The sequence below is a fragment of the Plecotus auritus genome, assembly GCF_963455305.1.
Source record: "Plecotus auritus genome assembly, chromosome: 2".
NCBI lineage: Eukaryota > Metazoa > Chordata > Mammalia > Chiroptera > Vespertilionidae > Plecotus > Plecotus auritus.
In genome coordinates, this window is record NC_137771.1 from 22,878,313 (window position 1) to 23,006,034 (window position 127,722).

Consider the following 127,722-nt stretch of genomic DNA (forward strand, 5'->3'; position numbering starts at 1 on the left):
ATTTTTATAGATGAGGAAATTGAGTCTTAGAAAGTTCAAGTGACTTGCTCAAGCCATAGTTCATAGGTGGCAACATCTGGCTGTTGGTCCCCAAACTCAGGCTCTTCCTATGGCACCAAACTACCTTCCAGGCTATTACCATGTCTCTCCCCTTCTCAAAATTTCAGCAGCTCCCGTGTCTAACAGAATAAAAGCCGATCTCTTTAGCACAAACTTTGGAGCCTCACCTGTTGCTATGCTCACACCAGGCCATCATGGTCCAGTTTGCCCACCTCTCGGCTTGTTCTCTTTCCTTGCCTGGGTCGTTCTCCTTCATCTCCCTACCTTCCCACTCCTCAAGACCCAGCTTGATGCACCTTCTCCAGGAAGCCTTCTCCTCAGCTAGCAGGACCTTCCTGTGTTTCTGTGGCACTGTCTCCCACAGCAGACCTAGGGGTCCTTGTAGACAAGGACTGAGCCTGACCATCTTTCGGCTCTCTGGCTGCAACCTACTGCTGGTTTGCACTCAGCAGCTGTGGAACCAGACAAAAAGAATTGAATCGGATTGCTGAACATAGGAAGTGAGCTCAATCATATGACAGAAATTGGCTGTGTAGATTCATTCAACCAATATTTATTGAGTACCTACTATGTGCTCAGTCAGGATTCTTGGTTGTAAGTAGTGGTAACAACCCTGGCAAACATGCTTGGAAAAAATTATTGGAGGGGATATAGAGTAGCCACAGGAAGACTTAAAAACAACAAAACAACATTCAGAAAACCACCAGAAATTCAGGGAGCTCATCAGGAGGAGTTTACATTCCATAAGTAGAGGGGAGGAGGGACCTTAGAGATCATCTATTGTGACATTTCCCAAGGTGTTCTCAACGGAACACTATGAGGACAAGAGTAAGAGAAAGGTTAAGTGAGCGACACTGGCTAATTTAGGTTTCTTTATTTCAGGACTTCTCGGAGCCTTTGCTATGCCAACATGCCCTGTGAAAGTCCAGGAGTGGAGGAGGTCATCAACTTCGCCCTTATTTGCCCATGCAACCCTTTTCTTGGGGAGTATTCTGTTGGATATCACAGCAGACCACACTCAGGGAAACCCCGATCTAACTCAACCCTCAGTTTCAAACAGGGAAACTGAGGGACTTTCCTGGCCCCATTGGGCCCCTGGCCTCCTGATTGTCAGCCCAGGATTTGAGGAAGGGACTCGTTCCAAGGAAGAGGAGGCAAACATGAAGATTGCCTCGGCCCTCCTCTGTCTGGCGCTACCAACATGAGCTAACCCTCCAGGTGCAGCTGAACAATGCACACCCTCTAGGCCTCAGGGCCCACTTCCACCCTCCGGAAACCTCTTCTGGGGAAGAGGGGGAGAACAGTCAAGGGCAGCATTAGGCAACTAAGGCCCAGCCCCCAGCTGCCTCAGCACCAGAGGAGAGGGGGCAGGACACCGAGCAATTAGGAGCTCAGGGCCTGGCTGTGGAGCAGGCATGCTGGAGCCCAGCCCCAGCTCTGCCACGTGGCCGTGGGCCCTGGGAAAGGTGAGTTAATTCTCTGAGCCTTGGTTTCGGTAGCTGAAAAAAGAAAGATCAGTTGAAACATTATAAATGATTCAGTAAAGCATGAAGCATTCTTCCGATATGAAGAGTTGCTGTTATATTGGAGACCAGTTATAAAACACTGGGGGGGACTTTCCACTAAAGGAGGTGAGGAGGGACCTTAGAGATCATCTATTGCAACATTTCCCAAGTCGGTTATATCTGGCAGACATAAAAGAGCATTAACACTGAAGTATGCATTCCAAATATATTTCCCCAGTGCCACTATGGTGTATGTTACACACACACACACTCCTCATGCTAGCTTGCAACTCATCTCCATGCCCTTGGCATGATGGCCCAGGCTGCCTAGAATATACTTTCCCATCTTCACATGGTAAATTTCTACTCATCCTTCCAACCTCAGATGAGGTGTCACCTCCTCGGGTCTTCCTGGCCTCTCCCTCCCTCCAGGACAAGTTGGATGCCTCCCCAGTACTGTCTGTGCAGATCCTCAGCATTGATCTTCCTGCCCTAGACGAATCTTGCCTGTGGCCCCAGGAGATTGTGTATGACTTGAGAGCTATGGGCCTATCCAGATTGAGTGAATGAATGTGTAACCCAGCTTCCAGCGCCTTCTGTCCTTGGAAGCCTGGGGGGGGGGGGGGGGAGAGGGTGTTCTTCATATCAACCCTTGAAACAAGAGTCCACATGCTTTCACATCTGCCCCAAAGAAAATACATTCCACAAAGCATTTGCATGTTGGAGATTTTGTAAAGGAAGACAGAAGACATGCACACCCCACAGCAAGAGCCCCCAACTATTCATCAGACAGGCTTATTCCCAGTCTCCTCCTCACACTAGTTGTCCTCAGTTGTAGGCAGAATGCTGCCCCCTTCAAGATGTCCACGTCCTAATCCCCAGAACCTGTGACTAGGTCAGGTTACATGGCAAAGGGGAATTAAAGCTGCAAAGGGAATGAAGATTGCTAGTCATCTAACAGTCAGGTGGGGAGATTATCCTAGGCCATCGAGGGGGTCATTATAAAGCAGAAGAAGAAGGCAGAATGGTGGTCAGAGTGATGTGAAGTGAGGACTTGAGCTGGCTCTACAGATGCAGAGAGGAGGAAGGGGGCCACATGCCAAGGACCAGAGGCGGCCTTCAGAAGCTGGAAAAGGCAAGGAATAGGATTCTCCCTTGGAGCTTCCAGAAAGGAATGCAGCCTGGCAACACCTTGATTTTGGACCAATGAGACCCATTTTAGACTTCTGATTGAGTCCTGAATTGTAAGAACACATTTGTGTTGTTTTAAGTCGCTAAATTTGTGGGGATTTGTTAGACCAGCAATAGGACACACTACATTCTCTTGCCCTGCCCCTTACCATGCCCAGACCCTGCTGTCTCAAGCAGTTCCACAGTGACCCCAAACTGGCTCCAAACCCAGCAGTTGCCCAAACCCACCCTCCTAAAAAGGCAATTTAGCAGCTGTCGTTGTTACACAAAGATATATCCCCTGATAAGAGGGCTCACAACCTAGCAACTAGTCAAAATATTCCTTCCAAAAAAAAAAAATTCCTTCCAAACAGCCCTTTATGCTCTGTCATCTCCCAGAGGACCCTGGGACTCCAGCGATGAGCTGTTTAGGCTCCTAACCTCCCTCTTTCCATTGAGGGTGAGAGCTTTTATTCTTGGGTCCTCTGATACCAGTTTTTGTAACAGGGCTCTCTCTCTCTCTCTCTTCCCATTACAGAGGGACAACCCCAGTCTGGAAGGCCGGCTGGATTGATGGTGCATCCCCTCCTAAGTATTTGTCTCGCTGGACTTCTGAAAAGGACAATCTGGAATTGCATTGGCCACTCTGGGGACCTTTTGAGACTGAAATAAGTACACTTACACGCACAGTTAGATGCTCTTAGAAATGTCTATGGGAGGCTTTTTCCCACTGGTATTAGAGGCCTCTAAAAAGATTAAATGAGCCAAAGATAGTCTCTTTTTTTTAAGGATAGTCTTAATGTCCCTTTTGTCTTTTTGTCCAGCGGTGACAACTTTCAGGGGAACTGATCTTTAGCATGGGATCTTCACCCTCTAAGTTTCCAAAAAGCTCCTTCCTCAGAAACTATAGCTAGTTATGTATACAAACATTTTGGTCCCTCCTCTTGTACCTTTATAATAAAATTAGAGGCCCGGCACATGAATTTCGTGGGCAGGTACGGTCCCTAGGCCTGGCCTGCAATCAGGGCCATCTTCCCCAGCTGCCCGCAGCTGGCCCCGTCTCCCCCTCCCCACCACCGCCACCCACCTCCGGTTCCCCGTTTGCCATCCGGTGATTGGTGCCTGACGGCCGGAGGAAGGACCCAAGAGGTGGTCAGTGCACCTCATAGTGACTAGTCCAGCAGTTGTTCTGGTCGTTCTGCCATTAGGGTCAATTTGCATATTACCCTTTTATTATATAGGATAGAGGCCTGGTGCATGGGTGCAGGCCAGCTGGCCTGCCCTGAAGGTGGCCCTGGATCAGAGTGGGGGAGTCCCTGCTAGGGGGCGGGGCCGGGCGGGGTGAGGGGCCTCGGGCGGTTTGCAGGCTGGCCACGCCCTCAGCTTTGTCTGGAAGGACATCTGGAATGACGTCCATAATACCCTTTTATTAGTATAGATGGACCAACTTAGTCAAAATAATTTAAACCTCTAATGGCCATTAAGGAAAAACTTTGCTTTAAGTCCACCTCAAGGGACTTAAAGCAAAGAGAGAATTCCAAACCTTTCCAGGACAATGGGATTCATTTTAAAAGACAAAGTGACTTTAGGAAAAATGAAGAAGAAGAAAAAAGTTCTAAAAGAACATTTGCCCATGCATTTTAAAATTTCCTTCTCTCCAGCCTGAAACCTGACAAGATACAGTATATGAAAGTGCTGCAGGCAGTTAGACAGATGTGAGCAGAGCAAGGAGGATGGGCCAGAGGGATCCTCAGGGTGCAAAGCCCCAGGGGCCTAGCAACAGACAATCAATTGTAGGATGGGACCTCGCCCCCAGGGTGCCTTTTCCTCCCCTAGCCCATCCCTAATCTCACAGTTTGGACCCCCCCCCCCCCCACCTTTCCTCCCTAGAGATAGCATCTATGCCTCCAGTTGTATTTCAGCTCCAGGCCCAGATAAGCAACAAAACCAGCCACAGCTGATGTCAGGACCTGCTGCATGGAATAAAGACCCCTTGTCCTGGTGCCGGCCAGTCAGTCAATCAGTGGAGACCACAACCCTGAAAGGACACACCTGGAAAACTTCTTTTTAAAAAATATATTTTATTGATTTCAGAGAGAAAGACAGAGGGAGAGAGAGATAGAAACATCAATGATGAGAGAGAATCACTGATCTGCTGCCACCTGCACGCCCCACACTGAGGACTGAGCCCGAAACCTGGGCATGTGCCCTGACTAGGGATAGAACTGAGACCTCCTGGTTGATAGGTCGACACTCAACCACTGAGTCACACCAGCCGTGCAGACAACTTCTGAATATTCTATTGAGATCTTCCCCTGAAATCTCCACCCTAAAACATTTAGGATGGAGGGCCCAGCGCTCTCCCTCCTGGGAGCATGCCCATGCCTTTCCCTTTCCCCTCCCCGGCTCCTACTCCCTCCCCCAGGCACCTTACCATTAGCTTCCTCACTCCCAAGCTCCAAGGGCCCTTCCTTTACCCTCATAGCTTGTTCCCTAAGCCCATTTCTTCTAGGAATTACTTCTTCTACCTCTATTATTAACCAAATAAATGTTTTCTTACAGTTTGGGTCTTGCTCTGAATTCTTCCCTAGCCAGAACCCAACTATCAAGGTTGCTGAACCCAGGTTGGGTCTGACCCCACAGGTCAGACACCTGGTGCTATTGCCACCACCTACAACAAAAGGATTTCATAACTCTTTTTTTTTTTTTAAATATATTTTATTGATATTTTACAGAGAGGAAGGGAGAGGGATAGAGAGCCAGAAACATCGATGAGAGAGAAACATCGATCAGCCGCCTCCTGCACACCTCCCACTGGGGATGTGCCCGCAACCAAGGTACATGCCCCTGACCGGAATCGAACCCGGGACCCTTCAGTCCACAGGCCGACGCTCTATCCACTGAGCCAAACCGGTTTCGGCGGATTTCATAACTCTTTATCAGAAATTTTGCCGAATTGTCCTGGCTAGTGTGGCTCAGTTGGTTGGAGTGTTGTCCTGTACACTGAAAGGTCTTGGGTTCAATTCCCAGGCAGGGCACATGCTCAGGTCGTGGGTTTTATCCCTGGACAGGGCACGTACGGGAGGCAACAAACTGTGGGCGAAAAGGGGCTGCATGCTAACCTGACTGGCTCAGGGAAGGCCTGCACTGAGGCTGTGCAAACAGAGATCCAAAGTAACTGAAACAAGATAACCAGTGGGTCTAGGCTGCCTGTCACCATTTGAGCCAGTTAAGCAGAGACAGGGCTGAATCATATATGAGCTATTATTCCAATAATGCCAGCAGTATGGGAGAGCGTCAGGTCAGCCACAAAAATTTGCTCTACCCCTCCCCATAAACCAGCTGCTTATATTGGAGAGAAGGACAAAGATTAAATGGGGAAGTAAGAATTACAGGAATGGGGACGTACGTAAGGTATAATGGTTACAGGCAATGCAGGCTGAGGGAAGGGGAGGGTCACAGAGGTCAGGTGCTTCCTGACACCTCCAGGGCCAGGTAACAGGCAATAGGGGCTGGGGGTGGCAAAGGGCAGGCAAAGAGCAGGCAACTCCGGGCTCAATTGTTTCATCTTTCCATAATGACAGGCAGTTCTCAGAAAAGGAGGATGGGCTGCATTCCAATGTTGGCTCCCGTGTCCCACATACGACTCTCAACCAGGTTAGAATGTGCTTTCTCTAATCAGAGCAATCACAGATAACAGAAATTAGTATTTCTTTTTGTTTTTGTTACTGTTAATCCTCACCCCAGGATATTTTTCCATTGGATTTTAGAGAGAGTGGAAGGGAAGGGGAGAGACAGAGAAACATTGATGTGAAAGAGACACATCAATTGATTGCCTCCGGCACACGCCGGAGCCTGCAACCAAAGTACGTGCCCTTTAGTCAGCGGGCGGACGCTCTATCCACTAAGCCAAATTGGCTAGGGTGGTTAATATTTCTGATAACTATAGCTTGTCCCCATGATTCTATTTCTGCCCCTAACATAATCATAAAGGATGGTCTGAAATTAAAACTTTTTTAACTGAGCCCTGACCGGTTTGGCTCAGTGGATAGAGCATCGGCCTGCGAACTGAAGGGTCCCAGGTTCGATTCCAGTCATGGGCATGTACCTTGGTTGCGGGCACATCCCCAGTAGGGGGTGTGCAGGAGGCAGCTGATCGATGTTTCTCTCTCATCGATGTTTCTGACTCTCTATCCCTCTCCCTTCCTCTCTGTAGAAAATCAATAAAATATATTTTTAAAAAAACAAAAAACTTTTTTAACTGAGAAGCAGTTGATGGTAGGTAATCATGTCCTAGTCTGGTATATTGACAACGGTCAATCTTTACCTTAACTGAGACTATCTATCGTCTTTTTGCATCTACAATAACATGTCGTTGGAATGTCAAAGTAATTTTCCTTTTTCCGGACCCTTCAAAACACAGACGCCACTCTGCAGAGACGACAAATCCCCTCATTGTTACTGAGTTAATTGCTGGCTGTTACTTAGATCCTGCACCCATCTAAGTAAAAGAAGTATGTGTCTATCATTTTACTTTTTATCCAATCCCAGAGGTTTCCCAGCTTTGCTTTCTCCCACCTGACCAATGGATTTCATGTTACCTACTTACTGTTTCCTCTTTGGATTATAATGCATAAAACAAGATGCAACACTGCCATTCTCCAAAGAATTATCTCAATCCATTGAGATTCTGCTTCCCAGCATTTGTCAACAGTTTGGCTCAAATATATTGACAAAAATTCTTTCACAGGTTTGAATGTTTCTTATGTTAACATGATCGATGTTTCTCTCTCACATCGATATTTCTCTCTCTAAAAACAAATTAAAAATTAAAAAATTTAAAAAGGAAACAAATTTTTTAAAAAAGAAAGAAATGTGGCCAAATTGGAAGCTAAATATTCAGAATCTGGTAGAAATTTTTTTTAAAGCCTCATCCCCTAAGCCAGTGGTCAGCAAACTCATTAGTCAACAGAGCCAAATATCAACAGTACAACAATTGAAATTTCTTTTGAGAGCCAAATTTTTTAAACTTAAACTTCTTCTAACGCCACTTCTTCAAAATAGACTCGCCCAGGCCGTGGTATTTTGTGGAAGAGCCACACTCAAGGGGCCAAAGAGCCGCATGTGGCTCGAGAGCTGCAGTTTGCTGACCACGGCCCTAAGCTAAAATTATGTGCCCAGAGAGAAAGAAACCCATTAGGAAGATGGATGGGTGGATCTACCTATGGTGTCGCTTAAGTTACAAACCAATTCTTTGGCAACTGAGAACAACTGTCCTTTATTAGGAACCTTTTCAAAACCAGAAATGCCAATCTAGAAGCAGTTCAAAGTCACCTATCTTCACCAACAACCTCAATTACTCAGACGAGAAAAAAATAGGAAACAAGGATTTTTGTAAAAAGCACGAACTGCCGCTCTGGCTCCAAGGCTCCTTGCCAAGGGCAAGTACAAATCTTAATTGTCTTCTCCACAGGCTTAGGCCCGCTCTGCACCGGGGCTGGCCAGTGAGGGGAGAGGGCGCAGGCCAGGCTGAGGGACGGACATCCCCCAGCAGTCGGACATCCCCCCCCCCCCCCCCAGGGATCCAGGACTCCGAGAGGGCACAGGCCAGGCTGAGGGACGACTCCCCACCACCACCCAATCCCCCCAGTGCATGAATCTCGGGCACCGGGCCTCTAATTTCCAAATAAGATAAAATACTGAAGCATTAATTGTTAAATAAGTCTACATTGATCTACTTTTGTTTTCTTGCCGAGAAACTTAAAAGGTAAATTTGAATCTGTTTTAATAAATGTTTTGTACTTTGGTGAGGAAACATGTTTCTAAAAATTATGAATTATTCCTAGAGCATGCCAATAAAAGAACCCATAGGTTATTAAATATATTTCCAGAGGTTATTAAATATATTCATAAATTTGCCAATCTAAAGAATGCTGATGCCCTAGCTGGTTTGGCTCAGTGAATAAACCCCTCAGACTGAAGGGTCCCAGGTCTGATTCTGGTCAAGGGCATGTACCTCGGTTGCAGGCTCGATCCCCAGCCCTGGTCAGGATGTATGTGGGAGGCAACCAATCTTTGTGTCTCTCTCACATCGATGTTTCTCTCTGTGTGACTCTCCCTCTCTCTTCCACTCTATCTCTAAAAATCAATGGGAAAATATCCTCGGGTGAAGATTAACAACAACAACAAAAAAGCTGACTGCTTACTTTTTAGCTGTCATTATAAATTAAGGTTTTTAAGAATGCAGACTAATATGGAAGAAAATAATATTTTGGAGTTTAATAACATCTCATGGAATTTTCATGAGTAATCTAAACATATTTAGGTAAAACTTTTTTGCAATAATTATATGACAAATGTATTTTAAAATATACAGTAAAAGAATATATAGGAATGGAAATGCATTTTTGGTGGAATTAAAAGAAAATTATTGATCCTAAAGTAAGTTGGTTATTTCTGAATAAGAAGAGACAAACTAAAAGGTACAGGAAAATTGTAGGTTTGTGAAAAAGAAATCTTGAGAAATGAATTTTGTGTGTGGTCAAACTAAATAAGATTAAAGTGAATTTAATTAAATAATCCAATTGAAAAATCAAAAGTAAGCTGATACAAAATTAAAGTTTGGTTTTCTCTGTTAAAAGGACAAAGTTTTGTCCTGACCGGTTTGGCTCAGTGGATAGAGCGTCGCCTGTGGACTGAAGGGTCCCGGGTTCGATTCCCGTCAAGGGTATGTACCTTGGTTGCGGGCACATCTCCAGTAGAGGGTGTGCAGGAGGCAGCTGATTGATGTTTCTAACTCTCTATCCCTCTCCCTTCCTCTCTGTAAAAAATCAATAAAATATATTTTTTTAAATGAAGAAGCAATTATAAAAGGAAAGCAAAGATTGTGTTTTATTAAAATTATTTTTTGTGCTCTGTTTCATTAGTTTTTGATTGTTTAGGTAAATCAAGTCTTTTTAATATTAAAAGAGCTAAATTTGGCTTGTAATTATTTAACATTCTGTATTTACCTGTGAAGTCTTTATTATCACTACTAGTGGCCCAGTGCACGAAATTCGTGCACATTAAAAGGGGGACCCAGAGTCAAGTCCCCACTCACCCACATGCGCCTCAAAATCGCATGAGACCCAGACCCGGCTGCCCCCCCTCATTGGGCTAGAACCAGACCTGGCCAGTCCCACCCTTGTCAAGCCCCACTGGCAGGGGGGCGCAGCCTCAGGTCCCCCGTCAAGCCCCGCTGGGCAGGGGACACAGCCTGAGTTCCCCTGACCCAGCACTGGGGGTGCACCTTGAGGTCCCCCATCAAGCCCTGCTGGGTGGGGAGCACAGCCTGAGGTCCCCTGTCAAGCCTTGCCAGGCAGGGGGGCACAACCTCAGGTCCCCTGGCCTGGTGCTGGGGTGGGGGGTGCGGCCTGAGGTCCCCCGGCATGGTTCCAGGGTGGGGGGCGTGGCCTGAAGTCCTCTGTCAAGCCCCACCTTGTGGGGGGGCAAGGCCTGAGGTCCCCCAGCCTGGCGCTGGGGCGGGGGGATCAGCCTGAGGTCCCCTAGCCCAGCACCAGGACAGGAAGCGCACCTTGAGGTCCCCCATCAAGCTCCACCAGGCAGGGGGTGTGGCCTTGTGTCCCCTGGCCTGGCGCTGGGGCGGGGGCGAGGCCTGAGGCCCCCTGTCAAGGGGGAGGGTGTAGCCTCAGGTCCCTGCTGATTGCTCATTAAGACTCCTTAAGGGAACTTGGCCTCAGCTGTGGGTGCAGCCATCTTTGTGACGGAGTGATGGTCAATTAGCATATTCCCTCTTTATTATATAGGATGATTAAATAGATAACTAAATACTGTTTCACAGTGACTTATGATCCTATTTGATTGTTTTAAAAACTTTTGATATGTTTGATAAACTTCTCCATAATTAAATTGTCTTTTTCTTAACCTGAAAATAACTGAAATTTTTAAGAAGGGTCCCTAAAACATTTCAAAGGACAGCTCTCTCTCTTTATAAAATGGAAAAATTAAACTAATTAGGCCTATCTGATATGCTAAAATTACAAGGGAAGCATTGTCAAATACGAAATTATAATTATGTTGTATTTGTATGCATATATTATTGTTGTTAAAATAAATGTTCTAGAAATTACATAAAATTTCTAAGAATCTATAAAATCACATAATCATATCAATTGATGCAGAAAGGCATTTGACAAAATCCAACACCCTTTTCTGATAAAAACACTCAGCAAAGTGGGAATAGAAGGATCATACCTAAACATAATAAAAGCCTTATTTGACAAACCTACAGCTAACATCATACTTAATGGGCAGAAACTAAAATCATTTCCCCTAAGAACAGGAACAAGACAGGGATGCCCTCTTTCACCACTCCTATTTGACATAGTACTGGAAGTGCTAGCCATAGCAATCAGACAAGAAGGAGAAATAAAAGGCATCCAAATTGGAAAAGAAGAAATAAAATTGTTATTATTCGAAGATGACATGATATTGTACATCGAAAACCCTAAAGACTCCATCAAAAAACTACTAGGCATAATAAATGAATTCGGCAATGTAGCAGAATACAAAATTAACACCCAGAAATCTATGGCTTTTTTATACACCAGTAATGAACTCACAGAAAGAGAAACTAAAAAAAAACAATCCCATTTACCATTGCAACAAAAAAATTAAGATACCTAGGAATAAACTTAACCAAGGAGGTAAAGGACCTGTACTCAGAAAATTACAGGACACTGAAAAAGAGATAGAGGAAGACATAAACAAATGGAAGAATATTCCATGTTCATGGACTGGTAGAATCAACATCATTAAAATGTCCATCTACCCAAAGCAATCTATAGATTCAATGCAATCCCCATTAAAATACCGATGGCATATATCAAAGACCTAGAACAAACTCTCCAAAAATTCATCTGGAATTAAAAAAAAAAAAAAAAAGACCCCAACCAGCTACAGCAATATTGAGAAAGAAGAACAAAGTTGGAGGGATCACAATACCAGATATCAAGCTGTATTACAAAGCCACTGTTCTCAAAACTGCCTGGTACTGGCACAAGAACAGACACATAGATCAATGGAACAGAACAGAGATTGACCAAAGCCATTATGCTCAATTAATATTTGACAAAGGAGGCAAGAGCATACAATGGAGTCAAGACAGTCTCTTCAATAAATGCTGTTGGGAAAATTGAACAGATACTTGCAAAAAAATGAAACTAGAACACCAACTTACACCATACACAAAAATAAATTCAAAATTGATAAAGGACTTAAACATAAGACGGGATACCATAAAAATCTTAGAGGAATCCACAGGCAGCAAAACATCAGACATATGTCATAGCAATATCTTTACCAACACAGCTCCTAGGGCAATGGAAACTAAGGAGAAAATAAACAAATGGGACGACATCAAAATAAAAGCTTCTGCACAGCAAAAGAAACCATCAACAAAACAACAAGAAAGCCCACTGCATGGGAGAACATACTTGCCAATGTTATCTCCGATAAGGGTTTAATCCCAAAAATTTACAGGGAACTCATACAACTTAACAAAAGGAAGATAAACAATCTAATCAAAAAATGGGCCAAGGACCTAAATAGACACTTTTCGAAAGAGGACATACAGAAGGCCAAAAGACACATGAAAACATGCTCAAAGTCATTAATTATCAGAGAGATGCAAATCAAAACAACAATGAGGTACAATCTCACATCTGTCAGGATGACTATCATCAACAAATAAACAAACGACAAATACTGGAGAGGATGCGGAGAAAAGGGAACCCTCGTGCACTGCTGGTGGGAATGCAGACTGGTGCAGCCACTGTGGAGAGAACAGTTTGGCGTTTCCTCAAAAAATTAAAAATGGAACTTCCATTTGATCTAGTGATCCCACTTCTAGGAATGGATCCCAAGAAAACAGAAACACCAATCAGAAAGGATATATGTACCCTTATGTTCATAGCAGCATAATTTACAATAGCTAAGATTTGGAAACAGCCTAAGTGCCCATCAGCAGATGAGTGGATTAAAAAACTAATTCTACGCTGCTGTAAAAAAGAAGGAATTCTTACCATTTGCAACAGCATGGATGGAACTAGAGAGCATTATGCTAAGCGAAATAAGCCAGTCAGAGAAAGATAAATATCACATGATCTCACTCATTTGTGAAATATAATGAACAACATAAACTGATAAACAAAAATGGAACCAGAGACATAGAAGCATCGAACAGACTGTACAACCTATGAGGGAAGGCGGTGGGGGGGTGGGTGAGGGGGCAAGAGATCAACCAAAGGACTTGTATGCATGTGTATGAGCAAAACCAATGGACACAAACAGTAGCGGGATGAGGGCTTGTGCTTGGGGAATGGGGTGTCGGGGGAGAGGTCAATGGGGGGAAAAGGAGACTCAGGTAATACATTAAACAATAAATAATTAAAAAAGAAATAATAATTATGTTGTATTGGTATGCATATATTATTGTTGTTAAAATAAATGTTCTAGAAATTACATAAAATTTCTAAGAATCTACAATGTCCTAATATAGGTTTCAGACCAAACCTTGAACGGGGTGAGGATTTGCAGAACTCCAGGAAAAACTGGATTCATAAAACCACTAGCAAAAAGATTAAGACCAATAAAAATTAATAACATGGGACTGAATGAACTTATGAGGATAATTATAATTTTTATAACTTTTTATTTAAAATATTACTGGTTTTTTGTTTGCTTACCAGATATATATAAAGAAACCTTTTCTCCTGAGCTGCTTTTCAAGTTCGTTCAACACTACCAGAAGTGAAAATAATAATATAGGTATCATTTGGGAGCACTTACTAGGGGCCAGGCACTGTTCTTAGGGCTTTACATGGGTTAACTCATTTCACACTCCCAACAATTCACTGAAGCAGGTACTAGTCTCAGCCCCATTTCACAGTCAAGAGAACTGAGACATAAAGACTTTAAGTAACTTGCCCATGATCACACAGCTGAGTTTTCAATTCAGGGAATCGGACCCCAGAGTCTAGGTTGTTAACCACTGCAGTATTTTGTCTCCCAGTCCACGAGTAAATAAATAAACGAGGCATATGTACATGGATGCATGTGTGGTGTATGTCTGTGGATGCAGATGCTGAGAAACAAAGTCATTAAGGCAGGGTACCTGGCTGCAGTTTCTCACAGTCCAGCCAGGAGGCAGAGACACAGCTCATCCACACAGCCCATTGCTCTGAGAGCATCCTGCGTGGAGCTCTGGGCACAAAGGGGAAGGGTGTCCAGATTGGACAGGAGGGGTCAGGGAAAGCTTTCTGGAAGAGGTGGTACCGCACCGAGTTTTGAAGGGTATGTGGGCAGGCAGGCATGGAGGGAGAGGTAGCAAAGGGCATTGGGTCAAAAAGACCCTGAGGACTGAAAGAGAAATACAGAGACAGGACGAGACACTGAGAGATGGAGAAATACTGACTGCAACTTGCAGAGGCAGAGAAAAAGCCCCAGAGAAAGAGGCAGAAAACAGCTGACTGTGTCGTGACTGACTGCTCCTGGCCTGACCTTCCTCCAGCTCTGGGACAGAAAATAGCCTGGCTGACCCGTAGTGTGCAAAGCATTTCCTGTGCAGCCCTGGGGACCCCTGAGCTGTACTTTCTCAGGGGTGGGGCTGGTGCGGGGCAGTGGGGGAGTATGAGGGCAGAGAAGGAGGGGACAAGAAGTCCCGGGACTGAATGAATTCTCCAGGAATCAAGTGACAAGATGGGAAGGAAGTGGTGTGCACATGTCAGGGTCCTTGGATGTGATGGGGATGGGTATGCAGGTGATGAGGGTGCCTAAGGCGCGGGTGATGTGCCTCCACACGTGCACATATTCTGTGTCTCTTCATGGAAAATGCAGGCTAGATGGACACACAGCCGGTCACAGTGGCCACCTCCAACTCCGAGAGCCTTTTTAAGTGCACGAGTCATCTCCTCTGGGAAGCTGCCAGCTTCCGTGTTGCAGAGCAGCTTCCAGTAGACTCTCTCCTGCTGGTCCGCAAGGACACCACCTCCGCAGGCTCCCTTCACAGGTCAATTTCCTGGTCCCAACTTTCACTGAAACTTCTCTGAGGGCCTTTCCCAGGGAAACAGAGGAGAGGTTGGGAAGACAGGCCTGGATCCCAGAACCCAGAACATCTAATTGGGGAAGATCTCCTCTCAAGGAGATCCCAAACATCCCCCAGTGACTTCTCCACACCTTCAGCCTAGCCCCTTGCCCAACTTCCCCACTGAGTCCCTGTCCCCACCATGTTCAAGGTTGTTTTTGAGACTATCTTTAAATCAGCTCTCCCCATCCTGTCTTGATGCATTTTCTCTCACACTGTATCCCTATTAGACATTCCCACATGGGGAGATGTCTTTGGATCTAGAGCATGCCCTTTTTCCTATTTGATGGACCTGCTTCCAGAAACATTCTAGCAGAGACTGAGTGGCCATCCTGTGGGGCTGCCGCCGAGGGACTGCCACCCAGGGAACGCCTGCCGGGGAGGGACGCTGGCTTCTGGTTCAGCTAGGTAGATATGCAGACTGCAGGAGGTATTCCAGGTGAGAAGGGGGTTTTCAGGACACCTCAAAATGTATGTTCCCTCCACTCTCTTTCTAAGTCTGAGGTCTCAGCCAGGTTACCATCTCACGTCCTTTTGGCACAAACCCTGACACGCCTAACCACCAGCCAGGATCTTTGATTCCACTACATTGGGACCCACCGAGCTCACCCAGAAGACCACAAAAGGGCTGCTGAGCTGGATGTACACTGGCTTCATCTGGCCGGGCCATTCCAGGCCCTCCTGGCCCTCACTGGGTCTGCTCCCCTGGTTCCCCAAGTAGCTACAACAAATCAGAGGTGCCACCATTCCTGCCTTCCACAAAGGAGACCAATGAATTCCTGGATTAAGGAAAGGGAAGTAACATTTGCTGAGCATCTGTCATGTATCCCCTTTACCTGACACCCCAACCCTTCTAAAAGCGAATTGCTATCCTGGTAAAGAAGGGTTTTCCAGACAATGCTAAGTCAGGATTCAGAGTCGGGTTGTGTCTGATACATGGAAAGGTCCGTGCTCCCTCCTCCCAGCATCCCTCCTCTCACAGGTGAGGGGGTGAGGCATACAGGAGGTGTGATTCTGGAGGAGAGCCAGAGCAAGGTGAGCTTTCCCGGCTCCCAGGACTGGGTCAGAACCTTAGGGAGAAATGGGGGGAGGGAGGGGGGGCTGCCAGCAAAGGAGCTTTCTTTCCTGGGGATTATGTAAGAGAAGCTCGCACGCCCACTGCTATGAAGCACGGTGACAAGGTATGTCGGGATTTGGTGAGGGGAACCCTCACCCACTTCTTCACAGAACTCCAGTGGTCCAGTTCAGAGAAGACTGAGTGAATGATTCTCTCTCATCATTGATGGGACCTGTGCTAGTCCAGTGGTCGGCAAACCGTGGCTCGCGAGCCACATGCGGCTCTTTGGCCCCTTGAGTGTTCTAACGCCACTTCTTCAAAATAGACTTGCCCAGGCCAAAAACCGACTTCTGCGCATGGGCCACGAAGTTCAATCTCACTGTACGTGCGCGCCCGCACGTGGTATTTTGTGGAAGAGCCACACTCAAGGGGCCAAAGAGCCGCATGTGGCTCGCGAGCCACAGTTTGCTGACCACTGGCCTAGTCTGTCTGCGAGTTTGAGGGTTTGGGGATGGGACTGGACATGAAGTATGGGCTCTTTCAGGGGCCCCAAAGCCCTTCTGTGGCTTGCAGGCCAAGGCCAGTCATAAATTAATGGGCTACTAACACATGTCAGATATCCTAGGGACTCTCTGAGTAGGTAGAAATCTGTGGTCCTATGGATGGGGGGGAGGGTTTACAAGGCAGAAAAAGTAGGGCATTAAGGTTAATGATTTCATTCGTAGCCACAGGTTGATGAGGCCAGAAAAAAGTCCCATCTCATGCACTTTTACAGGGAGATCAAGTTCAAAGAGGCCAAATCATTTGTGGGGGTGGTGGAACTACTGCCAAGCCTGGGTCCACAGCTGTTCTTTCCAAAATATTAGTCTATAAGGGCCACCTCCAATGCCTAGTTCAGTGCCAAGGTCCCAGGAATCCTCCTGGTGACTCCCACCGCAGTCCCACTTCCAAAGCCGGTGCACTTCTAGTCAGAAACCACCATAGCAGAGAGGACCGAACCCATATTGCAAACCCCTGTCCTGCCTAAGAGACATCGCCACACCTAGTCCTCCTGTAATGTCATCTGAGAAACTGTGTCCCTCCTCTGGGAACTGTGGCCCCATCCACAGGCCACTGCAGAGTGACTGTGCTCTTACCTAACACTTCTTCTCCAGCCACTACCTATTAGTCAAGGGCCAAGAACCCGAGCTGGTGTGTCCCTTCTCTGGGATTTTTGGAATTGGAAACCAAGGACCAACATTGGTCCTGTGACAGAACCTCTAGGATCAGACTCAGGAATTTTCAACACCCCTGGTTTTCTTCCCGTAGAAGAAACAGGCCTGGCCCAGCCGCGGTGTTCCAGGGGTTGAGCATCAACCTATGAACCAGGAGGTCACAGTTTGATTCCTGGTCAGGGCATATAACTGGGTTGTGGGCTCAATCCCCAATCGTGCTGGAGGCAGCCAATCAATGATTCTCTCTCATCATTGATGTTTCTCTCTCTCTCTCTCCCTCTCCCTTCCTCTCTGAAATCAATAAAGATATACTTAAAAAAGAAAAAGAAACAGGTTTGCAGTGAGGGTTGGATGGAGCCACCGTAGAGAGAGACACAGCGGTGAGAGGTAGAGAGAGTACCAGTGTCCCTATTGTGGCTGCTCTGTGAACTGTGAAGGTTTTTTTGCCTGGAAAGTATAAGTTGGATTTTGGTTACTTGCCCAAGGTTTCCTGGCCAGCCCCCATGTGCCCTTTCCCATCCATCCCAGAATAGGCAGGACAAAGAGCCGCAGCTCCAGGGAAAAGAAGAGCGGGGGAAGGGGGACCAGTCTCACTGTCCCTTGGGTTTCTCTCAACAATGGTGTGGGCAGCACATTGTTTATTTCTGGGTGGAGGCACCTCCCCGGATACCCCCACCCCACAGCTAGCAGTCAAGTGAAGCAGAGACGGGAATGGGTGGCAGGGGCAGTCGCCAGTATCTTTGGAAACCTTCTGATGCCTGGGGACCACCTCTCTGACCACAGCTCACACAGGCAGGGGTGGAAGGAGGAGAGGTCAGGCGGGGAACAAGCAAACAACTTGTTCTGTGCTAGGGAGGAAGGGAGTGACCCCAGGCCTGGGTGGGGAGAGGGGCTTGGAGAGCTCTGACTAATAGAACCAAGATGGATGCTTGATCCAATTCAGACCCTCGCTGTGACCTTGAGTCAGCCATTTCTCTTTATTTTCCCTCAGGGTCCCCAACTGTGAAGCAAGCAACAGGTTCTGTGCTAGAGAACTCTGATTTCTCTCAAGTGTGGGGACAACTTGGCCTCATGTGGAATCCCAGACCCGCTCCTGACCTTAGTACCTGCCCAGCTCCTCTGAACTCTAACTGCTGGGATTGTCTGTGTACCTGCCCAAGGTGGGCAAGCCTAGGGGCCAACAGCAAAGGCCTTAGATGCCAGTGATGCGGGGACTTCACTGTTGGGAAAGGACAGGAAGCTGTGACTCTAACTAGGCAGGGAGAGTAAGCGACTCCAAGGTAACATCCAGCCCAACACTAATGCCTGATGTTCAGAACAGACAGATTTCAGAGCTGGAGTCTCGGGAGATGGGTGTATTCAGAGGAGGATGGCAGTCCACATCTTAGGAGCACAGAAAGCCAGCCCAGGCACTCGGGGTGTAGGAGGGGTAGGGGGAGAAGAGAGGATACTAATGAGGCTAGTCAGGGTGTCAGGGAGCAAAGCAGAGCTTACAAACTGTATTAACTGGGGAAGTGCAGCTGGAACTAGACGGCTAAGTCCAGGGTCTCATGCCCACCAGGCTGTCAGCAACAAAGCTAATTCCAGAGCCCAGCGCCCTGCCAGGGCTGGGGGATTAGCCCTGTGGCTGCGCACGGGGATTAAGGAGAGACTTAAGAGTCATGGGCAAGAACCACCGTCACACTGGGGAGGAGCTTGTGTGATGTATGTCAGAGCAAGGCCATGTGAATGGCTCTAGTTTCTAGGCCAAGGATGGGAGGCAAAGGGGTAGAAAGTCTAGAGCAGCAGCCTTAGGAATAAAGGGTCTTATGGGGGTTGTGCCTCCTGAAGCCACTGTTCACAATTGCATGGGGATGTGGAACACGGGGCAAATTTTGTTCATCTGTAAGGCCTGGGAATGACCCAATCCTGGAGCACAGGGTCTTATGGGGGCAGCTTTCTTAGCGGTCCCTGGCATTGGAATGTTGGCCCAAGTGTCCACTGGATTAATTGCATGGATGGAGGAAGAGCATACATGAAGAGTCCAAACACCACAGACACTTCAAGCAGCAGGGGCCACTATTTACCTAAGCTGTTGGTTCCCCAGATCCTGCCTCCCGTTCATTTATGCTTATCAGATTCCATAGTTGCGCACACCCTCCAGCTCAGCGCTGTCCAATAGAACATCTGCAATGATGGACTCATTCTCTTTCCACTGTCCGAAACAGTAACTACCAGCCACATATGGCTACTGGACACTGGATGTTTCATTTCAGCTCATTTTTACTTTTAATAGTTGCACGTAGCTAGCAGCTACCATATTGGACAGCACAGTCTTGGCTCTTCCATGTGGTGGGTGGGGGCAGTAAAACCCTCAGAGGTCCAGGCACTTAACTACTTCCAAGTGCCAGGAAGAATCAGAAAGGCCTCTATCTTCAGAATGGGGCTGAAGTGACAGAGACAATAGGGGAAGAGATGGTGGGCATATGCATGACCGTATTCATCCTCACAGAAACCCTGCAAAGCAAATTGATGAACCCCACCTTCCAAATGAAGAGACCGAGACTCAGAAGAGTCTAATAACGTGTCCGAGGTCCCACAGTTAGTTAGAGACATAGTCCAGGTTTGAACCCAAGTGTCTGACTGCAAAGTCCATGCTTTTCCACTTCATCTCATAGCTGAGGAAAAAAGTGCCCCTTCCTGGCACTACCGGGTTAGGGTTGCACAGGGCAATGCCAGGGCTGTCAGACAGTTCTCCAACTCGCCTCTTCCTGAGCTGAGTCTGCCCCGTCACAACTTCGTTATTTGGCTAAATGTGAATTTCTAGAACTTAGACACACCCAGATGCACACATAAGGCCAAAGGCACATGGCCAAAGAAAAATTATCTGCGTCTGGCCGTCCATTAGTGCAGATAATTAACCGTTGATTTGATATTCTTGGCATAAGGAAGGCAGAGCTCTGCTTTGTTTGGGCTGATATTAAAACACCTCTTCATCCCCCTACACACGCTGATTCGCTCACTCACTGGAGGACCGGACAGCGGGGTCAGAAGTGAGCTGGAAGGGAAGGAGATGAGGGTGGAGAAGGAATTCCCATTTCTTAGATATCTGCTATGTGCCAGGTACCAAGCTAAGAAGTTCATCAGATTATCTCAAGTGACAATCATCCCTAGGAGGTAACTATGACTATTGTTTTGCATGAACAGGACTGAAGCTCAGAGAGATGAGCCCAAGTCACACACACAGTTGATAGTGGCGAAATGTGGTCTGCCCAACTCCAAGCGCCCCACCTTTTTTTTAGTCCTCACCCGAGGATATTTTTCCATTGATTTGATTTTATTATTTTTTAAAATATATTATTTATTTCAGAGAGGAAAGGAGAGGGAGAGAGAGATAGAAACATCAATGATGAGAGAGAATCATTGAGCGGCTGCCTTCTGCATGCCCCTTACTGGGGAATAGAGCCTGCAACCCAGGCATGTGCCCTTGACCGGAATCGAACCCAGGACCCTTCAATCCACAGGCCGACACTGTATCCACTGAGCCAAACCAGCTAGGGCTTTCCATTGATTTTAGAGAGAGGAAAAGACAGAGAGAAACATTGATGTGTAGAGAAACACATTGATTGGTTGCCTCCTGCATGCGCCCTGACCAGGGCCCAGGCTAGGGAGGAGCCTGCAACCGAGGTACGTGCCCTTGACTGGAATCGAACCCAAGACCCTTTGGTCTGCAGGCCGACACTCTATCTACTGAGCCAAACCGGCTAGGCTTCCAAGCCCATTCTGGCTCTTGACAGCGATCTAGAAAACCCACCATGGCTCAAAGAAGTCCTGCACTCCTGAAGCCCGGTTCCTGCTGCAACCTTCCCTTCTCCCAGTTCAGGCTCCCATGCGCAGGAGAGGACCCCCACCCCCAACCCCATTGTGCAGTCAATGACAATGAGAGGCAGGCGTCCCCCGTCTTACCCACCACTTCCCTCCCCGCCCCATGGGGTGCTGCCAGTTGAGCACAATAGTGCATTCTGTGTCCAACAGCCTCGGCTGGCGGCCCCCAGACTTTTGCAGCCCCTCCAGACAATGGAAGAGCCCAAAAGGCCTGATAGCCGGTGACAAATGTATGTGAGTGACCAGCTCACAGGAAGTGGCGTTCAATAGTCTGATAGCTTCCTGCATCCTGACATTGTGAAGGCCCACTTCCTGTGCTGTCTCCGAAAATACAGCAAGGCAGAACTGGGGGCAGGGGCAGGGGCAAGGGCTTCCCTGTCTACTGCCCCCCAGGCTCTCCTAAAGGACTCAAATATTCACGTCCCCAAGGAGGCCATAGTCTCACCTGATGTCTACTTCAACAGTGAATTCCCGTCTGGCCTCAGACCAGTCCCTCCACCTCCTGACCAAATCCCACCAAGCCCAGTCAGAACTGAGGGACCTATTTTTAAAGATTCCACCACCTTAGTCAGTGCCCCCTCCCTCTCTGCTGGGAAAGGCTTTCCCATGTCCACGTGCATTGATCTCTGCACATGAAACGCACTTCCTAGTGTCCGCTGGTCACTGGACTCTGAATGATAACCTCCGATAGGCTTACAGATGCTTCTGGAGCCTCCCCTTCAGCCTTATCTCCCCAGAGTGGACAGTCACAGATCCTTCAGCTTCCTCCCTGTCACAAAAAGCAAAGCATAGCAAGACAACAGGGAGGTAGGTAAAACTGAGGGACCTTATGACTTAAAATTTAGTTTTAAAGCCTAGCCCTAGAAATCATATCTCTATATACAGTATTGGAAATAATACAATAATTAATAACTAATAATACAAGAATAAACTCTGTTTCAAGTACTCACAACTGTAAATCTACTTTTGCCCATCTGTGTACCCCCCGGAGGAGCCGAAGACGGTAGCCCGGACCTGACTGGTGAACACAAGGCCAGGACCTCCGGCAGCTGAAACATCTTAGGTTATGTTTCCGGTCCAAAGGTGGAATGCCCCCCTGGCTATTTCCCCATGGAACTGAAGAGAGGAAAAGACCTCAGAGCTGTCCTCAGACCTGAAGAAATGATTTATTGCCGTTACCTCATCTCCAACCAATCAGCTCCCAGCACAACCCTGAACCTCTAACCGACGGTGTCTTGTGATTTTGCCATCCATAATCTGCACCTACATGCCAGGGGGAGTTCCGGCTTTTGAGCATTAGCTTCCTGTTTTCCTGGGTGGCGCCATCCATAATAAAATAGCCAATATTTCTCCACTGCAATTCCCAGTGTTTATTGTTTAGCTCTGCTAGCGCCGGGCAGACACTCTCTGCTCTGTAACACAGGGAGGCCCCCTTTCTCTCCTCCAGCTGGACACAGGGACAGGCTTCCCAGGTTATGCCTCCCCATGCATCCTGCCTGCCAGCAGAAGCTGGTTGAAGAGATCAAGATCCCCTACCAACTAGCAGGGAGGCGGATGCAAGAAGGGAGCTAATGTACTGAGTGTCTCTGGAGTCAGGCACTAGGCTTCTCCATTACCTGGTGACATAGGTGATGACCGAGGTACTGGCCCAGGATTGCCCAGCTAACAAGAGGCAGAGCCCCAGTGATGCTTGGTGGCACTGAGAGACAGGAATAGGTATAGGGGAAAGGGGAGGAAACCATTCGCCTCCTCCTCTCACACCCCCTTAGGATCTCCACTCCATATCCCAGACACTGAACCTCCCCTCCTTCCCCCCACCCTCGACTTCCTGGCGCTGGAGCAGCAACCCTGGAGAGGGGTGCTGGCTGCACCCACCTTGCCAGCAGCTTGCCTCTGTGAGTATTGTTCTCCACTTTCAACAGAGCAGGCACTGAAGCAGCCTCGGGCCATTGTGGTCACCTGCGGGTAGGGGGCTGGTGTGGAAGGCAGGGACGGGTCAATAGGTGACCACCCATTCATCCCGCCTAGCCACTGGAGACCAGAGAGCTGCAGCCCAGCCAGTTAGGAGCCACAGGCCCCAGTGTCCAGGAATAAAACAAAGAGCCCTCGCCGACTTTCCCACCCTCCTCCCCCACTTTCCCACCCTCCTCCCCCCACTGTCACAGGGGAAGAAAGGCAAAGAGCACAGGGAAACCAGGAGGGACAGCCTGGTGGGGGGGGGGGGGGCGGTTGGGACGACTGCAAAGCCAGCTGAGCTCAGCTTGCCTTCCAGCACAATCACCTCCCCGCTCTGACTGAGAGGGTCTGTGAGTCTGTTTCCTCATCTATAATAACGGAGACATCACTCCCTGCCTTGCAGGGATTTGGGGAGGATTAAATGAAAGATTATAAAGCACCCAGCCCAACACAGGCCGAAACCCAGTGCGCAAACAGGCTTTCCTTCTTTTTTCTGGGATTGGTCTGCCTCAGTTTCCCGAGACTAACAAGGTCCATGGAAGGAAGAGGTGGCTGCCCTCCAGCCCTTTCCCAAGCTGGCCGCTCCTCCCTGGCAGCCTGACCCAAAGCACCCTTCTCCCCTGCCTCCACGGCTGGCTCCTGGACCCTGGGGGAACCAGCGGCCAGGGAGAACCCAGGCTGCTGACCGCAGAGGGAGACACTGAGAGCTGGGAAGGGCAATGCAGTGTCAGAGGCCCTGAAATGCTCTCTAGCCTACCTAACAGGCCGCATGAAAGGGACAGGGAGGGGGCTCCAGGTCCAGGCCAGGTGCTCGCGTGTAATCTGTGGCCAATGCAGAATCCCAGAAAACCACTTCCAAGCCACTTCCCCACCCTGCATTCTGCTCAGCGGGGAACGGCGGTACTAGAATGCCATCCTGAACCAACCCCTTCAGGCAGGTAAATCTTCTGGAAAAGTAATGATCGTGATGTTTGGATTCTTGGTGCTGTTTCTATCACTCCCTATCTGGAAGAGAACCGAGAGAGGCAGAGTGCAGAGGTTAGGGAGCACAGCTAACACAAGGGCGGCCCCTTCAGAGTCCTGTGCCCCCACTGGGAGAGCCTGGGGCGCGACCAGCCTATCAACGGCTGTCTAGAGGAAGAGCATCCAGGCTCTGATAAGGCCGGGGAGGAACAGGACCCACGCCTGGGGCCCTGACTGTTCCTTCACCCCAGAGACCACAGGGATAATCAGCTCCCAGAGCCTTCCGGCCTCTGGAGGTTAGTTCCCACACTAAGGTCTCTTGGGGAGAGGAGGAAGAGGAGCCAGCACCAGCCTCAGCCCAGGACCGGGCAAGCAGCCCGGGACCAGCGGGACCTCGCCTCCAGAGGCTGGGCACCCCATGTCCAAGCTCTGGCCGGGGCCACTCTCCCTGAGATTTCCCCAGAGGCAGTCCCTTCCAGGCTCTTACAGGCCGAATCATCCTCTCCCCAATCCTTACGTTGGAGCCCTAACCCCTGTACCTCAGAATGTGACTGTGTTTGGAGATAAGGCCTTTAATGGGGTGATTAAGTTACAATGGGGCCATTCGAGTGAGCCCTAATCCAATCTGACTGGTGTCTTTATAAGGAGGCTGGACACAGAGAGAGACACCAGGGCCCTTGCACCGAGGGTGGCCATCTGCACATCAATGAGAGACCTCAGAGGAAAGCAGCCCTGCCTGACTTCCAGCCTCCAGCACTGGGAGAAAGTCAAGTCCTGCTGTTTAAGCAGCCCAGCCCGTGGTTGCCGAAGCCCTAATGAACTAAGACACCTGCCTTGCCTCATCCGGGGGATCACGAGAAGGGGTCTGGGGGGACTTCCTCCTCACACACTCCCAGCTGAGCCTCCCAGTGGGTTGGTACGCCAAGAGCCAGAATAACCAGGCAGGGCCCTTCAGCCCAACTTCTACAGCCTCCTCCAGAAATCTTCATTTGCCTGCAAGCCAATCAGTGAGCCAACCAAGCTAGTGCCGGGTGGGTGCTGGGGACCTGTCCAACAATGGGGCAAAAGTGTAATGGCTACCATAATGAGAAGGTATCATTTTAAAAAATATATTTTTTTATTGATTTCAGAGAGGAAGGAAGAGGGAGAGAGAGACAGAAACATCAATGAGAAAGAATCATTGATAGGCTGCCTCCTGCATGACCCCCACTGGGGATTGACCCTACAACCCAGGCATGTGCCCCGACCAGAAATCAAACTGTGACCTCCTGATTCATAGGTCAATGCTCAACCACTGAGCCACACCAACTGGGGGAGAAGGTATCTTAAGATCAACAAACAAAGCAGGCAACTCCATAGACTATAACAACTTTATTAGAGGACAATTTACTTACAGGGATGTAGGGTCAGAGTGGACAGATGACCAGCAGTTCTGTGAAAATTACTTTCTGCTAACAGACCCCTGTTACAGTGCTTTTTAAATAGTATAACTCAGGTACTAACGATTAACAAGACCAAGAATGCAGGAGCCATACCTCCTGGTGGTCTTGTGATAGATGATTATTTATAATTGATACTATTACCAGTTTGATATTTAGCTCGGTTGTCATGCTATTCCAACTATTATTAACAAAAATATTTATGGCTACCTATTTTAAGGAACACAATCAACTAGAAGGCTTTTTCGGGGGGTATGCTTTGCTAAGAACATTAAGGTTGATCAAAAGCCACAGCATGGAAACTCCAGGGACCAACGATGGAGTTGGTTTTGTTCTCATCTACATCTATACAGGACCCATCTGGGGCTGGGGCTGGGGCTGCCACAAGATTCCAAGGCAGTGCAGGAGGGACGGGGCGGTGGGGGAGGCAGAGGAGCATCAGATGGCAGAGCCAACGGGCCTCGGGGCTGAGAATCAGCATGCACCATTCCCCAGCCTCAGCCCCGCATCGCTATAGGCCTCGGTTTCCCTTCTACACACGGGCACACCCTTTTAGTGCCCAGAAAGACCAGAGTCTTGAAGGGTGGGTTAATCCATGGGATGGAAAAATACTACTAATTAAAAAAACCAACTCTTCCTAAGCGCTAATTATATTGAGTCTCTGTTCCAAATGCCTTCCCTGTTTCCTTTTAATCCTCACAATAACCCTATGAGATAAATAATGTATTCGCCCCATCTGACACATGAGACTGAAACACCGAGAAGTTAAGCAGCTTGGCAAAAGCCACACAGCGATGACTGACAGTGTGGGCTTTGAACCCAAGCAGTCTAACTCCACAACTGAGTTTCACGGAGGGGCAGAGGGAGGGCTGGGATCTGAGCCCACTGAGGCCCCAGCATATGTCAGCAAGGCAAACGCCAGCCAAGAACAGGCCTTTAGGGACAACAGCAGCTGAACAATCCACCTTGTCATCAATTGACCACATTATAAACACACAGGACTGCATCTGTGGGAAAGACTGTGACCTCCTGCACTCCCACACGTGGGGAAAACAGCTTGGAGAGCATCAAAGGGAGAGAGCTACCCCGAAAGGTTTAGCTTTGGTCTGTGCACTAAGTGCAACCGGGAAGGGGCCGGAAACGCAGGCTGCAGCCTCCATCAGAGGTTCAATCTCATGGGCGCTGCCAGCAGAGGGGCTGTAGCTGTGCTCGCTCTGTGCCCGCTGGCAAGCTGGCCCTCGAGGGTGTTTACCCTCATCAAGTCAACCGGTCTGCAGGCCAGCCGACCTTGGTTTGGGGTGCAGACAAAATGCAAACTGGGAAAGGGAGGCGGGCACAGGGTGGCTGCAAGCCCAGCTCTGCCAAGAATTCCCTGTGTTATCTTGGGTGAGCCATTTCCTGCTCTGGGCCTCAGATCCCCGTTGTGAGCATAAGGAAAACCAATGCTCTTCAACCTTCTAGTTGAAGTCATCAGGGATGGAGGGACAAATGAAAAGAGGGCTTCATATAAATGCAAGACGTTTTACATCAGCTCCTTGATGAAATGAGGAAGGCAAAGCCTGCCCTGTCTGTTTGCAAGGATTCCTTCTGCCTCATCCTTCCAGCCTACTCCACCCTCCCAGCCTCGGCCAGAGGGAAGGCACTAAGGAAAGTGGAGACAAAGCAGAGACTCCAGAAGCAGCGGTGTCTCCTGCTCCCAGGCATTCCCACGCCACCTCAGGATTTCCGCAACCCACGAGGTCAGCCCTGGGGTCTGCTGAGCTGAGGGCGAGCCCCACCTGGTAAGGGCTTCAAGTGGTCCCCAGGGCCTCGCCCCATTCCTTGGAGCGCTCCCCTCCACCCACTGGGCTGCTGCGGAGCTTTGATCGCCACTACACGAAGGGCTTCCTGAATGCTTTCCTGAGGACATTGTTCCCCACTACAGAGTCATCAGGGTCAAATTCATCACAGCCTCTGCTAGTGAAGGACCTACCCAGTGGGGAAAGCCAGCCCTCTGCCCAAGCCCCACTTCCCCTGGGAAACGGAAGGCAGCCGTTTGGGTTCAGCTCTTCACCAGCCTCAGGGAAGGCAAAGCTGTAGCAAAACAGGGCTGTCCTGAGCTTGAGGCCGCTGGCCCCTCAAAGCACCTGGTAGACAGACCTGTCTTCCAAAGAGGCTCATCTCTGCACCCAGCCCCAGTACCTGCACCACCTCAGAATCACACTCAGGGGCCTCTTCATTCATTCATCCTTTATTGGAAATGATTCTGGTGCAAGGCCCTCTGCAAAGAGCAGAAGGGAGAGTGAGACTTAGTCCCTGCCCTCAAGGAACTCCCAGTCTAGGGGGGGACAGACACTCGCCCATCACAGTGCCTTGTAACAAATGCTGCCAAAGAACGAACACAGGGAGGGAATGACAATACGGACCCACGGATGCTAAATCCTGCAGTATAAGAGTTCCCCAGGTAGGCCAGGGGGCACGAGGCACAATGCACACGGAGGTATCAGGATTTGAACAAGCACGACACGTTCAAGAAATGGCAAAACTAGGTTCCGTCCTAGGGATGGGATGATGGGAGAGAATGGAAGGCGGTGAAGGATCCCACATGGCTTGCAAGCGGCTTTGGTGAGAGGAGCCATGGAGATCTGTACCAAAGATGTGTTTTAGAAAGAAAATGCTGGCAGAAATTGGGAGAATTTTTAGGAAGAGATTAAAAATTCAGGCAAGAGATGACGAGGGCATGAAGCAGGGATGTGAGATGGTGAACAGAGGAGGAATTCCAGATACAGAAGTCACCACGGTGGGTGATGGAACCCAGGAGAGGGGGCGGGGCAACTGACAGAGGAAACAGACCTGTGCCAAACACGGTGCTGGGTGTTTCATGAGCATCTTCTCAGCCTTCATCACTCTGTGAGGTGGGTATATCATCCCCATTTTACAGATGATGCTCAGAGAAGGTAAGTTACTTTTCTAGCCACGCTAAATTAGAGTTAAACTTCAAACCTGGGTCAACACTTTTAACCATCACACTATTTGGGAAATCTAAACAGAGATGTGTAGTAAGCTGTTTCAGAGAATGACCCAGAGTTCAGGAGGACATTCACAACTAGAGAGAGATACTTTGGAGTTGTCCAGGTAGATATAAGTAGTGGCTGATGCCACAGATGAGGCTAAAACTGTCCAGCAATGAACTGTCCAGGGCGAAGCTGGGAAAACACTCACATTTAGAAGAGTAGAGAGAGCTGGGACAGGACTCTGAGATGAATTCCATAAAAAGTGCTGAATACTGTAGAGCCACTGTATGAGTAGGGATCATGAAGATATGACATTTGAAGCTACAAAGGCTTTTAGCCAATACGGCTTCATCACAGTAGTGGTGGTGGAGTCCAGGGATAGGGTGGGGAACTTAAGGCACTTGGAATACATCTATAATAATAAAAGCATAATATGCTAATTAGACCCGACAGCCGGACAAACTTCCGGTGAAGCCAGGGTTGTGAGGTCTGAGGCAAGCCACCGGGGCTGCGAGGGCCAAGCCCCTTGCACGAATTTCATGCATCAGGTCTCTAGTATATCTATATATATAAAAGACTAAGCAGCCGTTACAACTGGTCAACCAGTTGCTATGATGCGCACTGACCACCAGGGGGCAGGTGGGCAGTAAAAAGCGAGGGGTACCGCACTGTGAGAGTCCCGGACATCCCCCAAGGGGTCCTGGACTGTGAGAGGGTGCAGGCTGGGCTAAGGGACCCCTCCCCCTCCAGTGCACGAATTTTGTGCACCAGGCCTCTAGTGTGTGTGTGTGTGTGTGTGTGTGTGTGTGTGTGTATATATTTATATTTATATTTATATTTATATTTATATTTATATTTATATTTATATACACACACACAATCCAGGACCCTTTGGGGGATGTCCGACTGCTGGTTTAGGCCTGATCCCAACCCAGGACCGCTGGCTCTTAACTGCTCACCTGCCTGCCAGCCTGATCGCCCCTAACCCCTCTGCCTGCCAGCTTAATCACCCCTAACTGCCTCTGCTTTGGCCCCTGCCACCGTGGCTTTGTCCGGAAGGAGGACTAGACGACCAGAAGATGTCCTGTCTATCCAGTCTAATTAGCATACTACCCTTTTCTTAGTGTGTGTGTGTGTGTGTGTGTGTGTATCATCTTGAGCAGTGGTCACCAACCTTTCGGACCTCACGGACCACCAGTGGTCCGCAGACCACCGGTTGGCGACCACTGCTCCAAAGGTTTCCTTAAACTAGTGTTCAACAACTTTTCGGACCTCACGGACCACCAGTGGTCCACGGACCACCGGTTGGTGACTGCTGATCTTGAGGATTACATGCAGAAGCCATAAATGGAGAGCACCAGGCAACAGGGTCATGCAAATATTTCCAGCTGCACTTGGCAGCTCAGGCTCTGAAGCAAATAGAAATGGAGAGTGGAGCCAGGGTTGGCAGTGAGGGAACAGGGGCAGTGGAGAGGGGCATACGGGCACAAAGGATTGTGGGCCCTTCTAGACAGAAGAGCTGCCCCTGCTGGGATGCCAGCAAAGACCTTTTAAAATCTCAAATATTTGGAGGACCCATTTGGAATTTTAAACAAAAACGAAGCCAGGGCTTTCTTTGCGTTACTTTCCTCTTTTGGAAGAATATGGTAAACAGATAACTAATGCTAACAAATTTAATTCAAAAAGAATGAACTTTTTAAATACATCAGAGGCACCACTGGGACTGACACACTAATTACTAATTACTCCTCTTTACTCTTAAAGCTGACTCCCCCAAAACTCCTATTTAGCAAATACTTTGGGAGACTGTGTACAGAATAGGAATAAAAGAGCGTTTATTTCTATTTCATTATTCAGACAGGCTGCCATCCCAAGTTGATAAAAGCCAGGTTTTACTGGGATGTAACATAGCACTTGCCTGTTTTCAGCACTTTCTGATTTCTCACTCCTTTTATATCATCAGCAGGAATACATGAGTACCCCCATTTTGCAGTGGGGACACTAAGGCCAGGAGAGGTGAAGGCACATGTCTGAGGTCACCCAGTTCTCTTGCCTCCAAGTCCAAGGTTCATCCCTACCCATTCTCCTGATATGTGACACTCCTGGGCACCCCACGCCTTCCTCCCCACTTCTCATCTCTGATCTGGAGCTTGCTGGCCCTTGGCTAGCTTGGTCTTATGGGAGGCAGTCCTACCTGTAAAACACCCCAAAGAAGCCCTCAACCACCAGGCCTGTGAGCTCACTCTCCCAGTCAACGTCACTCTCGCCTCCGGATCCCTGCCTCACCAGGATCACAAGGACACATGCAACTATTGCATGAAATGTAATATTTTCTTGTAAAAAATTCAAGCAGCTAATATTTATTGAGCACCTACTGGTTGCCAAGGACTCTGCTAGGAACTTCACATGTTACCTTCTCACAATCACTCAGCAAAAATTGGTATTCTCACCCCCATTTTACAGACGAGGATACTGAGGTTCAGAAAGGCTAAGTGACTTGCCCAAGGTCAATCAGCTAGTTGCTGAGGCAATATTCACTACTCAGGCCTGTTAGACTCCAGATCCCACTTTATTTCTGCTCTACCACACTGCCTTGGCTCACCACCCTGCAAGGGCCTAGAGACCCACGCCAAAGTGGAAAAAGAAAAGCGAGCCTTTCATTGTTGCTGCCTGGCTCCCAAGGGACTCGGGGGAGCCTAACCCCATGGTGTTTAATTCAACCAACAGCCCCATGAGCTGGGATCCTGGGAGGCTCACAAGAGTCAAAGGGCTCCCTGGCAGGTTTGTCCTGGCAGCTGGCCAGCAGACTTGTGCTAACACAGCAGCAGGCACAGGAAAGGCTCCAGAGAGAATGGAAAAGCACCAGACACTGGGCCTCTGAGGGGAGAGAAGTGATTCCTGCCGTGTTCAGACAGGATAACGCTGCCACCACCATCACTGGGCCGGGAAGGGACCCCAAGGCAGGGCAAGCAAAAAGGCCAAGCACATCCACTTACTAGTGTTTCAGTGAATATGACTACGGGGCCAGTCCAAGAGAGGGTCACATGGCTCCAAAGTGAACCAGCAGGCATGGAAGAAAACCAGCAACCCTGGCCTGCCTGCCTTTGCTCGCACACACATCCACCCTGCAACCTACTGTCACCTGGCATGCAAGAGAGCACCCACGATCCTATAGCAGCACAGCGGCAGCAGGCTGCAGCCAGCCCGTGGGAAAGAAAGCTAACCCAGATATTAATAGACTTGCCGGAGGCGAAATTCAGTGAGGGCAAGCCCTAGGAAATAAAATTATTTAAAAGGGGGCACAATTAAAGTGAGCCTGGAAGAAGGGAGCAACTTGGATTTCCACAGGGAGGACGGCCAGGCACTGGGAGAAGGTGCACCAGCAGTGGCAGGGTTATTCTAGAAAATCCAAAAATATCTTAAGTCTATGGGAAAAAATTGTGGTGTTTCTGTAGCTCTTCTGACTCCTAATGTTTTGCTTAGGCTGCTATTACACTGCATATGCGCAGGATGATCAAAACTGTTTCAAGGGAAACCACTCCTGGGATCTAATATTTGCTACAAATTGTTAGGCTGCCAAAATAATTAACTGTTAACTATCAATTATTAATTTATTCATTGTCAATAATTTATTAATGACTAATTATTGATTATGCTCAGGTCTGCCACAGGGGGGGCAACTCATTAATTAAAAGGAGAGGGGCAGTTTGAGAAGTCAAAAACTGGCAGCCATTGAGATCAAATTAACCCCATGGGTGTGTTAGCCTGCTTAGAACTTTTTAGAAAATGAACTGTCATCGGTTAATCAGAAGATTACACACACAAAAATCTGAATTTCTACCATTTTTTTAGAAAATCTGAAAAATCTGGTATCACTGGGCAAGCAGCACAAATTGGAAGATGCTGAGCAGCGACTGCCCCCTTTAGGCAGGCCTGAGCTTTCCAGTTCCTGGCCTGGCGCAATCACTGAAGCCACCTGACTGACCCCTGTAGGCATCCGGGTTTGTTACTCCTAATAAAAGCACAATGAAGGGATCACAGACTTGGTCATGCTCAGTACTGCCACCGGGGGGCAGCACCGGTCTGTCAATGAGGCCTGTAACCAAGCTGAGCTTGGCATATCCTTTGGTAACCAGAAATCCCATCCTCACTTGGGTAGCAGACACTCCTCCATATTCCCGATCAGATTTGCTCCCTGAGAAGTTAACAGCAGCTCATGTCAACATTCCCACTAGGCCTGGGCAACTTGACTTGTTCTCTCCTCCTCTCTGGCCACCACCTTCTACATCCTCCCAGCTCCTCTCATTCCACAGCTGGTATTTCTACCTGTTCAGGAATTCTACCTTCATCACCTGTTAACACCATCAAAGGCAGTTTGTTCTTCACCAAATGGGCATCACTTGCCTTTGCTCACTGAGGTTAAACGTCAGTTGACCACATGAGGCAATAGGTTATTGTGCCTCTTCCTGCCCTCTGCTCTCACCCCCTTCCAACCTCACCAGCAGCATCTTTTTTATTTAACACACTGAGGGTGTTTTGACTTTAGAGAGAAGGGAGAGAAAAAACATCAGCGTGAGAGAGACATCAATTGGCTGCTTCCTTTGTGTGGATCAAACCTGAAACCTGGATATATGTCTTAACTGGGAATCGAAACTATGACTTTCGTGTACGGGATGATGCTCCAATCCACTGAGCCACACCAGCCAGGGCCCTGCGGCATCTTAAGTGGTAGCTTTTAGTATAATCTTCTATAGCTCTTTAGGAAAGACATTTTATATTATGTGTTGAGATCCTTAAAACTGCTCATCCCATTTCATCCAAAATGCCATTTATTATTCCTACCATTTAACCCAAAATTCAGGAAAAGCCTTATATAAGATATTCATTGCACTATTTATACCGCTGAACCACCAGAAACAACCTAAATGTCCTCCAGCAATAGGGAAATTGTTAAAAACATAACAAAATGTTAGCTTTTCAGTTGTATTAGAGCCCTGGGAGTTGTACTAGAGCCCTTCTTAAAAATCCCTACCAAATGTTCTTTTAAGTACATCGATTATTTTTATAGGGAAAAGTGTGTGTGTGAAATTGGAAAATTTGATAGCAACCGTTAAGCACCCTGGTCTATTCTAATTTAGATTCTAAAAGGTCCAATAAGCCTCTTCTTACCATGACAGAAAAGCTTCTGGGAACCTGGGCCTCCAGGACTCACCACCTCCAGGACCCAGTGCAACCACACTAGTAAAACAAAGCCTCCAGGACCCTGGAGTCCTTAGTTAAAGGCCAATGTTATCCTATCCTGAAATGCTTGCACTTGCATAACTCCTAAGGAGACCCCACACACCATTTGGAAGATAGAATTAGATCAATATGGTTCTCAGATGCCATTTAATCGAGTTTTGCACTATACAGCGATGGGGGATGAAAGATGGTGGCTATTTTCAAGCAAATTCACCTACCCCAAGTGAACAGGCTGGGCTGCCAAGAACAGCCCTTCCCCAGCGAGTCCCCCCCCCCTTTCCTGAGCTGGTAGGACAGGATTTCAGCAAGAGTGAGCACAAAGGACTGGGCAAACGAGGGAAGGAACCAGGTAGATGTCTGAATTCTTCCCATGCAAACGGGAACTAGACATGTGCTATCTCTCTTAAGGCAACACCCCAATCCCATGCGCTTCAGCTTGAGGTCAAACTGCCTCCCTGCAGGGACTGACAGCCAAGGTTCATTTCATAACACTACTCCCAGAAGTGCGCCCAGAAGCCGGGGCAGCTGTGCCCACCATACAACGGATGCAGCCTGCAGGCCAGAACCCTCCGGGGCCTTCCTCTTGACTGGCCCCTCAGCTTCTAGTGTATCCGTGTGCCTGACTGTAGAAGAGCACCCAGTATGTGTGTGGCTGGGTGGTGCCCGAGGGGCCAGAATAAGGGGCCACAATGCAAATCAGATGTGGATTCTGGAGCTGGGTCAACATGGTGGCAGGACCAGTCACAGCTTATGGAAGGACCCATATGGCCCTGTGTCCTCTATTAATTCTTCTCCGGGCGGTTTCTGTTCAGGACAGCTTTAGGGGCAAATTCCAGCTTGTCCTTAAGGCTCACCACCTGGGTGTGGTCCTTGCCTAGCAGCTCATCCAACTTTCGATCTTCCCGACGCTCTGAGATGCTCTTCTCCTCCTCCACAGGCTGGGGATCTTTTCCCCGGATGAACCATTCCAGGTGGTAGCCCACAGCCCCGACCACGAAGGCCACAGGAAATGTGACATAGGGAGCATAAGTACGCACCACGGTCCAAAACACAGGCCACATGACATCTGCAGAAGAGCACAAGGCAGCATTAGGGAGACACCAGCTGCCCCTCCCCACCAAATGGATCACTACGGAGCTCCCCACTTACGAGGCAGCCTGGCACAATTTACTGAGCATCCACCCCTTGCAGAGTAATGCAAGAGAGTACCCTGCTTTATGCAACAGTTGGGTCCCTGAAACAATCCAGAAATTTTCAAAAGATTCAATTGTTAGGGAAGGGGACAAGACTCCATGTTATGACCCATACATTTTGACAATTAGGCAACCATGTATAGCAGAGTTCCCCATGAGCGGACCTCTGGGCTTACCTAATAAAGCTTCAAGTCTATTTTTTTTCTTTTTTATGAGACTGACGTGCTGCCTACTGCGCTAAGAGAGCACCTTTCTTCCTTTTTTTTTTAATATATTTTTATTGATTTCAGAGGAAGGGAGAGGGAAACATCAATGATGAGAGAGAATCACTGACAGGCTGCCTCCTGCACGCCCCATACTGGGGATTAAGCCGGCAACCGGGCATGTGCCCGGACTGGGAATCGAAAGGTGACCTCCTGGTTCAGAGGTAGATGCTCAACCACTGAGCACGCCGGCCGGGCTTCAACCCTTGGGCCTTCCCTCCAGTGTGCCAACCTTTCAAGAATGGGAAAGAAGTCTTTCTCTCAGGTTCCCCAACCTGGCCTAGGAACAAATCTGTAACCCAGGTACCTGGCCTTGACCGGGAATCGAACCTGAGACTTTTCCGTGCACGGGCTGACGCTCTACCACTGAGGCAGTCCAGCCAGGGCAAGTTCTCTCTTTATAAGCAAACACTTTCCCTAAACAGTAACTCTCCATTCAGATTTCCAATTTTTCTTAAAACATATCAAGTATGAGTCCACAAGTATTACCTGTCACATGCTGCACCAGGTCTCCCTGTCCTCCTACAAACATTCTAATCATGTTCAAGTAAGTCAATGAATTCACTTATTTAACACTTATAACCATTTCCTCTGGGTCACACATTGTGCTGGCTTACCCCACTCGTCTGCCTCAAAACACTTTAAACACCAACAGGGCAAGGACAATGTCTGTGGCCCACTGTGCCCTATCCATCCCCCAACACCTCCCACCCTTGCGCGGCCTGGCATAAAATGCTCCAGAAAGTTTGTTGAATGAGTGAATGAAAGCTCGAGCAACACACTAATGTAAAACCACAGCAGTCATCCACCCACCCACCTGCCTTCAAAAGGTAGCAGGAACACAGCAGGTGCCTCTGATGATTACAAGACTAACAAGTCACCCCCCGGGGTAGCAATACGAAAGAAAAGGGTCTCGCATACACTGTGACGCGGATTTCCAGCTCGGCGTGGAGGGAGCCTAACGTCAGGTAAAGGTCAACTGGGTGGCCGGCAAACCTGCCCTTGTGCCGGGGCCCCGGAGGCCCAATGAGATCCAAACCCGAAGTCCGAGATTTGAGAATTGCTAACAAGGGCAGAGGATACCTAACGGGATTGAAGATTAACCCTAACCCTGACTCGAGCCCGGTCCAGGGAAGGGGGCGCAAGGGAGGTCAGGGTCCAAGTATCCAGCCGTCTCCCTCCGCTGGGCTCCGGGTCCCGGCCCCTATCCCGCCACGCTCACGGCCTCGTCAGCGGCCTCCGTCCCCACCCATGTGCCCGAGACCAAGAAGCCCTGGCCCCGAGGGCCAGCTGGGCGCCCAGACTCGACCTCCAACCCCCTGTTAGAATGAGAGCCGCCAGGCCCGGCCAGGGCCACAGCGGACACTCGTAATAACCTCTCCGGTAACTCAGAGGTCAAAGTCAGGAGCCGTCGCCCAGACCACGGGCAGCCCGGCAGCCGCCCCGGGGAAGGGAACTGTCGGCAGGGTCCGCGTGCTCACCTGAGCCACAGCGTCCGGCCCCCGCCCTCCGCCTGCTCGCCCGGACCGCCGCCGCCGCCCCTCCCAGCGGCCCGCGGGGCCTCGCCCGGGATCCCGCCCACCGAACCCCAGCTCTCTCGGAGTGCAGGGATTGGCTGAGCTCCAGTCAAAGGAGCGGAGCAAGCTAGGCGCCCGCAATGGAGCCCGGCTGCGCTGAGATGGACACACGCCCCCTAGGGGCTAGGAGGTTTACCAGTGACGTAACCACGTGCTTTTCGGGTGGAGAAAGGAAAAGGTCATCCACTCATTTATTCAACTGATGATTTCTAGGTGTCTTCTAAGACCTAGGTCTGGGCGCGCGCGCGCACACAAAGACAGGATCACTGACCTCAAGAAGCTCCCTTTAGCAGACTATTAATCTAGGGCTAAAGGACTCTTCAGATCTGGGCTAGCTTTCTAACTGTGACCTTGGGAACAGTATAAATCTGTCTTAGCCTCCTTTCCCGCTCCTATGCAAAGGTAATAACACCTGTTTCACAGGATATTGTGAGGGTTAGATAAGATAATGTAAGTAAAGTGCTATACCAGCCACCTAGCAAGCAGAGAAATAAATTGTTAGTTTACAAATAATACAAATATAGCAAAACCTAAGTTTTACCTGACCCATCAGGTACAAGTATTCACACACACACTGCTCTATTTTTGTTTTTGTTTTTTATTATTGATTTCAGAGAGGGAGAAGGAGAGAGAGAAAAACATCAATGATGAGAATCATTGATTAGCTGCCTCCTGCATGCAGCCTGGGGATCGAGCTCAAAATCCAGGCATGTGCCCTGTCTGGGAATCAAACCATGACCTCCTGGTTCATGGGTCAATGCTCAACCACCGAACCACATAAACCAGGCTAGACATCTATTTTATCGCGTATAGGAAAAAACACTAAAGCTCAAGCCTGAAATTCTCCCGCCTAGCCCTGTCTTTCTACTCTCATTCCACTAGTCTTAGCCAGGCATATTTATCGTTAGTAACACATGCTTAATCCCTCCTTTTCCTCCATGCCGACCAAACTGTTTCACACCTCTATGCCTTTAATTATGCTTTTTCTTCTGCCTGCAGTGTCCTTCCCACCTTTCTTTACCAAATATCTCTGGCTCATTTTCCAAGCTTTAGGAATACCACTGTAGAAGCCTCCTGGACTGATTATTACCCTTCCTCTATAATCTCCAAGAGCTCAGTGCTAAGATCTAGCAGTGCAGATGGAGAGAAAGGACTAGTATAAAGAAATGTGCAGGAAACTGTCATTAGCAGAACTTGTTCACTAATTGAGTAGTTACAGAGAAGGGAACAGAATCACCTAGAACAGTGGTCGGCAAACTGCAGCTCTGTTGACTAATGAGTTTGCCGACCACTGACCTAGACTCTCGATTCCAATAATTACAGGCTGTTGTTGTTCCTTGTGATTAAGTCCCTATCCCAGTGGTCGGCAAACTCATTAGTCAACAGAGCGGCAAACCGCAGCTCACGAGCCGCAGTTTGCCGACCACTGACCAATAACCAGCATTCAGTCAGCCAATTAATTAACATGTGCTAGGCATCAGGGATGCAAAAAATGAATGGGACCATCCTGCCCTCAGTTCTTTGACTGATGGGGAAGCAGACTGGTCTACAAAATGTCAACAGTATGAGTGCCCTGCCTAGGTGGCTTAATTAGTTGAGCATTGTCTTGTGCACCAAAAGGTTTCGGGTTCAATTCCCAATTGGGGCGGATGCAGGAGGCAACAGATCAATGTTTCTCTCCCTCTCTCCCTTCCCCCCTTTCTAAAATCAATCAACATATCCTCCAGCGAGGATTAAAAAAAAAAAAAAAGTCAAGAGTGTGAGAAATGTGGTGATAGAAATATACACAAGTGGCAAAGAGAAGGAGTCCCAGGAAGAATTAGGGAAGGTTCCCCAGAGCTACCTGCCCTTGAGCTGAGTCCCGAGTGATGGCTAGTAGTTTCATCAGGCAGAACTGAGTGGGGCTCAAGACTTAGGAATCAGCCCAGCCGGTGTCGCTCAATGGTTCAGCATCGACCCAAGAACCGGAAGGTCTCGGTTTGATTCCCGGTCAGGGCACATGCCTTGGTTGCAGGCTCTCTCCCTAGGTAGGGGGCATAGAGGGCATGCAGGAGGCAGAAGATTGATGATTTTTCTCTCTCATCAATGTTTGTATCTCTCTATCCCTCTCTCTTCCCATCCCTCTAAAAATCAATAAAAAGCCCTGACCAGTGTGGCTTAGTGGATAAGAGTGTCAGCCTGTGGACTGAGGTGTCCTAGGTTCTATTCCGGTCAAGGGCATGTACCTTGGTTGCGGGCACATCCCCAGTAGGGGGTGTGCAGGAAGCAGCTGATCTATGCTTCTCTCTCATCGATGTTTCTAACTCTCTATCCCTCTCCCTTCCTCTCTGTAAAAAAAAATCAATAAAATATATTTTTTTAAAAAGAAATAAAAATCAATAAAAACATTATTTTAAAAAGACTTAGGAATCAGATAGATGTGGGTTCAAATCCTGCCTCTGCTGCTTGCTAATCTCAGAAGAACTATGTTTTTTTTTATTTGTTTTTTTGTTTTTTTTAATTATATTTTATTGATTTTTTACAGAGAGGAAGGGAGAGGGATAGAGAGTTAGAAACATCGATGAGAGAGAAACATCGATCAGCTGCCTCCTGCACACCTCCTACTGGGGATGTGCCCGCAACCAACGTACATGCCCTTGACCGGAATCGAACCTGGGACCCTTCAGTCCGCAGGCCGACGCTCTATCCACTGAGCCAAACCGGTTTCGGCAGAACTATGTTTTTAAAAAGACAATAGAACCACCCCCTGGAGTTGTTCTGAGTACTAACTCACATAATGTGTATAAAGTGCACAACACTCAGTATCTCCTATGTGCTTAGTAAGTGGTCACTGGTATGTATATTCCAAGTTTATTTCTCCTTCTGTAATAGCCTATGTTCATTTTTGGCATTACTTATTCACTAAGCCAAAAGCCTGAGTGAAATCTTCAAGGTATCTTCATCTTGGCATTATTCCCAAGATCCAGTTTATGTATAGAACCTACAATTTCTGAATGTCTCTCAAATTAATCATTATCTCTCACCTGGACCACCTTAGCAACTCCGTCAATGGTCTAACTTCCATTTTCCCTTTCAGGGTATTTCCATTCTGTTGGTCAAAGGTTCTTTAAAAAAAAAAAAAAAAATTTAAATGAGCCCTGGCCAGTGTGGTTCAGTTGGTTGGGCATTGTCCCCTGCACTGAAAGGTTGCCGGTTTGATTCTCAGTCAGGGCCCATGCCCAAGTTTCACTCTCAGGGTCTCGCTCTCACATTGATGTTTCTCTCTCTCCACCCCCCCCCCCGCCTTCCTCTATAAAAATTCAATAAACTATTCTTTTAAAAAAAATTTTAATAAAATCTCCAGCTTGCCTTAACTGGTTTGGCTCAGTGGATAGAGCGTCGGCCTGTGGACTGAAGGGTCCCAGGTTTGATTCCGGTCAGGGGCATGTACCTTGGTTGCGGGCACATCCCCAGTAGAGGGTGTGCAGGAGGCAGTTGATCAATGTTTCTTTCTCATCGATGTTTCTAACTCTATCCCTCTCCCTTCCTCTCTGTAAAAAATCAATAAAATATATTTTAAAAATATATAAAATAAAATCTCCAGCTTAACCCCTCCTTCCCTTCTCTTTCTTGACGGCAAAACTCCACTTCACCCTGCCAAGGCCCAGTTCAAAAAGTCCCTCTTACAAAAAGTTTCCCCAGACCATGGCCATTTCGATTCCTGGTCAGGGCACATACCTGGGTTTTGGGCTCCATCTCCAGTTCGGGGCGTGCAAGAGGCAGCGGATCCAGTGACCTTCTCACACCAATGTTTCTCTTTCTCTCTCCCCCCCCCCCCTCTCCCTTCCTCTCTCTCTAAAATCAATTTAAAATTTTTTTTTAAGTTTTCCAGACTCCCTGGCTGCTAGAAGCTCCCTCCCCTAGTCTCTTCAGCCCCCGGGAGACCAGGGCTCCTTTTATACTATACCTTTCTGTTTATGTGCCTGGCTATAGCCAGGACTGGAAGCAACTCAAGCACAGGGAAGGGATCTAATCCTCCACTTATCCAGCACAACTACCCAGGCCACAATACCCAAAGGAGACTACCCTCCCCCCACCATCAGCCCCATTTGGGGAGGTTTTGGACATCATGTCTGTGGAAGGATGCCCACACAGTTGCAGATGCTGACCTGTTTCTCCCTGTCCACTCCCATATACTTCATCGTCCCGGAAAAGCTGGCCCAGTTTCTGGGAAAAGACATAGACCCATAAAAAAAAACAAAACACAAAACTATATAATGTGGATGGTTAAACTCAGACTCAGCCACTTCCCAGCTTTGTGATTTGGGATAAGTTGATTAGTCTCTCCAAGCCTCATTTTTTCTCATTGTAAAATGATGGTGATGACAATACCTGCTTCCCAGGATTGCTCTGAGTACTGTCTAGCCCAGTGGTCGGCAAACTCATCAGTCAACAGAGCCGCAGTTTGCCGACCACTGGTCTAGCCCAAACCTCACCCATGACCCAATATCAGAGATGAGAAACAGTATCAGAGAGGTAGTGACTCAGCCAATGCCTTACTTGGCTAGTCTACAGGAAATAGACAGATGGGGTTTTCTGGTGGAAACTTTTGGACAGTCATCCAGTCTAAGTGTTCCCAGACCCAGCTGCCCATCATAATCACCTGGAGCACTTGTTAAAAAGTCCTTTGAGGGTAGAGAGTCCATTCACTAAGTTTTGGACAGGGCCCAGGAATCTGTTTGAGATCAGCCTGAAGTTGATTCACTTTTGGAAATTCGGATCACATGGGGGCCCTCTCCACCTTCCAGTAGTCACATATGAGTGTTGTGTGTACGACCTCTTGCTTTTCAGGTGGTCTCCCAGATCAGCCTGTAAAATATCTGTTCATGCCACTCTTCTATTCAAAACCTTTCCATGGCTCCCCCCAGCCCTCAGAATCTATGCCTACCTACTCAAGTTGCCCAGTGTGATCAAGCTTTGGCACTCCCAATGCCTTTCTTCTCCAGGCCTTGCATAGCTGTTGTCTGATCTTGGAACATTCTTCCCAGCCTCAGCCCCCCTTCAGTGGCTAATACCTCATCATCTTTCCAGCACTCACCCTTATATGTTATCTGCTTGTTCACTGTTTTTTCCTAAGACTGTAAGCTCCATAAGCATAGAAACTACACTTGTTCAGGGCTGACTCCTTGGTGTTGGGTGCCAACAGTGATTTTTTAAAAAAAAAATTTCAGAGCGGAAGGGAGAGGGAGGGAGAGATAGAAACATCAATGATGAGAGAGGATCATTGATCGATTGCCTCTTGCACACCCACTACTGGGGATCAAGCCCACAACCTGGGCATGTGCCCTTGACCAGAATCGAACTCAGGACCCTTCAGTTCACAGGTCAACGCTCTATCTACTAAGCCAAACCGGTTAGGGCCCAATAGTGATTCCTAATGAATGTTTGCTGAATAAATGAATGAGAATTGGCTACTCCAGTGTGGCCCAGAAGAGCTGCCAACCCCCTGGAAATCTTTTCCTCCTGCTTCAGGGTGACACATCAACTCCAAGGACTACTTACGGACTGGAAAGGTGGCTTTCTGGGTGCACATTGCCATCATACCTTTTCTGGGCTAGCTAAAAGCTCATGATTAGCCAGACCTGGGTCCACCCCCTTCAGCCCCGTGACTTTAGACAGGTCACTTAACCTCTCCTGAGCTTCCACTTTCTCATCTGTCATAAGGATGAGCCACATTCGTGTAATGCACTCACCCTTTGCCTGGCCCACAGTAAGTATCCAATAAATATTAGCCATCAACACTAGGTTTGGACTGCCATTTAGCTTCCAAGGAAAGTTCTGTTCTCTGCCCCCACCAAAGTGCCCACCCATAGGAGGCATCAGAGAATATGGTAGCACTAAATTGAACAGAGTGTTTCTGTTGCTGATCTGGAATGACTGGAGCAGAGGGAACACCGGGCCCTCAGGGGAAGGGAAACCAATATTCGTCCATATCGAAGAATAACCACACTCCCTGTTTATTGAGCATATGCTGTGTGCCAAGGCACTGGGCTCTGAGCTCCCCTCCCTGGGGGGCCCTGGAGGACTGGGAGGCAGAAAGGGAAAGGCGTGCAAAGGTGGAAGTCCTCCCCTCTTCACCCCTCGTGGGCCCCTCCAGGAGCGCCGGGATCTTTCCCCAGCTGGCTCAGGCAATCTTTGCTCTCCCCGCCTCTCCTCCCTCCACCCCCAGGCCCCCATGCACAGTGCAGAGGTGGCTTCTTCAGGAGAGAGCAGATGGCTGGAGTGCAGTTCTGCCGTTTTATTTTTCCTGGGATACTCAAGGGGATGTGGGAACAGCCACAGGTGTGGTGAGGGGGAAGCCCCCATCTCCCCTCCCCAGCAGCGGGGAAAGGGGAGAGGCCCAGGCGCCCTGGTCCTGGGTTGGTCCAGCCACTGTGGTCCCTGGGCCCGGTGGGCTGAGGGCTGAAGGTGAGCCCCCAAGAGGGTGGGGCGGGCTCCTAGGCGGGGTTCGGGATTCTTCATAAAAAGCCACGAAGCTGATCCCCACGAAGCCCAGCCCCGCGGGGTGGGGGGGACGCAGAGCCCAGATGGGGGACCTGGCCCGGCCTGGCCCGTGGGGGGGTGGGGGGGGAGGTAGGGGGGAAAGAATGGCAGAGATGGTGCCCGTGGGAGGAGGTGGGGACGAAGCGTCGGACCAAGAGAAAGGAGGGTCCAGGTGGTGGGGGCGCAGGGCGGAGAGGCACGGCCCCCGGCCCAGCCCGGGCGCCTTCGCGTGGGGTCAGGAAGGTAAAAAACCCACGAGAGAGCAGCGGGCAAGAGGGGCCGGGGCGTGCGGAGCCGGCGGGGCGGGCGCACGGGCAGCCCGCGTTCACAGTGACCTCGACGCTGGGTGTACAGTACGGGTAGAAAACCGCGGCCGGGCCGGGCTGGGCGGGCCGGGCGGGTCACAGCCTGGTCTGGGCCTCGGGGATGTAGATCTCGATGCTGTCGGCGCTCTCGGTGGCCGAGCTGTGGCGGAAGGAGGCGGCACGCTTGGCCGCCAGGAGCCGCTTGCGCGCTTCCTGCCGCTGCCGGTCCACCGAATCCAGGGAGCGCTCCTTCACCGGCACGCCCCGGCCCCGCGACGGCTTCTTTGGTATCGGCGGAGGGACCTTCTTCTCCTCCTGCGGGAGAGGGGCGGCCGCTGAGTTTGGGGGCGGGGTCCCACCTGACCTTCCAATTCACGCCCCCTCCGCTTGGAGGATGAACCTCCCGAGGCTCGGCCACCTGAGAGCCCTTAGAAGCTGCTCTGCACCCGAAGCCCCAGGTGTACCTGTTCCCACAAGGTCAAAACGCACATTTTTCTTTTTTAAAAAATATTGATTCGAACGCCCCTTGGTGGCGCCGTTCCGAATCAGTGTTTGCTTCACTCCAGGTCCGGAGGGACGCAGACAAGGCAATGGGGGTTCACACACCAGGCTTTGGGGCCCATCACGACAAGGTCTAGTGAGATGATGGCTGAGGGGACCCTCTAGGTCCGAGCTGAGGGCAGCCCGCCCTTCGGGAAGCTCTAGGTCTGCTCCCTCAAACTGCAGCTGGCCCAAGGTGGCTGCTGCCACCTCGGGTTCTGGCAGCTTAGGCAGCAATGAGCACCAGGGCCAAGCAGACAGCAGTGACCAAGGGTGGTCATTTTGGAAGAGGTGGTCATCATCACTTGTCCAGGGTTGCCTTTGCTGCCCATGGGTCTCCTCCTGTCCCCCTGCCCCCCTGCCCCCACCCCCAACATGCCTCCATGGGGAAGGGCATTTTCCAGGGTCTGACTCTTAGCTTCAAGGGACCTTCCCCCACCTTAGGCTCCAGGAGCTTCCAGCTGTTGGCCTTGAGTTGCTGTAGCTCCAGGAACTTGAGGGTCACATCCTCGATAGAGAGCTGCAGGAGGTCCCAGAAACCCGCCAGGTCCTGGAAGGTGGGCACAGGGAACGCAGTGGGGTCCTGCAAAGGAAGGAGACATAGGAGAGGCAGCCAGTCAGGAATGTCGGAGCCCCAGCCAGGACCCGGGAAAGCCCCACCCACCCTCACTGTCAGGAAGCTCAACTTGGGAGAGTGGGGTGGGGTGGGGGGAGTGTGAGACAGGGAGGCAAGAAAGCCCAGGCTTCTCACTCTTGGGTACAAACACCTGGTCCCGCCTCCAGGCACACGCGTGTGCGCGCGCACACACACACACACACACACACACACACTGGGCACCTTCCAGGCACACACGTCTGATAGGCTCTACACCCAGGGGCACTCACCATGCTCTGCTGACACAGCCTGAAGAACTGCTGAACCTTCTGGGACAGGAGAAGCTGCGTGCTGCCCACAGCACTGCGGATCTTCTCCAGGACTGGGGAGCAGAAGCAGATTCAAGGAGGAGAATGATGACTTTCCTTCCCCCGCCTCCAGGAAGTCTGCCCTGACTGACTCTTGCCCTTCCATTACCTCACATTTTCTATGTGTGTCTCCTCCTGCCCTTCCCCCTCCTCTCCTTGGGTTCCTAACAAGCAGCTCCTATCCTACTTCACACTGACATTTCTTCCTTCATACAACCTACATTTCTTAAGTGCTTCTCCTCCCGGGTCAGAGAACTGGGAACACCAGTCCCAGCCGAGCCCGACAGCCCCATGGCAAGCAGGCACTCGGTCCATGACCACCAGTGTGCGGCTCCTTGACTCCTTAAGAATTACTGAATTTCATGTATGACCCCTGTCTCACGAGTCACTATCCCATCCTTGGGGTTCTGGGCTAAGACTGTATCTCCCCTCGGACTGAACTTGCAGGGAAGGGCCATGTCTTCCTGGCTTAATCTTGACCGGTGCCCGAGACATGCCCTGACATTGTGCACGGCCTGCCCCTGTCTTAAGCCCTGGAGCAGGCCCAGATCCCCACACCAGCGCAGATGGGAAGAATTCCCGTGGCTGCCATGGGCTGGCAGCTCTCTCCTAGAGGCCCCGCCTGGTCCCTTTCCCCAGTCCCAGCCCCGGCCTCTGAAGCTGCTCCCTGCTTCCTGCCAGGAGCTCCAGAACGCCCTGCTGCCCATGGGGACCCACCAAGGTTTGGTGCTAGAGAACCCAACCTTAGGACGGCACCCTCATGTCCACCCCAAGAGCTCCCAGCCGTGATCCCTCCGCGCAGAGTCCTCTCACTCACTCTCCTCGGGCAGCTCGTAGTCCTCCGCCTCGCGTTCCATCTGCTGGCACCAGTGCTCCAGCTTCTCCACTTCCGCCCTCAGCATCTTGATGAACCACTCGCCGTCCCGCGGGCAGGGGGACGTGCGGCCTGAGTCGGGGAGGCTACGGGAGCCACGCTCCATCCAGGAGTCCCGGCGGCCTGCCCCAGGGCCCGGGGTGGGGGCAGGGGCAGGGCCTGGTGACCCATCGGTGGCCGGCGGCTCGTACGGCAGTGGGTAGCCCTCGCGGTAGGCCCACTGGCCCTGCGTGTGGACCGTGCGGAAGACTGAGTAGGTGGGGGCCCGGGGGCCGGGCTGGGGTTCAGAGGCGTGCCTCTGGAAGGAGCGTCCGAACTGCAGGGCCTTGTCTTCTGTGGCCACCGAGGCCAGGCCGGCCAGGCCCTCCAGCTCCAGGTCTGCCTGCACGCCAGCCGTCACACTGTTGGAGCGCTTGAACCTGGCCCGCCTGGTGAGAGAGGTGGCTGTTATCTCTGCCCTTACTGAGTATCACCCCAGCCTTCACCCCCACCCCAGGCTAAAAGGAAAAGGGATGAGAAAGGTAACCTACATGACCTTAACTATATTAGTCCTTGTAACAGGTGGGTACATAATACACCTACCTGTTGCATCGCCTCTGGACAGGGTGATACTTACAATAGTTAACCTGTACGGAACAGCTGCTGGCATATACCAATGAAAACAGACACAGCCCAAGTGCTAGAGCATCTCCCTGCAGAAGCTGGGTTGGGGTTGGGGTACCAGAGGGGCCAGGGAGGAGCTAGGGTATTTGCCAATGAATACAGAGGTATTTCAGCACCTTAACAAATGCTGTGTCTGCTTATTTACACCAGCTGTACAGGTAGGTCCTCAGCCCAGCAGAGATGAATAAATTAGGGCCCAGAGAGGCCCATGGGTCCCCAGCTATAAATAAGCAGAGCCAGCATTTGGACCAAGGGCTGCTGCTTGCTCCACAGCCCAAGTACTTCCCAAGGCACCAGTGCTGGAACATCAGGAAGAACTGCCTTGGAGCAGCTGGGGAGAAGGGAGGTGGAAGCAGCTGGGAGGACTTCTCCTCCTCTAGGGACCCCATGGCTCAGCCCAAAGCCTGGCCAGACACAGTCAGCCGGTGCCAATGGAGTTGAATTAAGTTGTTGGCAGGAATGGCATAAGGCCTGGAAATTTCTTCTTTGAGTTAATAATAAGCAAATCATATGCAAAACAGAAAGTCAACTGGCCTTGTTCTTTTTCCCCTCTGGGTTCTATGAAGAAATCAGTGGCCCCTGAAGTGCATGAGGCTGGGGCCAGACAATACTTGACGTGGGAGTCAGGAGATGTAGGGGTGGGTGGAGAGGTGAACAGATGTTTGAGGTCTGGAATTTCAAGGATCACAAAAGAAAGGCACTTGTGTCCTAAGCAAACTCTACTCATATTATCAGGAGAGAGGAGCTCTGGGGGCCCCTCCAGCTTCCCAGGAGGTCCCCCCAACCCCCACAACTTCAGCCTTCCTCTTGCTGCCCAGGCCTTCTCTCCCTGCCTGCCTTGCCTGCCTGCTTCCCTCCAGCTGGCAGGCTGCCTGCTGGGAGCTGTTGCCATAGAAACCAGGCCCAGAAGGATGCTGCAGGACCCAGGAAAAAGAGATGCGCTCATGTGCAGTCTCTAACAAGCCTTATGTCCCAACCCCCACCCCGAGAGAGAGAAAGAGAATATATCACATTGCCTCGCACATGGTCTTCACCTTGGTGTCTGCCCTGTCCTGCCCTGGTCAAGACTTGCATCACTCTCTGCCTTGACTGTTGGATCAGCCTCCGTTCATACATCTCTGCCTCTACTGAGTAGGGCACAGAAGAGCACTGGATTAGGAGTCTGACCTGAGTACTAACGCTAGTCTTGTTGCTATGTGCCTTTGGGAAGTCACTCACCCTCTAGCTAGGCCATTTAATATATACATGTGTGCATATATAAAACATGATTATATATGATATATAAATATACACACACTATATAAAATGATAGGAATGGACCAGTAATTGCCAAGGTTCCTCTTCTCTCTAAAATTACATCTTGCATATTTTAAGATCTGGTACTCAACACTCCCCTCATCAATCCACCCAGGACTGGAGTAGTCTTCCTAAAATTGACCTCTGTTCAATTCATCCCCCTGCTCAAACCTTTTCCATAGCTTCTTCATGCCAACCAGATATAGTTCAAGCTTCCTATGTTAGCATCTACCCTAATGCGAGGATATCCTCTGGATGCAGTTCTCTCCAACCTTATCTCCCCTGCATTCTCCTTGTTCCCCAAGTAGATTATACTGGCCCTGACTCTAAGCCTTTGCCCATGCTATTTCCCTGCCTAAAATGGCTTCCTCCTCCTTGCTCCCTTTCCATTCTCTGCCCAAGTCTCCTCTTCCTCTGTGGACCTCCAGACTGCCTCCAAGACCATCCTCTGTACCGTACCTCCCTCAGCAATCTTCTTGCATTTGAGGCAGCCCCACTGTTGGGTTACACTGTTCTCTGTTTCTGATGAGAGTCTTATCTAACTGAACTGTTAGGATGCACTTTGGCTCCCTTTGACTATTTTTGTGCCTTTGAGCTCCAGGTAGCCTTTGGCTCCTTCAGAGCTCCAGCAGTTGCAAACCACACAGATAAAGGTGGGGTTTGCCCCAATAAACACAGTATTGGAGACATGCCTTCCCTGCTTGCTTTCCTGTTACTCCCATGAAACATGGATCTGTCTTTTGGCACCACTGGGTTTGCTGCCTTTCACCTGTCCTCTCAGGTCGTCCTGAAAGGACCACACATTCTTGACGGAATAGGCCACACAGTCTGGAATAAAAGCCTAAGTACCCCAGGCTTCATGGTTCTCAAGTCAGCACCCACCTCAAGGAGCTCTCTCATTGGGTCTACTTCAAGAAAGACCAACAAAGTTGAGGAGTTTATGGGATTACTGGAAGCACAATCTTCATCAACACTTCCAGCCAGAGATTTTCACAGCACAGGCAGGGGCCAATCATCTTTGTGCAAGTGGCATTTACAACCAGAAGTGTGGGACAAGATCACCCAAGAGAAGAGCAATGGAACAAAGATCCAAAACCCCAGGGAACAAGGACCTTTCATGAGTAGGTGGAGAGAGTGTACCCCCTAAGGTGCCTAAGCCAGAAAGAACAAGGAAGAACACCAGGACAAAGACACTTAAAAGCAGATAGGGAACAGATGGGTCTCAAGAAGGAGTGAGCAACCAACATGGAAAATGCAGCCGGTTAAGAATGAAAGGTGTCCATTGATTTGGCAATGGTGATGAGGGCAAGTCGGTCTGGTGGAGTATAGGGGCAGAAGCAGATAGCAGGTTGTCAGGAGGTGGAGAAAACTAGCCAATACAGCTCTTGAAAAGAAATTGTTGAGAAGAGAGGAAGAGAGGACAGTGTACCTTTTTAAAATATATATATATTCTTGTTGATTTCAGAGAGGAAGGGAGAGGGAGAGAGAGAAACATCAATGATGAGAGAGAATCATTGACCGGCTGCCTCTTGCACACCCCTACTGGGGATCGAGCCCACAACCTGGGCATGTGCCCTTGACCGGAATCAAACCTGGGACCCTTCAGTCCACAGTCTGATGCTCTATCCACTAAGCCAAACTGTCTAGAGTGACAGTGTACCTTTAAGGGAGAGATATTTTTATTATTTGTCAATTACATCTCAAAAATCTGGGGAAAAGAAGGGAGAGGTATTTTGTTTAGGATGGTTCTCACAAGCCATATCTCAAGCGGGGAGAGTTTTGGGGGTAAACAGAATAATGGCTGTCCAAAGAGGTTCATGCCCTAATTCCCGGAAGCTGTGGATGTTACCTTCCATGGCAAAAGAATCTTTGTAGATTACTTTAAGGATCTTGAGATGAAAACAGACTGGATTATCCAGGTGTGTCTAATTTAATCACAAAGGTCCTTATAAATGAAAGAGGGAAGCAGGAAAGTCAGAGTCAAAGTTGGGACAATGGAATCAAGGTTGGAGTGATGCCATGTGAGGACAGCCTGCCATTGCTGGCTTTGAAGACAGAAGTGGGCTACAAGCCAAGGAACGCAAACTATCTCTATAAACTGGAAAAGGTGACTAAATGGATTCTTCCCTGCATTTCCAGGGGGATCAGTCCTTGATTTTAGCCCAGTGAAACCCAGTTCAGACTTCCAACCTCTAGACGCACACTGACCATCAGGGGGCAGACGCTCAACGCAGGGGCTGCCCCCTGGTGGTCAGTGTGCTCCCACAGTCAACCTCCCGGGGTCCCTACCTACCCTGCCACCCCTGGCCAGCCAGCCAGCCTCCTGATAGGCCTTGTTCACCGGCCAGGCTGAGGGACCCCACCTGTGCACGAATTTGTGCACTGGGCCTCTAGTAAAATCCTATATAATAAAAGCCTAATATGCAAATTCAACGACCAGCGGAATGACCGGTGGAATTACTGGTCACTATGACACGTACTGACCACCAGGGGACAGATGCTCAATGCAGGAGCTGCCCCAAGCCCTCAGGCCCCAGCTAGCCAAGATGGGTGGGAGCAGGGGGCCCCCAACTGCCCCGCCGGTCGCCCTGAAATGGGAGGCTACCGGTGGCAGCAGCGGGGGGCAGGGCTGGCAAGTGGGTGGCGCCAGGCCGGCCAAGGTGGGTGCCAGTGGGGGCCCCCTGATGGCCCTGCTGGTCGCCCCACAGGTCAGCTCTGATCACCGGCCAGGCCTAGGGACCCTACCTGTGCAGGAATTTTGTGCACCGGGCCTCTAGTAATAAATATGTACTATTGGAGGCCACTAAATTTGTGGTCATTTATTACAGCACCAATAGGAAATTAATACAACTTGTTAAGAGAAATCAATTGAAGCTACTCTAGAGAGTAGTCCAAGAAACCAGAAAATAGGGGAATCCTATATAATAAAAGTCTAATATGCTAAGTGTCCAACCATTCATTCGACCCGTTGCTATGACATGCACTGACCACCAGGGGGCAGATGCTCCAAACAGTAGGTTAGGAGCTGCTGTGGTCTGGCCCACCAGGACTGGGTGAGATGGACCGGACACGCCCAGGAACCCTCCTGTGGTCCCTCCCTACCCCAATCGTGCACCGGTGGGGTCCCTCTGCCTGGCCTGCACCCCCTCACAAGCTGGGACCCCTCAGGGGATGTTGAAGAGCTGGTTCAGCCCGATTCCTGCAGGCCAGGCTGAGGGACTCCACCAGTGCAAGAATCCGTGCACCGGGCCTCTTGTAAATAACAACTAACACCCAGTGAGCACTTAGTATATGCTAAACACTGTATGTGAATAAATATGCTCAATCCTCACAAATAGCCCCATGATAAGGGTGTTAGTACTACCTCTACTTACAGATGAGAAAACAGAAGCTTAGAGAGGTTAAGTGACTCCCTAAGATCAGACATTTATCAAATTAGTACAATATGGCTGTGAGGCCAGCTCTCAAACACTCCACTGCCCACCTAGGATTGAGGGAGAGGGGAGGCTTTAATCAGGAAGAAAGATGACTCACCCCTGAGGCAGGACTAGTGGAGAAGGAAAGGGAAAAGATGCAAGTAAGTGAGGAGTTGGTCCAGAAGTGGAGAGAGATCCCACCAGATGACCTCAGTCATTGTAATAAAGTGAGCAGAAAGAATGCTGGATAGTTGGGGGTGGGGAAGCGGGGGAAGGAATGAAAACAAGCTTCTTTAGGGGAGTAGCCTAGCAGAGTGGTTAAGCACCCTACTCTAAAGCCAGACTTCCTGGGTCCAACACCCAGCACTATGGCTTGTGCCTCAGTTTCCTCACATATAAAGAAAAATGATAATAGTACCTGCTCCTAGGATTATTAATAGACAATAAATGTTAGAAACTTAGAGCAGCACCTGGGCTGCCAATTGTAAATATTAGCTACTTATATGGAGAGGCAGAGAGGATTGTAGCTCTTGCTGAAAAGAAAGAAGCTGGACAAATGAAATCATGGGAATGTAGCACTGAGAACCCAGCTAGGGCATTGTAGTTATTCATTATTATGATTGCTGTTGATCATTTCCATCTGTTCTCCCACAGCACTCTGAATAAAACCTCTTTTATACTCCATATCACATTGTATTGCAGTAAGTTATTTGCATATCTATCTCCCTTACTAAAGAGGGCAGTTACTCATCCTTAAATGTTAGCTGACTGGTTGGCTGGAAGAAAGGATGGTAGAGAACACTAATAATCCCCACCATCCATTCTTCCTAAGTAATAAAATCCCACGATTTTAGGATGGACACATGGCCACTTCTAATAAAGATTTGTTTACCAATCTCCCTTGCAGCTAGATGTAGCCATGTATGGCTAAGCTCTAGGCAGGATATAAGCAGAAGTTGTATGTGCAACTTCCAGAAAATGTTCTTCTTCTTCTTCTTTTTTTTTTTAAAGCACAGTTTGGTCAATGTTTATTTTTCTTTTATTTTTTTAAATATTTTATTGATTTTTTACAGAGAAGAAGGGAGAGGGATAGAGAGTTAGAAACATCGACGAGAGAGAAACATCGATCAGCTGCCTCCTGCACAACCCCTACTGAGGATGTGCCCGCAACCAAGGTACATGCCCTTGACTGGAATCGAACCTGGGACTCTTCAGTCCACAGGCTGATGCTCTATCCACTGAGCCAAACCGGTTAGGGCTGTTCTTCTTTTTTAAAAAATATATTTTTATTGAGAGGGAGAGAGAGAAACATCAATGATGAGAGAGAATCACTGATTGGCTGCCTCTTGCACCCCCCCCCCCCACACTGGGGATCGAGCCCACAACCCAGGCATGTGCCCTGACTGGGAATTGAACCGTGACCTCCTAGTTCCTAGGTCAACGCTCAACCACTGAGCCATGCTGGCTGGGCCAGGAAATGTTCTTAAAAGGAGAACATGTCCTTCTTTGTTCCTTCCTCCTCCCTGCTGACCAGAATACAGACGTGGTGATGGCTGGACCTCAAGCAGCCATCTGGGAACATGAGATGGAAATCAGGATGGAGGAGCAATAAAATAGCGGAAGCCTGGGTGCTGACACTGTAGAGCACCTAACAGCCCCTCAGTTGACTCTCTCTCTGATTTCTTCTAAGCAAGAGAGAAATAAACTTGTATTATATTTAAGTCACTGTCATTTGGGGGTTTTCTGTAATTCACAGCCAAATCTAATCCTAACTATAATAGATGCATTTTCAGGGTACTGAAGTTCAGGGCTTATGTCCCTATTTAGTTTTGCATTTGGCAGTATCCACTGTGGTCCTCACCAATGCTGTAAACATAGAATAGAAACTGACCTCAGTTACGAATTGTCACTAATTTATAACAATGCCTTTTCCAATATTTTCTCCCCAAGCTTTTTTTACAAAGTTGAGGAGGCTTCCTCCCCTCAAGTTCTTTAGGGCCACAATGATCACATTTCTGATTATTCTGAAAGCTGTTATCATGGTTACTTCAGGGAGACATTTCTACTGTGATTCTCTAGGGGAAAACACAAGAGGCTCTGGGAAAAAACTGGTTCATCCCAGGAGACACAGTGTCTAAGGAATGCTCAACATCCAGGAGTTGTTAAGAGGTTTTGCCAAGAGTACTTGGCAGCAGGTTGACAGGGGATGTGGGGGAGTGGGCAGAGGGGGAGTAAGCGCAGGGACATTTCAGCAAGGCTCAGCCATTGTGCTGGCTCCCGCTTTGAGAAAGCATCTAGGAACTTAAACATAGAATCAATTGGGGTCCCTGAGTCCCCCCACTCCATCCTAGGGGGCTATGATAGGGTGGGAGATTTAAGTAGAGTCATGATGGTCAGTCCGAAACCAGCTTGGAGTTGATAGCTGAAGAATGGAGGCAGCGTCCATTCTTCAGCTATCAGGGCTTGTTTTTGCAGGACTATTATTGGAATATAGCTTCATGAGGATGCAAGCTTCCTTCCCAACGCTCAAGGGGCTCTGTTCTTTCAGCACACTCCCTTCTCAAGGTCCCAAAGCCAGAGATGGCCATGATCATAAGGAAAGATCATGGGTATAGGATGACTTTCCTACACAGAGCTCTCCAGACGGCCCTGACTGGGCACAGTGGGTAAAAGTAGGGTTGTCAGAATAAATACAGGACTTCAGTTACATTTCAGTTTCAAATAAATAACATAATGTTTTTTCCTACTTCATCTATGAGGTTCTTAGGTGAACATGGCCATAAGCTTCACAGGGCAGGGGCTGTGTGTTCTGCTCACCTTTGTAGCCTCAGTGCCCCGCCGAGTGATTGACAAATAATAGTGTTACAGTAAATATTTGGGTGGAGGTGCAGTGGAGATGGAACTGAAGGAGCACCAACTCCCACCCCTGTGTATTTCTAAGCCAAGTCACCACTAATGATGGACAGCTGGAAGTCCCTGCAGATGACTCCCAGGTATCAGAGGCAATAACTCTGAACTCCTCACCCAATAGGTTAGCAAGGAACAGTCTGAAAGGCAGAAATAGAGACCTTTCCTCCCCCGCAAGTTTTAAAACCAAAGGGGACAGAGAGAGAGGGGTGGGGAGAGATAGAGAGATAGAGATAGAGATAGAGATAGAGATAGAGATAGAGAGAGAGAGAGAGAGAGAGAGAGAGAGAGAGAGAGAGAGATACTGGGACCAGTGAGATAAGAGCAAAAACAAGAAAGTCCAAGAAAATGGGGTGGCAGCGGGTACGGGGAGGGGGGGAGCTAGTCCTCGATATTTGCCTAGAAAGGCTGTTGGTATTCATGGTTCACTTTTATGTGCCAGTTGGGGCATGGTGTGTGGTAAGTCAGACTGAAAGTGCCAGGGACATAAGGGACAGAAAGGATAGTGCAGGTGTATAACTAAGGATGCCTTCAGCCGACAAGCAAGGGAGCCTGGCCAGAAAGATGTGCCAGATTTCTTCTCTCCCCACCTGTCACCCCCTCTGAGTTTCCAATGTGATCATCCCAAGTAATTCAGTTCTTTACACATTTACCCAACACCATCTCATTGGCCCACCCCACCAAGAACTCCCTGAATACCTACACAAGAGCAAAGAAGACCTCATTGTCTGCCAGTCCCTGCCCTTCCTGACTTCACTCCAAATGCTTCTCAAATTGGTCCACTTCTCCCTGTACCTGCTGCTATCAGCCTAGTCCAGACAACTGATCAATATTGTAGATTGAACCAACTTGGGAAGCTCCACCCACCCCTTAAACATTTGGAAATGCTGGCTAACATAAAGTGGGAAAGGTGGGTTTGCTATAATGCCAAGCCTGAAATAGAAAAGAGAAATCTTCAGGTACTAGAGACAAGAAGGAAATTCAAAACACAAGCAGTGAGAGGGGATCTAAGCCAAATGAGCCACAGGAATATCAGGCCAGACATAGGCTAGAGGCTGGATGGTGACACCCAGGAAGAATAAGAGAGACCCCAAACCTGTGCATCTGGTGAGCTGGAAGGAGACCCTATGCATAAAGCCAGCAGCCAAGAATGGTCATTTCATTTACAAACTTGGACTTGAAAACTCACATCATGATTCAGGAAAGTGGCTAAGAAGTAAGATGCTGAGAAAACAAAACATTAAGGCTGCTTTTTGTGGGGGTGTGGGGTTCAAATGAGTACTACCAGTGAAATATAGAAATCTCAAGCTGAGATATTAACTCTAAAACTGGTCTCAAGCTCAAGAAGTACTTCAGCATAAAGGAAATTGAACCCATGAGGAAGGAGTGGGCAGTAACAAACAATAGTGAACACATAAATTGTTAAAACATGTTTGTAAAACTAAATATTAAACCATAAAAGATATAACAACAACTGATTTAGAAGAGTTTTTTAAAAAGAGATATAATCAAAATACTAGATAAATATATAACATGGAAGATGGGAGGAGGGAGTTAAAAAGGAAATTAAAGTGTTTAAGGTACTTGTTTTGTACCTAAGAAGGATAGAAATAATGACAAATTTTAGACTATTAGAAAAATATAAATTAAGTATATTTGTTAAAATTTTGAGAAAAATTATCACTAAAATGTACTTCCCAGCCAGTGGAGGGGGAAAAAAGAGAGATAAAATAAATTTGATCAGTTCAATAGAAGGCAGAAAAGTAGGAGAGGGGCACAGCAAAAAAAAAAAAAAGCATATCAAATGGAAAATTTTTAAAGAGATGACAGAAATATATCAGTAATCAAAATACATATAAGTGGATGAAATATGTCTACTAAACTCTAGGTCCATACTGCTTACAAGCAACACATCTAAACAGGAGGATATAGGAAGGTTGAAAATAAAAGATGAAAAAGATAAATTGGAAAATTAACCAAAAGAAAGCAGCCATAGCAATAAAATCAGACAAAACATAATTCTAGGCAAAAGCCATTAGTAAAGATGAAAAACAGCCTATCTATATATATAAAAGCTTAATATGCAAATTGTCCCCTTTGGAGTTCGACCGGGATAACGGGAGTTCGATTGCTTGCTATGACATATGCCTGACCACTGGGGGGTGGCGCGGAATGAAGGAAGGCCCCAGCCAGCAGCTGGAAGGCCCCAATCAGCCCTGATTGCCGGCCAGCCTAGGGACCCTACCCATGCACGAATTTCATGTACCGGGCCTCTAGTTTCATAATAAAAGGGCCAACCTACCAAGAAGATACAACAATCATAAGCCTGAACACTTCTAAATAGCACTTTAATCAAACTAAAAATATTAATAAAATTACCAGGGAACATGAAAAGTAATGGGGAGACATTTTAACACACCATTCTCAGAAATGGTAGATCAAACCAAAAAAAATTGAAGATAAAGAAACCAAAACAATTTGAGGATAAACATTTGAAAAATGTTTACATGTCTGATCATATGTACTTATATGTGCATATGAGGGATGAAGCCTCGCCAAACTCTACAGAATAAACATCATACAGAAGGCATACTATGACCACAACGTAGCAAATTTAGAAATCAAGAGGGAAAAGGTAGACCCTCTCCCCAAAAAATACATTTAAAAACTAAAAAAAAGTCTAAATAATTCACAAGTTAAAAAGGAAATTATGATGAAAGTTGCAAACCATTTCAAATTAAACAATGAAAACAGTGTATCTCAAAACCTACGAGCGGCAGCTGTAACAGTTAGTTACAAGGGAATGTATAGCTTTAAAAGCACATGTTAGAAAATAAGAAATTATGTTCAAGGGGCTGAAAAAAAGACAAAGATGGTAGAAGAAAGAATATAGTAACACAAAAGTAGTAGATGGCAGGAAATATTAATGACAAAATAGAAACAAACAATAGAGATGCTCACCGAAACCAAAAGCTAGTTTTTTAAAGATTAATAAAATACAGCTTAATAAATACATTTAAACTAGTGGCCCGGTGCACGAAATTCGTGCATGGGTAGGGTCCCTAGGCCTGGCTGGCGATCAGGGCCGATCTGTGGGGCAACCGGTGGGGCGATGAGGAGGCCCTCGCTGACACCTGCCTTGGCTGGTCTGGCGCCACCTGCTCACCGGCCCTGCCCTCACCGCCGCCCACTCACTGGCCAGCCAAGCTCTCCACTGCCGCCAGTCGCCTCCCTCTGCAGGGCAATCAGGGGGCCCCCACTAGCACCTGCCTTGGCTGGCCTGGGGCCTGCAGGCTGGGCACAGCTCCTGTGTTGAGTGTCTGCCCCCCTGGTGGTCAGTGCAAGTCATAGCGACCAGTCATTCCACCGGTCGTTCTGCCATTCAGTTGATTTGCATATTAGGCTTTTATTACATAGGATGATAAATATACAAACCTCAGACAAGATTGATTAAGAAAGGAAGGAATGAAAAGGGGCATAACCTTTAGATACAGTAAATGTTTATAAAACTGTAATACTATAACAGAATATTTGTGCCAAAATTTTTGAAAATTGTCCATTTTTGTAAATTGGCCCATTTTTTTAGAAAAATATAAATCACCAAAATTAACTCAAGAAGGAAAATGAAACCAGAACAGATCAATAACCACTAAAGACACTGAAGCTGTAGTTCAAAAAGTTTCTCATGGCTGGCCTGTGTGGCTGGGTTAGTTGACCGTCATCTCATGCTCCAGGAGGTTGCCAGTTCAATTCCCTGGTCAGGGCACATGCCCGGTTTACAGGCTCAATCCCTAGCAGGAAGCAGCCAATGAATGTTTCTATCTCTCTCACCCTTCCTCTCTCTGAAATCAATAAAGTGTATTTTTTAAAAAAGTTTCTCCTATCCCCTAAAGGCATCAGGCTGAGGTAGTTTTATGGGCAACCTTTACCAAACCTTTAAGGAATATATAATTCCTACTTTACACAAATTGTTCCAAAGAACAAAACACAGAGAGTGCTGTCAAACTCATTTAAGGAAACTAGCATAATCTTAATACCTGAACTAACAACAATAAAAGCAAAATAATAGGCCAATATCAGCTATGAATACAGATATAAAAATCTTAAGTAATAGCTATTCAAAAATCCAACAAGGTATATAAAAATAATCCAGCAAGTCTGTGACCAAAACTACTAGAGTTCAATATATCATTCTTCTCTTTGTCTATTCCACAGCCTCCCTTGCAGCTAGATACCACCAGGTGATGAGATTTCAATGTGATGTAGGTGAAAGTGTTGTGTGTAACTGTCAGAAAGTCTTATTAAAAAGGAAAGACTGCACCCCTTCTCTCTTCTTCCCTCCTACTGCTCAGAATGAAGACTGGCTAGAGCTTGACCTATAGCTGCTTAAATATGAGGTGATACACAAAGAGTGGGAATGCATAAGATAAAAGAAGCCTCGGGTCTAACACTTCACTTCTATATCCAGGCTTATTAAAATATATATTTTTTTATTGATTTCAGAGAGGAAGGGAGAGGAAGAGAGAGAAAGAAACATCAACGATCAGAGATCGTCTGCCTCCTGCACGTCCCACACTGGGGATCGAGCCCAAAACCCAGGCATATGCCCTAACAGGGAATCAAACCTCAACCTTCATTGATCAACACTCAACCACTGAGCATCACTGGACAGGCTTCTTTTTTTTTTTTATGACAGGGAAAAACATTAAGACATTATCGAGGCCCTATTACTCACAGCCAAATTTATTTTACAGAGAGGAAGGGAGAGGGATAGAGAGCCAGAAACATCGATGAGAGAGAAACATCGATCAGCTGCCTCCTGCACATCCCCTACTGGGGATGTGCCCGCAACCAAGGTACATGCCCTTGACCGGAATTGAACCTGGGACCTTTCAGTCCGCAGGCCGACACTCTATCCACTGAGCCAAACCGGTTAGGGCACAGCCAAATTTAATCCCAACTGATAATAGTATCAAGTAAGATTTATCCAGGAATGAAAGAATAGGTCAACATGGAAAAATCCATTTGATATAATTCAACATGTTACAAATGAAAAATCTATGAAGTAGTTTCTGAAAAAAAAGCACTCAATAAAATTCCACTCTCATTTTATATTTTTTAAAAAAAATTAAAATGAAAACTCTTAGCCAACTAGGAATAGAAGGGAATTTCCTCAACCCGATAAATAGTATTCATCAAAATCTGTAGCAAACAGCATCATACTTATGAGTGGGAAGTGAGAAGATATCCACTAACATCAGGATTGGGACAGGCATGGTACACTCAACAGCAAACTAGAAGTCCTATTCAATGCACTATTACAAAAAGAAATAAAATTTTAAAAAAAAACAGATTTAAATAAATGTCCTTATTTGCAGAAAAAAAAATAACTGACTATATGGAAAACCTATCATGATTGTAAGATAAACAATGAGTCCTAATAAAAGAGAGCAGCAAAGTTGCTAAATATAAAACCAATATATAAAACTTAACAGTGTCCATATACATTAGCAGTGCCCGATTATAAAGTACAATAGAAAAAAAAATCCCCAACACAAGATCTCCCATAATACAAAAGACCATCACCTTTCTCCTCCATATCTACTATTACTTCCCTCAAATTCATTCTCCACTCAGCAGCTAGTGATCTTTTATAAACATAAATTAGATCATGTCACACTCCTTTAACCTCTTAATAGCTACTCATTAGTTATAATTAAATTCTACTTCTTTATCATGCCCATGCTTGGCATGACCTGGCCCCTGCCACTGCCCCATTGCACACTAGCCACATCAACCTTCTTTTAGTTCCTGATGCAGGTCAAACTCTTTCCTGCCCCAGCACTTTCACATATGCTATTCCCTCTTCCAGGAAAGATCCGCACTGCCCCCACCCCTCATCACCTGAGTGTTTCTAGTCAATCCACAAGTCTCAGCTTAAAAGTCTCCTGCTTAACTTAAATAAGGTCCTTTCTCTCTCAGCTCCTGCTTTTTTTCTTTCATACTCACACCATAATGTGAAATAATACCCCATTATATGTTATAATGCAATGAGTAATCATATTTTTATTCATGGATGATTTATTCATTGCTTTGATTCCTCTCTAGACCATAACTTCTATGAGGTCAAGAGTCAGGTCTTTGATATTTCCCTGAGCATTTAACAGGAGCTGTCATCCTATCTAATAAAAGAGTAATATGCAAATTGACCATACATCCACTATACCAACAAGCCACACCCACCAGCCAATCAGGAGCGAGTATGCAAATTAACCCAACCAATATGGCTGTGGCCACAGAGAGAGCAGGAGGCTTGGGTTTCCCTGGCAATGGAGGAAGCCAAGCTTCCCTGCCGCCCTGGCCAGCCCAGGCCTACACTCAAGGCTACAAAGTTTCAATTATAGAAGATAAATAAATCCCAACAAAAATGGCTGTGGCCACGGAGCGAGCAGGAGGCTTGGCTCTGCTCAAGGCTACAAAGTTTCAATTATAGAAGATAAATAAATCCCAGATACCAGGGCCTCTGCTTGGGTCGCCAGGGGGCATGGCCGACCTGCAAACCACCACAGGCCCCTCGCCCAGGCCGCCCCACGCCCCAAGGGAACCCCCACTCTGATCCAGGACACCCTTCAGGGCAAACCAGCCAGCCCCCACCCATGCACCAGGCCTCTATCCTATCTAATCCTCCTATCTAATAAAATAATAATATGCAAATTGACCATAACTCCAACATACAAGATGGCTACCCCCATGTGGTCAAAGATGACTGCCCCCATGTGGACACAAGATGGCTGCCACAAGATGGCCAGCAGGGGAGGGCAGTTGGGAGGGACCAGGTCTGCAAGGGAGGGCATTTGGGGGCAAGCAGACCTGCAGGGGAAGGCAGTTAGGGGTGACCAGGCCTGTAGTGGAGGGCAGTTAGGGGTGACCAGGCCTGCAGGGGAGGGCAGTTATGAGCAATCAGGATGGCAGGGGAGCAGTTAGGCATCAATCAGGCTGGCAGGGGAGTGGTTAGGGGGTGATCAGGCTGGCAGGCAGAAGCGGTTAGGGGCAATCAGGAAGGCAGGCAGGCGAGCAGTTGGGAGCCAGCAGTCCTGGATTGTGAGAGGGATGACCAACTTCCCGTTTAGGCCCGATCCTACGTGGAAGTCGGTCATCCCTTGAGGGGTCCCAGATTGAAGAGGGTGCAGGTGTGTGGAGAGGGACACACCTCCCCATGCACGAATTTCATGCACTGGGCCTCTAGTATACTTAATAAGTATTTTCTGAATGTATGACTCAATGAATGAATGACTCAATGAATGAATGACAGGATTTGCTGGTTTAGCCAGCGTCTCAGTAGAATGCCTACTGCACTCTTCTTAGGATTCGGGCTTGTTAGGAGGAATAGGAGGACCCCAGAGGTGTATCTGGGTGAGGGACCAAGAAGCCTCATTGGGAGTGAGTGAGGAGCACATGGGCTTGGTTTATGACCCATGGGGCAGCATTAGAGGGAGGCAAGGGTTCTGAACACAGAGCTGCATCCATCCATACCTCCTCCTAACACACCTCTCAAAAAACTCAAGACATAGACCATGAAGTTGGCCAGAAAGTGCTACCCTTCTGTGATCTTTGTGCAATAATAAGGGTTTGGAAGATAACAGCTTTCGGGAGTGATGGGGGCAACAAAAGCAAATTTTTGCCATCCTTGATGGCGGCATTTACAGTCTCAAGAGCATGTGGAGCTGCAGGAGGAGCTAGAGTAAAAGTAGAGAAAAACATTTGATCAGGCACATACACAAGACACTCCAGGAGTTCTCAGAAATAGTTGGGGGAACTTTAGGGGAGGCCCAACAATGGCAACTGGAACAGCGCTGCAAGGGACTGCTACTGGGACTCTAGTTTTATTCTTCCAGTGGGTATGGCTTGAACAACATGGATTACCATGTAACTCTTACAGCCAGCCTCAGGCAGATTCCCAGAAACCATACTTAGGGCCACCGGCCTGGTAGCATTGTAGCCCAGAGGGCAGATGGGCCACATGGACACTGCCACCTGGTCATCAAAGAAAGCATATTCCCACAGGAACTCAGCAACAGAGGGACTTCTCCCAGTATTCCCTCCAGAGCTCACAATGCTAGTTTTCCCATGAGAAATTAAGGAAGCAATGTTTCTGAGGCCACCTAATGCCAGAATGCTGGCTGTTGGTAATGCCACCATCTCGGGTACACCAATGACTCAGGCATATTATAGGTACCCTCAACTGGTTAAATGGTGTGTGAGCCAAGTGAAGAGGAGTGCTATATGTGCCAGGAGCCCCTGAGCGGCAATCTTCATATTTATTTGTTTTTCTTTGAGCTCACATACTTGGACACCACAGGAAGTTAACAAGGGATTGGCAAAATCCTGTTATCCCCTGTAAAGGACAATTGTTGGAGATCTGCTCGGCACCTACCTCTTACCTCTCCCTACCGATCCCTGCCTTCAACCCCTGTATAGCTCCTGTCCACCTCAGACCACCGGGGACAGGCATGGGTATAAGGAGAACTCACTTTAGATTTGATGACTGACTATCTCTGTGGATAACGTCAATGGCTGCTCTGACTCCTCCCCAATAAATGGTCTCAGCCAGGAAGAGAGAGTGCCCAGGGAGACCAGGCCAATGAAGTCGATATGCAGCCTTCTCTCCTCTTCTCCCCCAAGGAAGCTTAGGATGGCCCCACTCAGACCTACCTCTTGTCCTCTTCCACCTGGACGCCTATGGAGTGGAACTCTCTTCGACTCCTGTTCTCCGTGTCCGAGTCTGAGATAGTCTCCACCTGGTGGCAAAGTTGGGGAGTCAGTGGCTGGGGGCTAGACCAGGGACGCAAGCCCTTCCCAGGGAGAAAGGCCAGCAATGTTTGACCCCCTAGCCAGCTGGCAGATCCTGCAAAGACAATCTGCCTGAACAAGATGAGAGACTCAGGAACCAGCGGCATCAAAGTGGCAAATTCTGGGAACCACTCTCCACTCGCCAGTAGGGATGATGGTGCCAGGAAGGACAAAGGTGTGGGTTGGGGCTGGTTGGAGCAGCCCTCTCCATGACCAGGCCCAGGGGCTACCTGCAGCTCGGAGTAAGCCAAGGAAAAGGTCTATGTATCCAGAAGGCCCCGATGGCCCACTCCACCCATCCCCAACCGACCCGGGCCCGAGTTCCCGTCTGCCCTCCTCCTCCCATACCTGCACCCCAATGGACGGCCGCCACTTCCGCTGCCGCGCCAGGCTCCGCAGCTCCTCCCTGCCAGGAATGGTCTTGATGATGAGTGTCGGGGGCTTGGGGCTGGCCCGAGGTGGCACCGGCGCCAACTCCAGAGTGCGCGCGCCCATGGCGGGGCCATCCAGCCCATCGGCGGAGCTGCAGCGCCGGGCGGGGCCCTCGGCCGCCGTGAAGCTCTCGTGGGCAGAGTCGGTGCTGCTCTGGGCGGTGATGGAGATGCGGGGCGGGGCCTGGCTCCCCGGCGGGATGGGGGGCGGGGCCTTTCTGAAGTTGAAGGCTGTGGCCAGGGACACAGAGACGCAGTGAGAAATGCGGCCCGGCTAGCATCCGTGTCCCGCCACCCCACACACCCACACGGCGCCCAGGACTCCACGTGCTGCCAGGCACGGAGCCATCATCCACCCCAGAGGGGCAAGCGACCTGCCCAAGGTCACAACGCACAGCTGTGGCGGGGGTCAGAACCAGCACCTCCGACCTAGGGCCCAGCTGGGGGCAAGCGAGGCGTACTCACAAGAGCCGGGCCTCCCTGAGACAGAGGCAGGGGCAGCAAGGAGGGGCAGGCAGTCGTCGTCTTGAGAGCAGCCGGCCTGGATGGCCCGGAGGTAGCTGTGGCTCCGCATGCGGAAACAGCCGGGCAGGTCCAGGGCGTCCACGGCTTGGGACTCAAGCTCCCCAAACACAGACCCGCACACAGCCTCCAGTTGCTGGCTCAGCTCCTCGCTAAGCTGGGGACAGGGGCGGAGAGGATAGTTACTGGGGTGGTGGGGTGGGGGTGTTTCTGAGGCACTTTGCCATGGGACTATGTCTAGATCTGCAGAGGCGGTGTCTCTGTGTGACTCTTCTACATTTGGACTAAAAGAAACCCTCATTCTCTGCAAAGAAAGATGAAGGCACCTCTGCCTTGTGCTGCTCCCCAAAACACCTTAAGGCCAGACTTAGGGGTCCAGTCTTTCCTCTCAATACTCCTCCCTCAGCCCCATCTATGCCTCTCCCAGATGTGTGGCTGTACCTCAGCCTCCAGACCACCCATCTTCCTCTCCACCTGTGCTCTGGGTGTAGCGCTAGCCCCTCACGTTTCTCTCACCTGACCCTGACTTGACAGGCACCCTCTTGCCCACTATGGGGGTGCAGGGCTGCAGGGAAGGCTAGCTTTTATTTTATTATTTATCATCCACTACATTGTAAAACTAATGGAAAGCAACTTATAGAGATATACACCACGTGGCAGGACAGAAATAACTGGTAAGTGATGGAGCAAAAATTATTAACTTTCAAGTTTCCAGGACTCCCCCACCTTCTGCCCACTAACTAGGGCTCTGGTTTGGCCTACTGGTTCCTTCCCTGCCCTCCACCGCTAAGGGAAGCTCAGCCATTGCTGGATGAGGTTCTTGTTTTTATTTTTATTTTTTTAATCCTCACCTGAGGATATTTTTTTTCATTGATTTTTAGAGAGAGTGGAAGAGAGAGGGAAAAACAGAGAGAAATATCGATGTGAGAGAAACACATTGATTGTTTGCCTCCTGCACGAGCCCCAACCAGGGCCCGGGCCGGGGAGGAGCCTACAACTGAAGTATGTGCCCTTGACCATAATCCAACCGGGGACCCTTCGGTCCGCAGGCCAATGCTCTATCCACTGAGCATTGCTCTTGTTTTTATTTCTGATATTTTGTGGTGCAGAATCCATAGTGTTACAAAAAAAAATTAATGCAACTAAGAAAAGAGCAAAACAAAAATTTTGTTCACAGAATCCTGTCACACAACACTGCGCTGAGACTAAATATACCACAGAGGCTGCAGCTTCGTTTGCGTTATACGAGCAAACTGAAGCAAAGGAAAAAAATAAAGGTAGGAAAAGGAAGTGATCTAGTGGTAAGCTCTACACCCAGAGCACAGGATGGGTGCACATCTGACCCTGAGCTTCAGAGCAGCCAAAGCATCGAGGGGTATAGCCTATGGGTTGCCCACACGAGTTATGAAGTGAGACCAGCTGAACTCAAGTGCTGGCCCCCCTACTTCTTAGCAGAGTGGCCTGAGAAAGTTGCTTAAAGTTTTGGGGCCTCTGTCAAATGGGAATGATAATGGTACCATCTTCATGGTCTATCTGAAGGAGTAAAAAAAAAAAAAAAACCCTGTGAGGCACTATGTGCAGATACTGGCACACAGTCAGCACTCAGTCAGTGGCAGGCAAAGGTCTCAGGGCCTATCTGGTAAACACAGGCCAGCGCTCATGAGAACCACAACTCTTCCTGTCATGCAGCCCAAGAGAAATTCCCCCACGAGTGATTATGTAGAGGCCCTGCAATGAAGTCATGGACAAGGGCCTCAGTAGCGTCCACAGGGTGAGTGTGACAGCAAGTATCCCATGGCTGCAACTTGTGACATCTCTCAGACTCGTGGCATCATATTGATGTGCAGTCCACAGAGGCCCAAAGGAGTGGCTTGATCCATGTGTAAAATACAGCTCAGTGTTTCCATAACTTAGCCTCAAAAGCATAATATGGTACCACAGGATTCTACATCAAATTGAGGAGGAATTTTTTATCCCGTTCTGCCAATGCACAAACTAAGGCCCCCAGAGTGGGCAGATGAATTACCTAAGGATGCCCAACTTGTACGTGGTAAAACCAGTTAAATGCCAGGTTTCCTGGCTCTCATGCCAGGCTGACTGAACAGCAGAATCTTCCGGAGAGCTTGTTAAACTGACATGAACTCAGGCCCCCACCTCAAGGATCTGACCCCAGGGCTCTTCAACTCTATGCATCTCTTTGCTTTGGCTGCTTGGAAGCTCAGAGCCAAATTAACTGGAGATCCAAAACTCAGTGGTTCCAACATGGGGCAGTCATTTAAAACAGGACTGTCTGGACTTCTTTTGGCAGCTTTTTCTGAAGAAACTTTATTACAAGTGTACAAAAGTCATAGGCCATGGAAAAATCAATCCAAGATCCTGGGAAGTTCGCCCACATTTGACTGGCATAAGCCCCACCCCTGGGCAGCTGTGGCTTCACCATGACTCTTGTGAGTCTCCCTCTCAGTTTCCTATCTTTAGGCTTCTGGGGGTACCAAGGACCAGCAGTAGCAGGGTATTTCCTGAGGCTCAGGAGCTGATCTAACTCCTGCTACTTCTAGGCCAGGCTCAGGATACTCCCCCACTAGAACCAACCCAGCCCAGAGGGTCCCTCGTGGAGCAGAGAGCAATCTGGTCTCCAGTCAGGAATCCAATGATGGAAGAACTCTCACTCAGCAGCTTATCTCTGTACCTCCAGCCCTTTTCCGTGTGTAAAGCACTCTGCATAATATCTGGCATGCAGCAGATGCTCAATGAACATCAGCTACTATTCTTAGTAGCATGAGGTTCTTAAATCGCAATGGAAATACCTCTCGGAGACCTCTCTTTCCCAGGGGTTCTGAAGCTCTTGAAATCCCAACCATATGTTACCCCCACAATGAACTCTATAGCAAGGCAGAGATAGAAAGGGTGAGAAGCTCCCTGGGGCCACACACCTCCCATCTCCACAGGCCAAGAGGAGTTTCTGGAGTTGAACAGGAGACCAGGACCCAAGGGAAATACAGAATCATATAGACTCTCAGAGGAATATTATACCACAAGTTGATCTTTACTGTATTACCATTATGAAATTGTAACATTATACTTTGAATTCTCCTATTATTCCTGGACTGCCTTCCTTCCACCGTGCTCCTTAGCTCCCACTTTCAGAAGAGTCAAAGTCAAAAGAAACCTCTTGGGAAATAAGAACCTGAGCCTTTCTCCAACCCAGATTCAGACTCAATAAATATTTCCACGGGTGTAGGATATTTAGAAGAAAATACTTTGTTGGGACTCATTGAAAATTGTCCGTGGTAGATTGTCCAACTGGGGGCTAGGCTGTATACTTTATATATGGCATTTAGTTTAGATAACCTTGAAAAACCCTCCTATTTCAAAACACTCTAAAACACCGGATAAAATATAACAAACGTTGCTTTATATGCATAGCTGAGCTTGCAAGAAAGCAAGATAAGTCCCCAGGGGACAAAAGCAAAGAGGAAACTGGAAATTCAGAATGTTAACTGTGTGAGCCAATGCCACAAACAGCCCAGTGGAGGTGGAAGGGGAGGGAAGGGTTGCTCTCAGGAATCAAAGGGCTTGGGTTTTAGCACCCCCTTGGGGGCAGCTGTAAGGCTCTGGGCCCACATGAAGCACGGAACCAAATGAGAACCTGCATGAAAGTAGGAAAGGAGAAAACCTTTGATGAAAGGTAAACTAGGGAAAGGTATTATTAGCACAGACTGATGATAAGGGAGCTAGCCCATAGTCTGGGCACTGTGGGGAAGGGAAAGGAAGCAAACCTTTTAAGAATTTGTACCTATAAGCTAATCTTCTCACAGACACAGGCTTCTGTGTCTGCATGGGCCTGCAGGGGCCAGACCCACCTAAATTAAAATTTAACATAAAATGGTCCCAGACCAAGAATTGTCTAATTGTCAAATAGAAGTCTAAAATATTTTCTGGGGGAACTACTTCTAACCCAGGCTCAGGATTCTCACAGAGAAAGCCCCACTTAAGATGAGCTAATTTTTTTTTTTCTAAAGATGAGCTAATATTAAACTGAGAGACAGACAATCTCTGACATGACCCCTAATGATTTCCAACTGCTGGCATTCACACCCTTGTGCATCCCCTCCCAGTGAGTGTGAACTAGACTTATTGGCCCACTACTAATTAATAGAATATGGCAGATACAATGGAATGTCACTTCAAAGATTTGATTACAAAAAGATTGTGGCTTTCATGTTGGATACCTTCTCTCGCTCTCTCTCAGAGCCTTTGCTCTGGGGGAAGTAAGCTGTTATGTTGTGAGTATCTGTATGTTGGGTCCCACATGTCAAGAAACTGATGCCTCTGGCCAACAGCCTGCAAGATCTAAGGCCTGTCGACAGCAGATCTTCCTCCAGTCAAGCCTTGAATGACTGCAGCCTTGCTAACACCTTGACTGAAGCCTGTGAGACACTGACCCAGGTGGCACCCAGCTATGTTGTGCTCAGATTTCTGGCCCACAGAAACTGTGAGATAATAAATAGTTGTTGTTCTAAGACACTATGCTTGGGGTAACTCGTTATATAGCAATATGTAACTAATACAAACTATGACACAAACAAGAACTAAACTTCCTGAGAATTCAAGGTTTACCTGTAACAGCAGCTAATGTTACCTTAGCTCAAACAGATTAACTTTTAAAATATGCTTAAAATTTCTAAAACTTAACACATTAAGCACCCAGCCTGTTCTGTCTTCCAAACAGAAAGTATAGTGTCAGTCACTGGTGACTGACTGGGCGCTTAACATGTTAAAAGATAAAACTGAAAATATAAGAAGAGAATAAAAGCTTTGGAAAAAAAAAACTATGAAGATTTTAAAAGGAACCAAATCAGATTTCTAGAAATGAAGGGAAAAAAAGTCAGTGAAATTAAAAACTCAATTAATGAGTTAAACAGTAGATGAGACACAACTGAAGAAAAATTTAGGGAACCAGAAGATACCTCTGAGAAACTTACCCGATGGGAGCATAGAGAGGTAAAGAGGTGGAAAAAATGAAGGACAGGTTAAGACACATGGAGGAAAGAATAAGAAGTCCCACATACAACTAGTAGGAGTTTCAGAGGAGAGACTAGATAGAATTTGGAAGAGGTAATACTTGAAGAGATAATAATGATGGTAGGTGAGATATTTCCAGACTTTCCATTTCAGGCATGACAGAGAAAGGAGAACACCAAATCCTATCCCACCAAGGCAACTATAAAGATGGACAAAACTGCCAAAAACAATTATTTCATCACTCTGAAAATCAATCAAAGAAGCATTTATTAATGAAAAGTACTGAACTTTGGGTAAGAACAGCATGAATCTGTGGAATCCTTGCCTGGAGCTGCGCCATTACCCCCAGCTCCCAGCTCTATTAGTTGCAATAGTTCAACAAGGGTGGAGCAGGCTGTGAAAACTAGCTGCTTCAGTGCTAATGGCAAAGGGACCTCACCTAATTTGGGGCAAGCTATGGACTGGCAGACTAACCAGGAATTTAATGGGGAGTTCAAGGTGGAGGTTGAGATAGCCATAAGCAGTTTGATAAGCTCTCTACATATCCTGGGCTAACTAGAGGCTGGGTGCATGCACAACAGAAACCAGAGAGGCCCTGAGTCAATGGAGTCTGTGCACATGTGCAAAGGAAACACAAGACAGTCTGCTGAAAAGAAAAAGCCAGAGCAGACCTGAAAACAGTCTGAAGATTACACTTCCCAGGCCATACATAGAACCACAGCAGAGAGAAGTCCTACTGGCTGGTGGTTTTGAGCATAGCCTCTCATCAATTTCTGGCTGAACAGTAAGCTAGGCAGACACAGGGGCAACCCCTGGGAAACCAGGCTTAAAAATGAAAACAAGAAAGAATAAAACTGATGGAGACAGCAGAGTTTGCATTTGGCAGGGAAGATGGGTTTTAGATACTTAGTCTTGAGATTAACAAATAAACAAAATAATAACAACCTTCGAGAAGTACAGTAAGAATCTAGAGTTGCTACAATATATTACTTAAAATGTTTAGTATTCAACAAAAAATTATGAAATATTCAAATAAATAAGAAAATTTGCCCAAATGCTTGACTGATCAAAGACTACAAAGCAGCTATTATAAATATGTTCAAAGAAGTAAAGGAAGACTTAAAGGAAAGCACTGCAACAATGATTTAATGAACAGAAAATCCTAACAAAAAGCTAGACATTATTTTTAAAAGAAGAAAAAAGAACCAAATGAAAATTCAGAAGCTTAAAAGTACAATAACAGAAATAAAATAATTTACTAGGAGGGCTCAGAATAAGAAATAATCAGTAAACTTGAAGCTTGATCAGTATAAATTATCCAATCTGAAGAATAGAGGGGAAAAACACTAGAAATGAACAGAGACTCAGAGACCTATGAGACAATATTACCCGTATACCAGTGTACATGTAATGAGAACTTCAGATGAAGAGAGATATAAAGGGGAAGAAAAAATATCTGAAGAAATAATGGCCAAAGAAGTTCAATGAACCCAAAGTGGGTTAAACATAGAGATCTATATCCAGGCACATTACATTCAAAATGTTGAAAGTTGAAGACATTACTAGCAGCCAGGAGAAAAACAATTCATCACATACAGAAAAACAATATGATCAACAACTTGCTTTTCATCAGAAGCTATGACCTCTGAAGGCAGTAGAATAGTACATTCAAAGTGCTGAAAGAAAAAAAAACTGTCAACCAGTAATTCTATATCAGCAAACTATCTTCCAAAAATGAAGTAAAAATACATTTCCAAATCAATATAGAATAATAACTGCCAGCCAGTGTGATATTTGGTGGGAAGAAAAATGAAGAAAACTCAACTGACCCAAAAGAAGGCAAGCAAAGGAGCAAAGAAACATCGCCCAGCCTGGCCGGCGTGGTTCAGTGGTTGAGCATTGACCTATGAACCAGGAGGTCAAGGTTGGATTCCCCGTCAGGGCACATGCCCGGGGTTGCGGGCTCGATCCCCAGTAGAGGGCGTGCAGGAGGCAGGTGATCAATGATTCCCTCTCTTCATTGATGTTTCTATCTCTCCCTCTCCCATTCTCTCTGAAATCAATAAAAATATATTAAAAATAAAAAGAAGAAGCATCACCCAAAAAGCAGGACACATAGAAGGCACAAGGTTAAGATGGCAGAAATAAATCCAAGCATATCAGTAAATCACAATAAATATAAATGTACTACACTCTCAAGCAATTGTCAGAATGTAGATAAAATAAAATCTAGCTATAAACTACAAAAGATATACATAAAACATAAGCAGACAAAATTCTTCTGAAATATGGAAAAAGAATGTTCTGGGAAAATACTAAACCAAAACATAGACTTAAGGGCAAAAAAATTACTATAGATAATAGAATGACATCTCTAGTGTGTTAAACCTGTTTCTTCTTCTGTAAAGCAAAGATTATAAGCTATATCTCCCAGGAGAAATATGAAATGTACACACAAAGTGCGAAGAAGAAGAAAATAAAAATCAGAGAAGAGGAATAGGAAATTTTGGGATAGGAGAGAACTAAAATTTAGATTTTACAACATTTGGGGAAATACTTGAAAGAACTGAGAGAGAAATCCATGGGAGTGTCTAGGAAGGGAAGATCCAGGCAGAAGGAGCAGTAGATGTAAAGGCTCTAAGACTGGTGTCAGAGGAGCAACAAGGGGATCAGTATGGCTGGAGTAGGTGAGAGGAGGGAACAGTGTGAGAGAGGAACTCAGAGGTGGCAAGGGGCAGATTATGCAGGGCCTTATATATCATAGTAAAGTCCTTGAATTTTCTTCTAAGTAAGGTGAGGATTTTGAGTGAGTATAATTCTATTTTTAAGTGATTGTTCTGACTATATTGAGAGAGAATGAAGTGAACAAGCGCAAGAGACACACTAGAAGGCAGTCCAACAGTCCAGACAAAAGAATATGGTGGCCTGGACCGGAGTGGTTACAGTGGAGGCAGTGGGGAGTTGTGGGATCCTGGATGCACTATGAGGGTGGTACCAAAAGGATTTGCTGAAAGATGGGATGTGGGATGGGAGAAAGAGAAGGAATTCAAGACTGACTCAAGCTTTCAGACCAGAGCTCCTGGAAGGATAAAGTTGCCAGTACCTGAAATGGAGAAGACACTGGATGGAGCAGGAAATTTGGAGGGAAAGAGTATCAGCAGTTTCGTTTTAGACATCTTTATTTGAGATGTCTACTAAATATCCAAGTGAGATTTTAATATACCATTAGAAATACATGCCTGGCATTTATGGGAGGGTTTGAACTGGAAATATACATTTGGGAGTTATCAGGCTCTCGATGATAATCAAAGCCATGAGCCTGATAAGATGAGCTCACCTAAGAAGTAAGTGTAGAGAGAAATCCAAGAACTAAGCCCTGAAAAACTCCAATGTTCAGATCCTGGAGAGTTGTAGGCGCAGACTAAGAATAAGCAGTCAGAGAGAGAAGAACCTAAACGGTGTAGTGTCCTCAAAGCCAACTGAGTAAGGTGTTTCGGGAAGGAGCACGTCATCAGCTGTGTTAGATGTTGCTGATGGGTCAAGTAGAACAAGAACTGCGCATTAACTAGTGTCTTTAGCCACAGAGGCTGGTCTGCTGTGAAAAGATAGCTGTGCCAGTCAGATTCCCTGATTCAGGAAATGTAACAAAGAGATGCTGAGAGACTGCAGCAGCCGACAATAGGAGCCAATGGGACAGCCTTTGGCATTGCCTTTGCATTGCTTTCCCCCCAGTAAACAGTAGAAATAGCCAACCTTTATGGGCTGTTGGCTCTGTGCCAAGAACACTATTATGCTGCCTATTTTTAAATAGGAAAAATGGGGCTCAAAAAAGTCAAGTAACTTGCCCCAGGTCACTCAGCTTGGTAAGTAGCTGAGCTGGAATTCAAACCCATCTCATGCATTTAATTACTAAACTGCCTTGCTTCCCTTTAGTCAAGGGAAAGTCTACACTTAAATATAGAACTCAAAATTAGAAAATAGCCATTTGGGGCCAGGTACCTTGGGTTTGCATACATTTCCTCACTGAATACTCACAAAACCCCTGCGAGAGAAATACCACTACTCTTGTCATTTTACAGATGAGAAAACGGGGGCCTTGAGAGAACGTCTTGCTGGTGGTCCCATGGGGGCAGGTGGTGGGGAAAGAACTCAAGCCCAGTCATCTGAGACTGCAGCTCTGCCTGTCCCATCTGTACAACCAATCCTGCCTTTTGCAGGGGGTGGGCTTGGAGCAACCAGGCCAGGGCACGGCTGGAGAACTGAGAGAACTGAGGGCGCCCTTACATGCACATCGCTTTGAGGACACTTGGTTTTTAAGGATGACTCTGAGATCCCCAATCTCAGTCAGTTCCAGGAGTCCCAAGGCTGGCTTCCCAGTTCCCCCAGAATCAGACCTGCACTCTCTCCCTGGCCAGACCTTTGATTTTAAGGCCAAGGCTGAGCATGGACTGAATCCCCTTCCCACCCTTTCCTCCAGGCATGCTGCTGGGCCTCCCCCTACCTGTCCAGTGGTGAGGGAACGGCTGTAACCAGGGATGGAGCTCCGGGGATGGATCCGGGGTGGGACGCAGCAGCTGGGAAAGGTCAAAATTCCAGATTCAGAATGGGGGTCTGTGAGGAGGCAGGGGAAGGGAATGAGAGGATTGGGTGCCCTGAGCAGGTTCTACCCCTCAGGAACCCCCAGACAAGATCCCACAGAAGACTCCTGGGTAAAAGGACTCTCCCAAAGAGGCACTCAGATAGGGGTTATCAGAAGAACCCCTTCTCTCTTTTTTTAGTATAATTATATATTTTTTAATTTAAATTCTTTATTGTTTAAAGTATTACATAAGTCTCCTTAGAAGGACCCCTTTTTTCTATGGAGCAGACTGATACTCCCCAGCTGAACCTTAAGCAGGGAGCAGACTGGTACTCATTCTACACACACCTCCTGCAGGGACCCAGTATCAGCTTCCCATGCCCCCTGCCCGCCCCCCATCCTCCCCTCCCCTCCCAGTCCTTACTTGATCCGGGCCTGGTCCACACTGGAGGAGCGGCGGGAGGCAAAGCGCCGGGCCAGCGCTTTGGGAGATGTCTTGGGACTGCCATCTGAGTCTCCACTCTCCTCATCCCCCATGGCTTTGATGTAGCTGCCGCTCCGCATCCTGCGACAGGGGATCTCTCCATCCTTGCCCCCAGTGGGGTAACCCCCCCAATCATCTTGCGGCACCTGCAGGAACAGGGGCCTCTGTCTCTCAGACACATCCCTACTGAATCTGAGGCCAGGACCCTTTTCTCCACTGCCAGTGGGAGGCACTCTACCCTGGCTTGGGCAGGCCACACTCAGGAGCATGCAGATCAGAGCAGGAGGCAGGGCTCGGGCCGTACCCTCCCTTCCAGGAGATGCCTCATTATCTTGCATGGACCTGGTGCTACTTAATTGAGGGCAACCTAGAGTAGCAGTCACCAACCGGTGGTCCGCGAGAGGTTCGAAAGGTTGGCGACCACTGCCCTGGAGAGTCTGGGTGGGCAGTGACATGTAGGTGCCAAAAGGTCAAAGATCAGAGGTCAACCCACCCTCATCAGCGAAGTATCACCTGACCTCAGTCACCTTTCACCCTTCCTTGTCCTTCATCCTCATAAGCTGTTTATATCCCCAAATCTCCATTTCTCCTCCCTTTCCTCTGTGAGAAGCCCTAGAGGGTTTTAAGGAGGGGAGTGACATCAGATTTGTGTTTCAGAAAGAACATTTTAACAGTCCAAACAGAGGATGGATTGTGAGGGCCAGGAGTAGGGCAGGGGCGCAAGTGGCAGAAGAGACCAATTAGGAGGCTGATGCTGTTCTCCAGGCAAGAGATGATGAGGCCTAAATTAAGACAGTGACAATGAGGGGAAGAGGAGATGAAAATGAGAGGTGTTGAGGAGCATCAGTGAGCCTGATTAGATGTGGGGGGTGAGGGAGCAGGGAAGAGTCCGGGATGACTGGAGGCTGCTGGCTGAGGACCTGGGGGATGGTGCTGCTGCTCACGGAGCCATAGAATCCCAGAGAAACAGGTGGGGGAAGGTGAAAGCTCGGGGTTGAGCATGGTGAGTTTGGCAGAGGACTGTCGAACAGGTGGTTGGATGTTTGGTTCTGCAGTTCCGTGGAGATCTGGGCTGGAGGCAGACGTGTGGGAGTCGTGGGCAGCAGCTGAATCCACAGGAGTGAATGAAAGTACCCAGAGGGGAAAAGAAGGAGCTGGGGAGGAATCGCTGACATTTAAAAGGGGGCTGCAAAGAAGGGAAGAGGAGTCTGTGAAGTCACCTGAGAAGGAGTGGGCAGAGGGGTAGGAGGGAAGTCAGGAGAATGACATGTCGTGGAAACAGGAGACATTTCAAGAATAAAAGGAGTCGATAATGTCAAATGTCAAGTGCATTCAGAGGTTAGTAATTCAAGCTCAGGAGTTAGATCTATGTTCAAATTCTGGGCCCATGACTTGCTAAATAGGTGAACTTGAGCAAAACTGATCAATCTCTAGGCCTCAGTTTCCTCATCTGTGATTGGTAATGATAATTATGCCTACATCGCAGGGTTGGTGGGAAGGCTAAATGAGCCATATAGAATGCCAGCACCTAATAAGTGCTCAATATGTGTTAACTATTATTATTATAAGCATTGGAAGGTACCTTTCAAGGAAGGCTGGCAAGAGACCACTGTTGGGACATTTAAAACCCCTTTTTAGGTGTCAGTGGATTTCTCCCCAGAATGCAGTAAAGGGAAGGATGAAAGGAAGTGAAGAAGTGGGGTCTATGGTCTAAAAACCTGGATATAAAGCGAAGTTAGGAGATGGAGGGGGGAATAATGTTGATGAAAATTTTCTTCTTTGGATGAGAGACTTGACATGTTTTCAGGACCAGTGAAAAAGCCCGTAAAGATAGTCTTTAAATTGGGGCAGGGGGGTACAGACATTTCAGGGATGGAGGGGAACCTGGGGAGACTGGCTTAAACCCACTAGAGGTATCAGCCTGGGATGGGTGGTCCTGGCGTCCCTTGAGCCAAGAAGGAAAGGGATGAGGGTAGCTGAGGATCTACATGAATGGACTGACAGAAAAGTGAGGGCATCCATGCTGGTTGGCTTCCAGGGGTCCTCAAACTTTTAAACAGGGGGCCAGTTCACTGTCCCTCAGACCGTTGGGGGGCCGGACTATAGTTTTAAAAAAACCTATGAACAAATTCCTATGTGCACTGCGGGCCCGGGACGAGTCGGCTGCTAAGCAGGACAGGCAGCGGCACCCGGCGGGCCGGATAAATGTCCTCGGTGGGCCGCATGTGGCCCGCGCGCTGTAGTTTGAGGACGCCTGGCACTGTAAAGAATGCGTGTAAATGAAGGTGTGGAGGAGACAACTGGGGCAGGGAGGGAAGATTTAAAACACCTGTTATTATTTTAAAAAAAAAAAGAAAACAGGTTAAATTGGGGTGGGACTGGAGGTCTGAGGGGTCAGGGTTCAGGGGAGGGACACAGACTCTGGGATGAAGCTAGGTGAGGGGACAGAGACCCAGGGATGGGATGGGACCCCATGAAGGAACCCACGCAGAGACAGGGCTGAGGGAGAGCTGGAGACTGGTGAGAGGAACAGGGTCTCAATAAAAGGATTGGGACTCCATCAAAGACACCTATTCTAATGGGGTCAGCTTCCCATTTTTGTGTCAGGGGAACACCAAGCTGTCTGGAGGGTCCCTGCATCCCATGTTCTCCCCCAAATGGGTTCAGACCTCCTAGTCCTAAGATGCCCTAGAACCCCAGACCCTGATGGATCATTCCCCTTCTTCATACTCTACAGAGAGGAGCCACAGGCAGGCAGAGAGAGGCAGGCTAGCAGATGGGAAAGCCAGGGCACGCTCTGCCACACTGCAGGGTTCCCACTCCGTAGCTGCTGCTGCAGGACACTGTGAGGTGCATATTAACAAGGAAGCCCCCAGGGAGGTCAGGGCAGCCCTGGAGTAGCAGCAGGGAGCAGCGGAGTGGCGGTGAGGCTCCAGAAATGACAAGGGCTCGGTTATGGGAGAAAGGTCAGTACTCCCTCCTCAGCCCTTTTTGTTGGACCCTTCAATTGCAGCTTAGAGAACCTCTCTACCCAGGGAGGGGGCAATCCAAGGCCAACCCAGAAGTCCTGAATCCTAGCAGTCTCCAACCTCCCTTTTGTCTCCCACCCCTTCTTGCTCCCACTGTGACCCATTTGTCCCCTTGAGCTTTCATGAGCTCCCCACCCAGGGAAGTCCTAACGTGTGAACAACTTACCAGTAAGACCAGTGACACCCAAGAGACACATACAAGCTCAATTCCCATCCCTTTGGACGTACTGTGGCTTCTTCCTGAAATACCCTCAATCCACTTCTACACTGAGATTCAGCTTAGAGGACATTCTTCCCAGAAGGTGCGTGGCCACCATCATCCCGGGGCAGGTGAGATGCCTCCTCTGTGCTCCCATGGTGCCCACCGCTCTCTCCTATCACAGCCTTCTTTCACTGTACACTATCTGCTTCCTTATCTGTCCCACCTCTAAACAGCTCCTTGCAAGCAGCATCTGTGTTTTCATCTTTGTATCCGCAGCATCCAGGAAATGCTCACTGAATGAATGACTGTGGATTAACTATATGGAATGTGGGCTTGGGAGGTAACCCTAAGTCTGCTGGACTCCAGAATTTGTATTGACTTTTCCTCCTAAAACTATGGGAAGGCTCAAGAAAACAGCTCAGGGGGTATGTGAGGGGTGTCTGAGACAGAAAAGAGGAAAGTTGAAGGTGAGATGAGCCCCTGACCCCATCTCAGTAAGAAGATGGAATGTGGACAGTGTGGGATGGATGAAGACTCCATAAGAAGGAGGGGTCAGAGCTTTTAGCCGCATCTGCAGAGACCATGGACAATGGTGAGACCGGATGGGGATAGCAAGCCAGCTATTAGCTACACCATCCATCCCAAGAAGCCCTGTCCTGGCTCAGACTCCAGTGTGTCCCCCAGCCTACGAAAACCCAGGGGACAGGCTCCCAGGGCTCTTCCACAGCCTCGTGGGTATCCTACCACAGGCACCCCAAAATGACAAACTCCACAGAGGGACATTCTAGAACTGACCTTCATATTCAAACAATATCTGGACCACCCAGATTTGAGAAAAACGAGGTCTGGAGAAGGCCTGGGGCAGGAGAGCTGCTTTCCAACTGCTGACCTTCAAACTTAAGGGAAGCTACAGCCAGGGAGCACCATGCTGTCCTGTCCACTGCCTACCCTCAACCTCATTCTGCCTCCAACCTTACAAGACAGGCCAGCACAGCTTGTCCAAAACAGCAAGTCAAGGGGAAGCCCTCCTGGCACTGCCACACAACATCAGAATCAAAGGGCCCCTTCATTGTACAAATGGGGAAACCAAGGTCCCAAAAGTGGCTCAGGGTCTTACAGAATGAAGCAGGGCAGAACCTCCCTGCATCTAGACCCTCTATCATGGCAACAGCTGGCTCCCATCCAACCCTTTCCAGAGCTTACTGGGTGACAACACTATGAAGGCTGATGCCCTGTTTCCCACCCCCACCAAGCCTCACCTGCAGGTAATGATAAGTCCTGGTTTTGGCCTTGGCCTCTGGACCCAGGAGCCCCTTGCCTGGCCCGGCCCCTGGGTATCCATCCCGGCCCTGGCTGACCATCATGGTATGCCAGGCATTTCGCTTAACCGATTGTCCATCCAGTGACATGGACATGCCAGTGCAGGCCAGACAGCGGCCTTCCGACCCGCCTGAGCGCCCCTTGAAGCTCAAGTCCCGGTAGGACCCATCTGGAGCCTCCAAGCAGAAGGGACCACCTGGCTCCCCAGGAGGCCGCCCACCCGCTAGGAAGCCGCTATCACTGTCCAAGTTGTCGTCAGAGCTCCACCAGCCCCCGGCCTTGGCCTGGTGACGCCCATCGCCCTTGCGGTCCTTGCTCTTGCTCCTCTTGCCATGCCGGGACTGGTGGTGGTGGTGGTGGTGATGGTGGTGGTGGTGGTGGGAGGTGTGGGGGCCTCCGGAGCCTGGGCCAGGGTAGCTGTCTCCCCCAGAGCCACCTCTTCCATCAGCCTTGGGCCCATTGTAGTCCCGCTTCCCCGGGGCCTCCAGAGAGTGGGACTTGGCAAAGAGCTTCTGCACGGAGTGAACAAGGTGCCGGATGCGGCTGGGGCTCTCGCTGCGGGCCTCTGGGGCAGAGCCAGACCCCGGCCCAGGCCCGGGCCCAGCCCCTGCTGGACCTCGCTGGTAAGGTAGCGTGTGGAAGCCATCTTGCTGAACTGGCAACTGCTTTTCAAACTGGTCCAGGAGTGTAGGAGGCAGGCGGGGGGCACCCTTGCCCTGTGGGTGGCCCACACAGTCTTCACAGGTGTCGAAGGGGCCCTGGCCGGGGTACATCCTGGGGAAGGTGCTGCTACCCCCCGCAACTCCAGTCCCCCCTGGCCCTCCCTCAGGGCCTACTGATGGCCCCTCACTCAGGCTCAGGGGCCCTTCCGGAGAAAGGTGTCCCAGGCCAGCTCTCGGGGCACAGAAGCGGGGCTCGGTGGAGAAGGTCTCCCCGGAGCCCAGCAGGTACGGGGCCCTGGCAGCTGGGCCCACGTCCATATGCTGCTGGTCAGCAAAGCGGGTTGGGCGGGGATGGCTGCCTCGGTCGCCATAGTAACCCCTCATGGCCTCAGCAAGGGCTCTTCATAGTGTTGGGGGCCAGGCCCCAAGAACCTCCTGGGAGACAGGGAGAAAAGGGATTCAGATTGAACAATAGGCCACTTTACCTGAAACTATCTTTTATTAGGATTCTGGTATCCCGTTAGGTAATGCATATCAATTTATGGTGATTAATTGTACTATCTTTCCACAAATGGGCTTAAAGTCCTTAAAAGAATCATGCTAGACAAAGACACTCACAAGGGCACAAAATAATACTGTCATTCATCAAATGCTGCAAATCTGATAAATATTTATTCACAAAAGGAAATGCCTGCAGCCAAATGGCTGTGTATGTTTTTTTTTTTAAATCTCAGGGTTACCAGAAATAAAAGGATACTCACACAGATGTACAAAACATTCAAAGAAACCAGTCATTAAGTGAACTGGCTTTTAACAAGCTGACTTTAGGCAAATTGATCCAGAGACACACCCTCTAACCCATCCCTACCCACTTCCACTGCTGTGAAGAGCCAGGCCCCAGGGTCACAACACCCAGCAGCAATAACCAACGAGAATACAGATCCAAATCTAAAAATCCAGCTTGATTATGCAAGGAAGCCCCTCCCCTTCCTTTCATACCCAGGTCCTTCCATCTGGCTGCAGGTTCATTCTCCCTCTCCCCAAGACTGAGATAGGAAGGAATAACTTAAGATGACTCCTTTTCTCTTCCAGATTTCAAATATTCCCCACTGGAATTTCCCCTTTGGCCTGTTACCCCTACCTGCCACCCCCATTCCACTAAAGGGGAATCATGAAGGGTGGAGAGACCATAAATGGGAGGAACGCTGGCTGTAAAAGGCAGCATCTGGCCGAAACCGGTTTGGCTCAGTGGATAGAGCATCGGCCTGCGGACTGAAGGGTCCCGGGTTCGATTCCGGTCAAGGGCATGTGCCTTGCTTGCGGGCACATCCCCAGTGGGAGGTGTGCAGGAGGCAGCTGATCGATGTTTCTCTCTCATCGATGTTTCTGGCTCTCTGTCCCTCTCCCTTCCTCTGTGGAATATCAATAAAATATATTAAAAAAAAAAAAAAAAGGCAGCATCTGAATCCTAAACTGGGATTGGAACCCAGGAGTTCCGCCTCCCAGGAACAGCGGGCTCGCAGGGCAGGGAGTGATGGAGAGAAAATGTTGAAAGCAGTGCCCCTGGCCCCCATCCCAGGCTTGCCACGGCTACAGGACAGAGAGGTCAGCTCTCAGCAAGAACTGCCTCCAATCAGGACTCCAGAGCTGCCAGGACAGGAGCTATGGCAGGAGGGGGTGACAGCAGGAGGAATGGGGACTGAGATGCTGGCAGACGGCGCCCTCCCTCATCCCAGACCAGGCTCCTGGGCCATCTGCTGACCAGGAGGGGATGACAGCATCAAAGACTCCAGACAACAGCCCCTTCAAGACTCATCCTCCCTTGCTCCCCACCCACCACCTCCTAATATCCATCATGTTTCAGCCTTCCTCCAGATCCTACTCACAGCTCATCTCCTACTATTTCCCAAGCACTTGCTATGTACCAGGTGCTGTGCATAATATTTTCTAATCCCACTGAAATCCTGTGTGTCGCTATTATCCACATCCTGTGAGAAGACTGAGCTCAAAAGGTAAGTCACAAAGCCAGTGAGTGGGTGAGTCACTTTAAATCAAGATTCAAACTCAAGTTAATTCTGATTTGAGAACTTCAATCTAATCCCCATCTCCCAGACTCTCCTACCAGACTCACCATCCTGAGTGTCCCATCCTTGGTGTCAGGATCCCCACCACCAGGCAGAATCCTAACTTCAGAAGGCTCAGGACCTCTGGCTCCTGATGAAAAAGAAAAGGATGGTGAAGAGAGCAAAGGACAGAGAGTCCCCCAGAGTCCTCAGAGAACCAGCCTCTGGCTTTGCCCATTTCCGTTCCCAACCCCCCAAACCAGGACTGATTGTATCCCCCATGATGCAGAGCCTTTGGACCCCTAGGGAAATGCAGTTGGCTTCATTATGCAAATACATGGAAATGAGCTTACAGGTTGGACTACCTCCAATTGCAGGTGTCTTAGTGATCTGTCCATGGTGCTGAGCCATTGCATTTTCATTGCCCTCCAATATGATTCCATTCCACTAAATTTTGTTCAGCAGCTACCATAAACAAGATTCTGAGTGAGAAGTGTATAAAGGTGATGTAAGTGTGATCCCTGTCATCGAGGGGCTTATAGTCTAACAGGGGAACAACCTCTTACATAACAGGGTTATTTTAGGTCGTTGTATTTTCACACAAACTGGTCCCTCCTCCTAGAATTTCCTTTCATCTACCTCCCTACCCCAACCCTTCCTCTTTCCCACTTGCTCATATTAAGCCCCACCTTCCCTCAAAGACTTTCTGTACTCTTATTCTGGGTTATGCCTCTCTATTGGGCTTTTATAACACCCCGGGTTCCCCATGAAAGCAGCTATCATACTACATTGAAATTGTCTGCTTCCGTTTCTGTCTCTCCCCCCCCCCCTCCAACTAGAATGTGGTCTTCTGCAGGGTAGGAACCAAATGCTATTTATCTCTGGATCTCTAGCACCTAACTCAGGGCTTTGCCCAGAGCAGGTCCTTAATAAATATTCACTATGTAGATGAATAAATGACTGTGCTAGAAAGAGGTACCAAGATGCTAGGATAGTTCAGATGAGAGCAAGACCAGATGCAATAGAGGGAAATTGAGGAAGACTTCCCAAAGCAGAGTGTGTTTGAGATGGGAACAAGATGGCTCTCCCAGCTCCAGTCTCAGATGGCTGTGTGTTCCACAGACATAGGTGGGGCAGGAAGACAGAACTCCCAGTGGTGGAAACAACAGGCACAAAGGCACAAAGAGGGGGCCAAGTAAGGAATTCTGAGGGATGGGGTAGGAGGGTTCCAGTAGACATTTAAGGTTTGGCAAATACTTTCAAGAGGTGGGAGAGAGAGTCAGAAAGAAAGACGACTCTAAATTTTGCAACAGCCGTGACTGGAAGACTAATGATGCCATTATTAGACACAGGGATATCAGGGAGAAGAGCTAGCTTTTAGGGCATGATTAATAGTAGTGGAAGAGCCCTGGCTGGTGTTGCTAAGTGGTTAGAGCATCAGCCCAAAGGGTCTCAGGTTCAATTCCCTGGTGAGGTTATGTGCGATCAATGTGTCTCACATCGATGTTTCCCTTTATCTCTCTCTCTCTTTCTCTCTCTCAAAACCAATGGGAAAAATATCCTCGAGTGAGAATTAACACACACACAGAAAAAAGACTGAATTGATACAGATTTAATTACATAGGCTTTCTGCTTTGTATTATGTTTTACAATCACATTCCTCCTGATGCCATCTTATTACTAAACATAATCAATAAGAAGGAAAAACAAAGAGGAGATTAATAATGTGATCCATCACCAAGTCCTCTGGATTTTGCTTCCTAACAATAGATCTGCCCACTTATTTCCATATCCACCAAATCATGGTTAGCTGAGTAGCTAAAACTCACTCTCAACCTCCTTTCCCAGCCTCCCTTGGAACCAGAGGACATATCATTCATGTTTGGCTAATGATATGTATATAAAAATTGAATGAGTCTTTCTAAGGAAGATTTGGCCTTTGTTATAAAAAGGGTAAAGCTTGCTAGTATCATCTTTCCCCCCTTTCTTCTTGGCTTGAATACAACCATGATGCCAGAGCTAGGGCAGCTGTCTTGACAACAGGAGAGAAAAGCCTAGAGAATTGCAGAAATGCTAGTCTTGGAGTCATTGAGCCTGGGAACCAACACAAGCAGTTCCCTTCCTCCAGGCCTAAATGTGGTAAGAAATAAACTCCTCTTTATTTAAATCACTGTTGGCCAGGTTTTCTGTATTTGCAGCAGAAAGCACTGCTAACTAATCCAACTACCTCCGAAACATCACCTCCTGCATAGACGTCTGCAAAAGCTCCTAACTGCTGTCCCTGCTGCTGTTCTTACCCTGATCCAATCCACATGGTCATTTGATAACACAAATCTGATCATGTCACTTCTCTGCTTAAAACTCTTCACTGGCTTATTGATGTTCTTAAGATAAAACACCCTAACCTGTCCAACAAGGCCTGCAGGTCTGGCCCTTCCTACTTTTCCACCTCCTCTCACAACATGCTCCCCCTTACTTCCTCTGCTCCAGCCAGGCCAGTCTTTTGCAGTCCCAGGATCCCTCCCATCATGGGGCCTGTTCCCCCTGTCCAGAAAGCTTTGCCTGCCCACCTCTGCCTTGCTAACTCCTACACACGCTTCAGATCTCAGCCCAGTTGTTGCTTGCTCAGGGAAGCTTTCTCTGGCCTCCCTGACTAGGTCAGATCCCCCTGCTGTTTGCTCTTAAGGCACTCTGGACCTGGATAGCTCTTAAATCATTACCATTTTCAATTTGAGTGATGCAGAGATTGTCTGTCTCTCCCACTAGAATGTGAGCCATGTAAGTGCCGGAATTTCATCCATCTTCTTCACTGCGTCATCCCCAACCACTAGAACAATGCCTGGCATGTGGCAGGTGTTTGTTGAGTGAATGTGAGCCTACCAAGAACATGATCCTCTCACTTAGGACATTTTATTTCATTCCCACAACTATTCCAAGGGAAAGATATTATCCCCCTCCCCAATTTACCGAAGAAGAAACTGAGGCTTGAAAAGGCTAAGGTCACAGAGTTGGTGGCAAAGCCAGTGTGGCCTCTCAACGCCTTAGCTTTTCTCTCACCTGGGATGCCAGCCCAGAGAAGCCAAACGTATTAAACACCATTCTGAAGTAAACACAGTAATGAAAATGAATTCTAAGAAAAGGAAACAAATAAAAAAACCTCCCACATACCACATCTCTAGAGCTAACCAGAGTGTGGTTTAGCCTTTTCCCCTGTGTGGTGAGTACTGAGTTTGTTCCAAGTCCAAGGTCAGATAAGTACAAAGTAAAAGAAGCTCTCTGCAGCCCTGTGTCAACTCTGGGTGCTGGTGTTATGTTTCCCGTTTTACTGCTCCAAGTCCTCTCTCTACAGTCCCAGGACACAGAGCGCGGCCCACATGGTGAACCTCTGGGCCAGGGAAGCAGTCACTTCTGCAATTGCCTGTGGCTGGCTGGTGAGTGGGGAGTGGGGAGTGAAGGCGCCTGGGAGGGTGCCGCATGTGACAAATTCTCTGATGCAGCTTGAATCTATCTGGGAATGGAAGAAGTGGCACACATGCCGTCACCAAGAAATTACCCAATTTAGCACCAACTACACAATCCAGCAATTATTTCCTAAACCGGAACTTGCTGGGGGCTGTCAGGCTGGCGGGGTTGTTGTTACAAATCTCACTGGGAAACCAGCTGTGTAATTCACCAGGAGGCTGTCACTGCCCCAAGCAATTACCTTCCAGAAAAAGAATGGAAAATGAGAGAAGGAAAAGGGTTGCAGAGGAAGGAGTCAGGGCGGTTTCCTCCCCCGGGGGCCGTGCCCAGCCAGATCAGTTGATGTTACTTTCTTGAGACCTAGGTGACTCACGAACTCCCTGGATCAAAGCAGTTATTGGTGTAGACTCTCTGGGTCAAGTCCCTTTCCACTCACTTACTAGCTATGTGTACTTGGGCAGATGATTCAGCTCCCTTAGCCTATTTCCTCATCTGTAAAATGGGGATAGCCAACCAGATGGGAGATGATATTTGCAAACAGTAGCTCCAACAAAGGTTTCATTTCCAAAATATATAAAGAACTCATAAAACTCAACACCAAACAAACAAACAACCCAATCAAAATGTGGGCAGAGGACCTGAAAATACACCTCTCCCAACAAGACATACAAACAGCCAATAGATATATGAAAAGATATTCAATCTTACTGGCAATTAGGGAAATATAAATCAAAACTACACTGAGATACCACCTCACACTTTTTAGAGTGGCCATTATCAACAAAACAAACAATGGCAAGTGTTGGAGAGGTTGTAGAAAAAAGGGAACCCTCATCCAGTGCTGGGGGGAATGGAGACTGGCACAGCCACTATGGAAAGCAGTCTAGGGATTCCTCAAAAAATTGAGAATAAAACTACCACATGACCCAGCAATTCCTCTCCTGGATATATACCCGAAAACCTCAAAATCATGTCTTCGCAAAGATATATGCACCTCTATGTTCACTGCAGCATTATTCGTGGTGGCCAAGACATGGAAGCAACCAAAGGGTCCCAAGATAGAGGACTGGATAAAGAAGATGTGGAACATACGCACAATGGAATACTACTCGGCCATAAAAAAGGATGAAATAGCGCCATTTGCAATAACATGGATGGACCTTGAGAACACTATGCTAAGCAAAATAAGTCAGTCAGAACAAGCTAAGAACCATATGATTTCACTCATATGTGGGATATAAAACTGAAACTTGTGAACACAAACAGCAGTGTGGTGGTTTCCAGAGAGAAGGAGGTGGGGGAAAAGAGGGCCCTAATATATGGTGACAAGACAAGATCTGACTTTGGGTGGTGGGCACATGGTGCAATATACAGATCTTGTAACATAGAAACCCACACCTGAAACCTATATGTTCATGCTGACCAATGTCATCCCAATCAATTTAATAAAAATAAATAAAATGGGGATAATAATAGAGCCATCAGAAAGGTACTAATGATAGTTAACAAGGTAAAGCATATAAATCCCTTAGTACTGTACCATGCTGAATACTCAATAAAGGTAGCAATCATTATTTGTACTTTCATGTTTATGATTTCCATTTGTTTATAGTGTGTCTTCAGGTAGGTCACTTAATCTCTCTTGGGCAGCCATATAAGACCAAAGGTGTGTTTGACAAATGCCAGCATCTTAGTGGTTGATGCAAAGTGATGCCTTGGGCAGAGCTAAAGATTTTAAATATGAGATATTAACTGATTTACTCTCCTTCAGGAAGCTGTCTGGAGAGCTATAAGCTGGACATGATAGTCCAGATGGCAGCAAAGGGGTACAGTTGCTCTCTTGCTGGGGATCAGCCCATCTAGTCCCTTCACACTGGAGCCTATGAGATCATCCCCATACCAGTTCCAACAGAGCAGAACTTACAGCAGGTGAGGCCTGGGACTCATTTGGCTGCTGTAGGCCTGGGCTCCTCTATGCCTGTGGGTGAGCCATGTGTGCCCTTGGGACCCCAAAGTTTCAGGCTTTGCCTATCCATCCCCTTTCCCTGTGTTGGCTTAACCAGAATGGCCAGGATTCTGTTGCAGTTTCTCTGTCCAGTCCTCTTCACCCCACCCCCCACCATCCTAACACAGCTGGAGTGGCTGGGGCTGTATGTCCACTGTGAAAGGGCTAGCTACTGGGGAGCCTTCACACAGAGCCTCTGACCTGCAGCCCACATTCCTGAGCCCATGGATTATCCTCCTCCCCTAGGCCCTCTTCCTCCTGCATCCACTTCTGCCTGAGCCCCCTTGACCATTTCAGCACTGGCTTTGCCCAGCTGCCTTTGGCAGGATCTCTGTAGCTGGGCTGGTGTCCTCACCCCTGGCCTCTCTCAACCCCCCTATCCAGCCCTGTTGCTGTAGACTCCGTATTTCTTGTTCCCAACCCCAGTCCCTACGACCCCAAAGGAAACCTCCTTCTACTCTCACTGCACCCAGAAAATGGAGAAGGAAGGGGAAACAAAATAGGAGGGAGGCCTGGGGTCTTTTTCATCCATCGTTTTACCATATTTAATCAATTCTTTGGTTTAAGGTAAGAATGTCACAGAAAATGGACTTACTGCTCCAAAACACTCAAGACATTTAGGCAGACCCAAATCTAAATCCATCTCCTGAACCCATTGGACAGCGCTCAGACTGTGAATAACCCACACCACCTATAATCTCTTTGAAAATCCCACCTCAGGGGGCTTTGCACTTGATGTTCTCTCTGCTGGAACACTCTGCCCCAGATATTCCCATGGCGGCGTTTGTCTCATCTTCTGGGTCTCAGCACAGAGAGGCCTTCCCTGACCACGCACTAAAGTCGAGCCCCATCCCCCATGTACTCTCTACATCATCTGTTCCGTTGCCTGCATAACACTTATTGCTCTTTAAAATTATTTTCTTTATCTATGACATGTTTATATGATGTCTCCCCATGGCAGAATATAGGCCCCAGGAGGGCAGGAACTATGTCTGCCTCATGCCTGTAGTATATTCTCAGTATCTAAAACAATGCCTGGCATGAACAGGTGCTTAAAAACTACCTACTGCATGAATGAAAGTCTCCACTTGCTGTCTTCATTTACTCTACTCCTGTGCCCAACAGCCCACAGAAAGGACCTCCACTCCTTTTCCTTGCAGGGGTCCTCAAACTTTTTAAACAGGGGGCCAGTACACTGTCCCTCAGACCGTTGGAGGGCCGGACTATAGTTTAAAAAAAAAAACTATGAACAAATTCCTATGTGCACTGCGGGCCCGGGGTGAGTCAGCTGCTAAGCAGGACAGGCAGCGGCACTCGTAGTTTGAGGACCCCTGCGAGGCTTCAGAGAGTCCCTGGCGGATTCCGTATTGGAAATCCAGCCTGGGTTTCTGTTTGCCTGGACTCCTTTTAAGACCTCCCACTCCTTGAGCATGCCAGAGACTGCATAGTAGCCCTGGTGGCCAAAGATGGTGGCATCTGAGAGAACTTGATTTGAAGACCCCACCAACCCCTTCAGCCAGGGCTGGTGGTTCCTCTTACATCTCCAGGGATCTGGAAGGGAAAGCCCAGCAACCTTATTGCTGGGTGTTGGAAAGACAATCATCTGCCTCCAACCATTATATTGCAGCCTACCTGCATGACCATGAACAGTTTGTTTAATCTGTCTAAACCTCAATTTTCACATCTGTAAAATAGGGATAACAATACCTACCTCCTAAGTTTGTGGCAATGAGTAAATAAACTGATCTACCCAAGGCAACCAGCACACATATCTCCATATGTTGACGTCTCCTGACTTTAGCATCCTGGTGCCTTCCTTCATTTGTATGTATTTTATGAGATTTGGGCTGATGCTGCCCTGGCTTCCAGGATGCTGCCAGACCTGAACCTATCAGGACCATCAGAGAAAAACAGGTAAGGTCCAAAGTCAACAGCAAGGTCCGCTGGGCAGCAGCTTCTCATCCAGACTAGGCCATTGGCCTTTCCTACTCTCTGGCCCAAATGTCGGGTTCCCCTGTGGAGTCCAGAGCTTAGAGACTGCCTCCTGGGTTGGCACACTCTCCTACAAGCTCTTTCTGTGACCTGGGACAGAGGCTGCCTACACCAGGGCCTGTCTCCTCCTCCGGGCCTCTCTCATAGAGGAATCAAGCACAGGGATCAGCCTCACAGGACTCTTTGGAGCTAGTGAGTTGGCTGACTGATAGGTTTATGTGGTGGCACCTTCCACCCCTTGGCACTGCCTGATCCTGCTCCAGCCTTCAGTGTACCTTAGCCACAGCTCTCCTCTCTGGATTCTAGGCTGAGCAGTAGCCAGGACCACAATGGGAGAGAGCATGGGGAGAGGAGGCAGCACAGACTGTGAGATCCTTCCATATGACAAGCCTGTCCTCCCAACTTTGCCCTCTGATGTAGTTCGGGTCTTCTCTCTTCTAAAAAAGCTTCCCTACAAGTGCCCTTCCCATCAACCCCAGGGCACAGCAGTTGCTACCTCATCTTGGGTCCCATACTTCAACACAGTCGGGTAAATATTTGCAGGCCATGAGCTCCTGGAAAACTAGTATTCATCTGATCTATCTCTGTATGGATAAGACTGGCATGTAGTAGGTGCTCAATACATTCAGGATCAGTGATTGAGCCATCAGGAAGTAGTACCCCTTAGCTGGGTCATAGGGAGAAGGGGAGAAACAGGAGAAGGCAGGAGGGAAATGACTTCCTGCAGCTAAACCAGAACTCCTCACAGGCAGAGCTGATCCAGTGTGATGTGGGCTCCCTATAGAGCTGGGAGTGTCCTGTCAAGGAAGGCATGGGAGCAGAGGTTGGAGGACCACGCTGGAAGTTGGTATAGGATGGATTCAAGCATTGGGCACATCTCAGACCGGACAACCTCTGAAGTCTAAGGTTCAGAGTGGCTACAACTGAGCAGGCATTATGCTCAATGCTTTAGATGCACTTCTTTCGTGTAGTCCTTGCAAACTATCATTAGATACCATTATTACTCCCACATTATAGATGAGAAAATTGAGGCTTAGAAATGTAAAGAAAATTGCTCAAGGTCACAACAGGTGACAGAAGAGGAATTTAAATCTGGGTCTGAGTAGAGGCCCTGGCACTCTCAGCACTAAGAGACCAAGTCCTGGAGGTCTAAAGTAGTGTATCTCTCTGACCAAATTGGTCTGGTAAGGCCACCAGATGGACCCCCAGGGAGCCCTGACTCATTACTCAGCCTCTGGAAACCTCCACCCCTACCATCCCTCCCTCACACATGGGCATACATATTCCCCAAACTGCTTATTCTCAATCGAACACATGTGTTCATCCAGAGGCCAATTACAAGCCATGCAGAGTTACCCAACACAACTCACATGGTATCTGCCCTCACATATACAGTCATCATCACATAATGCAAACAGTCCCAAGGGGTTCACATGCATGTGCATTTTCATCCAATGGATACTGATGGCTTGTGCACACAGAAACTGCACAGCTACAGAACCTTATGTACATGTCCACATGTTGATACCCATGCAACACATATACATTTTCACTTCACATCACTTAGGCACTCAAATCTCCTCAATATCACACACCAAATCCTCCCCCAACAAGAACTTTATCCATTGTTCCCAGATCCAATACTAGGCCCAGGTGAGCAATGATGCTCCCTCCCTCTGGGGCTAGCCAGGCAGCCCTGAGAGGGGTAGAAGGCTCAGCCTGCCTGTGATGGATGGAATTAATCTACTGAGCTGGAGAAACTAAATAATTAAATCCCTAATCACCCCCCAAGCCAGCCAGGCCAATATAGCTGAGGGAGGGAGGGGGCTCTGAGGCCCAGACCAATATCATAGAGAGGGGGAGGGGCTTGGAAAAAGAAGCACAGACAGAACCCTCCCGGAGGGTTCTTTGGGAGGAGCTCTGACAGGCAGGCAGACAGACAGACAGACACACTTGGTTCTCCAGTGCTGCAGGCTCTCCTTTTCCAGGTGGAAATGGAGCAGTTTGGGATAACAGCCCACGACTACCCACTAATAGAGAGAGGAGGGCTACAGCCCTCCCACCATACCCAGGGCCCAACCTGCCCCTCCACAAAGTCAGTGCTGAGTATGAAGATGCTGGACGGGACACTCAAAGTGACCAGGACTGTGGCCTTCGAAGGCATCTGCCCAAAGTGGAGCTGAGAGTAGGATCAGTCCGGCCCTGGCCCACGCCTGCTCCAATCAAAACAGACTCCTCCGCAGCCTGGCGAAGGTGGCAGGGAAGGACCCTTCCACATAAGTGCACCTGCTTCCCTCAGGAAGTGGGTCCAGCACGTGGCCAATGGGCTGAGGATGGGGTAGAGGCCTGGGCAGGGGGGCTAAGGCAATCAGCCTGGGAACGGGCTCCAGTCCGATTGGCTGAAAAGTGGGTCGTTTTCCTTTTGAAAAATAGTGAGGAAATAGAGAAGTAGGTCGGGCTCTCGTCCCCTCAGCCCCAGGCACCATCCAGAACTTGCCGGGTGGGGAAAGGAGGGGAGGTCTGCACACGCTGAAGCCCCATCTCCCCCAGAACTCTGCTGGCCCCAAGAACGGGAGACCAAGGTCATCATACTCAGGACACCCAAGGACACGCACACTCTGAGGCCAGCACTGGAGCACAAGTCCCACCAGGCCCTGGGGTATTGGGGTAAAAAGGAGACAGGTCGGGCCAAGCTGGAGGGATGGGGGATCCAGCACTCAGGACCCCTGAGGAGCCCCCTCCCATCTTCACGTCTGCCTTGATGTCTCCTCTCCTCTCTTCTCTTCCCTTTCCCCATCGTCCACGTGAACCGAGTCGTTGCCATGACACCGCGGGCAGGTGGGCGGCTCTGGCGGCTGTTTGGTCCCAACCCCCACGCTCAGAGCCCAGGTGGGAGGGGAGCGGCTGCAGCGCCCCCGCCCCTAGTCCAGATGAGAGAGATTGGCAGAAGGCCCCCATACACCTCAGAACCTGCAAGGGGCTCCGGCACTGGCCTCTTGGGAATGAGGCAAAGCAGGCGCAGGCTTAGAGGTCTGGGAAAGGAACTCTCAAAGAGGATCTTAGGTCTTGGCGTCCCCCATCCCCCAGAGGTCAGGGAATGGCAGCGGGAGGGGCTGATCCATAACTCCCATTTCTTCCATTTCTCGTCAACTCTGCTCCCAGCTTTCCCCACGTTCTAAGACTCAATCCCTTCATGCTAGCAGCTGATTGGTCCTGCCTGGGGTCTAAACTCAGTTCTTCATTATGAAACACAGGTTCAATTCTCCAAGCTCTCTTGGGAGAGAGGAAAAGAGCCAAATCTGAGACTCAGAGAGATTCCTTCCCTACCACCAAACTCCTAGGCTGTCCTCTAGAAATTGGGTCCCCTTTCTCTGAGTGTCCCCCATCACATCACAGACTGGGGGGGACCACTCACTCCCTACTAAGCCCATACTTGGCCAAGGCACCCAAGCCATCAGGAAAGAGGAGCAGGAATGGGGCAGGGAGAGGAACAGAGGAGCGAAGGAGGTGGGGGCTAGACTGCAGGTGCTGTCTGAGAATGCTGTCCTGTCTCCCACCACGTCTTGGCCTCAAGAAGTCTGGCCCCTGAAGTCTGGGCCTTGACTTTGAGCACTTTCTCAGGGTCTGCATGCCTCTGCCCGTGTGTCTCTAAGCCTCTGTGGCTCTAACTTCCTAAAACCTTTCCACTGTTCAGGACCCTGCTCCCTACCCCTGTTCCCTAAGTGGGAAGCCCTGTATCATTAACTGAATAGAGCCAGAGGGACCTGGCATGGCAGCCCTCTGCACCTGGCTGGCAGGAGTAAGCATATGTGGGGTGGTGATGACAGGATCCAAAAGGAAGGGAGAACACAGTCACGTATTGGCCCAGCGCCACCGATTCTCTTCGCGGGCTACCAGTGTGATCTACCTAAAATTGGTGTATTCGGTAAGTATGTATTGAGTGCCTACTCTAAGCCAGGAACTCCTCTGGACACAGTGGATACAGTAATACACAAAACAAATGAAGCCACCATTCTCATGAAGTTTATGTTCTAGTGGGAAAAGATGATAAACAAATATATGAAATAATAGAGGTGGTAAGTGCTAAAAAAAAATTTTTTTAAGTGGCATGAGGGGATAGAATGACAAGGGGCTACTGAGATAGACTTTGGCCTCTCAAAAAAGTGATTTCTGAGCAAAAAGCTGAATAAAGTGAGGGAGCAAGTCACGTGGGTATGTGGGGGAAGAGCATTTCCGGCTGAGGGAGAAGCCAGTGCAGTGGCCTCACGTGGGACCACTCAGCATCTTTGTGGAACCAAAAGAAAGGCAGTGTCGGGGCGGCACCTACACCCAGGAAGGTCACCGGGGGCATTTTACACACAGTACTTCCGTCTTTCGGGCCCCACTAAGCACTTTGCATTTCTCCCTTAGTGAGATGGAAAGCCATTGGAAAGGCATTACCTCATCTTACTCTGGCTGCTCTTCAGGAGAAGCTGTGGAGGAGGGGCTGGCAAGGGTGGAAGTAGGGAGACCAGTTGGGACATTTCCTGTCCTGAAACACCTTTTCCTACAGTTGCTCACCTGAAGAACACCTGTTCAACCTTCAAGCCTCAGCTCAAAAACCTCCTCTCCTCTAGATCCTTTACCAAACCCCTGCCTTCCCCACTCCAGAACTGACCAACCCCTCATCTGTCCCCACTGCCCCTGATGAACACATGGCCTCCTACCTTCCTTACTTGGTTCCAGGTATTTCACCTTCTCTACACTGTAAGTTACCCGAGGTCAAGGACCATCCCCAGTGTCCAGCACAGTATGTGGCACATCATAGGCATAAAATAAACATTGGCTGCACTGGGTGAGCCACATGTGATGGAAACAGGACTATTTACAAGCTGTGATTAAGCAGGGTGAGGTGCACATATATGCAGTCACAGGTTGCAATCACGCCAGTGTTAGCATATGCCCATATATTTCTGCATACCTTCTTCAGACAGATATGTGTGCTAGCATATATGTACATGTTAACATATCTTATAGATTTTTCATGTGTTTACATGTTAGAAAGTGTATTCACTTTGAGATATGCATACTAAGGCACTGACAAGTAATATATACCTACATGTACACACATATTGCCACATGCCCCATATGTGTGAGGATTATGCACATACTTGGGCCTACCTACTATGCCTGCCCCTTTCATCCACTAAACCCAACTGGTTCTGCTTGATTCTTGACACCTCTGTAGTGATGTGAATGTTCAAGCTCCCAAACTCTTTCCCCATATACACCCCTGAGCTCCCTAGTATCTGACCAGCCTTAGTCTCAGCTCCTTTCCCAGATATCCCCAAGGCTGTATATGTTTCTCCTCTGCAAACTCCCTTCATATGGATGGTGGTGGGGAACAACTGGGTCCCTGTGACAAGAGATTTTAAGAGACCTCAAGGAACCTGCTTTCTTAAGAAGAGCCACAGGCATCAGAGTAGATTGAGTTCAAGCCTGTGGGAAACAATTTTTGGACAGCCTCAATGTTTAGTCAGAATCAACCTCTCTCTCATTCTTTCTTTCTGTCATATTAATTCACATGTATGACTCAACTTAGGTACATATATTTATGTGTGTATAAATGTGTTCCCACGTGTATGTTCACATGCATACTTATACTCACATATGTGCATCACTGGGTGAGCACCACACACATAGGTTTAATTAAGTAATTGCCTCCACAATCACATATGTGCATGGATGCATACATAAGCCATACATATATATAAACATGTATATATGTCCACTTCTACACAAACTCATAAATATGTTGGTACACATTCATATAGCATCCTCACACATATGTATATGCATATACACAGTGGCATACCCACTCACAGACAGAAATACATATGCACGTGCACTGAAACAGCAGAGATATCCAGGCCCTCTCTGACTTCTATCCTGTGCACACAGCCAGGAGTCCATATTCTCTCCAAATGACACCACAAGTTGCATTTGCTCTCTATTCTTGCCAGTCTCCCACTTCTCCACCTGGAAAGTCATTTTTATTATCAATAGAATGTGCCCAAGAGGCAGTCCCCACCCCCTATATACACAACTCTTTTATTCTAAAAGGGAAAATGAAGAGAAAATATCCAGGCCAGAGTTCTTCCTCCCAGTACCTCTGGGTATCGTCTACTGCTCCCAGACTCCAAAATAGTTATTGGAACTGGGCACAAGGAAGAAACAGTAAGAAAATTATCCCTGGGCCCTAAAACCTCCTAGGATGCCTCCTTCTTCCCTAGAGGGCAGTTTCATGATTTTCAGGGAACCCCTCCCAGCCCAGCCCAAAGGGCCTTGCCAAGGAGAGGGTAGGAAAAGGAAGCTTAAACATATAAAGCGAGTGACCTGAGCTCAAGATAACAAAAGAAGCAAGTATTTAAAAAAGAAAGAAAAAAAAAAAAAAAAAAAAAAAAAAAAAAACAGGAGCTGGGTAGGGAGAGGGGAGGCAAGCAGAAGACATCTCCCAGCAGGAATTCTGCTGCTGGAATACTGGATTATGAATAGCAGGACTCTCCAAGAGGCCAGGGAGAAGGGGGTGGACATCCAGCATTCCACGTGGGGGTGGAGGGGTGACTGCTTCAGGCAGTAGCAGCAGCTCCAAAGTAAAGTCTTATCAAAGCTGTTATGTAACCAAGGGAGCTGAGTGAAGCACAAACACCTCCCCTCCCCAAACAGGCACCCACACCCACGCCCACCACCTCCCAGCACCCACAGCATAGGAAAGCTCAGCTCCTCCCAAGTAGCTACAGAATAGAAGGAATCAACTTGATGAGTTACATCAAAAACACGATGGGTGAAGGGTTCCTTATTACCTAGAAGTCACATCTGGGAAGGTATGAATTGGTTCAGTTTATGGTCCCTAGATACCTCTTTTCTTGAACTTCCTGCCACACCTAATTGTGCCCAGCATCATCTGGAAACCCTCTCATTCCTTTCCCCTCAAGAAGGATCCCATTTGAATATTTGATTGTGCTCATGATGATAGGAGGCAAAGCTGCCATCAACCCTTCCTGCCTGTTGTTCCCCCACAGTCTCATCTGCATGTCCTGACATTTGGCTCTCATCCCCCTGGGATGACAAGGGAAGGGGCCTGGAGAAATGTCCTTGCTCTATTCCCTTCAGAGTTACAAAGACAGTGTATAAAAACCCAGAAAATTGAGATAACCCTGACCTTAGGTTGGTGGGGGAAAGATTTACAAGGGAACTTAGGTTTGAAATCCAGACCCTGTCTCCAAATTTGATTTTTTTTCTTCTCTGCCAGCTCTTCCTCTTTTCCATTGCCCCATCTCCAGTAGCCTCCTCCTTCTCTGCTCCATGGCACTGAACTACCCCACCCACTCCTTGAATCCTTTGCTTGGAAATCTTCCTCCCCAATAAAAGCCTCCCCAAATGCTGCTCTGAGCTGTGGTTGGGGTGGGCAGAGCATAAGACAGGCTTGCAGGGTATTTTACTGTAAGCTGTCCCAAATTCAAAAGTATGGTGGGCAGGGGAATGTCACATAGTCAATCAAATTATCCTAAACTTTCGACCTCTAACCACCCCAGGCCTAACCAGCCAAACCTAAGCTCTCCTAATCCAAAACTGCCTTGAGCCTGAATTTCTGGGACCCAGTAGGAGAAAGGCTGGTGCCAGTACCCCCAAGATTATTGTACTAAAACTATCTATGAGAAGACTGCTCACAGCCACAATATCTTCCTCCATCCCTACCCCCACAGTAACAGTAGGGTAATTTTGGAAAGGGGAGGGGGAACTGAAACAGGGAAAGAAGAGTCCCTTTCCCCAATACCACTAATAACGGTGAGGCCTACAGCCAGAGGGAGGACCCCCAAATCTATGTTTCCATCCAGGAATTCTGTCCTTGAAAAGTGGGTCATCTGGGAGAATTTTTCTAGTGAGCCCTCAGCACTGCCCAACCGCCTTGCCTTTCCATCATCGGGCCCCAACGCAGCCCTATTCAGGACCCAGGACAGTTCCGAATGAGCAATCCCCTCCGAGTCCCTTTCAGCACTCGGGACAGCTCCCAAGGATTGCAGGACGCCCAGCCAGAAACCCAGCCTGCCAGAAAGGAACTGGCTTACCCTAGCACACACCTCTTTAGAACAGAAGCCCCTCTCCCCCAGCCCCTCCCATACTCGCTCCCATCCACCGGAGGCATCTGGCAGTCCTCCCCTTCAGTCTCTGTCCAAAGAGAGAAAAGAAACCCAGACACGAGGCTTCCCTGAGGGAGCCTAGAGACAGGACCCCACCCACCTCCTTTCAGCCCTGAGCCTCTTAACGCCACTCACAGCTGGTTCTAAACACCACTTTCCTTCCTAACCACCACCCCCCAAAATAAAAAAAATACTCACGTGGAGGCTCCCAGCCCTGCAGGCAGATGTAGTGAGGGGAGACAGAGAGAGGTAGCTCCCCACACCCAGTTCTAAGCCCCCTTTCTGAAGGAGCCAGCTCCCATCTGGACTGGGGGGAGGAGAGACATGTGGAAGCACTGAGTGATGGGGAGAGGAGAAAGGAGAGGGAAGGAGGCAGGAGCGGGGGACTGTAGGGTGGGGGTGTTGGGATGGGGGTGAGGGAATCCTTTTTAATTTCATCCTCTCCCCATGTCTACATCAGCTCTGCAGGCTCAGCTCTTTAATATTTACACACAGGAAGAGGAGAGGATGAGAAAGAATAGAGAGTGAGGGGGCAGAGGAGACCTGAGCTCAAAGGGCATAGAGGCAGGGGCCTTTGGGAGCTGGGAGGTTGGGGCCCTCACACCATCCCCAGCCCACTACCATTTGAGCTCTTGACTGGAAAGAAGGAAGAAGAAACCCTGGGACTATTCTGTCCTTTTGTTAACAAGACACTTTGAAGCTGCATCAGAAAAAGATCAGATCCCAACCCACATACCTGGACACCCCCACAAACCCAGATTTCTTGGGTGCCTATGTGCAGATGGTAGAGGCAGTATTCATACATAAGCATGTTCTGATGCTTGGAAACATGTGTGCATGTGGGCTGCTGTGTAAAAGCACATGAACATGTCATCTTGCATGTATAGGTTTATTCAAGTATGTTCTGAGTGTACTGACATGTAACAGCCTATTACATATGCAAATTATGTAATCATATGCGTAAACCAGCCCCCAAGTGACCTCCCCGTTTCTTCAGCTAAAACCCCAAGAACAAGGCCACCCACCTCCCCAGACTCCCTTATTCACAGACCTCTCCCTCACAGCCTCACTTTTTCTTTCTGTGATATGGGGAGAAGGGCTGGTGGGAAGGCATGCTGCATTTGAGCCCAGGGACTTGACAAGTTATTAGCAACAATGAGCTGGCAGGCCGTTACCATAACAATGGTGCCAGTGCCTCACCCCAGCTCAAACCCAGACTCCCCAGACAGCAGGAGGCCCGCTGAGCCAGCAGCCTTCAGACTGGAGGGAGGGTGGGTGAAGGGGGAATTGAGACAAATGCTTGTATAGTGGAGGGTTCACAGCTGTTCTTCCAACCCCCACTGAGAGACAAAGCTTTGAACCCACCAAGGGGGAAAGAAATCAGACCCTGAAAAGGTTTCCTGACCTTGGGAATGGTAAGACACTGGAAGGGGTCTGTCTGTACAAGCTCCTCTAGACAAAAGCTACTGTTGTCATTTGCTCCAGGAACCTCTTCTACTACTGATTTTAGTAGATTAAGAGAAAACCAAACAAACAAGAGGCCCCTCTCTGAATTTCAGTCTTCCCATCTGTAAAATGGGAACAATTGTCATTATAATTATTATAATTTACCCTAGACTCCTAGAAGGTTTAATTAGAAAGGTTAAGGGTAACATCAGACCTTTCCAAAATCAAACAAGCCCCAGAAGTTTCTCTACCCAATAGGAACACATAAAGTAAGGAACTGTCAGGCCAGCTAGAGGCAAAATGCATCAGAAATTGGGTGGGATGAAAGAAAATGTAGCGCAGCCAGCTCAAGCATCAACATCAGCAGGAGAGAGATGATGTGAGGTGCCAGGCAGCAGCAGAAAGCAGGCGTTGTCACAGAATAAAGTCTGGGAGTCTGGCCTGCAGCAGCTCCAGCCCCTCACCAGCAGGAATCAAGACAAGCTCATGGTCTACATTGACAGTGGGTATGGCTAGGAATCCCCATCTCCAGAAACATCTGTAGTTCCCTCTCTTTGGAAAGGGGTCCCAGGTTGAAGGATCTACAGTCTTAGGTTTATTGAGTCTTTAATGCTTCTCCCCAAATCTCTGCTCAGTTCTGATGGGCATGGGGAGGGGAAAGGGTTTCCAGGAATAGAAAGCAACATGGAGGGTTATAAAGTTCCTGGGCTAAGACTAGCCAGGAACCTACACATTGTGACCTTGGGCAAATCCCCTCCCTTCTCTGGGTTTCAGTGTCTTCACTTTATAATTAAGAAGTTGGACAAGTTAATGCTAAGCTTCCTCCCCTAAACATCATTTTATAGTGACATACAAGCTCATTGCTTGAACATGAGCCCCCTGGCATAAAATGCAGTGGGCACTGCCTGTCAGATGAGTGGGTCAGTGGGGGTCGAACATGCATGGGTAGTATGTAAGAATGTTCATCCTATGTTCATGTTCTTTTTAGAAACATTCACCCTAGCCCTCCCAACTCCTTTTTTAGACCCTGATTCACTGCAAACTCACGAATCCTCTCCCTCCCCTCTCTCCTCTCTTCTCCCCCTTTCTCCCTTTTAGGCCTTGGCAGCTGGGTACAGAAGGAGCCCCAGCACTCATGAAATGCTGGGCAGAGGTAGAGGTCAGTGCCCCCAGGATCAAGAGAGCACAGCAGGGAGTACCACTCTCTAACCTTGGCCCAACACAGCTCCTTCAGTCACCAAAAGACCTCGGTTGGAGCCTTTCTGTACCACTGACTATGGATTGTAGAACATATACTTTACCTCTGAGCCTCAACATCTTCATCTATAAATTGGCATTATATTAGGCTGAGCTATATGAAAGTGCTGTTTTTGTAAATAAAAAACAAAAGCAGTTGAATATTTGCAATTTCATGTGGCTTAACCTGGCTCTGGTTCCCAGAGCTGTTGGGGAGATAAAAAGAAAGACTTGAGAGGGGAGCATTTTTCAAAAGTCCTGGACTGATGTAAAGGCACTGTTTTTATTTATTTCTTATTTATTTATTTCTACTGTTACTACTTCAAAGAGCTTCCATACAGACTCACCTCGAGCCAATAGACTGAACGAATGACCTAGAACTTGTAAATTTAGGGCTTTGAAGTCTGGTGGACATCCACCTGCTCCGGTGACTAGGAGCAGGGCAGACGCTTCTACCTGGCCTCCTCAGTTCCCATTTCTAAAGGTCCTTTGGTGAAAGAGGACTGAGACAACACAAGTTCCTGGGCCCCAAGAAGAAGCCCACATCCTCTAGCTCAACTGAGGCCCCACTACCGCCAGGGGCCCCAGCATGCAGCAAGGACACAACCAGAGCATCACAAAAAGTACCCCTGAGGTAGGTGAAGGTGAGGCCAAGTGCAATTCAGCTCTTGCCTGAGGAGAGACAGGAGGAAGACTCCCTGGTGAGAGGGGATGCTCTGACCTCTGAAATCCCCTGGGAGAGGAAGGGAGAGAAGGAAGCCCAAATGTGGGCGACTCAGAGTGAACTCTCCTCAGATACATTCTCACACAGCCAACACACACACACATACTCACTCAGTCACTCATACAGGCCACAGATACCAGGAGCTACTCACAGAGACACAGTCACACCGGCACACACACACACACTCACAGAGACATACACAGGCACATGCCGTGACAACACACACTCATTCGCACACATGTCCACAGATATATACACAGTAACACCCTCCACAGTCACACTGCACACACTCACTGCATACACTCACTGGCACACATAATCACCCACAGACCCACACGGTGACACACTCACACACTCATCACACAGTGACACGCACCCACACTCACACACCTGCAGAGGAAACTTCTCTCCGGATCTCCCCAACACTGCCACTTCCCCCCCACAACCCAGCTGGCTACTCCCTCCCAGACCCGAGCTTCCATCCCGGCCAAGCCAGACAGGGGCTGGCCAACCCCCCGCGGCGCTACCCGGGAGAGTGGGTCCTCGCTCCGCGTGGTCCCTCCGCCCGTCTTTGGGTCAGGCCCGCGGGCCGTCAGGCCGGGGCGAGATGGGGGGTGGGAGCAGCGGAGGAGGCCCAGCCTTCGCACCTCCGGAGCCCGGAGCCGAGGCCGCTGGAGCCCGGGGCGTGGGCGGCGCCGGGCCGCAGCCAGGCCGAGAATGGGGGCGCTGCAGAGGGCGCGGCGAGCTCGGCCGTCCCCACCCCTCCCGCGGCTTACCTGGCCCGGCTTGGGCTCCGGCCGGGTTACATGGTGCCGGCGACTCAGGCTGGGGGCGCTGCGGCGGCGGGCAGGCGGGCAGGGACGCGCCCGGCACTGCGGAGCCCCCAGCGGAGGGGCCGCGCCGGCTGCGGAGCCCCGAGCGAGCGCTGAGCGGCAGCAGGCGCTGGAGCGGGAGGCGGCCAAGCCGCGGAGGCTGGATTTCCCGGGGACCAGGAAGGGGAGGCGGGGGGATCCCGCCCGCGTGCTCCGCCCCCGCCGCCCCCGCCCCCGCGCAGGGCTGCCGAGCCCGGAGCCCGGAGAGGGAAGCGGACCGAGCTCCCCGCCCCCGCACCGGACCCAGGAGGACCGAGGTCGCAGCCGGGGGCAGGCGGGCGGCTGCCGGGGTCTCCGAGGAGCGCACGCCTCGCTGAGCGACGGCACTGGGGAGGCCCCGCTGTGGACCACCGGGATAGTGTCCCCGGGGACCCAGGGCCAGGCACACGGTGTTGCGGCCACGCACAGCCGACCTAGTCACAGCGCCCTAAGCCCAGAGGCGGACTGTTGGGGAGACAGTCACACAATTTCACAGACACGGCCTCGCGCCCCATCGAGGCAGGCACACCCTAAATGTCACACACAGCCCCCAGGCATGATTCTCCCTCCGGTTTTCCCGGTCAGCTGCCCCAGACTTCAGTGCCTGGCCTCGGGTCCAGGAGCCCTCTTCCTCTGCTCCAGCCCCTGCCGGTGTGGGGCGCTGTGCCGGGCCTCAGAGCCACTGGCAGGCGTCCTCCACCCACAGACCTCACAGCCAAGGCATCCCCAATGTGGAGGGAGAACCCCGCTATACCTGCGGACTTTGCTGGGGCCCCACCTGTCCCCACGGTGCCCGCCCACCTCTAGGCCCAGAGCCAAGAGGCTGGGTGGAGGAGGGAAAGGGGAGTATCCGGAGCACGGCCGGAGGCTGCAGAGCCAGGACACGGGCTGCAGGAGCCAGGAGAGGCGGAGGAAAGCGGACTGCAGCAGTCCCTGGCTGGAATCCGTCTTGGCTCCCAGAGCGATGCTGTAATGGGGTGGGGAGGGGGGGGGGGCGCACTGGGGAAGCCGCAGCGGAGGGGGGGCGGCTGAAGGTGTGGGGGAGGGTCTGGTTCTGGGTTCTTATTTTCCACGGTGGGTGTGAGGACACACTGCCTCAGGCACCCAAAGTTGGGGTGGAGAATAGTGTGCATCCTTAAAGACCTGTTCCTCTCTCCGTTCCTCCACCTTTTCTGATGTGGACAGCTCTGGAGCGGTGAGGTGTGAGTTTGGGAGTCTGACAAGATCTCTTCCTCTCTAGGAACAGACCTTGAAGTAGTTCTCACCCAACAATTTCTTTGCCACTGCCCCACTTTGTGGACACTGGCTCTCCTTGTATAAAGGGGAAAACTGAGGTACAGAAAGTAGAAGTCACAGTCCCGAAAGAGTTAAAACTGGGAGCAAGCCCTTTCTCCTTTCCCTACAGAGATGTTTAAAGATGCCATGTAACATAAATGACGAAAAGGAGTTTGGAGAGCCCTTCCCCAAGGAAGCCTAGAAGTCTGATGGGAGGTTGGCACACTGGCCTCCTTTCGTGCTGCCTACAAAACCAGTTCGACCAAAACTTTTCGATCATGAGCTGAGGTCACAGATAATTCCCAACCCCGGGGATCAGTTAAGAGCAGACATCAGAAAGAATAAGATAGAAAGTTGGTCCCAGGAACCCACTTTAGAACTTAAAGAAACGTCTCACTTTCCATGAAGCATAAGTACAGCTATCGTGTCAGACGCTAACACGCACCACCATGTTTTCTCTAAGATGTACATTTTGCTAACTATTTGGAAATTGGGAAACATCTTAAAACTGGAGAAGGGCATTTCATATGATTTTCTACTTTTTTTGTAAAGCTGTTATCAAAGAGTTGATGTGTTTTAGATCATAGTGCGGTTTTCATTTGTTCAGTCAGCAACCATTCACTGATTGTACCTGGCACCCTGCTCGCCTGTTTGGGGCATAAAGATGAAGCAGACAGGCTGACCTTGGAAAGTGATCTCTCCTACTCACCCAGTGACATATAAGGAAGATGGAGATGTAAATCAATAATCGCTATCCAACGTAGCAGTCACACAGAGCCCATACTTAAAAAGGTTCCCACTTGCCCTGACCGGGTGGCTCAGTTGGTTGGAGCATGTTCCCATACACCAAAAGGTTGTGGGTTCGATTCCCAGTCAGGGCACATACCTAGGTTGCAGGTTCGATTCCCCGGTCAGGGCACAACTGATCCATGTTTCTCTCTCACATCAATATTTCTCTCTCTCTTTCTCCTTTCCGTTCTCTCTCCAAAATCAATCTAAAAAACAAACACATCAACCTGGGGTGGGAGTGCAACCTAAGAACGTGCCTTTGACCAGGAATCAAACCCGCAACCCTCTGGTGCACAGGACAGTGCTCTAACCACTGAGCCATGCTGGTCAGGGCTCTTTTAGTCTGTTTTGATAAACTGCATTTAGAGTTTCCTAATATTAAATTTTACTTTCCTGAGATAAATCCAACTGACTCAAGGAGCTTTATTATTTACTAGAGGCCCAGTGAACAAAATTCAAGCATGGATAGGGTCCCTAGTGACTGCCGGCTGCCAGCCAGGGCACCTCCCTTCCCCTGGACACCTGCCACCACTGCTGGCCCCACCCCCTGGTCGAACTCCTGGTCAAACTCCCGGTCAAGGGGACAATTTGCATATTAGGCTTTTATTATATAGGATTTTATAATACCATTGGATTGGATTTGCTAATATTTTGTTTTGGATTTTTTAAATCTATTTATATTAATAAATAAAGAAAGCCTGATACTTTCCTGTCTTTGTTATTTAGGGTTTGTTATCTAGTTATTCTAGCTTCATAAAATAAGTTGGGGAAGTATTATCTATTTTTCTTTTCTCTGTAAAAGTTTGTATAAGATTGGAATAATCTGGTATTTGTACGTTTGCTGAAACACATCTGGAACTGGTGTTTTCCTTATGTGAAGGGGTTTTTGTTTTGTTTTACTAATATTTCTATTTATTTAACAGGACTATTTAAAGAACTATTTTGGGCTTTCAATTTTTTTTTAGTCAGTCTTAATAAGTTATATTTTTCTAAGACTATTTATTTTGTCCAAGTTCTCAAATGTATTGCCATAAAGTTGTTGATAAAATTCTCTTATTTTCATCTCTGCTTCCTTTGTAATTCTGCCCTCCTTTACAATACTTATCTATGTCTTCTTTCCTTTTTTTCTACTTTCATTACCATAAATTTGTCCATATTTTAATAATTTTAAAGAATCCAATTTTTAGCTTTGTTGAAATTCTCTATACTACTTTTTTCTAATTTCTTTATGTTTGCTTTTATTTTCTTTTTATCTATTTCCATCTGCTTTCTTTGGTTTTACTCATTCTTTAACTTACTGCTTACATTGGAGACTTATTATTTAATATTTTCAATTTTTAGCTTTTCTTCATTTTTAATATAAATTACTCTTGAATAACTGTTTTATGTACATCTCACACGACCTATAGGACACCATCAAGGGGACCCAATGTATTGTGGGAGTTCAAGAAGAAGACAAGAAAGAGAAAGAAGCAGAGAGAATATTTGAGGAAATACTGGTTGAAATTTTCCCAAATTTGATGATAGACATGAGTACAAACACCCGAGAAGCTCAACAAACTCCAAGTAGGAGACACTCAAAGAGAGCCACACTGAGACACATTATAATCAAACTTTCAAAAACAAAGAGAGAATTTTGAAAGCAGTTAGAGATTGTCACGTATAAGAAATCATCAATAAGATCATAAGTATATTTCTTATCAGAAACTTTGGAGGCCAGAAGAGAATGGCCAATATGTTTAAAATGTTAAAAGAAAAGAAAAATTGTTAACCAAAAACCCTATACCATCAAACCTGCCCACAAGAAATGCTCAAGGGAATCCTACAGGTTAAAATAAAAGGACACTAGACAGTAACGCAAAGCTGTACGAAGACATAAAACCACCAATAAAGGTAAATACAAGAAAAGAAGGTAAATGCAAGAGCAATTATAAAAGCTTGTATTATTGTAACAATGATTTGTAACTGTATTTTTTTTTTGTTTACTGCATGATTTAAGAGACTAATAAATTTAAAGAAAAAAAAACAATTCATGTAAAAGTTAGCCTTACTGTAACTTTGGTTTGTAATTCCAAATCTTGTTTTGTACATAATTTAGGAAATTGATGCATTTAAAGAATTATTAGTTTATGTTTTAGGCTACACTATGGATAAAGATGTAATTTTGTGATATCAACAACCAAAAGGGATGGGGACAGAACTTTTCTTATGTTATTAAAGTTTAGCTGGTGTAAATTCAAAATAGAAGTGTTATAACTTTAGGATTTAAAATGAAATCCCCATGGTAACCACAAAACAAATAGCTCTAGAATATACACAAAATGAAATAAGAAAAGAACTTAAATGTTTTACTGCAAAAAACAAGTAAACACAAGAGAAGACAGGAATGCAAGAGCAGGAGTGCCTATAAAGTAAATTTTAGATTAAAAAAAATGTTGCTTGTTTCCTATATAATAAATTTTTATTTTTATTTTTTTTATATTTTTGTATTGATTTCAGAGAGGAAGGGAGAGGGAGAGATAGAAACATCAATGATGAGAGAGAATCATTGATTGGCTGCCTCCTGCACACCCCCTACTGGGGATCGAGCCCGCAACCCAGGCATGTGCCCTTGACTGGAATCGAACCTGGGACCCTTTGGTCCACAGGCCGATGTTCTATCCACTGAGCCAAACCAGCTAGGGCCCTATATAATAAATTTTTAAAAGGCTGCAAAAGCTAAAACCGGTTTGGCTCAGTGAATAGAGCATCAGCCTGCGGACTGAAGGGTCCCGGGTTCGATTCCGGTCAAGGGCATGTAACTTGGTTGCGGCACATCCCCAGTAGGAGGTGTGCAGGAGGCAGCTGATCCATGTTTCTCTCTCATTGATGTTTCTAACTCTCTATCCCTCTTCCTTCCTCTCTGTAAAAAAGCAATAAAATATATATTTTTTAAAAAAAGGTTGCAAAAATTTTTGCTAGAGATGAAGAAAAAATTATTCTAAGTGAAAGCCAGTCATAAAAATACAAATACTGTGTGATTCCATTTACATAAGGCACTTGGAGGAGTCAAAATCATAAAGATGGAAAGTAGAATGGTGATAGTCAGTGACTGGGCGGAGAAAGGGAATAGGAAGTAATTTTTAAATAGGGTTTCAGTTTTGTAAGAGGAAACTATTTCTGGATATAGATGGTAATGATGATTGTACAACAATATGAATGTACTTAATACCACTGAATTTTACACTTAAGATTGAAATTTTATGTTAAGTGTATTTTCACACAATTTTTAAACATTGAAGAAAAATGTTGACAAATTGGAATTTGTTAAAAATTAACTTATTTTATTAAAAAACACTGTTATGAGAGTGAAAATGAAAATCACAGATTGGGGAAAATATTTGCAATACATGTATCTAGTAACTCATATTCGGAATATATGAGGAATCCCTACAAATCAATATGAAGCAAAAAAAAGAAAAGGAAAAACCTTGAGTAGCACTTCTCAAAAGAGGGTCTCCTAGCAGCCCAAAAAAAGAAGATAGAATTATAATAATTATATAATATAGTTTATATGTTTGTTAAGAATATATAGAGAGATTTATTATAGGGAATTGGTTCGTGTGATTATGGAGGCTGAAAAGCCCCAAGATCAGCAGTAGGCAAGCTGAAAACCCAAGAGAATCAATGGTATAGAGCTCTAGTCCAAGTCCATAGGCCTGAGAACCAGGAGAACGGGTGGTATAAGTTCTAGTTGAGTCTGAGTCCCAAGACAAAAGACTGATGTCCCAGCTCAAAGATAGCTGGGCAAAGACAAAGAATTCTTTTATACTCAGCCTTTTTATTCTATTTAGGCCTCAGTAGATTGGATGAGGCCCACCCACATTAGGGAGGGTGATTTGCTTTACTCAAATGTTAATCTGATCCAGAAACACCTTCACAGACATGCCCAGAAGTAATATTTAACAAATATTTGGGCACCCTATAACCCAGTCATGTTGACACATAAAATTAACCATCACAGAAGTATAGGTAAATTTCTTTCTGACCTTTTAGGACATAGAAAAAGCACTACCTAGGAAAGAAAAGATTAATACATTTGGCTGTATTAGAGTGAAGAACTTCTATTCATAAATCATCTTAAAGAAAGTGAAAAGGCAAGCTATAATGGAGAGGAGACCTTCGTAACACATAACTGACCAAGAATTGGCATCAAGGATTTAAAAATTTCTTTATATGAACTCCTTCAATTCACTAAGAAAAAGAGAAACAAACAAATAGAAAAATACATGATATATGAGTAAGATATATGAGAAAGATGTATGAGCATGGAATTTTCAGAGGCAATACATATGACCAATATACACAGAAAGAGAGGCTCAGACTTCTTAGCAAACAGAAAATGCAAATCAAGACCACAGTGAGACACACATTTACACCCATTTGATTGGCAAAAATGAAGATATCTGACAATTCCAAATGTTGCAGAGAATGTGGATCAACAGGACCTCATATATTTCTGGTGGAGGTATAAATGACAACAACCATTTTAAAATAAGTTGTCATTAGCTTACAAATTTGTCATTCATAGACTCTGAAGGATAATATTAAAAGTATTAACAACTAATAACACATGGGTGCTGACCGATCAGAACAGATGCCTGACCAACCAGAATGGATACCAGTAGCTTTACTGGTGTGGACTGGCTGACTACTGATTCTGTATACGCTATAACCCAGCATTTCACCCCCAGTTATGTACCCAGTGGAAACTTCTGCTCATGTTTATTAAGAGATAGATACAAGAATATGCATAGCGAGAGGCGAGAGGGGAGAACCTAGATACAACCAAAATGCCCATTAACAGAAGAATGGGTAAATAATTATGGAGCAGTCACACAATAGAATATTATATAGAGCATGCAAAAATGTGGCTAAATCCAAAATTATGTACACCATAACACTCTTTTCAGAAAGTTCATCAACAACTAAAACTGAACACTATATTTAGGTCACATATATATTTGATAAAACTATAAAGGCAAAAAAGAAAGGTAATGATCATTGCAAATCTGGGAAGGGGAAGCAGAGTTATAAGATAGCTCTTGCGTTAGTTGGTGAGATTGTAGGTATCCATTACATTCTTTTATAATTACATACATACATACATTCATATGCAACCTAAGAGATCTATGTCCAATTATGACAGTAACCATGAAGCAAGGATTATGATTCATCCAATTCTGTCTCAGACTCATTAAAAAATAAAAGACAATTTTTAAATATGAGCAAAGAACAAGGAATTTTAAAGAATGACCAAGCAGATAAGAAAAGGAACTAAATATAACTTCTAGAAATGAAAAATACAGTAACTATAATTAGAAATTTAATAAATGGGTTTAACAGACAATTGGATGCAGGTACTAATAGTATCAGTGAACAGAAAGATACAGCTGGAAAATATATGCAAAAAAAAATCATAAAGAGATATGGCTCTGAAGGGGTCTGGCCGGGGTGACTCAGTGGTTGAGCATCAACCTATGCACCAGGAGGTCACAGTTCAATTCCTGGTCAGGACACATGCCCTGGCTTGATCCCCAGTGTGGGGCATGCAGGAAGCAGCCGATCAATGATTCTCTCTCATCATTAATGTTTCTATCTCTCACTCCCCTCTCCATTCCTCTCTGAAATCAATAAAAATATATTATAAAAAAACATGAAGGGTAATGAGATAGCCTGACATTCTAATCAGAAGCCTACCCCCCCAACCCCCCCAAAAAAGAGAGAGAATTCAGCAGAGGCAACATATGGAGAGATACTGGGTGATGATTTTCCAGACCTGATTAAGATATCAAGCTACGGATTAACAATAAATCTTAAGTAGGACAGGTAAAAAGAAAGCCACACATACAACATCATATCAAAACTACAAAAACAAAGATAAAAAGAATTCAAAAACAGCCAGAGGAAAGACAGGTTGCTTTCAAAGAAGCCATAGATGAGCTGACAATTGACTTCACAAAGCAGCCACAGACTGCCAGGGGACAGTGGAATGGTACGGTCAATGTGCTGAGGAAATAAAATGATCAACCTAGAAATCTGTGGCCAGTTAACAAAGACTTTTCAAGGATCATGACGAAATAAAGGCATTTCAGAGAGGAAAAAAAATGGAAAGATTTCCATTAGCAGACCATCACTAAAGTGAATTATAAAAGAAGTTCTTCAGACAAAATATGATCTCGTGTAAGAAGCGATCATAGATGGAAGGTCTAGCGTTCAAGTAGTAATGAAAAACAAAGAAAATGGTAACTATGTGGGTACATATATATAAACCTCAACTGTATAAAACAGTTATAAGGTCTGCTGGTTTTTTCAAAGATAGACTTAAAACATGACAACAATAGTATATATCTCTGTGACTAAGATCCTTAGGGGTGGGGAGGGAGAGGATAAAGAGATTAACTTCAGACTTTCATAAGTATATATGTTAAAATTTCTAAAGTAATTGATAAAAGGATAAAAATAGAGCATAAAACTTCCAAATAGTTGTAGAAAAAAAGTTGAAATAAGAGACATTCAGTGAAAGTGGGAATCCAAGTTCCATTTCAGGATCATTAGACTGCAGGGATGGTGACAGGAGAGAACATTAATGACACAGGCAAGAGTTAGATTATGAAGGGTCTGGTGAGCCCAGCTGAGGAGGTGGACCCCTAAGCAATGTGGAGGCGGGGAAGTTTTAATTTAAGCATGACTGACAATAGGATTTGCTTTAAGAAGCAGCAGTCTGACAACAGTGTGGATATAGACTAGATTTTATACACACACACACACCCCTCAGAAAGATAATCAGAAATCTCAAATTTTGCCAGTAGGTGAATACAAATGTCATCCATTGCCATTCACAAGTAAATCTTGGTAGCTTCAAATGCAGAATTTTTGCAATCAAGCTAAAAGTAGAGGCTTTAGGCCATGGCTAGCCAAGCCAGGAATTTGCAAGCACAGGACCCAACGGTTTGTGGAAGCACCACTCCACACTGGCAGTTGACTCCCATTATTGCCATGTGCCATTGTTAGTGAAATTGAAATGCTGCGGCTTTGGCTTGATGCTTGAGATTAAAGTTATCGCTTGTGAAATGGAGAGAATGCTTTTCCTGTTATGCTCAGTTGGAGAGGTCCTGAAGTGAAACTGCTTGAACGGTTAGTTATATCATCCTTTTTCTCATTGCCATGGACATCCAGGCAGGGACTCCACAACCTCAGGCCCTAATGATTCCACAGGAGTCATTCTCCTATTGATGTTATCACTCCCACCACCACTAGGAACCAGTGAAGCGGGAACTCAGCCGGGCCACATTCTGGTGGAGCTGAAATTCAGCTGCAGCCTGAAGGCCATGAAACCTGGGCACTGCATTGCACCCAAGGCAGAAAGTCCATATCTTCAACCCTTGGGAGGAAGAGCGTTCAGTGGAAGCGAGTAGGGCAACCTCAGCAAGGCTGACTGGGCCCCACGGTGTCTTGGAGATCAGTGATGTAACTCTTCCTATTTGAATTCATAACCCATGTCTCCCAGGGTGCACATCTGCCACCAGAGGGCCTGAGTGGGAATTTCCTCTAGTGTCAGCCCCTGTTTTGTACCTGGAACCAGCACTTTTCTTCATTACTTTGCTAGAGCTGGTTCATATACTCAATAATTTTTTCCATTTATAGAGTTCTCCCTCAATGGTTTCTGGTCTACCTCCCTATCATTAGGCTTCTGTTGTGGTCACCCCTGTCCATCGGTCATATCTATATACATCTGAAAAGAGTTCAGGGCTTCTCTTCAAAGTTTCCTTAAACCTTGAGTAAATCAGTAGATATAAATGTATCAATAGATACAAAGGAGGAAGATTTGCCCAATTCCTCTCAGAAACACCTGAGCCCTAGTTCATACCCAACTATGTTACACTGGTGTAATTCGAAAGCAGCTTTTAAAATACCTTTTAAAATTACATTTTCCTTTTTAAAAATAAATGAAATTTTTACCAGTTGGTGTGGCTCAATGGTTGAGCATCAACCTATGAACCAAGAGGTCACAGTTCGATTTCCAGTCAGGGCACATGCCCAGGTTTCAGGCTCGATCCCCAGTGTGGGGCACGCAGAAGGCAGCCGGTCAATGATTCTCTATCCCTCTCCCTTCCTCTCTGAAATCAATAAAAATATATAATAAATAAATAAATGAAAATGTTAAATAATTTTTATTGAATTGCAATTAGACTATCCTATATAATAAAACCCTAATATGCAAATCGACCGAACAGCAGAATGACTGCTCGCTATGATGCACACTGACCACCAGGGGGGCAGACGCTCAATGCAGGACCTAACCCGACAGTCAGACATCCTCCGAGGGGTTCTGAACTGCAAGATGGCACAGGCCGGGCTGAGGGACCGCCCCCCCAGTACATGAATGCTGTGCACCGGGCCTCTAGTATATACATATGCAGATATGCATATAACTACAAACAGTGCATAAATTTATAACTGTACTTGATGAATATGTCACAAAGTAAACACCTCCCTGTAATCAATTCTAATCAAGAAATAGCACGTTGAAGTGTATGTTTAAGTGAGGACGACTTGGTGGGAGAAGAAAGGGAAAGCCTGAGATCACCCCAGGGTCTGGCTCAGATGACCAAGGCTTGTGGTACCATTCTGACAGGAAGAAATGTAAGTCTGAAGGAGAAAATTATGACTATGATTTTGAACATGTTAAGTTGGAGAAGCTTGAGGGATTGCCAGTGTAAGGTTGATGCTGGATAGAGAGATTTGATGGCTGTGTTTTCCGAAACAAGAACCAGGAACCATATTTTGCCATGGATTTTTGTGCTTTTCCCAGATTCAAAAAAGAAAGTTTTAATACCAAAGTGTTGACATTCTTGGGCTATTTCAATGTTTTAGGTAATTTTTTTCACATTTCTATGAAAATGTAATTTTAAAAGGTATTTTAAAAGCTGCTTTCAATTTTTTTCACAGTTTCCTTATCTGTAAAATTGGGATAATAGTTATACCTACTTCATAGGGTTTTATAAGTAAATACTGAGTATTTTGTGAGTAAAAAAATATAAAATACTTAGAACAATGGGACATAGGAAACACTCAGTAAATGTTAGCTGTTCCCACTTATGGGGACAATAAGACTAAATATTTTAAATGAAAACTGTTCTCAGTATTGGGAGACTTACAATTTTTTACTACAGAACAGGTGTTAGGAAAGAAACCAGATGGGCTCAGCTGGTAATTTTCTTAAATTGGATCAAAAGGGGCCTATCTCTGGTCCCTACACTTTGTTGTTGGGTTTTAATATGTGTTTTATTGTTGATAGTATTACAGATATCTCCCATTTCCTTCCCCTTTACCCCTCCTTCCCAGCCCCTACCCACCCTCACCCAGCTCTTCACTGCCCTACCGTCTGCTCCCTAAACTTTGGAGAGCCTTGGGTATCACACACAAATACATACACACACCACAAGTTATTAAAGAATATATTTATGCCTCTATTTCTCTGGATCTAGAGCTGTTAAAATTACATCAAGCAATTATGTCTCAAAAAAAGGTTTAAAAGCCCAACTGGTGTGGCTTAGTCATTGAGCATCAACCTATGATCCAGGAGGTCACGGTTCAACTCCCAGTCAGGGCACATTCCCTGGTTGCAGGCTTGATCCCCAGTCTGGGGCGTGCAGGAGGCAGCCGGTCAATGATTCTCTCTCATCATTGATGTTTTCCATCTCTCTCTCCCTCTCCCTTCCTCTCTGAAATCAATATACATATATTTATATTAGATATATTTAAAGACAATTCTTTTAAAAAGGCTTTAAAAACCATAGTACTGTTGATAGTACTAAATAAATATAAACTTTGATATAGGACATTGGCAGAATATTCTTAAAAGAATAATATTGGCAGTGCCCTCAGTGGTCCCGGACCTGTCTTTTGCTTCAGCAGCGTTTGGACAGAACAGACCCAGGGACACCCCTTCTTCCAGCCTCCAGCCACTCTCCTGCATCTTATTTAGTTACCACCTTCAGAACCACCTCCGGGACCAGGCAACACACTGGGTTTCTTTTCTACCTTAACTCCTTATTGCCAAACAACTATGAGCTCCCAAATTCGTCAGAATTATTCCACCAAGATGGAGGCTACGGTCATCCGCCTGGCAATCTGCATCTGCAGGCCTCCTACACCTACCTCTCTCTAGGCTTCTATTTCAACCAGGATGATGTGGTTCTCAAGTGCATGGGCCACTTCTTGCTCACGTTGGTGGAGAAGAAGCACGAGGGCGCTGAGCATCTCTTAGAGTTGCAAAACAAGCGCACTGGCCGCATTCTCTCCAGGACGTGCTGAAGCCTTCCCAAAATGAGTGGGCAAAACTCAGGACGCCATGGAAGCCGCCCTGGCCTTGGAGAGGAACCTGAACCAGGCCCTGTGGAGCTGCAGGCCCTGGGTTCTACCTGCGCAGACCCTCAGCTCTGTGACTTCCTGAAGAACCACTTCCGGGGTGGGGAGGTGAAACTCATCAAGAAGATGGGCAACACCTGAGTAACCGCTGCAGGCTGGCCATCCCCCAAGCTGGGCTGGGCGAGTGTCTCTTCTGGAAGCCTCACCCTCAAGCACCACTAGGAGCCTTTAGAGCCCAGAGGCCCTTGAGGGGCCCCTCTGCATTCCCCTGGTGTCTGGCTTTTACCTGAGCTTCTCCCCAAAACTACTAGCCATTCTTTTAACCACCCTGAAGCCCTCTCCCATGCATTGTACCAAATGAAACAATAAAGCTTTTCGCAGCAAAAAAAAAAAAAAAGAATATTAGCTTTCGATATTTAGCCAACAAAACCACAATATTTCCAGGAAGGAATAAGTATTTTCTGTAGGAATGATTTTGAAATTTGATGATAGAATGGACAAATATGTAAGATGAATTTAAAAATAAATAATCAGCCGAAACCGGTTTGGCTCAGTGGATAGAGCGTCGGCCTGTGGACTGAAGGGTCCCGGGTTCGATTCCGGTCAAGGGCATGTACCTTGGTTGCGGGCACATCCCCAGTGGGGGGCGTGCAGGAGGCAGCTGGTCGATGTTTCTCTCTCATCGATGTTTCTAGCTCTCTATCCCTCTCCCTTCCTCTCTGTAAAAAAATCAATAAAATATATTTAAAAAATAAAAAGAATAAAAATAAAAATAAATAAAAATAAATAATCACTGTCTGAGATGGAGAGTTCAAAATGAGACTAGTCATTTAATGGGCAATATAACAAAAAAAAAAATCCTATATAATAAAAGCCTAATATGCTAAGTGTCCGGTCTTCCGGTTGTCCATTCAACCAATCAAAGTGTAATATGCTAATGATATGCTAAGGCCTCTCAACCAGTCACTATGACGTGCACTGACCACCAGGGGGCAGACACTCCAACTGGTAGGTTAGCTTGCTGCTGGGGTCCAGCCAATCGGGACAGAGAGAGACAAGCCAGACACACCCTGGAGCCCTCCCATGGTCCCTCTCTGGCCCTGATCGTGCACCAGTGGGGTCCCTCAGCCTGGCCTGCACCCTCTCGCAATCCAGGACCCCTTGGGGGATGTTGGAGAGCCAGTTTTGGCCCAATCCTGCAGGCCAGGCTGAGGGACCCCACTGGTGCACAAATTTGTGCACTGGGCCTCTAGTTATACATAAAATTTCAAAAAGTAAATATAACTCCATTTAGCTAGATTGTACAGGAACAACAGGCATTGTGAACAAAAAACTATTTTATTTTAGAGAAATACACATAACATAAATTTCACCATCTTAACCATTTTTAACTGTACACTTCAGTGGTATTAAATACATTCACCTTACTGTGCAATCATCACTATCTGTTTCCATAATTCTTTTCATCTTGTAAAACTGAAACTCTAGCTGGTGTGGTTCAGTGGTTGAGTGTCGACCTATGAACCAGGAGGTCTCAGTTGGATTCCCAGTCAGGGCACATGCTCAGGTTGCAGGCTCCATCCTTAGTAAGGGGTGTGCAGGAGGCAGCCAATCAATGCTCTCTCATCATTGATGTTTCTATCTTTTCTCTCCCTCTCCCTTCCTCTCTGAAATCAATAAAAATATTTTTAAAACTGAAACTCTATACCTATTAAACAATAACTCCTCATTCTCCCCTCCCTCAAGCCCCTGGCAACCACCATTACACTTCTGTCTCTATAATTTTGAACACAACTCTACAGATATCTTTTCAAGACTCTGCTTTCAATTACTTTGAGTATACCCAGGAGTTGAATTGCTGGATACTTCTATTTTATGGAACCACCATACTGTTTTCCACAGCAGCTGTAGTCTTTGGGTACCATTTTACATTTCCATCAACAGTGCACAAGGATTCCAATTTCATCACATCCTTATCAACATGTTTTATTTTCTTTCTTTCTCTCCTTTTTTCTTAGTCCATGTAGCTAAAAAGTTGTCGATTTCGTTCATCTTTTTGAAGAACTAACTTTTACTTTCATTGATTTTTGTCTATTGTTTTCTGTTCTCCATTTCATTCGTCTCTTCACCAATCTTTATTATTTCCTTCCTTCTATTTGCTTTGGGCTTAATTTGTTCTTCTTTTATTAGTTCCTTAAGTTGCAAAGTTAGGTTGTTGATTTGAGATCTTTCTTGTTTTTTAATGCAAGCATTTATAGCTATCCATTTCCCCCTTAGCACTGCTTTCACTAAGCCTCATAAGTTTGGGAGTGTTTTGTTTTCAGTCATCTCTAAGTATTTTCTAATTTCTTTTGTGATTTCTTCTTCCATCTATTGTTTGTTTAAAAGTATACTGTTTAATTTTCACAATTTTCTTTAATTTTCAAGTTTTACCTTTCTAACCTCATTTTGTTGGTTAGAGAGATACCTTGTTGATACCTATTTATTTAAACCTATAGAGACAATTTGTGGCCTAACATTGGTCTATCATGGAAAATGTCCTATGTTCATTTGAGAGGAATATGTATGCTGTTTCTGTTGGGTAGTGTTCTCTATATGTCTTTTAGTCTAGGCAGTCTATTGGTTTATTGTGTTGTCTCCTATTTCCTTACTTATTTTCTATCTGGTTGTTCTATCCATTACTGAGAGTGGGGTCTTGAAGTCTCTTACTATTATTGTGGAACGATCTATTTCTCCCTTCATTTCTGTCAGGTTTTGCTTCATATATTTTGATTGTCATTAGGCACATAAAATTTTATAATGGTAATATCTTATTGCTATATTAAACCATTTATTAATACATAATGTCCTTCTTTGTCTCTTGCATACTTTTTTTTTAATCCTCAACTGAGGATATTTTTCCATTGGTTTTTAGAGAGAGTGGAAGAGAGAGGGAAAGACAGAGAAATATTGATGTGAGAGAAACACATCAATTGGTTGCCTTCTACACATGACCTGACCAAAGCCCAGGCCAGGCAGGAGCCTGCAACCGAGGTACATGCCCTTGACTGGAATCAAAACCAGGACCCTTCAGTCCACAGGCCAACACTCTATCCACTGAGCCAAACTGGCTCAGGCTTTTGGGTACATTTGTATTTGAAATATATTTTGTCTGATGTTCATATAGCCACTCCTGCTCCTATGGTTAACATTGCATAGAAATCTTTTTCCATCCTTTCATTTTCAACCTGTTTGTGTCTTTGGAACTCAAGGGAGTGTCTTGTAGACAGCATATAGTTGGGTCATGTGTTATTTTTTATTTTGTTTTGTTATGTTTTATTTTTAAATATTTTTGCTTTGTTAATCCTCACCTGAGGATATTTTTTCCATTGATTGTTTTTTTGAGAGAGAGGGTGGAAGGAATGGAGGGAGGGAGAAAGGAAGGGAGAGAGAGAGAGAGAGAGAGAGAGAAAGAGAGAGAGCGCTATGTGAAAGAGACACATTGATTTGTTGCCTCCCAACTGGGGTCAGGGATCAAACCTATAATCAAGGTACGTGCTCTTGACCAAAGAATCGAACCTGTAACCCTTTGGTGAAATGGCCAGTGCTCTAACCACTGAGCATACAAGGCAGGCTCGTTTGTTTTTGTCCATTTTACCAAGCTCTGTCTTTTGACTGGAGAGTTTAACCTATTTACATTTAAAGTAATTACCGCTAACAAGGAACTTTTCTGTCTTCTTTCGTATTTAGTAGATTTTTATAAGCAAAACATTTAGATTCCTTTTTCATTTCCTCTTCTGTATATTTAGATCTATTTTTTGTGGTTACCATGGAGATTACATTTAACACCCTAAAGTTATAACATGCTAATTTGTATTTATACCAGCTGAACTTTAATAACATACAAAAACTCTGCTCCTTTACAGCTCTCCCCGCCCCTCTCAGTTGTTGATGTCATGAAATTACATTTTTATACATTGTGTGTCCAAAAACATAAACTAGTAAGTGCATTAGTATTCTAAATTATGTAGAAAACAAGATTTGGAATCACAAGCCAAAGATACAGTAATCCCAGCCTTTACATTGATAATGGGACTTTTTCTTCTTTAAATGCATTAGTCTCTTAAATCATGTAAAAACAAACAAAAAGTACAGTTACAAACCATTGTTACAATAATGCTGGCTCTTATAATTGCTCATGTATTTACCTTTACTGAGATATTTAGTTGTCCATTCAGCTTCAAGTTACTGCCTAGCATTTCTTGCAAGGCAGTCTAAGAGCTACAAACACCCTCAACTTTCATTTATCTAAGAATGTCTTAATCTCTTCCTCACTTTTTTTTTTCTCTTCCTCACTTTTGAGGACAGTTTTGTCAATAAAGAATTTGTGGTTGACAGTGGTGTTTTCTCTAGCACTTTGAATATATCGACTACTCTCTTCTGGCCTCTAAATTTTCTCATGAGAAATCTGTTAATAATCTTATTGACAATACTTGTATGTAATGATTTACTTCTCTCTTGCTGCTTTCAAGATACTCTTTCTTCATCTTTTGAATGTTTGATTATAATCTTTCTTGGTGTGGATCTTTTTGAGTTCATCCTACTTGGATTTGTTGAGGTTCTTAGATGTTTATTTATTTCATCAAATTTGGAAAGTTTTCAGCCAGTATTTCTTTAAATATTCTCTCTCCTCTCTCTCTCTCTCTCTCTCTCTCTCTCTCTCTCTCTCTCTCTCTCTCTCTCTTTCTCCTTTTGGGACTCCCAGGATGCATATGTTAGTTCACTTACTAGGGTTCCACAGATCTCTAAGACTCTGTTCGAATTTTTTCCATCTTTTTGTTGTTGTTCCTCAACTGCAATAATTTTCATTGTCCTATCTTCAAGTTTGCTGTTCTTTCTTCTACTTGCTCACATCTGCCTTCAAATCCCCCTAGTGAATTTTTAATTTCAGTTATTATACTTTTTATCTCTAGGATTTATTTATTCTTTGTTTCTTTTTAGGTTTTCTAACTCTTTGTCAACGTTTTCAATTTGTTCATACATTATTTTCTTGACTTTTCTCACATATTCCTTTAGTCTTTGAGCACAGTTAAGACAGTTAAACTCTTTGACTAGTATGTCTGTCATTAGGTCTTTTTCAGGATCAGTTTCTGGTGGCTTATATTTCTTCCTTTGAATGGGCCACACTTTTCTGTTTCTTTGCATGCTTTGAGGTGTTTGAACACTAGACATTTAAATCTAATAATATGATAACTCTGAAAATCAGAGTATTCCACATTCCCCAGGGTTTGCTCATTTTTGTTAGTTGGGTTTGTTTGTTTGTTTGTTTGTTTGTTTTAGGCTGTATTTGTGTCAAGGATCAGACTGAAGTGTAAACTTAATGTCTTCTTAGGTTCCTTCTGAGCCGGTCCCTGTGCAGCTATGGCCACTTTCTTTTCTTTTCTTTTTAATCCTCATCCAAGGATATGTTTTTTATTGATTTGAGAGAGAGAGGAAGGGAGAGAGACAGAGAAATATCGATGTGAGAGAGAAACATAGATTGGTTGCCTTCCATATGTACCCCAACCAGGGATCGAACCTGCAACCTAGGTATGTACCCTGACCAGGAATCAAACCGGCAACCTTTGGGTGTATGGGATGATGCTCCAAACAACTGAGCCACCCAGCCAGGGACCGTGGCCACTTTCTAATTTTCTTCATATATACAGTTGCTTTTGAATGTCCTAGATTTTAATATTTGGTTCTCAAAGGGAGAAAGCATACAAATGAAGGGGGGAAAGGATGCAAGTCACTTCAGCCAGAGGGGATGTGTCTCTCAACCATAGGGGTGGTGCAACAACAATGGCTTCCCGTCTTTTTGTTTGCACCTCTGTGATCAGTAGCAGCAACCATTCCACAGATGCCCTGTATTTGGAGGACGGGATCATTGTTGCCCACCCTATCTCTCACACACTGTGCATAAGCTGCTCCAGGTACATGTGCACAGCTGTCTGCCATGGCTGAAACTGGCCAAAACTAACAGCAATTTACTGTCCAAGTTTTCCCTGGAAGTTGCAAACCTTCAACGCTTTCCAGAGTTCCAAAACAGTTACAGCAGACAGATTATGTCGGTGTAATTATCTAGGTGGGGAGACTGATTCCTGGTGCTTTCCCTTCTGCCATGTTCCCAGCAGTTTTTCATGACACATATTGTGAAGTACCAGAGGAAAATATGGAGTCAAAAATAATTGTCACATCATTAGTTTTATACATGTTATTAGAAGTACAAGGTTTTCTTTTTTATTCAGATATACTTGATATCCAGTAAATTACACAAATCTTAAGTGTACAGATCCATGAATTGTTACATATGTAATTGCCATCCAGATGGAAGATATAGACATTTACAATACCCCATAAAGACTCCCTTATGCACTATTCCATTTAATAACCCTCAAGAGATAACCACTGTTCTGAATTCTATCACCATATAGTAGTTTTTCCTGTACTTTACATAAAAACATAATCATACATAGTGTAATGTATGTGTCTGGGTCTTTTGCTCAATTTTATAAATGTATTCATCCATGTTATCGCATGCAGTTAATTTTTAATTTTTGTTTAGTATTCCAGATATAACCATACCATAATTTATTATCCATTCTACTATTGATTAACATTTGATTTGCTTCTAATTTGGAGCTATAATAGAAAATGCTGCTATGGCTATGCTATATACATGCCTTTTAGTGGACATATGTATTCATTTTTCTTGGACATATGCACAGAAGCCAAGTTGCCAGTCATACAGCTTATGTTAGTTTAGTTTTAGTATATGCTGCCAAATTGTTTTCTAGATATTTGTATAAATTTATCCTCCCATAAACAATATACAAGACTTCTAGTTTCTCTACATCTTCACCAATTCTTGAAGTTGTCACTTTTAAAAACCTTAGCCATTCTAAAATTGCATGTGCATGAGGTGGTATCTCATATTAATTGATAGCTGCTGAAGACAATTGGCACATGAGTTTTCCCTGGATCCTGGAAAAAGGACATGTCTGACATCTAATCAAGGATCAACCTGGGCTCCTTTTTCTCCATCCTGGATTAAGGGAGGGTCTCACATCAAATTCTTAAAGGTTCGGAATAAGTAAGGGGACCAAGAATCCAAGGTAATTGACAGTACAAAGCAGACTGCTCTCTCTCTCCCTCAGGCTCATTGCCTCTGGGTCCTCACCCCAGGTCCCTGCTCCAATGAGTGACAGGGAAGGAGGATGGCGATCCCCACACACTGTAACTCTAGACAGAGGCTTTCTTTCTGCAGTGTCTGATCTCCCAAAGGCAATCGGCTCTCAAGTTCTTTTTTCCCCAGGTCAGACACATAAGACTAAGTTAGACATTTCCCAAAGGAAACTGACTACTTTACTAAGGGAAAAGTCACATCAAAAGCAAGATAGTACAAGACCGCAGGGATAAATGAGGCCGGAGGGAATCGTTTTTTATCTGGACAGAATCAACTTCAGCCTCCGGAGGTTCAGCTGGCTCTAGTGTGGACACCAGATCACTTCTCAGAGACCCAGCTTTGCACGGCCCCCGGGGCTGAGCAATTCATTCCACCAGAGCGACTGAATTCATGATGTGGGCCCAGGCGGCCTCCTGGCTATGATGTGAGATGTTGGTCAGCGTTGCATGGAATGAGCCAGCCTAATTCTCAAGAAAGGAGAGAGAACTAACAATTACCAGTAAGTATGTGAACTTTTGTTTAATTCCTCCAACAAGCAAGATAGGCTAAAATTTGGCTGGTGTGAGGTCTTAGGTGATACCCTTTCTTTTCCCATTTCTGCCTCACCAGGTTTCAAACAAATGTGGAGCAGACTGAGAAGCCTCCTAGGAAAAAGAAACAAATTAACCTTGCTCACAGCTGGATTGCAGACAGGAGTCTAGATTCTGGAAGGAGGCAGGTGACTATGCCCAGTCCTGGTGAGGAAGTGTAAAACAGAAACATGTTGTTGATGGGTGTGTAATTGGTGCAGCATTTTGGGAGGCAATTAGGTGATGTAATTAAAACAACTTAAGTGTGCACACACACTCCTTGACACAGCAATTACATTGCTAGGCATTTATTCTATGGATTTTCAAGCATGCAAAGATTTGTGGACAAGAACATTCATTGTATCTTTGTTTATTACAGTAAAACCATAGAAACAAATGCCCAACAATAAAGAAACAATTCAGTAAAATAAATACTGTGTCTATTAAAAAGAATGAGGTAGATATCTATATGTGCTGATATAAAAAGATGTATAAGATATGGTAAATGAGAAAAGTGCAGAAGAGACTTGTAATACCCCATTTGTGAATTTTTAAAGAAAATTGACTATACATATATTCATACTGGAATAGAAAACATCTGGAAATATATACATAAGAAACTGCGAACAGCCTGGCCAGTGTGGCTCTGTGGTTGAGCATCAACCTATGATCCAGGAGGTCACGGTTCGATTCCCGGTCAGGACACATGCCCTGGTTGCAGGCTCGAGCCCCAGTAGGAGGCATACAGGAGGCAGCCAATAAATGATTCTCTCTCATCACTGATGTTTCTATCTCTCTCCCTCGCCCTTTCTCTCTGAAATCAATAAAAATATATATACTTAAAAAAAGAGAAACTGTGAACAGTGGCTACCACTGGGGACCTTTATTTTATATTTTACATTTCCCTCTACTGCTTTGAATTTATTTTCATGAACATGTATCACTTAAAACGTAAGGAAAAAAATTTAAAGAAGGAACAAGAAACCAATGAAAGGTAATTTACCAAATAGAAAAGAGGGAATTTACCAGCTTTGTCATCAGGAGGCAAATTCAGCAGTAGGGCACGAAGGTCAATAAGACACGATGGCTGATTGGTGGACCCTCCCAGCCAACTTGGCAACAAGAACATGCTGCTCGCATTCGTTAAGCTCTAACTCTTTGAGACCCAAGCAGTCTTGCTGAGACCTGACAACATGGCTGAGGAGAGCAGTGGTTCCCTTCTGCACCTGAAGCCAACTCCTGAGTCATCAACACATTAAGGGGGAAAGCGCTGGTGGCCAAAGCCATTGGCAGGGATTTGCACCCAGTGACAGAGTCTCAGCTCAGCCAAAGCAAAAAGCAGCAAGTTTGGCAGATCACAGTCCCAGCCAACAACGGAATGGATCTCCAACTTGGTTACCACCAAGTCTTGGTATAGGAGTCTTGGCACAGTGGAGGTGATGACAGAGTTGCAGGTATCCAACAACAGCAGAAGGAAGCAATCAGCAGGACTGGCCAGGAATGCATCCGGATCATACCCGCTTGGAGACTCCCAGAAACACTTGAGGAAAATCTACCAGAGACTGGAATGTCTGAGGGAGTCATTGAGTATTTTAATTTAATGATTCAGGTTTCTTTAATTCATCTGGTATACTGAGGTATTACAGTAGAGAGCACAGGGGATACATCCATGAATAAGGTAAACATGAAATTTATTACGTTAAACTGGATAAAAATAAAATTGTCAATATTCAACCTTTTGGATCTACAAAAGATGGCACTTTCTTATGGATCAATATAAATGCATTCTGGCAAGAGAGAATGAAAACCAAAGAATTACCCAATTAATTGCTCGATTACAATTATGAAAAGAGCTATGAAGGAGTAATCAGATCTAACCCAGTTGTGTGTGTGTGTGTGTGTGTGTGTGTGTGTGTGTGTGTGTCTGTGTTGCTGGTCAAGAAAGGCTATAAGAGTTACTTTTAAGGAAATGAGAATGAAGAGGAATTAACTTAGTGAAGGAAAGGGAGGGACGTCATTCCTGGCAGTCAGGTGCAAAGGCCTTGGAGCTCAGGAAACTGGCCTGTTCCAGGGACTGAGAGGGTGACTGAGCTGGTGGAGGGGCAGAAGTGTAAGAGGCTGAGGCCGGGTGGGACGCAGGAGCCAGCTCAGGCAGAACCTTGCAGGCCATGTTAAGGACTTGAATTTTATCCCATGAGATTTTTTTAAATGGCATATTTTTTGTATCCAAAAGTTGGCAAAATCTAGGGAACACTCATGTTCCAAAGAATGTTCTATCCCCTTTCTTACAGAGGAGGCCCATGCTCCAGCTAGGGGCCTAGAGTATGTGATTGCATCAGAATGAAAATCTAGGTTCTTCCAAAGAGCTTTGTCTAGCCAGAGTTCCCCTGGGCGGGTGGCTGGGGTGAAGCAGGCAGGGAGGCCAAGGAGGAGGCTTCCCCTTCAATCCCGCCCCACCCCCACCCCCACTCCTGGTGGCAGCTCAGCATCCAGGAGTCCTGGGGGAAGCTGGGCACGGAGAAGCAGTAGATCAGCAGGTCCAGGCAGCTGCTGAAGCACAGCAGCTCCAGGCTAAAGGTGTGTGGGAGCCCTGGCCAGTTTGGCTCAGTGGATAGAGCGTCGGCCTGCGGACTGAAGGGTCCCAGGTTCGATTCCGGTCAAGGGCATGTACCTGGGTTGCGGGCACATCCCCAGTGGGGGGTGTGCAGGAGGCAGCTGATCGATGTCTCTCTCTCATCGATGTTTCTAACTCTCTATCCCTCTCCCTTCCTCTCTGTGAAAAATCAATAAAATATATATTACAAAAAAAAAAAAAAAAAGGTGTGTGGGACATCAAGCGCCATGATACCCTCCTGCCAGGCCACCCAAGGAGCCAGCAGCAGGTAGTAGGGTGCCAGGCAGAGGGCAAAGATGAACAGAAGCCCCAGCACCATGGTCCTGGCCGCACGCTGGTGCACCAGGCTCACATGCACCAGCAGGAAGACTGTGTCGGTGGGGGAGGGGAGGGGAGCAGCCCGTCAGCAGCGTGGGCGGGGCCAGTGGTCGCGTGGGTCTGGGCTACAGCGGCACATGCTGATGAGTTCAGGCGAAAGCCGTGGCCACGTAGGTGGACAGGTGAAAGACCACCCCAGGCAGTAGGGGAGCCAGAGTGGCAGCGTGAGTGTGAAGAGCACATCGGCCAGGGTTGGGAGACAGCCCCAGGCCCAGCGCCAAGGTGTGAGCGATGGGCACCTCAATGAAGCAGGAAGGGTCATCCCAGGAGTTGCAGCCGCCAACACCAGGTCCCAACACTGCTGTTCATCTTGGACCTTGGGCTAGGGAGAGGAAGAGAGGTCACTGCAGAGGCCTACACTTTCCCCAACCCCAATCCACCTCTTCCGCAGTCCTTGCTGGGAGGATACACTAGAAGCAAGGAAATCCAAGTGAGTGGGGATGAGGACTGAGCTCAGCCACCACCCAGGGGGGATGGAGAGGAAGGGATGGACTCCAGAGTTATTTGAAGGCGAGTGGGCTTGATGACAAGCTGTGGGAAATAAGAGGCAGATGTCCCAGATAGCTTGGAAATTTCCAACCTGGTGACTGGGCGGGTGGAGGTGCCCCTCACAGAGGGAGTATGGTTCAGATATGTGGGGGCACAGGCATGTGCAGTCAGCCCAAGCGAGGCTGAGCTGAAGAAACCAGGCTCGAATATAGAAAACCCAGAAAGAGCCCCAGCCAGTGGGGGAAGCACCAGTGGGGGAACCAGCAGGGCATGGATGGAGGACCAGGCTTATGATACACTGATCCAGAGGACAAGCCTATGCATAGTGACCTTGGACTTGCCTTGGTGAAGGTCCTCTCCTGGGCTTGCCTGGAGCACCTTGGACAGTACCTTTTCAGCCCTATGCCAGGTACTCCAGCCTGTTTCCTACCCCCTAGCTTCTGACCACAAAGAAGGCCTGGATCTGACTCAACTCACTGGACAGCAAAGCAAAAAGAACACAGGCCCTGGAATCAAGCAGATTCAAGATACACAGATTTATGTGCCAGGTGACCTTGGGCAAATTACTCAGCTTCACGGAGCCTGTCTTCTCTGCTGTAAAATGGAGATTAAAATCCCTACCTCACAGTGCTGTTGGGAGGATTATGAGAAAACATAAGTAAAACTCTGAGCACTGTGGCTGCCGCTGGGGAGACACTTCATAACCATTAGCTCCCTTCCCTCTAGGCAGCACACAGAACTGTACACCCACACAGGCACACGCAGCGCTGGAGACGCAGGCACCCCAAGCAAACAAAACAACACGAACATCTGGGTGTGTTCCTCTTATCTCCCCAAGGCAGGTACGTGCACAAGCCAATGTCCTGCTCCTATTTTGGACACATAGACAAACTCCTAGGGTGTCTCAAAACTCAGTTCCTCCAGTACCAAAATCTATCCTCTTGCCTTGGACTCTCTCAGGTTCCAATCCTTTGTGGGATGCTGAGCGAGAGTATTCCTTTCTTGCCCTCTCTCTCAGCTCTGTCCACCATGGCTCTAGTCCCCAAGTGCCGCCCCCCCCCCCCCCCCCCCGCTGCCATTCCAGTAGATCAGGCCTCTCCTACCTCTTGCTGTTCTAGCTACTGCAGCGCTCTCTCTCTCTTTCTCTCTTTCTCTCTCTTTCTCTCTCTCTCTCTCCCCCCCCACCCCGCCTTGGGACCTGGCTTTAAGGAGCTGAGACAGAACAGAATCCACTTCCACCCACACATCCCAGGACATGACATGAAGATTGGGCACAACAGCTGGAGTGGCTGGGGCCCATCTGTGGCAGCTGTGGGCTGGGTTTGTGGGGTGTGGCCAGGGCCCCAAGGGAAGGGAGCGTCATTCCAGGACAAGAAGACACGGGGAGGAAGATAGAAAAGCATAAGGAAGGCCTGGCAGCTGAATGTCATTTGTGCTTACCTGACCTAGATTTCAGCTGCGGTTTGGGGGGCACATTTCTTGGAGCCTGGTTTCTCCTTGGGCTGAGGAGCCACTGCTGGAGCTCAAGCTATTCCTGCTGCTGTCAATCCTAATTGTTCCTCCTCACCAGCTGGCCAGCCCACTCCTCTACATCCTGCCTTTCCCACAGCCAAGCGTGGGGGCCCTGTAGCAACTAATCAGCTTACAGGTCAAGCCTTGGTAAACAGGAGTCCTCAGCCTAGGCCAGCAGTGAGAGGTTTTACTCAAAGTCCTGGCTGGGGCAGCCTGGCTGTGGCATCCTGGGAGGGTTGGAGACGGTAAGGAGCCAGGATTCTAGGGGCTCTAGGCTCTATTTTCATGGGTTTAAAATTTTCATGCAGAGGGGCAATTCTGGAAAGCAAGGCAGACTTAATCACATTGGACTGATCATCCCATGTACCCTCAAGTTGAAGAGAGCGGGAGTGCCCTGCCTGCCCACTTCCGACTTTGACAGCTGGTGCAGTGGAAATTGTGCATTCTGGAGTCAATCAGGCCTTAATTCTAGTCTCAGATCTGACACATGGGCACTTAAGCTTTCTGAATCCGTTTTCTCATCTGTAGAACAAGCCAGTATTTAATAATAGCATTTACTGAACACTTATTATGTGCCAGGCACTACTGTAAACACTTCAACCCACTAAATCCCCACAGCAACTGAGAAGTATTTACCATTATTAAACATATTCTGCAAATAAGCTAGTAAGCCACAGAAACCATTTTCTACCCCCTCCCTTGCTGACCAGTGTGGTAAATCTTAACTAGTTTAATTCCATCATGGGAATTCCATTCTCCTTGCTAGTGATTGGCCTCGTAATGAAAATGTGACGTAATTCTGACCAGTGGGATGTGAGGGGAAACCTGGGGGTCTTCTGAGAGAGCTGTCCTCTTTCTTTTCACCTTTGGGTATTATGTGCAAATGTGCACTCTGGAGCTGCTGCCACTGTTATGCATCCCTGAGGGCAGTAGTCAATAAATTGAAAGAGCAGAAAGTTGAAAAAAAGTATTTGATGTCATCATAAGGCAGCCTACATTGAAGCTATGTTATCTCTGGACCTCTTATTTGAGTGACAGCTTCCTTATTGTTTTGACCTCTATATATGTAGTGTGTGTGCACTAATGTGTGTGTGTGTGTGTGCGCGCGCGCACGTATGAGGTAAAGATGGTTGGTAATGTGACAGAAGGTACCCTAACATGGTCCCTTTTCCTTGAGCATGGCCACACACACACATCCTTCTGACTCCCTAGGACCTCTTGGATTCACCTCGGGCTTCCGGCACGGCTTTAACAGGCAGCACCCCTTGGAGTTGACTGTGCCCTGCCTCCATG

At 47.3% G+C, this 127,722-nt stretch overlaps 2 protein-coding genes across 2 annotated transcripts; both read right to left on the reverse strand.

Moving 5' to 3' along the window:
* Positions 1–33,734: 33,734 nt before the first annotated feature.
* On the reverse strand, positions 33,735–36,664 carry SMIM12 (small integral membrane protein 12). Its single transcript, XM_080655217.1, has 2 exons — positions 36,542–36,664; positions 33,735–34,670 (listed from the first exon to the last, which is right to left on the reverse strand). The coding sequence occupies exon 2, from the start codon at positions 34,663–34,665 to the stop codon at positions 34,387–34,389; it is 279 nt and encodes a 92-aa protein (XP_080511343.1). The 5' UTR covers positions 34,666–34,670; positions 36,542–36,664; the 3' UTR covers positions 33,735–34,386.
* A 5,945-nt stretch (positions 36,665–42,609) lies between these two features.
* Positions 42,610–101,676, reverse strand: DLGAP3 (DLG associated protein 3). Its single transcript, XM_080657946.1, has 12 exons — positions 101,112–101,676; positions 81,359–81,441; positions 78,505–79,662; positions 73,955–74,160; positions 73,453–73,525; positions 63,870–64,083; positions 63,322–63,635; positions 62,836–62,921; positions 45,785–46,269; positions 44,890–44,981; positions 44,444–44,587; positions 42,610–43,779 (listed from the first exon to the last, which is right to left on the reverse strand). The coding sequence occupies exons 3-12, from the start codon at positions 79,609–79,611 to the stop codon at positions 43,561–43,563; spliced, it is 2,940 nt and encodes a 979-aa protein (XP_080514072.1). The 5' UTR covers positions 79,612–79,662; positions 81,359–81,441; positions 101,112–101,676; the 3' UTR covers positions 42,610–43,560.
* Positions 101,677–127,722: the final 26,046 nt, after the last annotated feature.

Excerpts from the sequence above, each read along its gene's own strand:
- SMIM12 (XM_080655217.1), bottom strand. The coding sequence starts at position 34,665 with ATGTGGCCTGTGTTTTGGACCGTGGTGCGTACTTATGCTCCCTATGTC.
- DLGAP3 (XM_080657946.1), bottom strand. The coding sequence starts at position 79,611 with ATGAGGGGTTACTATGGCGACCGAGGCAGCCATCCCCGCCCAACCCGC. Across the intron at positions 73,526-73,954 it reads GTGGACCAGGCCCGGATCAA|CTGCTGCGTCCCACCCCGGA; the intron begins GTAAGGACTGGG and ends GACCTTTCCCAG. Across the intron at positions 62,922-63,321 it reads GGCCGTCCATTGGGGTGCAG|GTGGAGACTATCTCAGACTC; the intron begins GTATGGGAGGAG and ends CTTTGCCACCAG.